The sequence below is a fragment of the Theropithecus gelada genome, chromosome 4, assembly GCF_003255815.1.
Source record: "Theropithecus gelada isolate Dixy chromosome 4, Tgel_1.0, whole genome shotgun sequence".
Classification (NCBI taxonomy): domain Eukaryota; kingdom Metazoa; phylum Chordata; class Mammalia; order Primates; family Cercopithecidae; genus Theropithecus; species Theropithecus gelada.
In genome coordinates, this window is record NC_037671.1 from 161,706,449 (window position 1) to 161,850,627 (window position 144,179).

General features: G+C 41.1%; 1 protein-coding gene, 1 long non-coding RNA gene and 1 pseudogene across 7 annotated transcripts; 1 reads left to right on the forward strand and 2 right to left on the reverse strand.

The window, feature by feature from the left end:
* Positions 1-18,100: 18,100 nt before the first annotated feature.
* Positions 18,101-30,365, reverse strand: LOC112623521. Its single transcript, XR_003119155.1, has 3 exons — positions 30,305-30,365; positions 26,311-26,641; positions 18,101-19,116 (listed from the first exon to the last, which is right to left on the reverse strand). It is a non-coding gene; the product is annotated as an uncharacterized LOC112623521 (long non-coding RNA).
* Positions 30,366-37,003: 6,638 nt separating this feature from the next.
* IL20RA (interleukin 20 receptor subunit alpha) lies at positions 37,004-81,717 on the reverse strand. Of its 3 annotated transcripts, none has more exons than XM_025384464.1 (7): positions 80,998-81,717; positions 53,780-53,915; positions 48,149-48,327; positions 46,219-46,394; positions 45,488-45,632; positions 41,502-41,641; positions 37,004-39,245 (listed from the first exon to the last, which is right to left on the reverse strand). In XM_025384464.1, exons 1-7 carry the CDS (start codon positions 81,080-81,082, stop codon positions 38,448-38,450), a joined length of 1,659 nt encoding a protein of 552 aa, XP_025240249.1. In that variant the 5' UTR covers positions 81,083-81,717; the 3' UTR covers positions 37,004-38,447. The 3 variants fall into 3 exon arrangements, with proteins under 3 accessions (XP_025240249.1, XP_025240250.1, XP_025240251.1); XM_025384465.1 differs by lacking the exon at positions 80,998-81,717 and adding an exon at positions 80,453-80,672; XM_025384466.1 differs by lacking the exon at positions 48,149-48,327.
* A 25,329-nt stretch (positions 81,718-107,046) lies between these two features.
* Positions 107,047-121,249, forward strand: LOC112623619 (annotated as a pseudogene). Of its 3 annotated transcripts, XR_003119176.1 has the most exons (3): positions 107,047-107,053; positions 118,326-118,329; positions 119,486-121,249. The product of XR_003119176.1 is annotated as a keratin, type II cytoskeletal 8 pseudogene, transcript variant X1 (transcript). The 3 variants fall into 3 exon arrangements; XR_003119177.1 differs by lacking the exons at positions 107,047-107,053; positions 118,326-118,329 and having other exon boundaries at positions 119,487-119,537; positions 119,641-121,249; XR_003119178.1 differs by lacking the exons at positions 107,047-107,053; positions 118,326-118,329 and having other exon boundaries at positions 119,487-119,511; positions 119,651-121,249.
* Positions 121,250-144,179: the final 22,930 nt, after the last annotated feature.

Below are 144,179 nucleotides of genomic sequence, written 5' to 3' on the forward strand. Positions count from 1 at the left end.
CATACTGTAAAATGTGCATATGACATGAAAAGATTCAACTATTGTTCATGTGTCTAAATTAATAGCTAGCCAAAATAAATGTGACCAAAATTACAACTTTAAAAATTGTTTGCTCTGTAAAAAGCTAGTAAAATATGGAGGTAACAAGGTAGAAGCCTGTTTCTCTTAACAAAACTGTTCGGGAACATTTGAGTCAGTAATTACGTGGACACCATTGTCTGTCCCACCAAGACCAACGTCCATTCATTCCTTTTTCCTTCCTTATAGAACCGTCATTTTATTTGGGTCCCTGCCACTCCCCTGCCCCTGGGCGGCGTCTGTGCCTCAGGGGAAGCCAACACTTCCAGGTCCACGTCCTGAAGGTCTCAGGGGTATTCCAATCCCTTGCTTGTGATTGGTTCTGGAAAAGGCACCTCGCTCAAGTCAGGCAAATGCGACAATAGTGGAGGGGAGGCCTATTGGAGAGCTTCCAGAAGGTGCTCTCTTTTAAGGTTACTTGGTTACTTGGTGAGGACCGAGATTGGCCACATCACCTCACTACCTAACTGACTTCCAAGTAAGCGAGCTCACATTGTTAATCATTTAAACCCACTGAATGCTCCCAATGGCGACATTCCACAATGGAGACATTCCCAGTGGAGAATTCCACAGTGAATGTGAATTCAGAATCCCTGCCCCAAAGGTGCTTAGGGTATATAGACTAGAGTTTCTTGACTGTTTTTCTTTGTCACCTCTCTAAAGAATCTTTTTGGATTTTTTTTCTGATATCCTCCCCACAAAATTCAATACCACAAACATACTGTTTATCTGCGTGTGTTCTCTGTATCGGTACCTCACACGTTAACATAGGAAGAGTTTTTTGTTTCCCCAGAACAATGTTTGTCTTCTTGAAGATGATGTCATCTCCACCAAGAATGACTTAGAGGGAGAGACAGGGAGAGACAGGCTGTCCTAACGGGAGGTATTAAGATGAGGATATCCCTAGGATGGGGGTACCCACTCATTTACAGAAAGTAGGGGCATTGCAAATTCTTTTACAAAATTGCCATTGCCGAATATAAATATTTAAAAGTCTCACCACGGACTTTATTTGCTCTTGAATTCATTCCATTCCATTCTTTTTTCTCATCCCCCTTCATATTCTCACACAACAGCAACATTCTAGCAGCTTGGAAGGAGAAAAGAGGCACAAAGGTCACCTTGGGATAGCAAGGGGGTGCAGGGTCCTAAGCCTTGGCTTCGTTGGCAAATCGCCTTCATTTCTCTCATGTCTCTGAAATGTCTCTCCCATCTTTATCTTCTTTTTCATCTTCTTTACCACCATCTTCATAAGCCTTCATCACCTCTGATCTGGGTAATGAACTCTCTTTTCTTTTTTTTTTTCCTTTCTTTCTTTCTTTTTTTTTTTTTTTTTGAGATGGAGTTTTGTTCTTGTTGCCCAGGCTAGAGTGCAATGGTGCGATTTTGGCTCACTGCAACCTCCGCCTCCTGGGTTCAAGTGATTCTCGTGCCTCAGCCTCCCAAGTAGCTGGGATTACAGGCATGCACCACCACGCCTGGCTAATTTTGTATTTTTAGTAGAGACAGGGTTTCACCATGTTGGTCAGGCTGGTTTCGAACTCCTGACCTCAGGTGATCCACCCACCCCGGCCTCCCAAAGTGCTGGGATTACAGGCATTAACCACCATGTCCAGCCACGATCTCTCTTTTCTTAAGCATTTATTGAGGACCAACTATATTTCAGTTGCTTTCCATTACAGTCTCAATCAACACAGCAACCCTGTGAGTTACATATTAATGCCTGCATTTTACAGATGAGGAAATGGAGGCTCAAGAATTTTAGTGTCTTGTCCAAAGCTAGACCCACCAGTAAGATACAGACAGAGCCGGGACCCAGGTAGGCCAAGTAGTGCAACTTACATCCATACTCCTTCTACTGGATTTTGTAATATCTCTAATGTATTTAAAAAATCACATAAATGATAAATGAATACATTCTCTTTGCAAACAAAAAAAAAGATGCAATAGGTTAATGTTCCCATTAATCAACTCTCTCTATTCTTGTTTTCCCCACCTCCATTCCCCAAGGTAACCACTGTCACAGTTTGACGTGGCTCTTTCCAGATTTTATTCTAGAAATTTCATATATCTATCTGTGTCTCACTGTACATGCGGGGCCAGAACAGGATGGTGGTGCTCACAAGACCTGGGAGGCCATGATCGGGATGAATTCCTATGAGGCTACATATTGCATGTGGCTAAGTAGCCCTACTTGGGAATGGGTTAGTTTGTAACTCATTCTCCTCAGAAAGTACAGGTTTGTGATGTGCAGGTGATTCTATCCTCTGCTCCAGATCATGTAGTGAATATTTAGTATGTTTCATTGTGTTTGTTTCCATCTCTTTCCCTTCTTTAGATGATTTCTCCCATCACCTGTTTTTTTTTTCTTTTTCTTTTCCTTTTTTTTTTTGAGATGGAGTCTCACTCTTTTGCCCAGGCCAGAGTGCAGTGGCGCAATCTCAGCTCACTGCAACCTCCGCCTCCCAGGTTCAAACAGTTCTTCTGCCTCCATCTCCCAAATAGCTGGGATGACAGGCATGTGCCACCACGCCCAACTAATTTTTGTATTTTTTAGTAGAGATGGGGTTTCACCATGTTGGCTAGGCTGGTCTTGAACTCCTGATCTCAGGTGATCTGCCTACCTCTGCCTCCCAAAGTGCTGGAATTACAGTTGCGAGCCACCACACCTGGCCCCTCATCACCTTTTAACCAGAACAGTTAGGTCCTTTTCTTTCTCTTTGTGATGGCAACAGTTATTTTTATAGCTGTCTGGGGAAGGTGCTTAGGTAAATATCAGTTTGAGCTGTACAGTAAGCTTAATATAGCGCTTTTCTATGATTGATGAATTCACTACCTTCTTTTTTGCACTTTTTGTTCAGTCTGTAGAACTCGTGAATTAGTGATGGGGAAGTAAGTTATTTTAAGGTGGACAGACTTCCTAGAATCATACCCAGGGATTACACTAGACCAGATATACATAGTCACCCCTGCTCCTGTACATTGGTCCTCCAACCTTCCACTTCCCTGCAGTGGGACATGCAGAAGGAAAAGGGACACATCTGTGAGGGAAGAAGATGCTGCTGCTGACCGGCATAGACACAGGCACAGGCACATAGAGTCCGAATCTGGAGGGACCAACCATGGGAAGCTGTGGTGTGCACCCCTAGAGCCACTAGGCTATGACTGTGCCTCTTTGGAGACACCATCCAGCCTGGAGATCTCTAGGTAGAGTTTTTGGTGGAGATCACACAGGACAGCAATCATATGGCCATAATACTATTGAAAAGGGGGCAATTCATCTTCCTGCAGAGATGGAAGTCAGACTTCCATCTTCCACTTAGTTTATGAATAAAGACATTTTCTCTACATTGGTGTTAACTGGGGCACGGGACCAGGGGGTTAAGCTAACTAGCTTGAAGGGATGAGGAAAATGACCAAGAAAGGGTGGTAGCCACTGCTTACGCCCCCTTCAGGTAGCCACTGCTTACACCCGCTTCATGTAGGGACAAAGAGACGAGAAGGTTCACACATATGATCTGTCCCAGGAGCGTAACAGAAGGTTAAGAATTGAGAGAGAGAGAGAGAGAGAGATGGGTGCTGTGGTTCTGAAATCACCCCCCACTCTGGTGGGAGTCGGAGGTCGGCAGTCAGATGCTGCCACCCTTGCTACCACAGGGATGACTGTCATGCTGCAAGGTCTAGTCCACATTTAGTTCCTGATGTTAAAGAGGGCTGGGAGGAAGGTGAGTGGTCTGAGAGATGAGAAGAATGCAGACAGGAGAACCAATCTGATGACATTTTGGTCAAGTGTGCTGTCTTCGTTAATTTTCTGTCTCAGGACTCCTAATATGGAAACCAGTTAATATGTATTTTCCTCAGCCTTTCATCCCTAAGTCCTTCCGGGGCTGGACAGAGGTAATATAACAACTGTCGCCACACGGTGGCAGCAGTATCTTCTTGGCTGCGCTCACCTAGCCTAGTGGGTGCTTTTTCTCTAGCTATACAGAAGCCATGGCTTTCTTCCCTCCGGGACTTCAAGTTGCTCTTTGAGGAGCTGAGGTGCCTCACAGCACTTATTGCAAGGAGTTTTCTTCATGTTTTTCTTTTTCCTTAAATGAATGTCTTGGAAAATATGAGGTTATGCATTAGCAGGTAACTGTTGTTTTTGTGTTGAGGCAGGGTGGCCAAAACAAAAACTTGCTCACTCTGTCGCCCTGGCTGGAGTGTGGTGGCGCCATCTTGGCTGACTGCATCTTGATCCTCCCACCTCAGCCTCCTGAGTGGCTGGGACTACAGGTGTGAACCACCACATCGGCTAATTTTCTATTTTTTTTGAAGAGATGGGGTTCTCATGATGTTGCCCAGGCTGTTCTCAAACTCCTCCTCAGCTCAAGTGATCCTCCTGCCTCAGCCTCCCAAAGTGCTGGGATTATAGGCTTGGGCCACCATGCCTAGCCAGCAGGTACTTTTCTGTCTTTTCCTAATGGCTAATAATTTAAATCTAACTATATCTGTGAAACTAGTGGTTTTGCCACAGGATGAGGAGGCGCCAGGGGAAGGGAAGGTGACCAGATGTTCTAATCGAGTCAGCCTTGGTTCTGGCAATGAGCAGGTGCTCTGGAAGAAGTCCCAGGCAAGCTCTGCTGTGCCCCTTATCTGAACCGAGCTGATGAGCTGGCCCCCGTCCAGAGGACAATGACCAGAGCAGAGAGGGATCTGGAAACCAGGAGTGACAGGGACGTGTGGAAGGGAAGGGAACATTTGCAGAGGAAGGGATGACTTGAACACTACAGTTAAATGTTGGAAGGGTTGTCATGGAAAAGAGAGGTCGTTAGAATCAGATTGGAAGAACTAGAACTAGAATGCTAGTTTTGGAAGGGACTTTAGGAATCTCATCAAACACACTCCTCATTTTACAAAAGAAGATAATAAGGCTGAGAGAGTGACACTTGTTCAGGGTGACACCATTGGCTGGTAACAGACAGACAAAGGACTAGGACACAGCCCTTTGACTACAGCCAAATATGGTCACCCATCAGGTTGTAAGCTATAGGGTGGGTAAGGAGGGTAACCAAGGTGGTGGCCTCAGTTTAGTGCTGAAGCAGAAACTGGGTGTCCAGAGAGTTCCTGAATTGCCCAGAGGGCTGGCCCCAGCCTCGTCACTGGAAAATGTCTGTGTTTACCTCTGACATACTCTATCTCTGTGTGCCATATGACTCTCTTAATAACTGCCAGGTAATTCGTGGTGATGAGAGTTTGTATGTAGCGCGTGGGGTGGGAGAGGGAGTTGGTGTCTGGTCTTAGAAAAGGCTGCTTTTATGTGGCAGCAAATAGGAAGCTAGCAAGGTCTCTGGCTCAGGATTGCCTGGTGTCCTTGCCCTTGCAGAGTCCCCAGGCTCCATCTTGGGGAAAAGGGAGACAGGAGAGGGAGTATTACAGGCTTCTGTAGGCCCTCTGGGGCGGGAGCAGCACTATGGGGAGATGGGTGAGCTTGTGTGCTGAACATCGCTAACTTTACAGGGCTTTGCTCTTGTCTCCATCCCTGAAAAATCCTTCCTAAGCACTGTATGGTATAAATGTTTTAGTATCTTTCCGTGGATTGGCTTGTTGCCTTTGTTGAGTTGCATGCATGATCTGGGCCTGGTTTCATCACACCTTGTGCAACTGCGATCATTATCTGGATGACAAAGAAGTGGGTGCAGGCCGTTCCCTAGATACGAAATGCTGAGGCAATTAAGCACATCTAATGACTGTTTTCTTAAGATGAATAGGAGTGATAGCAGTACACAGAGCAAAATGAGGTCTTACAGTCCATGCAGCCCAAGCATGGACTGGTCATAGTAGAAGGAATGATGTAATTATGCTTCCTAAATGTGTCACCTGTACCACAGGCATTCTGAAACGACTTCATGTGTGAAGACAAACATTTTCTTTTTTCTTTTCTTTTCTTTTTTTTTTTTTAGAGACAAGGCTCTGCTCTCCCACCCAGGCTGGAATGCAGCGGTGGTGATCATAGTTCACTGCAACCATGAACTCCTGGGCTCAAGTGATCATTCTGCCTCAGCCTCCAGTGTAGCTGGGACTATAGGCAGGCACATGCCAACATGCCCAGCTAATTTAAGAAAAACATTTTGAAATGAAATTGTTGTGCATATATCTTCAACTGTGTTAGAAATATACAGCTTGTATATTGAATTATTTGCTCAGAATGAGGCTAAAAAATTAGTTAAAAAGTAAGTAGATTAGGAAAATAACAGCTGTTACTAAGAGCTAACTGTGTGCTGAGTCTTGTACTAAGTGCTTTGAATGTAGTTCCTCATTTAATCCTCACAATTTTTAGTGAGTAAAAATTTTGTTTTACAGAAAACTGAATTGAAGCAAAGAGGAGTTGCATAATAAGTTGTCCAGTTCACAAAATTTTAAGGGGCAGACCTGTCTGAATCCAGACATTGATCTGTCTGAATTCAGAGCCTAGACTCCTAACCACCGAGAGAGATATGGCTTTCTAAGAATGTAGCCACACCCTCAACAGAGGGACTTTGGTTTAGCTGGATCTCCATCCCAGAGTAGGTCCTCAATAAATCCTTGTCGAATGGCTGAATGAATGAATAAATAGCACACAATATATGCTGATTCCGGCAAAAATCACAAGGTAGCACGTGAATGCCTGAAGCTTAGGAAACTTGGACCTAGTTTAATGGTTTCAAAGTGTGTTCTTAAGAGCCATGCTGGGGTCAGCTGAAGAGGAGATTCCAGGGCTGCTGTGAGGGAAGGAGAGGCAGGTTCCCAGCCTTCTCCCAGCTACCACAAGAGCAACTCCCTGTTATCCACTGCCCTTCCTCCCACTTGAATTTTCAAAAAAGTCTCCACTGCTGTTGAAATGAAAATAAAACAAAGAATTCCACCCCTACCTCTTAGTGATCTGGTGCAATAACATCATTATATAGATGAAGAAACTGGGGCCCAGAGAAGTACAAGATTAGAACAAAGCCAGAGCTTGGGCCAGGTGCAGTGGCTCACGCCTGTAATCCCAGCACCTTGGGAGGCCAAGGCGGGTGGATCACTTGAGGTCGGGAGTTCGAGACCAGCCCGGCCAACATGGTGAAACCTCGTCTCTGCTAAAAATACAAAAAGTAGCTGGGCATGGTGGTGCATGCCTGCATTCCCAGCTACCTGGGAGGCAGAGGTGAGAGAATCACTTGAACCTAGGAGGCAGAGGTTGCAGTGAGCCGAGATTGTTCCAGCCTGGGCAACAGAGCAAGACTCCATCTCAAAAAAAAAAAAAAAGAAAGAAAAGAAAAGAAAAGAAGCCAGAGCTTGAATCCAGTCTTTCAGACCCCTTTGCCCACTGCTTATTTCATCACACTGAGAAAGTTAGATTTGAAGCACACTGGAAAACATCAGGGTAATACTGATGTCTGCATCTGGCATGCGAGAAATAGCCACAGGGACTAACCCTGACCTACATAAAAATGGATTTTAAATGCTGGGAATTCCATATCACAAAAATGTCCTAGGTGAGGCCAGTTCTCATCATCTTCTCCATATAAGAACAGGTTACTTGGAAGCACAAATTTAGGGGGAGTAAGTGGCATCAGCCAATCTGATTTTTAAAAAGTTTTAGGACACAATAGAACAAAATATATTGCTCAAACTAATGTGACTTAATAAATCATTGTCCAAACCATAAACACAAATAAAAGATAACTAACAGTATTATACAGTAAATGATAAGTACCAAATGAGCTGTAGACAAAAGTAAACACTTGAGCAGAGGGAAGAATTACTTCTAACTCAGATGGCTTCAGGGCGTTTAGCATGGTATAAGCAGCTCTTGAGGGGTTCTTGAAGGATTGGTGGGATCCAAGCATTCATGATATAGGGAAGAGGAAGATTTTGGGAAAGCAGAATGTTTTGGACAAACATTCATGATTGGAATTGGGGCACTGGACTGCATGGGTGGTGAATGTGGAAATGTTCCTTGAGGCAGAATATCTGTTTTACTGTTTACTTGAAATAAGTGATGGGAAAGAATTTTAAAAATTTTAAATAATGTGGAAATCAGACATGCATCATTATCAATAACAACTATAAATCTAATTATTTATAAATAGTTCTCTTCAACTATAGGCAGTATGCATTTTTTATTATTTTTTAAGACCTATAATTTTTTTCTTTTTATTTTGTGCCCAAACCTCAGCACATAAGTGTTTTAAAAACACATATTGATCCAATTATCTAGAGTAAATATAATTATTAAATGTAAATAAATTCTAAAAACTGAAATAATTTAAAATAAACAGAAAATTTTCTTATTCAATTTAATCATATTGTAAATTTTTATTCTTGTTAAATAATGAATCACCTTGTATATGGAAATTATAGGTTTATGTTTTGGTGGAAACAGGACTTGACATGTTTGTTCTTTATTTTAAAATTTCTCTTAGAGATGGGGTCTCACTCTATCATCTGGGCTGAAGTGCAGTGGCATGATCACAGCTCACTGCAGCCTTGAACTCCTGGGTTCAAGCAATCCTCCTGCCTCAGCCTCCTGAGTAGCTGAGACTACAGGTGCCTGTCATCACAGCTGGCTGACTGTTATTATTATTATTTTGTAGATGGGGTCTTGCTGTGTTGCCCAGGCTGATCTCGAACTCCTAACCTTAAGGGATCCTTCTGTGTAGCTGGGATTACAGGTGCAAGACACAGCGTTAAGCCTGACACATCTATTCTAAAAATAAAGTTTCTTGTGAAGAATAATGTGTGAGATTAGCTAAGAAAATTTAGAAAAGGTAAGTAATGAGGGAAAAGTATGAAGTATTAAATCAAAACACTTTAATGAAATAGTGTTACATTGATATGATAAATGAAGGGAATCAAGAGACAGATCCCACTCAATGAGATAATTTAATATATAATAAAGAGGGTACATTAGTTTCCCAGGGCTGTTATAATAAAGTGCCACAAACTGTGTGACTTCAAACAATAGAAATGTATTCTCTCACAGCTCTGGAGGCTGGAAGTCTGAAATGAAGGTGCAGGCAGGGCTATGTTCTCTCTGAAGTTTACAGGAACAACTCCTTCCTTGCCTCTTCTAGCTTCTGGTGGCCCAAGCATTCCTTGGTTTGTGGCAAATAACTCCAATCTGTGCTTCCATCTTCATGTGACTATCTTCTCCCTGTGTGTCTGTCTTCAACTGGTGTTCTCCTCTCGGTGTCTGTTTCTTCTCTCTATTTTTATTTTTTGAGATAGAGTCTCACTCTGTCACTCAGGCTGGAGTGCAGTGATGCGATCTTGGCCCATTGCAACCTTCTTCTCCCAGGTTCAAGCAATTATCCTGCCTCAGCCTCCCGAGTAGCTGGGAGCACAGGTGCATGCCACCACACCTGGCTAATTTTTTAATTTTTATCTTTTAACAGAGGCAGGGCTTCACCGTCTTGGCCAGGCTGGTCTCGAACTCCTGACCTTAAGTGATCTACCCACCTTGGCCTCCCAAAGTGCTGGGATTACAGGCATGAGCCACTTCACTGGGCCGGCCTCAGCAGGAAGATTGCTATGGAATTTGGCAGCAACCATGCCACTGTTCCTGTGGGCCCAGGTTACCTTTCCCCAGATTACTCTGCTTTTTTTTGGTTTGCTGCCAGGAATCATCGTGTTGCTCTTTGCTTTGTATACACAAGCACGTCTCTTGCCCAAATAGAATTCAGTTTCATCTTGGCCATAAACACCTTCAATTTTAAGAAGAGCTGTATGCTCCCTTTGGTTCTGGAGGCCCTGCTTATAGCCGGCACAAAAGGCCCAAGGCCAGACGTGTTTCCTTTTAAGAAGGCCTGTTCCCATCAGGCCTCCACAGGCTCCAAGAGGATAGGAGGGGACTCACTGAGGTTCCTGCTCATATGTGACCATATCAGAGAGACTTTCCCTGACTCCTTAATGTAAAATGGCACCCTCACTCACACCCAGACCCACAAAGGAGGCACTGTGCTCGCTACTGTATGTTCAAAGCCTGCAGCTGTGCCTGGCATGTGGTGGCACAATAAATATTAACTGAATAAATGAATAATGAAAATAAAGTGAACACAAAAATATGAAAACAAGATATTTTTGCACATGAAATTGGCAAACTTTTTTTTTTCCACTCTGTCACCCGGGCTAGAGTGCAGTGGTGCAATCTTGGCTCACTGTAACCTCTGCCTTCCAGGTTCAAGTGATTCTTGTGCCTCAGCCTCTCAAGTAGCTGAGATTACAGATATGTGCCACCATGCCCGGCTAACTTTTGTATTTTTAGTAGAGACAGGGTTTCACCATGTTGGCCAGGCTGATCTTGAACTCCTGACCTCAAGTGATCTGTCTGCCTTGGCCTCCCAAAGTGCTGGGATTACAGGCATGAGCCACCGTGCCAGGCCTGGCAAACTTAAAAGTTTAAAACACTTGATAATACTCAGGGCTGATAGCGGCATCTGGTAAGATTATAAATTAGTATCATTTCCCCCCTAGAAAACACTTAGAAAATATATGTTAAGAACGTTAATAGTGTACGTGTCCTCTGGGTACATGACCAGGAATCTATCACAGGGAAGTCTTTTAAGTGAGATGGGAACAAAAGTTGTACAGAAGGATGATCATTACCCATTATGGATTAGTTACATAAATTACTATAAATACATATGATTAAATATTATGCAATTTATTAAAATCTTATAGGTAAAATATATATAATGATATGAAGAAATTGAATGCTATAATACTAGTTATAACAGAAATAGAAAGGCATACACATTTAAATGTAAATTGATAAACAGAAGCTCATTTTTCTTAATGGGCCTACTGGTTTGTATGGCAAGAGAAGTGAAACTGCCAAAGTTTAGCCCTTGCTGAAATCCAGTAAATATGCTGGGGTGGAGAAACCGACACCAGAAGACACAGGAGCAGGCTCAGCGAACCCTAGACCAACTGGGTGTGTAGACGTGTGAAATGCCTTAAATTCCCTAAAGTGATAGGTCTTTGGGAGACTGAAAATAAAAAAGGGCAGCACTGAGTGAAAAATCTACTGGCCGTATCTATATGAAAGCGGATATTTCAAACTAGTACCCCTTCTCATCCTACACTCACGTAATTCACGTTGCCCTGTTAGTAGTTTTGGAGACATAATCTACTTTGCTAGCCAGGGTCTAGATGAGAACTAACTAGATGAGAACTAACTAGATAAGAACTAACTAGATGAGAACTAACTAGATGAGAACTCATCTGGCCCTAGCCAGGGTCTAGATGAGAACTGTTTCTCCAGGGACAAATGCCCTGGAAAATGAGAGAACTGCACAAAACTATATGAAAATCTCCTCTTAAATTCCAAGAGGAAATAGTTTTCTCCTAGACCTCCTAGCCCTGGATACCCTCTCTCCCTATGACTGCCTGGTTAGGTAACCTGGGCATAAAATTCTAAAGAATTTTTTTCTCTCTCTCTCCTCTCTCTCTCCTGCCCCAACCCCCACCCCATTTTGCTTTTCTTCTCTTCCTTCTTTCTCAGATGTAGAACGAATTCCGCATCTTGCCTCTTGAATCTCAATTTAGCATTTTTCTCACCTGAAGTATGACCTTGAGGTCTTACCCTCAATGCTAATCAGTTTATCAAAATATTTCTACCCAAAAAAAATAAAGCACTTCCTCAGAGGAATCTCATTTAATAAAAGTTTCTCTGTTTCATTACATCTTTTTTTTTTTTTTTTTTTTTACACAGGATCTCTCTCTGTTGCCCAGGCTGGAGTGCAGTGGTATGATCTTGGCTCACTGCAACCTCCACCTCCCAGATTCAAGGGACTCTCCTGCCTCAGCCTCCAGAGTAACTGGGATTAAGGTGTGCGCCACCACATCTGGCTACTTTTTTGTACTTTTTTTTTTTAAATAGAGACGGTGTTTCGCAGGCTGGTCGAATTCCTGGCCTCAAAAGATCTGCTCACCTTGGCCTCTCAAAGTGCTGGGATTACAGGTCATTACATTTTTAACAGTGGTGTTATGAAACTTGCAAGTATCATGTTAAAAACAAAATAATGTTAATTGATTCTTTTAAAGACCAGTACTTATGGTGCAATTTCCAGTATATAGCACTCTCAAGTTATTTCCTTGCCTGATCTTACTCACCTTTCTGGCACCCCATAAAATAAGTGTTATGTACTATTATTCAGATGAAGAAAATGAGTCACAAGGAAGTTAAACAGTCTAATGAAAATCATGCATCTAAAAGTGGTGAAGCTGGGATTTGAACCCAGTAGTTGGGTTTTTGGTATGGCATAGACATACATCTACGGAGGGATGAGGGACATTAAATTTTGATCCTGATACTGACGGAGAAGCAGGAGGGAGTATCAGATAAGTAAAACACATTTGGAAATAGGTCCTCAGAAACTTTTTCTTTTTTTAATCAATTTATTAATTATTCTCTATTTGAGATACTGTTCTTGATTCAGGATGTGAGTTAATCAGGCACAAAACAGTTCTCAACTGCAGGTTTGAGCTTTGTCTTTCAACCATTTCAGAGCCCAAGGAGGAAGCTGAGTGGAGACGGGGGCTAGTGGTTAGAGGTGGCTCCTATACACTGTTTACCTTGTCTCCCAGTTCCTAAGTGAGGGCTGGTCCTTCGGGCTCGGCCCTTAGAGCCAGGGCCCCATTCTTGCACACCCCTTTCTATTTAGACATTCTGATTTCTTCTTGAACCTTCTGCCTCCTCCCTGTTATTTTTCCTAGCCCCTGTGACCTCTGCTGCCTATAGAGAAGAATTCCACTCCCTCACCCTTTCTGAATTGAGGTTGGTGGAAATGACCTTGGATATTGCATGTGTGGTATCTGCAAGACAATCAGAGCACATATGCCCCTAATGGATCTCCCCTGGGTTCTTATGCTCCAAGTCCTTTGCTCTCTCTAGAACTGTGCTACTGTGATTTCTCTTCATATCTGGGCTTCTATATGTGCCAAACCCAGAAAGGTGTAGGGTTGTGGGGGCAGAAGGATAGTGACCATTTTGCTGCCATAAGCCATTGTTTTTACAGCTCTGTTCTGCCGGACATCAATAATGAGAACATATTAATATCACAAAGTGTGATTTTTGGCAAGAGGGACAATAGTGACTATTGTTTGGAAGGGATCACATACTTTTTATAATTTTTAAAAAATAACACAGTCATACAATTATTATTCCTACCATTATACCACTTTTTACAAAATGCCAAAAAGCTTTCAAATCTATTATTTTTTTTACTCCTCACAACAACTTTAGGAATGTAAGTGAGATATGATTATCTTTTATGAATCACAGATTTGCATATTTTCCTCATTACTATTTTACATTTTCTGGCCTGTGATTGATATATTCAAGGAGTCTATTTTACTGCATCTGGCTAGCTTTTCTAAACTGTTTTCCATGGACTAATCTCTGTTTTTTTCCTTTTTATTTCTCACAGTGACAGGAAATAAAAATATTAAATAATAATTGCTACATTTAACATTTTTCTTGGTACTGATTTCAAGGAGGTTGGCTCCAATGTTTCCCCATTTGTCCCTATTTTAAAATTTTATTTTCCTTTTGCATCTTTGTAAATGCTTGCATTTTTTTTTCTTTCTTGATGACAGATTACTATGCTTTAGAAAAATTTTGGAAAATATAAAAAAGCACAAAGAAGAAAATGAAAATCATAGGTAATATGAAAATTTTTACCTAAAAATAAACCTGTAAACTATTTTATGTCTATTTCTATCCAGCTTCTCATGTCCTCTTTATTGTTATGATACCATAAATTATTGAAATTCCTAATTGTTATGCATTTTTGTTTATAATTTTCCTTTATTTTAAGGGATACTATAGTACAATCTACTTACATAAGTATCAGAATACATCTGATACATTCCTAGTAAAATCACATAATCAATTTTAAGACTTTTGCTGAATAATACCAAAAGGCTATTCAGAAAAGTTTTTTTTTTTTTTTCTTGAGACAGTGTCTCACTCTGTTGCCCAGGCTGGAGTGCAGTGGCACAATCTCTGCCCAGTGCAACCTTCATCTCCCAGATTCAAGCGATTCTCCTGCCTCAGCCTCCAAAGCAGCTGGGACTGCAGGTGCCCACCACCACACCTGGTTAATTTTTGTATTTCTAGTAGAGTTGGGGTTTCACTGTGTTGGCCAGGCTGGTCTCCAACTCCTGACCTCAAGTAAGCTGCCGGCCTTGGCCTCCCAAAGTGCTGGGATTACAGGCATGAGTCACCGCACCCAGCCGGAAAGTTTTACCAATATGTGCTTCCAAAAACATTGCATGTGTATTTTACCATACCCTAAATAGCCTTAAGTATAATCGTTATCTCAATCTTTGCCTATTTGATGAGAACCAATAATACTTTAGTATTGTTTTTGTATTTTAATCTCTCATAAAGCTGAGTATTTTTGGATGTATGAATTGCCTTTTGCCCACTTGCTTTGTCCATTTTTTTCTATTGAGAAGCTAATTTTAAAAAACAATCTGGAAAGAAATATTTCTATACTAAAGATATTAACCTCTCGTCTAGTACATATTTTAATTAGCTTGCTATTTGCTTTTTGAATGGTGTTTTAACAATTTTTTTTCCATTTAAAAATGATGAATGGTTATTGAATTTTACCAAATGTCTTATTTGTACCTATTGATATGTTTTCTTATTTTTAAATTTAAAGATGTGGGATATTGCAGCAATAACAATAAAACAACGTGTCAGACTACTCCTGTATTCCATAAACTACTTTGACATGCTATAATTTTGTTCATATTTGACAGTCATTTGAAAATGACTGGAGAACAAACCATCTCAAGTTATAAAAGATGCCAATCGTTTCCTGCCTCTGGGTCACTTCCACAGCTGAATAAGTGGCCCTGCCTCCCCAGCTCCAAGCCTCTGGTGAGGGCACTACAATTGGACACTTGACCTGAGGGTCCCCTCAGTAGACTCACCAGTGGCCAGGCTGGCATGACAGTGAAAGAGAACCAAATGGGTTTCCCTCTTGAGGACGTGGGACATTGAGTCAGTCCGTGGTGCGTGCTGGAGCTGAGAGTTGAAGCCAGAAAGATGGGGTTGCAGGTTGGGCGGGCGGGTGCAACATGAAGGAGCAGGTATGCAAGAAGCCCTGTGGTTTCTGAGAGGTGGAAGATGCTCAGAGGGTTCCTGAAGGCTTTGGAGTTTCTCAGGTTTCCAGTGATTTTCAGATGCACCCTTTGTCCTTGGATTCTGTGAGAGCCCCCAGGATTCTTTCCATCACATGACTTCCTTTTGATTTTTCTTCCTTATTTAAAGTAGTTGGAGTAGGTTTCTGATTATGCAACCAAAAAGCCTTCGTGGGACACTCATGCACCTTCCTATCCACCCCACTGGGTAAACTGTGTGGTTATGTGCTACCAAAATGCCAGGAGGTCACTGGCTTCCTACTGAAAAACAAAAGAGTTGAACTCAGCATTGTATGATCCTGAAGTTTCTCCCTCAGCGCTCTAGTTCTATGAGTCTTTGGAATTAATGGAGCTTTTTATTGGGACATTTTCTTAACCAAGCTTGATGGAACTCTAGAGGACAAGATTCAGCCCGAAGGGAGTGTGTTATTGAAACAGACCCTTTAAGACAGGAATAAATTTTCCATTTTGAAAAAAATTACTTTTCCTTCAAATCTGAAGGGGCATTTTGCTTTCCTGTCATTGAATTGAAAAAGTACCTCTGTTTTTTTAAACAGTGTAACTACAGCTGTCTGTCTGTGCTTCTCTTCACGTACCCAGACCAGGCGTCCGGCAGTGACGGGTAATCAAATCACCTCAAGGGACACTGAGCCATCTGCCCCTGATCTCAGCCCACAGAAATGAGCTGTTGGAAAGGGTTCCAGCTTTTCATCTTTAGCCAGCAAGGTCCAATTTTCTCAATGAAAGTATTGATTTAAGTCTTTCAAAACAACCCCAGCTTCACTGACATCAAGGGGATAAATCACAGCATCAAGAGAAAAGAAAATCACACTGTGGATAAAGGTGTTAAGTTTTCTTTGCACTTTGGGAGGCCACAGGGGGAGCATTGCTTGAGCCCAGGAGTTTAAGACCAGCCTGAGCAAGATGGTGAGACCCTATCTTTATAATAATAATAATAATAATAATAATAATAATAATAATAATACATAGCCTGGTGTGGCGGTGCAGACCTGTAGTCCCAGATACTCAGGAGGCCGAGGCAGGAGGATTGCTTGAGCCCAGGATTTGGAGGCTCCAGTGAGCTGCAATTCTGCCACTGCACTCCAGCCTGGGTGACAGAGCAAGACCCATCTTAAAAAAAAAAAAAAAACAAAGCTTTCTTTTACATGCAAAAGAAAACTCTGAAAAGCATTTCTCAAATCACTGACAGAAAAGATCAGCAAGATTAGCAGGATTTTAGGATTAGGAAACTATAGTCTTAGGAGGTAATGAGGAGGCTCAGAGTGACCAACTATGGTCCCCATGGAGCCAGCCCCATGCCGGGGTGTTTTTTCCACTATAGCTGCTCTCGGGTGTGAACGAGAGCCCTACAAAAGTTGGACAGATACATATTTTCTATTTTTTGTGTGTTTTATTCATCTTGTTGGTATAAAGATCGTGACTTTTCTCTTCTTATGGCAATCATATTTGAGTTATCTATCTATCTATCTAGCCGTATTTTAAAGAGACGGGGTCTTTGACTCTGTTGCCTAGGCTGGAGTGCAGCGTTGTGATCACAGCTAACTGCAGCCTTGAACTCCTGAGCTCAAGGGATCTTCCTGTCTCCGCCTTCCAAGTAGGGAGGAATACAAGTGTGTGGCACCATATGTGGCTAATTAAAACAGTTTCCTTTTTTTTGTAGAGAGGGGTCTCACTGTGTTGCCCAGGTTGGTCTTGAATTCCTGGTCTCAAGCAGTCGTCCCGCCTCAGCCTCCCAAAGTGGTAAGATTAGAGGCCTGAGTCACTGAACCCAGCCTGATTTGTGGTATATTTATTTATTTATTTATTTATTTATTTTATTTTTATTTTTTTTTTTTGAGACGGAGTCTCGCTCTGTCGCCCAGGCTGGAGTGCACTGGCCGGATCTCAGCTTACTGCAAGCTCCGCCTCCTGGGTTTACGCCATTCTCCTGCCTCAGCCTCCCGAGTAGCTGGGACTACAGGCGCCCGCCACCTCGCCCGGCTAAGTTTTTGTATTTTTTAGTAGAGATGGGGTTTCACCGTGTCAGCCAGGATGGTCTCGATCTCCTGACCTCGTGATCCGCCCGTCTCGGCCTCCCAAAGTGCTGGGATTACAGGCTTGAGCCACCGCGCCCGGCCTGTGGTATATTTAAACAAATGAATGTATATTTATTTGAACTATCATATTATAATTGAACTGTCAAAAAATTCCTGGGCTATCAGTTGGGACATATGAAGAGTGACAAGGATTTCATAACATTTTTTTCCACTGAAGCCTCAAATGTACAAGAAACATCAAAATGGATTGGGTTTTAAATGATTTTTAAATTCCCGTTAATACCTATTCTATTCAGGAAACTTTGTGTCTTAGGTTGAATTTCCAGAGGTGGCCCCTGAGATGAAAATTCATGTGAAAGTACAGTAGTCCTACCTCATCCATGGGGGTTACCTTCCTTGGGTAGCTAAGCCCGCCAGAGGATGCCCAAAACTGCAGATAGAACCCTATATATAATATGCTTTTTGCTATGCATATGTACCTATGATAAAGTTTAGTTTATAAATTAGGCACAGTCAAGAGATTGACAACAATAACTAATAATAAAATAACAACACACCAATGTTACTACCTTTACACCTTGGGGCCATTATTAAGTAAAAATAAGGATGACTTGAACACAAGCCTCGCGATAGGGAGAGTTGATCTGATAACTGAGTCGACATCTAAGTGGCTAATGGATGGTTGCATCTACAATATGGATACACCGGATAAAGGGAGGTTTCATGTCCCAGGTGGGATAGGGCAGGACGGCTCGAGATTTCATCATGCCACTCAGAACGGCATGCAATTTAAAACTTATAAATTTTTTATTTCTGGATATTTTATTTAATATTTTCAGACCTAAGTTGACTGCCAATAACTGAAACTGCAGAAAGTTAAACCTCAGATAAGGGAGGACTACTGTAGTCTATCAGGTAATATCTCCGAAGAAACTGGTAGTGGGGTGGGGAGGTAGGACAGGAAAGGGAAGGCCAAGCCAGGGTATGATATCAGAGTCCCACAGAATCTAACTCTTAATCCTGCAAGAAGACCACCCTGACTAGGGCAAGGGTTAAGAATAGATCCCAGGCTGGGCGTGGTGGCTCATGCCTGTAATCCCAGCACTTTGGGAGATCAAAGCAGGAGGATGGCTTGAGTCCAGGAGTTCAAGACCAGTCTGGGCAAAAAGTGAGATCCCTGCCCACCCCCATCTCTACAAAAAATAAAAACAATTAGCTGGGAGTGGTGGCACTCACCTATAGTCCCAACTACTAGGAAGGCTGAAGCAGGAGGATCGCTTGAGCCCAGGAGTTTACTACCTTTACATCCACTGCTCTTCAGCCTAGATGACAGCAAGATCCTGTCTAAAAAAAAAAAAAAAAAAAAAAATCCCAGGAGATAGCACTTCTGGCTCTAGGGCCCACAGATTTGGCAGCCTGAGAGCAGTTTTGTGATTAAAAAACAAAACAAAACAAAACAAAAAAGCTGCAAATACTGGTTGGGGGACATCACACTGAGGGAGGGTGCTGTGGGCAAAAGGGATCCCATATGCCGTGGGTAGAGCACAAACAGTTGCAAGAACAGCTAAAGCTAACTTAGGGAAAGGGGTATCTCCATTAAGATTGCATTTGGCTGCATGTAATAGAAATCTGACGCAGTGCCTAACGAAAAGAGTTTATGTTCCCAATATACCAAGAAGTTCAGAGATTGGCAGTGCAGGATTAATAATTAACATAGCAGCTTCTCGATGTTATCAGTCAACAACATGCCAGCTCCGCCTTGCTTGTTGCTGCATGATTGCGAGATGGCTCTACTGCCTCCAGCCTCACATCTGCATTCCTGGCAGGAAGAAGAGGACCAGAACAGAAAAGGCTGTATGTCTAATAGGAAAGCAAATATTTTCCAGAAACCTCTAGCAGACTTCTGGTTTCTTTCCTATTGGCCATAACTGAATCACATAATTACCTTTAGACGTAAGGAATTCTGGGAAGGTGGCATATGGTTCCCTTGAGAAGAATAACTTTTCATTCTTTGCTTTTTTTTTTTTTTTTTTTTTTTAAAAATGGAGATGAGAGAATGGGCAATGACTGGGAATATGGTGGTGTCTACCCAATAGGGGATTTTTTTTTTTTTTTTTTTTTGGTAAAAATATAATAGTAGGCTTTAGGAGCTTCCTAAGACAAGATTTAAGTACAGACAGCTTAGATATCTGAGGGATGGTGCCAGAACTGGCCAATGAGGAATTGAGGTAGGGCTAGTTTATGGGCAGTGACCTGTACAGTTAGTTGCACAGGGCCCTGCATGTGGAAGGGCCCTATGTTTGGTTTCATGCTGTGTTTGGTCACTGAGCACTCACATTCTGTCTTTGGACTTGTGTTATTAAGTCTGATGGGACAATGGAGCATATGTGTTTTTTGGACTTGTGTTATTAAGTCTGATGGGACAATGGAGCATATGTGAAGTGGCAGCACACGCCCTTGTTGGCTCAGGCTCATGGTACAGCGTGCAATGAGCAATGTGCATGCCAAGCAGTTAGTTGCACATGCCAGGATGGGACCTGGGCCCAGATCGGTGGTAGCGATGATGGTGACAGCAGCAGCAGAAGCAGCAACTGTGGAGACAGCAGCCATAGCCCTGGAGACAGGAGAAGCTCCACATGAAGGCAATGCTAGGATTCATGTCGGGAGGTCAGTTTGCTGGTCTATCCCTGGAGCCCATTTCTGGGGCATCTGCACAAATCGTAACTTCTTGGCTAGAAACTGCTGGTTGTCAGGCAGTCAAACTTTATCAGTAAACTATTACAAAAATAAAAATGTACATGTAGACATTGCAATGAAACTTGTCGGGGAGTTATTAAGATTCTCCAGAATTTAGAATCCCTGGTTTTGGAAACTACCACAACACTGCAAAACAAATATTCACAAGGTTAGAAACAGAAATTAAATTTAAAGACAATCTCATTTGGTGAAAAAAACACAGTATTTTCATATAAAGCAATGGATGAATCAATTATTGATGAAGAAGACATTTAAAATTAAATTTTCTCTTGTAATTGAAGATACAGTGATAGAATGAATAAATAGGTGTTTGCATTTTCAACAAATCATAAAGCCAGTTTCTTGTAAAACCTCCACAAGTTACAGAGAATGTAAGAGGAAATGAAAGACCATTGTACAATTTGCATTTAAAATAAAATTCAGACTTACATGAAACTGGTTTGTATGAAGAGTTAAGTCTTTTTAGAAAACTTATTCTAAAAGAATTGTCAGCTCTCAATGTACTAATATATATAATTTATCAGACATTTATCCCAATGTCATCACTGCCTACAAAGTACTCCTTACAGCTCCAGTAACATTCACATCATCAGAAAGATCCTCCTTAAAATTAAAATTACCAAATTTATTTGCCATCTTGCATATTCCAAGAGCAACTCATGTGGCTTTCAATTATATCAATTAAAAATGAAGTTGCCAAAAGTATAAATTTTGATGACCTAGTAAACAAATTTGCAGAAGTGAGCCAGAAAAACCTCATGATCAATCAAGATACACTAATAAAGTACAGACATCCTCAGGCTCTGCATCGACGGATTCAACCAAGCGAGGATGGAAAATATTCAGAAAAGAAAAACCAATAAAAAAAAAAAACCACAAAAACAATACACACTAAAAAATACAATATGACAACTATTTACATAGCATTTATGTTGTATTAGGTATTATAAGTAGTCTAGAGAGTAAAGTATGCAGGAGGACATATGTAGGTTACATGCAAATACAATGCCATTTTATATAAGAGACTTAAGCATCTGAGAATTTTGTTACCCAAGGGGGTTCCTGGAACTGATTCCCCTTGGATACCAAGGGATGACGGTATTGGCGGTGGTGGTAGCAGTGGTATTGTTACAAAAATGAGAGAAGAAACTCATAGACAGAAGATAAATAATAAATACATTATTATATTATATAAGCTTAGGACACCAAAAATATTTTCTTCAATTCGTAATTCTACTTTGTTACCTATGCATCACGATTACCCTTTGTTATGGACTGAACTGTGGTCACCCAAGATTCATATGTTGAATCCTTAACCCTTAATGTGACTGTATTTGGAGATAGGGCCTTTAAGGAGGTCATTAAGGTTAAATGAGGCCTTAATGGTGGGTCCTGATTCAATAGCACCGGTGCCCTAATAAGAAGAGGAAGAGACAGCAGAGAGAGCGCTCACTCAGCCAGCACACCAGGAAAGACCATGTGAAGACATGGTGAGAAGGTGGTTGTCTACAAGCCAGGAAGAGAGCCCTCAGCAGAAACCAACTCTCCTGGCACCTTCCTCTTGGCCTTCGAGCCACCAGAACTGTGAGAAAATAAATGTCTGTTGTTTAAGCTACCATCTGTGGTATTTTATGACAATGCAAGCTAACTAATATGTATGCCCCATTACATTTTACCCATTACATTTTATAAGTAAGAATTTTTTTTTTTTTTTTTTGAGATGGAGTTTCACTCTTGTTGCCCAGGCTGGAGTACAATGGCATGATCTCTGCTCACTGCAACCTCCGCCTCCCAGGTTCAAGTGATTCTCCTGCCTCAGCCTCCTGAGTAGCTGGGATTACAGGCACGCATCACACGCCCAGCTAATTTTTGTATTTTTGGTAGACGTGGGGTTTCACCATTTTGGTCAGGCTGGTCTTGAACTCCTGACCTCGTGATCCACCCGCCTTAGCCTCCCAAAGTGCTGGGATTACAGGCGTGAGCCACCGCGCCCAGCCCAGAAAATATTTTTAAGGAAAAAAAACTTTATATTTTAGTGCCTTTACTGACATTTTCCTTTTACTTTTAAACAAGGGGCTCAACATTTTCATTTTGCACCAGGCAAACTACAAATTACAGAGACGACTGTACTCTGAATTGAGGTCACACTCTGTGCCTCCCTTACGGCCTCAGAGCGATGGTCTCCCTGCTTCTGTCTGCTTCTTCTCTCTCTAGATCAGCTGCTTCCACCCTGACTCAAGTACACAACATCCACCCACTAATTCTGTCTCCATTTCTGAGAGAAAGAATCTAATTGGCTTAGCCCAGCCCATGCATTTGCTAGTCCAGAGTCAGGTGTCCTGTTCCAATGGGCTGAGGACACCTGGCTGTCCAGGCCCACACTTGCTGGGGCTCAGGTGGAAGGCAGTTTCAGAGGAGATGGCATGGACTGGACTTGTACTTTCAACTGAGGCACTTACGATGCTTTCACAGAGGATTGTCTGGCTTCGATGCTCCACTTCCTTTTACAAGGTGTTTAGCAGCTTCACTCCAAAAGAGAAATATAACCAATCACAGCTTAAAAAGCAGAAACCAATGCCCTGGCCTCAGAAGTATCTCAGGGCTGTCTTGCTCAGCTTTCCATTGACAAAGAACCCATTAAGAACAGGACTGGGGGAGATTTTCAACAGCATAATGCAAATGCTCGTAGGTTTTTAGTTAAGGGCGCTCTAAACTCATTTTAGCATGGATTTTTGACATCCTGTCTCACTTAACATTAAACCGTGCTTCAAAAAAGTTAAACAGCAGCACTTTGGGAGCTCGAAGTGGGCAGATCACCTGAGGTCGGGAGTTTGAGACCAGCTTGGCCAACATGGTGAAACCCTGTCTCTTCTAAAAACGCAAAAGAATTAGTGCCGGGTGTGGTAGCATGCATCTGCAATCCCAGCTATTATGGAGGCTGAGGCATGAGAATCGCTTGAACCTGAGAGGCAGAGGTTGTAGGGAGCCAAGATTGCACCGCTGCACTCCAGCAAGATTATGCCTCAAAAAAACGTTAAGCAGCAAAAATATAAATAAAAATAGAAATATTCATATTTTCTACAAAGACAAATTTTAAGAACATGTTTTTGGTAAGAAATCATATTTATCATTAAAAAGCAGTGAAAGCAAGACCCTTGCTGTACACTTTTGGAAGCAAATTTGAAAGATTCCTGTTGAAATAAAAGTAGAAATTAAAATCATTGAATAGTAAAATATTTTATATAGTAACACCTCAGTTACCTAGAAGTAGGACTTAAGGGCAACTCCTGCCATCTGGAATACAGCAACGGAACTAAATTCCCTGAGGCACTGAAATAGTTTTCACAAAATCAGTTCACTGAAGCTCATTTGTTTTAGTTGTAGAAGAGGGACTCAGTCAGAACCTATTCACCCTTACTATTCACTGTCTAATAACTTGGATTATCCAGTTTGCCACCCACAGCAGATTAAAACCAACAATTTACTAGGGTAGCAGGGTGCTGCTAAAATATAGAGAGTGATTATTGACATCAGGGAGGAAACGGGAAAGGAGGAACTGTCAAACCAGTTTGGAGATATTCAGTGCATACGTGCATCCATGTACTTTTCTTAATGCACCTTTCTTACATACGTTTAATTAGCATGGGCTGAATGCCAACTATTAGCCTATGACTGTGCTAGGTGCACAGAATACAGAGATTAAGAACTCAGTGTCTGCCCTTAGGGGCTTCTAATCTAGCAGAAAGGTTGACAAATAAAAAGGCAATTACAATATAATGTGGAGAATGATTAAGTGCCTGATTCGGGCTTAAATCAGAAGATAAGCTAAAATGCATTTCAAGTATTTCAGGTAAGACATCTGAAACCCCAAATTAAGATCGGGGTAGTGGGGATGCAGAAATGTGTAAGACTGAACGATGATGGAGGTAGAATTTGCACTGCAGGATGATGGATTGAGGTGAAGGGCAAGGGAAAAAAAAGAGTCCAGGATGTCACTCAGATTTTTGGCTTTTGTGAAGAAAGAGTTAGAGGCTCCAGTCTCTCCGGAGGGCATCACCTCATTACAGCTGACATTTTAAATGAAGACTTGGGAATCACTGACAAAAGGTCAGAGAAGTATGAAATCCATTTAGTAGCGACTTTCTCTGCTGGCAAAGAAAACACCTCGTCTTAAATGACTGTTTTACGGAGGAGGTTTTGTAAGTTCCTTGAGGGCAGGACACCCAACATTTATCCTTACGTCCCCAGTGCCCCAATACAGTAGATGCTTAGTGACAACATCTTTATTGGATTTATAGAAACCAATTTAGATCATCTTGACCTTTTCTAGTCATCTCCCTTTAGGGTGTAAGATAAAACTGAGGAAATTTTTTTTTTTTTTTTTTTTTTTTTTTGAGATGGAGTCTGGCTCTGTCGCCCGGGCTGGAGTGCAGTGGCCAGATCTCAGCTCACTGCAAGCTCCGCCTCCCGGGTTTACGCCATTCTCCTGCCTCAGCCTCCCGAGTAGCTGGGACTACAGGCGCCCGCCGCCTCGCCCGGCTAGTTTTTTGTATTTTTTAGTAGAGACGGGGTTTCACCGTGTTCGCCAGGATGGTCTCGATCTCCTGACCTCGTGATCCGCCCGTCTCGGCCTCCCAAAGTGCTGGGATTACAGGCTTGAGCCACCGCGCCCGGCCAAAAACTGAGGAAATTTATAGATGTCTTTGGTCCTTGAGCAGATAACGGTTGGCTGTAGACATATTTCTCTTTCAAAAAAAATTTTTCTCAGGAGAACTGAAAAGTCGACGTTGTTGTCTTATTGAATCAGATCTTAAGACCCTGACAAGCAACCTTTCCATCTCTTCAGGTTTTTAGCTGCTTTGAGAGTAGCAGACACCAATTAGCTTCCTGACTGGCTCTGGGGTGTTGAGAGAGGCAAGCAGTGGCACCTCAGGGCACCAGAGCAGCCCTCTGTCCCCACAGGCACTCTGCATGCTGACAGGTCCGGAAAAAGACTGTCATACCCTGAAGAAAAGGAGGCCTCATTCGGCTGACCTTGGGGAATAAAATGTCCCCTGAAACCTTTTAGACCCCTAGAAGATTCCTCTGGGGCTTCTCCTGGAAAAAAAGCTTGAGAGGCAACTTGTAAACAATTAAGTCATGACGCACTTAAAAAGAAAAGCTCAGAATGAGGTCAGAATTGGACAGGGGGAAAGAACTGTCTTGATGTGTTATGAAGCTTTTCAGAAACTGTTTTCATGATTTTTATCACTGACATCTATTGGAGTAATGTTATTTTTTATTTGAATATTTAATTTTCAAAGCTAAAGCCTGAGAAATAGAAGCATTTTATCTTTTACAAATAGCTGTGAGTCATGGTTTATATGTCTTGAGTTTTTCTCAGCTTTAAAATCTCAGTTGGTTGTGAAGTGGGGGAGAAAAACAAAATAATGAAATTGCACCAGGAAAACTAACTTCCAAAAACACTCCCAACAATGTTCCTTCTTGCATATGAAAGATATGTTATTACATCAGATTGCCACGTTTGTGAGCTTGAATAGCAGATGTCCTCATTACAAAATCTCTGACTAAGATGAACGTGGTGCTGCAAGGGATGGGTGCTAGAACTAAAACTAAACTGGACAGTGGGCCTTCTGGGTGGAGATTTACGTCCCTTGGCTGGAGGAAGCATGGTTGTGTGTGTGAAAATTCTTTTGAATTTTCCTGAAGCAGCTGTGATTTTCTGCAAACCTGAACCCGAGGTGAGCTGTTTCCATTTCAGTCACCTCTTCATGGGGAGGTCACTTTGGAAGCATTTATCTGGTATGGGGGCCAAGACTCCTGGTAAGGGGGAGGCAGATGCAGAAGGAGCCCGTCTGGAGGGATGGGGTTCTCACCACCTCTCCCTGGCCTTGCTGCCTCCAACCAGGGGCCATGGTGACTATGAAGGGACGCAGTTAGTCCAGAGCCACCCTGGGAAAGATGTGGCCTGCAGCCTGGCAGGCCGAGGACGTGTAGGGGGCTGCACCAGGCACAGCGAGTAACCCTACTCCGTTTCCGAACGTATGCGGGGCCGCTGCCAATGTAAAGCTCCCTGTTAAGAACAGGTCCTGACCCTCAGCCGAGGGTCACGAAGAAATGACAGACTTTCCTGGCAAGACTGTGGGGATCAGATCCAGCCATTTTTAGGTGTAAATGTCTGGCTTTGCCTGCAGCATTTCAAGGAAGACTTGACTGCTGTGCTTTGCCGCCCTCCGCCCCGCTCCCCTGCACTTACCCACCCACCTCGCCTGCGCTGATCAGCAGACGCGCGCGGGGAAGGGCACGCGCGATGCTTTCCCACGCGCTCAGCGGGCGCCCCTCACTGGAAACTCGCTCCGGATTCCGAACCCGAGAGCAGAGCAGAGCAGAGGGAAGCCCCTTTGCTGTGGATGCAAGGGCGGCCTGAGCAGCTCCTTAGTGGAGAGCAATGAACGCACTGAAATCTCGGAGCCTTCTCTGCCAAAGACATGTCGAGTTTGTGCATTCTGAGATCAATTCTGGGCTTTTCTGAAATTTTACTGGGGGTCCCAAAATTTAATTCGGAGGCGTTGCCTTCCGTTCTTCCCCTGAAAATAGAGATATGACACAGAAATCTTTGTTTACTAGCGCCCTTTCCCATCAGATATGTAGGGTCTTTATAAAATCCTTGTAAACTTTGAAACTTTAATAATTTTTATTCTACATACCATGGGCCTCAAATAGTACTTAAAAGGCAAACATGAAGGTTGAAACATTTGCTTATACTATTGCACATTTGTATTTCGGATTCTATACAAGCAAAAACGGCTTCCATAAGTGAGCATCTGTTTCCTATCTAACAGTATTAAAATGTTATAAAAATTCACACACCATTTGCAACTACCGAGTTTCCTTTGGTTCTTTTAAACAATTAAAATTAAATCATAATGGTTCACAGGTTGTATGAGCTCCCTTTTCTGTGACTGGGTTGAAGAGCTTTCCTTATCGACACTAGTCTTATTGGTCCTTAATTTCAGCTAGATAGACATCTCATGGAATTATTCATCTTCAGCTGTACTCATCTGGTTTCATTTCTTCATTTCAAATGCATTTTGAATGTTCCCATCTGAGCTTATATGCTGTGCCTGTCCTTAATAGCACTGTTGGAAAGATACTGTTCATTGAATTCTCACCATTCCATCCTAATTACTTTTTCTTTGAGGCTTTGGTCTTTACAATAGCCTAGAGGCCTCTCTGATCCTGAGGGTGGTACCAGTAACAGAGTAAATGTGCTCCTAATAGAATTTCCACATTTTTCCTTTAAAAATACTTTTAAAATGTCACAATATATATTCATGATGAAAACTGAAAGCAGGTAAGCAGAAATAAAAACTATGCACTTATATGTACATATTTATAAATATGAATATGTTAAATGTATGCATACTTATAAAAATGTGATACCTTCCATTTTAAAAACATTTTTCTGCTAAATAAAGCATGAACACTTTCCTTTATTCTAATGGCTACTGAATTTGTCCATACAGATGTAATAAAATCAATTCAATTGATTATTGTTGGAGATGCAAATTACTGAAAAATATTTGCTATTGGAAATACAGCAATGAACATCTTATATTCTTGTGCATTTGCCCAATTATTTTTATAAGATAAATTTTCTGGGACCCAATTTCATTTTGACCAGAGATTTTACTCATGGCTATAACCTGCCACCTTCAATGGGAGCCGATTTTGCTGATACAGAAGATAGTATTGCCTCTACTGAGTTCTTCATATTAGTTCCTCTGACTTGAGCCTTCATTCTAGTTACAGTCTCTCTGAAAATTTCTCATTTTGGGTTTTCTATTCCTTTACTAGAGACTATATGGAGCTTGGCCAAAGTGGCCTTTATAATTTCCCCATTTCCCCTTATGTTTCAACATCCTTCCTCTGCCTTCTCTTTAAATGCCCACAAATCTAGGCATAATTCTGTTCTTGACTTCCCTTCTTTGTAGTCTATGCTCTCCCTTAGCTAGTTTGTCCTCTGATTCTATTTATGAGAATGATTCATCCTTAAGCTCTTTTTCCCCAAGTTTTTGATTTGTATTCCCATATATTCCTTGGTATCTTCCCATGATGATAGTGCAAATATCTTAAAGTTAGTATTCCCCAGACTCAATACTTTATTCCAAACTCCCAGCAAAACAAAAACAAGTGAAAATAAAAAATAAAACCAACCCCACCTCCCAAACAAAATAACTCATTTTCTTCTTCCATATTCTCTCTTTTAAAGCTAAAGGTGCCCACTGATCCACCATCAAAGGGTCATTCAGATTCAGATTGAATAGACATTTATTGATTGTATCAAATCATATTAGTTTCCTGCTTAAAACTCTCTAGTGGCTTCCCATTGCCATTGAAGTGTGACTCAAACTCCTTACAGGAACCATCAGGCTTCTGTGATTTGGCCTCTGTCTGTCTCCTGCCCAGATCTTCTCCCAGGCTCCTCCTGCCTTTCTATGATCAGCTGCCTGCTTTCTGACCTTCTGTTCAAAGTACAAGTGGATGTGCATCTCAGAGACTGAGCACTTGCTCTTCCTTTGGCCAGAACCCCTTTTTGGATTATGTATTTGGTATTGTAACTAACAACTCATTGCCAACCCAAGAGCATTTCGATTTTCTGCTATATGTTTTTCTTTTGGAAGTTTTATAGTTTTGAATTTCACATTTAGTCTATGATCTATTTTGAGTTAATTTTGGTGAAAGGTAGGTCTTTGTCTAGATTCTTCTTCTTCTTCTTCTTTTTTTTTTGCATTATCTATCCAATTGTTCTAGTACCATTTGTTGAATGCTCAATCCTTTCTCCATTGAATTGCCTTTGGGCCTTTGTCGAGGATCAGTTAACTATTGTGTGGGTCTATTTTTGAGGACTAATTAATATAAATTTAAAGATTCCTTTATTCAAACATTCTTTTTTTTTTTTTTTTTTTTTTTGAGACGGAGTCTCGGTCTGCCGCCCAGGCTGGAGTGCAGTGGCCGGATCTCGGCTCACTGCAAGCTCCGCCTCCTGGGTTTACGCCATTCTCCTGCCTCAGCCTCCCGAGTAGCTGGGAGTACAGGCGCCCGCCACCTCGTCCGGCTAGTTTTTTGTATTTTTTAGTAGAGACGGGGTTTCACCGTGTTAGCCAAGATGGTCTCCATCTCCTGACCTCGTGATCCGCCCGTCTCGGCCTCCCAAAGTGCTGGGATTACAGGCTTGAGCCACCGCGCCCGGCCTTATTCAAACATTCTATCAGCAAATATTTCATTCAGCAACTACTATATGATCAGTACTGCTTTAGGTACTGGGAACATATCAGTGAAAAACAAAATCTCTGCCTTCCTGGAGTTTACATTCTACAAGTCAAGCGATGTATGACTATGCGAATATTTTTAGAGTTATTCACATGTCTTTCCCAGCTAAGTACAGCACACACTCCTATGCCTCAGTGTCTTTGCTCACGCTTTCCATGCACTTGTTGGCTCATCACAATTTTGCACTGGGTGCTGCACACTGTGCGATGGGGATATGAAGACATTTCCTTTCCCTCCTATCTCTTTTCATTTTACTTTCACTTTTTCTATTTATCAAAAAAGTGCAATAATATAATTCTTAGATTTAGGCATACCTGAGAAATTAAGTGCAGTAAGAAATGAGATATTGGCTAAGTTATATTTGAGAACATATTTTGATACTTCCAGCAAAGAAACCTCCATTCTAATGATAATTGCCTCTGGGGTTTTCTGAGCAACTGGGATAAGGCCAGATAATATTTATTTGGATTGAAACGTGATAATAGACAATGTTTTAAAAGTGTAAACCTAGCATTTATTTATACCTGTCTGATGCGTAGTTTTTCTAGTAATGTTCAGTCCTGGTCTAGGAGTCAGAAAGAGATTTACGGAAATAAGTTAGCTTTTGAGTCCCATTTGTACAGTGTTTCCTATTCTGGTAACCCAAAAACTTCATTAAGCAGAAAAGAAGGAAGTAAAAAGGACTTGCTTAAGCATCATGGCCATGAAGAAGGGGGAGGGGAAGATGACATTTCTAGACTGGAACTCATGTTTTGTAAGGATGAGAACTCAGAGGTGTCAGTCTGGTGCTGAGTCCTCAGAGGGGAACCTCTGGGCTCCTGTGTGTCCCATTCTAGGATGGTATATTTGTCTGTTTTTATGCTGCTGATAAAGACATACCCAAAACTTAGAACAAAAAGAGGTTTAATTGGACTTACAGTTCCAATTGGCTGGGGAGGCCTCAGAATCATGGCAGGAGCCGAAAGACACTTTTTACATGGTGGTGGCAAGAGAAAAATGAGGAGGAAGCGAAAGTGGAAACTCCTGATAAACCCATCAGATCTCAAGAGACTTATTCACTATCACAAGAATAGCGTGGAAAAGATCAGCCCCCATAATTCAATTACTTCCCCCAGGTCCCTTCCACAACACATGGGAATTTTGGGAGATACAACTGAAGTTGAGATTTGAATGGGGACACAGTCAAACCATATCAGATGAGTATTACTTGGCTCCTCTTCACTGTACACAAAGGGCAAGTTTATGGCAGTATATGAAAAATAGAGAATGAGTTGCAAGCTAGTCAATTGCATGGAATAAAAAAGAAAGAAAAGTGATTTCAGGGCAGGCACAGTGGCTCACACCTATAATCCCAGCACTTTGGGAGGCCGAGGTGGGTGGATCATGAGGTCAGGAGATTGAGACTATCCTGGCTAACACGGTGAAACCCCATCTCTACTAAAAATACAAAAAATTTCCCGGGCGTGGTGGTGTGCCCCTATAGTCCCAGCTACTTGGGAGGCTGAGGCAGGAGAATCGCTTGAACCCGGGAGGTGGAGGTTGCAGTGAGCCAAGATCGCGCCACTGCACTCCAGCCTGGGTGACAGAGTGAGGCTCTGTCTCAAAAAAAAAAAAAAACAGGTTTCAAATATTGTTTTTTCATACTTCATATTAGGCATTGAGAAGTGAAAGGGACTTTAGAGACCATTTATCCCAACGCCCAGCCCTATGGAGGAATCTGTCTACAAAAGCTGTAGCAGTAACCAGCCTGTACTTGAACCTTTCCAGTGACAGGAAACTCAGTACCTCAGAACTGCCACTTAATTATAGAAGACTCTTCCTTACTCAGAACTGAACTCTGCCTTCCACAGACTCCCAAATGTGTGTCCTAATTTTATTCTCTGAAGCAACAGACATATATATCTAATGTCCTCATTTGCAAGAAAGTCTTTTGCATATGGTTATCAGGGGTTCACTAAGTCTTGGATTCTTTCTCTCTGCACTGCCCCTTAAGTTTTGGCTTCGAGACTTTTTAAAGTTGTTTCCTGGTTGGCTGAAGCCCTTGTTAAAGGTGTTGCTCAAAATGAACACAACACTCCTGGTATTTGAGCAAAGGGTTTAGTTGATGTGGGTTGCTAACAAGAGACTTTTTTTTTTTTTTTTTTTTTGACAGGGTCTTGCTTTGCTGCCCAGGTTGGAATGCAATGGCACCATCATGGCTCCCTGCAGCCTTGACCCCTGGGCTCAAGCCATCCTGCTGCCTTGGCCTCTTGAGTAGCTGGGACCGCAGACACTTGTCACCACATCAGGTTAATGTTTTTGAATTTTAAGTAGAGACAGGGTCTTGTTAGTTGCCCAGGCTGGTCTCGAACTCCTGGGCTCAAGTGATCCTCCCGCCTCAGGCCTCCCAAAGTGCTAGAATTACAGGCATGAGCCACTGTGCCTACCCAAGAAACACCTTAATTATACTTAACTATAATTCTGTTTATATGAATGTCTTACCTATACTTCTGTTTATATGTTTATACTCTTTTTTCTCCCAGAGGTTAAATATTTAAAGTTCCTCATTATGCCTGGACTACAGATGTTTCTACGTGAAGGTGTTGTTTCAATGTGTAATTTCACAATATTTTATTTTGGAAGCTGGTGGCTACAAGCTGGCAGGAAACATGGACCTTAGGAAACGCAAACACATTCTATTTGCTAATGGTCACTAAGCGATTGTAACCAAGGCAAACTATTACAGAAAGGAACAATCAGCTGAACTGTAAAGGCAGAGCGTTTGAGAAATCCTAGCCCTTTTTCCCTGCATGCTGAAATCAGCTAACAGAGATAAACTATTAGCTGCTTCTTAAAAAAGGGATTTGTTTACACTACGTAATTTTTATCAGTGGGACAGCCTGTTTGCCTGCCTGAGATCTTATTACTTATTAATGCATTATTACCTGTGAGTAAGAAAAAGGTGCTTGCATTTCAGAAGTTTGTGTGAATCATGTGTCCTCCTCATTTCCTACCAGGGTTCAGGTATTTGTTTATTTTGAATAATGACAGATCTCAGTAAAGCTAAGGTTTTAAGCTCATGCCCTTCTGCATAGAAGCTAATCTGTCAATGGCTCTTTCCTGTTCAGAATTTTAGACTTAGTAAAAAGTTTGCAAACTAAGAGTTTTTATAAACAGAATATGACCACTAATATACTTGTTTCTGAATTGCAAGGGAAAATGTATGACAGCTCTCACAATTTCAAATGCCTTGACCAACGTCACAAAGCTAATACTGATTATGGAACCCATGAGTATGACACTAAAATTCAGGGGCTTTGGGATTCCATTGTTGTTTTGCTTAATTAAATATACATACATTAGGGCATATATACTATACATGCTCAGTCTAAAGAGGAATAACCAAAGGAAAACTCTTGTTTTCACCACTATTTAAGGAGACCATTGCCAATTCCAATGTGACCTCTGTCCTTGGTTCCCAAGCGGGAGCCACAATCTCAAACTTTTAGTCATTTCCTTGTCTTACCACATATATATGTATCCCTAAACAATATACTGTTTAGTTTTCTATGTTTGTGTATTTTATACAAGTGGAATTATGCTCTCTGTGTTCTTTTAGAATTCAATCTTTTTGTTCAATATTATGTATGTGAGATTCATTCATGTTACCATGTGAAATTGTAGTTCATTTTCAAAGCTTTCTTATGCCAAGCCTTTGTGTTCTTTTGCATATTAAGTAAATGAATGATGCTTCTATGAACATTCTTATATGTGCTGTTTTTATTGCTGTTTTTATTGTTTTATTTACTGAGCACTTATTTTGTGTCAGGCACTGTTTTAAGTGCTTCAAATATATTGATTCATTTAAATCTCCTGCAGCCCTCTGAGGTATGTAAAATTATTATCCTCATTCCACTGATGAGGGAATTTAGACCAAAGAGGTTAAGTTGCCAGAGGTGACAAACCTAGAAAGCTACAGAGACCAAGCATCTCGGCTTCAAGAGTCTATCCTTGCAATCAATACACCACACTGATTCTTCTTTGGCTTATCAATCCCTCAGTCAGTCAATTTGAAAAGTTCTAAGGTGTGTTTCCATTTGTCCATATATCCTTTTGTTAATCAAATGCTGGCAAATTCTTTTTAAAGCAAAAAGTCAACAAATTTAATAGAGATCCAATATGCCACATCTCCTTTTTGGGGGCTTGGGGTTAAAATCTCTATCATTTTTAAAATTTTACTCTTATATCAAATATCCTGATGTTTTTGCATTTCAAATCAATTTCAGAATGGGAAAGAATGCACTTGCCTGAGAAGAAAGAATAATATGTAAATAATTTTAACTGTATGAGACCTTTAAGAGCAGTATTTAATTCATATGCCCCTCAAAATGAGTTCCAGGGACAGGCAAATGACCAGTGGTGTTTATCCCCGTCAGTGCTCATCTGTCTCAGTGGCCTGTGCATGAAAACATAAACATGAGCCATATGTCTATCTTCTGAGTTGGTAGAAAGCCTCCGAATACCACCTAATCCAGAAAATGACAGATTGAGAAATCTAAAGAGATCTGTTGGGGAGAGTAAGGGAGAAAATGCCTCATCTGCTTCCAGTTGTAGCAGAGAGCCCGAGCTTCAGTTCCTTGGGACAGGAGCCTCCACCCCTCAACACAAGCACAACAGAAAGCACTGCCAAACAGCCTCACACAGCAGCCCTCATCCCCTCCCTCAAGGGAGTCTTGCATGTAGCGATGCTGAAAGAACCTAAACTCACTGGCATGAAAATCAGAAGTGAAAACCAAGGGGAAAATTTATTAAAGATTAAAACTAGTAGGACTGAAGTTTTGCAGCCACCAAACAGGCCAAGGAGGCTGGAGGAACATCAGTCCTGCTGAGATGGTCAAAGTAATGGCCTGCATGGCCAAGGCTGCCTTCAAGCACATGTCACTGAGGACCCAAGGCTTGGGAGAAGTGGTAGTAGGAACTAAGCACAGAGAGTCTAACTCCAATAAGGGATGATACATGACCAGAATAGTCATCCAGCCAGTTTGGAGAGGTAGTAATTTTCAGGAAATAGTGTTTTTGAGAGGTTCAGCTATGCTTAAAGGACTTACAGTATTTCTGGTTGCTGCTTGGCTAAATCTATTTTATTTTCATTTTCATTTTATTTTATTTGAGACGGAGTCTTGCTCTGCTGCCCCAGCTGGAGTGCAGTGGTGCCATCTTGGCTCACTGAAACCTCTGCCTCCCAGGTTCAAGTGATTCTCCCGCCTCAGCCTCCTGAGTAGCTGGGATTCTAGGTACATGCCACCACGCCTGGCTAATTTTTGTATTTTTAGTACAGACGGGGTTTCACCATGTTGGCCAGGCTGACCTCAAACTCCTGACCTCAAGTGATCTGCCCACCTCAGCCTCCCAAAGTGCCGGGATTACAGGCGGAAGCCACCATGCCTGGTCTAAAACTGTTTTAAAGCATTATGTTTGGAAAAAATAATTCCCAATCTGTTGTTTCAAATGTTCTAGCTTGAATAAGGTTGGTGCATTATAAACTTAATCTGTAGTTAAAATCAGATAGTTACATATCTTTAAGTGAAAGGAACAAGTTATAAACTAATCCAATCTAATCCCCACTTTTGGCAAAAATATTTGCATACATGCAATGAAAATGTCCAGAAAGTCCTGCACCAAGGTTTATGAAGTGAGGCACTATTGGCATTTTGGGCTGGATAACACTTTGTTATGGTAGGATGTTTAGCAGTATTTATTCCTGGCCTTGCCCCAAAGTTTGGGGACAAAACTTCCTCCAGTTGAGAATCATTTCTCTATTCAAATATGTTTATGGTGGTTAAATCTGGGTGAGAGTATTATGGGTAATTTTTCTTTCTTCCCCCATTTATTTCTAGTTATTCTGCAATGAGTATGTGTACATATATCGTAATATATGTCTTCTATAATAAAAATAAAAGCTATTATTAAAATACCCATAACCACACCACTATTTATTTTAAAAATTATGGGTACATGCTTTTGAGAAAAATCTTTGAAAAATATCTGTAGATAGAAGGTTTATGGAAGATATAATGTGGGGAATTAAAAAGGAAATAACGTTCTTCTAAGATAATTTAGCAAAAATTAATCTGCAAGATGTGTGGGCCAGAAATAACTTGATTAATGACCCAGGGGTACCCATCCATGACAACCAATCCTCTGTTTAATGTTCTCATTAGATTTACCAAGCTGGCAGTCTTGTGTTCTGGGCTGTACAAATAGTTTTTCTCTGCACTGACTTCCTTCCAGTTGGGCTCAGCATGGGGGGCAGGGGGCACCAGATCTTTCCCATGTTATGGGCTCCAGTGACAAGTTCACTTCCCTCACTTCCTTCTTGAGAGGAAGACGTGGCACTACGTTTCACTCACTTTGTAGCAGTGGTATTTTCGTTCACCAGTTGTTTAGGATTGATGGGGTGTGGAAATGGAGCTGCTAATAGATGTTTTTTATTTCTATTAGATAAGGAAAACTTAACTAATGTGCAAGTGGTATATAAAATCCTGGGAATAACCAGGGATAGGATGAACAGTATAGTTTTCCCTTGGTATTCATTGGGAATTGGTTCCAGGAACCCCGAGGATACCAAAAATCCACAGATGCTCAACTTCATGGTATAAAATGGTGTGGATAACCCACACACATTCTCCCGTATACTTTCCATCATCTCTAGATTGCTTGTAATGCCCAACAGGCCTAGACATCACTTCATTTAAGTGCATTCAATGTAGCACTCAGTGTGATGCAAATTCAATGTTCACTTTTTGGAACTTTGTGGATTTCTTTTTTAATGAATGTTTGATTTGCTATTGGTTGAATCCATGGATGCTGAACCCATAGATACAGAGGGCCAACTGTACTTGTTGGACTCTGAAACTTCAACTTCTCAGCTCCGCCTGAACCTCAGGCATCGAGATGGAATCTGAAGCAGACCAGAGGGTGGCTTCTTGGAGATGGTGAGGCCTGGCCACAGAAGGAACAGGATGCATGACAGCTGCCTCCCACACAGATATACCGCATCTAAGAAGATGTCACCACCCCCATGAGAAATATATACTATATGCTCATGTTTGAATGTGTGTGTATATCTATATAGATTCAATATATACATATGTTGCAAAGAACTGAAGCAGCAAAATTAGAGAATGCTCAATATTTCTGACATGCTTGGAATAACAAGAGATGTAAAAGCAACTCAGAATTACATTCCCCTTTTACAAAGCCAGATAATGTGGCTGAACCACTGAAGGATTTCAATCTGAGGGCACAAAGTAGGAAACAAATTACTATTTACTCTCCGGTAAGAAAAACAGAGTTAGACAAGGTCTGCCTTTGAATCACTATAGTTGTATGTCTAAATGGCGTTTCTTTCTGGCAGTTAGTAATGGGACCTGGCAGTTAACGATGATGATGGCAAACACTTAGGGAGCACTCACTATGTGCCCAGCACAGGTCTAAATACCTTCTATAGTCCAACTCTCTTCATTCTCAAAACAGCCCTAAGGCAGCTCTTATTTCTATTGCACAGATGAGGACACTGAAGGACATATTAGGTGCTTAGAAAATATTTTGTGAATGGAATTAATAAGCAGAACTATCATCAATCACTTTATTTTTCTTTTGCTCTTAATAACAATTCATTCTCACTCTTGAACTACTTTTACAGTTAGTGTAATACATCTTCAAAACCAGCAGAATCGTTTCCATAAAGATTGAGAATAACAGAACACTCTGCTTAATATAATTACTCTCTAAATTAAACCATTAGATCTGAAACTGTTTGCATTTGTGGGCAATCACAAAAGGTCATGACCCCAGAATCCATCTCTCCTACACGGTTGTCTGCCTGTACCAAAAATATCAATAAGGAAATATGGGTGATATCTGTTTTCTTGAAAGAGCACCAATGGATTATGAGTTCATGATTAAAACAAATATATATTAAGGCAAACCATATGAAGTTACTGCTTGTCAGACTAAAAGCAAAATATCAACAATTATATAGGGTTCAACTTAATAGATTTTGTCCCATTTCAAAGCAGTGTGACTGAAGAATTTAATTTTCTTAACACATGGTAAAGGAGATGGGAACAGTTACTGGAATTGAGCTAGAAAGCTATTGTTTTATGGCATAGTTTAGTTCCCACAGTAAATTTTGTCAAATTTTAATAAACGCTCCCTTACCTAGTCATTTAACTTATTTCTCTTGCATGTCCTATATTTACTTATGGGTTTTAGTATTATAAGAATAGAGGATATTCATTCATAGATATTCCAAAGAGTCTTTGAACCACTGCCTACTCTAATGTTTAATATTATAATAGTAACACAGTGCTTTACAATAAGCCCCTACTAAATTATTGAGAGGACATTTTTCTGACTACAAAGGATACTCATTTATGTTTATACTCCAGAACTACTCACAAAGTATTAAAGGTGGCCTCTTCAAGTAGCCAAGAGTGTGTGACATCATGAAGGTCTGTGCCTGATGTATTCACTCAAAATATGAATCATGATGATTAAATAGTTGAGGTTTTCAGATGTGACCAACTTACCACCAACCTGGTATATGTGCATGTTTTAAGTATCTCCTCCTGCTCGCAATAAACCCAATCTGAAAAAGTGGTATTTATAAAGTGAATGATCTTTGGGAAATATTTTTTACAGTGCTATGTACACATGGGAAGTACTCAGAAAATAACTGTACAAGTGTGCTTGTTCGAAAATAATGAACAAAGAGGCCAGAGTATACCCACCTGAATAAATTCTGCACCCAGTCTGGCAAACATTTATTGACTGCTTTCTCTGCATAGAACAACCGGCCAGCCCCTGCACTCTAGGCACCCACCACCATCGTTAAGAGACCTGTGTGCATGAACCAATCAGACACGTGCTATGAGAATAGAGAAAAGAAATAAGTAATTCTCACAGACACTGACAAACTGGAAAAAACTTCTTTTATCCCAGGTACTTTATGGCTGGGATCAAAGGGGTGAATCACTTGTCTGCACAGTAGGGGTCTGGCAAAAGGAAGTGTTGGCATCAGTTTTCCATCTGCACATATAACCCCCATTCCTCCATGAATTGCATGAGATAGGTTTCATTTTCTCCTGGTGGCCGGTCTGGAGCCGGCTCCTCATAGAGCCTAGACAGAAGACCCTCCTCTCCGAGTCCATCCCCCTCAGAAGGCTCGCAGCCCTCTGAGTCCTGGTCGAAGCTGGACAGCGAAGGAATACACAGCCTGCCAGTTTGGGGGTCCCAGTCGACCAGGGTCGTCGACGACTCTTCCTCTGGCCCCTCCTCTGAGTCTGTGTGCTCCCGCGTTAGGGGGTCTAAGTCTTGGAGCTGAGGGGTGTATGAGTACTGTAACGTTTGCGGGCCCAGGAGTGCCAACGCTGCCTGTGACTCCAATAGTGTTCCTTGTGTGGACACCTCCTCCTGCAGCCTGAGCTCCTGCTCTTCAGGCCCTGCACAAATGTCAGTGGTTCTGACATCATATTCATATTCAATGACTGTTTTATCTGGCGGTATTGTTCTGCTGAGGGACTCTTGCTGGGTGAGGGAAGTACCTTCTGCGTTTTCTTCAGAATCACAAACAATTTCCATCAAATGCGAAGCGTACCCTAAATGTTTCACCTCCTCTTCCTCCTGAGGGGGCTTCAGGTTCCCGCTGGGCTGAGGATCATTAAGGCTGGATACATCACTGCTTTTTCCCAGTAAACTCATATCCTGATGAGAAATTTTAGAATCATCCGAGATATTGAGGGTGATAAAGTTAATCACGATTTTTTCAGCAGGCACAAAGAATCTTTTGTCAAATTCATTTCCATAAATCAAAATCTATAAAGAGAAAAGAGAATGGTTTTCACCTTTTCACTTTAGAGAGACATTAGAAACAGCTGTTAGAATATCTTGTCACCAGATAGTTTTAAAGACCTACTCTTACCAACTCATGTAAATGAAAGTTATGCTTGCAATATACAGAAAACCTCACTCACTGGGAGGCAAGAGACCCAAGATACACAGAAGATACATGGAAGTGAGAAGTGGTTCACTGGGTGGGTATTTCTCCAGTCCAGGGCTGGGGCTGGGGCGTTGGTGCCCCCTCTTGTAACCGGCAGGGGAGTTCTTCATTTCTCGACCTTTTTTACATTCTGTAAAGTCAGAATCTTAGCCACATGAAGAGTAGCAAAGACTGAATGTGGCAGAGTTTGTGACATTGTTTTATTTATAGTTTGCTATGTACTTGTTAATAAGCTGTGGTTACCTGGGCTACCTGCCCTGTTTTTGGATATATTTGAAATGCGGACAGGCATGAGAACTGGATGTAGAAAGGGAGGGAAATATATGAGCAGGGATAGTTTTTACCCCTTATACCATTCTTATCATGCTGTAATAGGGCCAAAAAAGGAAACTCATCTGCCAGTTTATGGTAGACAGAGAAACTCCAAATCATGTCAGGGAAGCTCAGACGAGATTAAATTATTGCTGTGGGTACCGTGAAAGATACCTGTTTTCTAAGAGAGCATGAGTTACAATCCTCATTGTCACTCTACCATGTGATTTCATTTAACTTTACAAAACAGAACCTTCAGCCTCATTCTTTTACAACATTTTAAGTTTCTAAAAAATCACAGGTGGTCAATTCTCCTGTGAATGTTCCTTCCAGAAAAGGTCTCCCAGTGCCATTAGGAAGCCAACTCTGAAACCTGAACGCAGGTAGAATCATAGAAAAACTTATAAATGGAACTAACAGGAACCAAGGTACGTTATCATGTACACGGGAACACATCTTTTAATAGTTCCCAATAAAATGGTTTTGATTGTTAAAAATATGCTCAGCCCTTCAGAACCCTTCAGCACATGGTCCCACCTCTGTGGGTTTAATTCTTTCTTCTTTCTTGCTGCTTCTTACTGTGAAGGATTAAGTCCTGGCCATGTTCCTCCTAAGTGTGTTTCCATTGCACGTCTTTCTCTCTAACCTGATGTCCCACTCTGGCCTGTTAGACTTGAATCTTCTCTCCCCTGGACAAAGCTAGTTCCCTAGGTGCTTTTCTTGTTCCTAGTCTTACTCAGCTCCAAGTTGTCCTGGAACTAGTATCTGGTTGGATCTAAACCTTGATACTGACTGTGATGCTCCTAACCTAAAACCCTATGGAGATTTCTCTTTGCCGGTAGAATGAGGCTGAGCTCCTTAGAACAGCGCCTCAGTTCTCCCCTTACTTGGACCCACCGCCCGCTCTCCAGTCTCGTCGTCTTCTCTAGCTCCTCATCTGGAGCCTCCTGGTTTACGAATGTCATGCAGTTTCCACACATCCACCTTGCTGTTTCTTCTGCCTGCACTACGGATCCTAACTCCTACTCACCTCTCATAGCCAAGCCCTGGCATGAGAGCTGAACCCCTGTGTAGGGTTTCAGGGCTCTCCTTGTACCCCCCGAGTTCCCAGTGCCTGCTCTCATCTTAGCCTTCACGTATTATTTTGAAATTCTAGTCCCCAACTAGGCTTGAACTTCTAGAAGGGCAGGGCAGGGAGCATGACTGAACTTATCTGTGGGACCTTATAAAATTTGGTCATTACATAGAACATCTTTTCAAAGCTAAGGAAAAAAATTCTGTCAGTGAGCTAATCCAGAAAGCAGGTTTTTTTTTTTTGCTTGTTTGGTTTTTTTTTTGAGACAGTCTCATTGTCACTCAGGCTGGAGTGCAGTGGCGCACTCTTGCCTCACCGCAATCTTGGCCTCCCAGGTTCAAGTGACTCTCCTGTCTCAGCCTCCTGACTAGCTGGGATTATAGTCATGCATCACCACACCTAGCTAATTTTTGCATTTTTAGTAGAGATGGGGTTTCATGCTGTTGACCAGGCTGGTCTTGAACTCCTGACCTCAAGTGATCCAACTGTCTCAGCCTCCCATAGTGCTGGGATTACAGGCATGAGCCACCATGCCCAGCCCAGAAAGTGTTTTTTAACTCACCAGCTATTTAACTTTAATTTCACTCTGCCTTTAAAGGGAACTGAATCTGCTCTAGAACCTCCTCTTCTGTCCTCCTGGAGGTGTACTATTATAATAAAGATCCCTGCCACACTAAGCACTCACCAAATTTGCTGGGTGTTTCTCTTTGCTGACGTGGATATATCGATAGATGGAATAGCCCATCACAGAAAAAAGAAACACAGTAACGGATACGGGCAGAACATACCAGAAGATGATTTTAGCTTTGAACTCTGATGATTGATCTGTTAAAAAAAAAAAAAAAAAAGGTGGGAAGTGGGGGGAAGGGTTAGATAGTTGTGATTTGATGTGATGGGAAAAACTGACATCGTTAAGTGGCTTCTGGGCAGATCACTTGCATTTGGGAACTCAGTTTTCTCACCTCTACGTTGAGAAGCTTAAGCTAAATGTTATAAGCGGTCTCAGAATTCTTACTCTCCCTGACAAGAGATGGTCTGAAGGAATCATCTGAACACACCTCAAATGTTTAAGAATTTATCAATCATCCAAGTCAGCACATATTCCACCATCATATATCTGGCTATGAGATTCATGCAGGTTTCTATATTTGAAAGTAAGTATATTTGATATTCAAGTAACTCACAGAACTTCAAACAAACAACAAAACCCTCCAGTGAAGATCCCATTGAATTGCTCCACTTTTCCACGCCACATGTTTGACTCAGTCTTTCTGCATGTTCACTGAAGGACATGAATGCATGGCGCCACCTTTTATGTGAGTAGCAGAACCGTTCTTGCACTGCTTGACTGGACTTTCTGGGTAGGGCTGGAGCCTGGGGATGTGTGTAGGGAGGTGGCTGGACAGGGTACAGTGCGAATGGCAGTGAACTCCCTTCCTGGGCCTGCTGTGCTGTAGGCTCATGATGAGTAAAAGTCTGCAGAGGAATGACAATACCTGGGAAATTGTTTTAATAAAAGTTTTAATAAAAGTGCTGGCCCACACCATTGATCAGGCCATATAGCTGATGACTAGAGCTCATTGTGACTCACTCATACTTGTTAAGCCACTGTGGTATACTTGGAAGTTGTGATGGTATATTTTACATGTCTAGTTGGGTAGGCCACAGTACTCAGATATTTGGCTAAACATTATTCTAGAGCTTTCTGTGAAGGTTTATTTTTTTATTTTTTTTTTTATTTTTGGGAGACTAACATTTCAATCAGTAGGTTTTTGAGTAAAGCAGATTACCATCTATAATGTGGGTGGGCCTCATCCAATCAACTGAAGACTTTAATAAAAAATGTCTTGACGACCCAAAGGAACAGGGAATTCTGCCAGCAGACTACCCTTGGGTGCGAACTGCAAACATTAACTCTTCCGTGGGTCTCCAGCCTGCCTATGCTACAAATTCGGACTTGCCAGCCTCCACAATCGTATGAGTCAATGCCTTAAAATAAATCAATATTTCTAAACAAATAAATATATCGATATATGCATCTATGTGTATTCTATTGGTTCTGTTTCTCTGGAGAATCCTGACTGATACAGCTGTAGGAAAAAGAGCAGCTTCAGCACAAATGACAAAAGTCCGAGTGTGCTCCTTACACACTAACAAAACCAGCAGCAGTGTGACCGGAGCATCCTAATCCAGGAGAATGTTGGATGCTCTTGATGCTTGGGCCCAAGAGAAAGCAGCAAAGTCACTACCTGGTTAACTGTCCAGTTGAAAGCCTGGAAACAGATGTGTCATGGCTGATGAGGGTGGTCAACAAGAGCCGGTGGGAGAAGTCCCGCATGTGGGCCTGTTACCCTGCATAATTCCCACGGAGCACACTCACCACCAGCTTCCGCACAGAGACGTGCCAGTGCAGCAGTGCGGATGCTGCGGGTGTCAGAACTCCACCTGCCCTGCTTGCAGCCTATAACTCAGTCCAACCCTCTTAATACAATCCCTGGTCCCTGGATTGAGCCTGTGCTAATTGGAAAGAGTCATAACAATGACTGACAGCATTTAGTATACACTAATCCATGTTTACTACAACAAACCTAATAAACCGTATCTGTATTTTAGGGATGGGGGACTAGAGAGCAGAAATATGTTTTAAAAAATAGTTCCAATAGAGGCAATACTGATTATTCAGAAAGCAGGTCCTCACACCAGTGTGTTCGAAAGATATCTCTGATGATCTAACAGCTGGGATAGGAGGGGTTCAGAACCAGAAATAGAGCCTAGTTATTCCGTTAATTTTTCTTTTTTTTTATTTTTGAGACAGGGTTTCACTCTGTTCCCAGGCTGGAGTGCAGTGGCACAATCATGGCTCACTGTAGCCTCCACTTCCCCAAGTGATCCTCCCATCTCAGCTTCCCGAGTAGCTTGGACTAAAGGTGTGTGCCACCATGCCTGGCTAATTTTTGTATTTTTAGTAGAGATGGGGTTTCAACATGTTGCCCAGACTGGTCTCGAACTCCTGGGCTCAAGTAATCCTCCTGCCTCGGCCTCCCAAAGTGCTGGTATTATAGGCGTGAACCACTGCACTTGGCCACTTTTTTCATATTAGTGAGAAAGTGAGCTTCATCTGCTTACCAAGAAGTTTTGAATTCAATCTGCATTTCATTGCTTTTGCTCCAATTGTGTTAATGAGTTCCACTGGAAATTCATTCCCAGCAGCTGGCACTGATCAAGGTGTTAGTAAAGAGAGCACTTCTCCCAAATACAAATACGATTTCTTCAATAGGCTTTGTTTTGCTTGGCATTTTAGTTTCATTTGATATATGGTAGAGACTCCTTCATTGTAAAAGAAAAGCTATGATAAGCTATGATAAAGACAGAGAGTCAAGGGTAAAGCCTTGCACTTTTCATATGTACTCACAAAGTTCCCTTTCTTTACTCTGGGGCAGTTTCGTCGTGAAAGGTGGGAGGAGTGAGGGAAGAGGAAAGCAGGGGTTATGGATTCCTATTCAAGGCTGGTGATACAGCCAAGGTGTGGGGTGGAGGTCGTGGGCTTCTGTCTCTAGCCCAGCTGTTTGGAAAAGAAGAGTGGAGGAATAATGGATGACGAGTCCTTCGACGCAGGCAAACTTTAGGATTTATTTTCTTTGAATTTTCAAGTTTTGAGTTCAAGTTCCTCTCACTCTGAAGGCGGAAAAATTAAACGAATGCCAAGCTCACAACTCTATGTCTCTGCACATTAATGGGAATCTCTAACCACGGTTTCCTGGCAGCCCAATGTAGAAAATGTGAGAAGGAGATAAATAAAAGGAAACAGAGAGAAGCAACTGTAAGGATAAGGACATGATCACTGATTTGCAGATCCCAGACCCTCCCTCAGACAATTAGTGGCACTTGAACACAACTGGAAGCACCTATAATTAGTATTCCCCAGGGAAAGTAAAAAATACATTCTCCTTTACAGTGGTTTCAGAATAACACTTTGTTTCTAGCAATAAAATTATCTGATGTTCTTGAAGACCACAGAACTTCTATTGATCAGAGTGGTTATTTTTTATTTTTTATTTTTTGAGACAAGATCTCACTCTGTTGCCCAAGCTGGAGCGCAGTGGTGCACCCATGGCTCACTGCAGCCTCCCCTGGGCTCAGGTGATCCTCCCACCTCAGCCTCCTGAGTAGCTAGGACTACAGGCATGCACTACCATGCCTAGTTGACTTTATTTTTTGTAGAGATGAGATCTCACTGTGTTGCCCAGGCTGATCTTAAACTCCGGGGCTCAAGCCATCCTTCCTCCTTGGCCTCCTAAAGTGCTGAGATTTCAGGTGTGGGCCACCATGCCCAGCCTGATTATGATTTTAAAGAAGAAACAAGGCATGTGTAAAAGTGCCTCATTGTTATTTCACAAGGCAGGTGGACGAGGGACCATGGGAAGATGGCTGGCAGTGGACACTGGACCCGTTTGAGTTCTCCGAGGGGGTGAGAACACTTCTGAACGCTGGCCAGGCTCAGTGGCAGAGCCTCAGGCTGCTCCATGCATTTCTGGTGGTAGTTGTTTCTGCCTTTGCCTCAACCTGTTTCTGTTAGACACAGATATGTCAAAACTTTGTCTAAACCATCATACCGACTTCTAGTTTTAGCACATCTCCTTCCTAGACCAGCAAAGATTTTTAAAAGCTTACCTTTCAAAGTCCTGGCACACTGCTTCTCAGAAGGCTGAGCACGGCGAGGGGGCCCTGGGACGAAGGACTCCACGTGGACGCAGTAAAGAGTGTTTGGCTCCAGCCAGGTGAGCACCAGCGTGTGGTTGGTCACACACTGGGACCACTAGGATAGGGAATTGCAAACACTGGTTAGAGCCAGACATTTCTGGGACCACCCCAGACAAATAACTCTAGAAGGAAATAAAAGACCAAGCCACCATTTAATCCTTTACTATCAGTATAAGCTGTTTTTTTTTTTTTTTTTTTTTTTTTTTTTCAGCAACAGTTTCAATATACTCTTTTCCTTCAGCGCAGCAGAGCATGGTCAGGAACTGGACCAGTGCTGGGAAGGATTCTAAACAACACACGGATAGCGTTCTTATTCACTGTCCTGGGTCCTGCTCACATTATTTTTTCTTCTTGGAGAAAGACTGTGCAAGTGAAAGCTCTCCATCAAAGTCAAGTGTACAATCTCTCTACACTCCAGTAACAACACCATATCCTGTCAACAGAGTTTCTGTCAAGAAGATCTGAAGTTAGTTCTGTAAAATTTCTGTATAAAGGTTTCAACTGTATTTTGTGCAGCCTGTCTTTTGAATATCATGACTTCCCAGATTCACACGCAGAGAATCAAGGCATCAGGGTTGTCTGTTCCCACATTAGCTACAGAGGGGTTCATGAACATATGCCCCATCCCATTTCAGGCTTACCGTTCTATTTGATTTAGTATTCGACACAGACACGTTATACTTCAGATTGGAGTATATTTGTTGCATGGAAACAGGAAGGTCTTCTGGATTTCTCTTCCACTTCTCTGGAGCTGTTAGAACAACAGAAATGGACTTCTCATCTGTAGTCAGTGCCACCTCTGGTGGGCCAATTTGTGCTTAAAGTGGGAAGAAAGAGGGTATTATGTTCAGATGAAAAATTACCTTAGATAAAGCTACGATATAATCCTACTTGGATCGAGGCCCTAAAATACTTTCTTTTTCTTTTTTTTTTTTTGAGATGGAGTCCTTTCCCTATTACCCAGGCTGGAGTGCAATGGTGCGATCTTGGCTCACTGCAACCTCTGCCTCCTGGGTTCAAGTGATACTTCTGCCTCAGTCTCCCAAGTAGCTGGGATTACAGGTGCCCACCACCACGCCCAGCTAATTTTTATATTTTTAGTAGAGACGGAGTTTCATCATGTTGGCCAGGCTGGTCTCAAACTCCTGATCTTGTGATCTGTCCACCTCGGCCTCCCAAAGTGTTGGGATTACAGGTGTGAGCCACTGCACTCAGCCTTAAAAGACACCTTCTTACAGGAGACGCCTCAAAACGTACAAAGGTGGGCCTGAGTTATGCCAAATCTTGAAACCATTTCACAAGCCTGATCCAATGTTAGAACAGCAAATTAAAGTGTTCTATTTCCTTAGTCACATGCATAAACAGTAGATGGTTAATACAATCAAAACTCTGTAACATTTATGTGACTTGAAAAGTTGGTGATAAATGACAACATGATTTGATAAGTGGAAAATCAGAGATGTGATTAGAATGATCTAGAACAGAGACCAGGCGACTTTTATCCTAAAGGTCTGGACAGTAAATATTTCAGGCATAGCAGGCCATATGATCTCTGTTGCACTATTCCATTCTTGTTGTAATGCAAAAGCAGTCTAAGGTAACTATGTAAACAAATGAGTGTGGGTTGTGTCCCAATACAACTTTATGAATAGACATCAATATTTCAATTTCCTTTACTTTTCCAATGTCACAAAATATTCATTGGATTTTTAGAAACTATTTAAAAACGTAAATACCATTCTTAACTCTTTGCCTGCAGAAAAACAGAAAGGGGGTTGCTGGATTTGTCCCAAGGGTAGTTTTCTGGCTTCTGATCCAGAAGGGCTCCCGCACTTACAGAGCTCTTGCAGAGCTCATTATGGCAGCCCTGAGTGGGTCCTTCATGACTGAGTCAGCCACAGGTCAGGGGATGGCAACGTTATAAAAGTAAATACCAGGAAGAAGTTGCCTTAATTCTGAGTTACACTTGGAAATTACATCATCACACCACCAAGTTCATACAAGAAGAAGCATAGTTGGATAATCAGGACAATCTTTAATCAATCTTGTGGAGACATTAATAGTCCATAAACCCACATTAAATAAAGTCATTTTGTTCCTCAAACAAACTTCCATTAAGTAGCTTCCACTAAGTAGTAAGACAAAGTCAAAATTTAATATCATTGTCATTTAGTACCAATTTTGGACCTGGGAGAGATCTTAGAGACCACTTGGCTAAACCTTTCACTCTAAAGATGAGACTCAGGCTGGGTGCAGTGGCCCATGCCTGTAACCCTAACACTTTGAGAAGCTGAGGTGGGAAGACAGTATGAGCCCAGGAGTTTGAGACCAGCCTGGCAACATAATGAGGCCCTGTCTCCAAAGTCAGTCAATCAATCAATCAATCAACCAACAAAGGTGAGACTCAGAGCCAGCAAGGTTAAGGACTTTGTACTGCTCACTCAATCCAGTGGTCCAGAATAGAGCCAAGCAGAGCACCTTCCTCTGGGCAAGGCTGTCTATGAGGCTGAGACTGTTAAACCTGATATTAATACATGTTTAACTGACCATGGCAATAATGGCATTACTTACTTTCTAAAAAAGGATAGAACCGTCCACTTTCAGCCCATTTGGAACAGTTTGTTCCCCAAATGGCCTTAACTTTGGCATAATACTGGTGTTCGTAGTCAGAAGTTTCAGCAGAAAGATCACAGTAGGTTCTATTGATATTTCTGCATTCTGATTTATTCAGCCATTTCTTTTGCCCATATCTGCTAAGAAAGAAGCTAAATTAATAATGAGGTGCCCTCTATACTTTACAATAAAAAATGTAGTCATTTTATAAAACTGAATGGAACTGACGACCTTCTCTTCAGAAAAACAAAGGTGCCTGTCATCGAGATAAAAAAGAATCCACTTTTGCTGCGGGCAATTTTTTTCATTAGCTGTCAGGAACATGAGTCAGAGTTTCTGTAATCACCTTTCTTTCTGTGAATTATAATGTGGATAGTATATTTTGAACGCATATATTTTATTGTTATTCTTTGGCTACAGTGAAATTTTTACATATTGTGTGATCAATTCTTCTAGTAATTATTTATGTAGGTTTTTAGTCTACTGTGCACACAAGGTCAGTTTGATGGATTGTCTGAAGAACAGTTCGTCATTTTTTTTCTTGGAAGAAAAATTACTTCGACGTTCTCAGTGCATATAAAAATCTAAGCATCAATGATTCTAGGGAAAACACATGAGGCTGGAGTGCATACAGAAATTTGCATTTTTGATAATTATAGTGAGGATGATAATATTGACTAGGTTGGGCATATTGATTTTTCTTTTCTTTATTAAAACCACAACCCCCATAGCAAATAGGGAGGTGGCAATATTTTTAGCCCTTTTCAGGTGGGAGAGACTGAAGTGTAGAGTTCAGGTAACATGTGATAAGCCAGTGAAAGGGACGGGGAGGCAGAGTGGGAAAGGTGATGGGTTACAAGTGGCAGCCTAGGGAACAGCTGAGAGGACACTGCAGTGGTCCAGGGGAAGATGTAGGTCACTTGGACAATGATGGGGGCAGTAGGATGAATAAGGACAGGACAAAAGCAAGAAATATTAGGAGACAGGACTTGGTGATAGAAAACATGTGACAGATTAGGGAAATGAAGGTATTAAGGATGCCGTCTCTTTCTGTCTAGGGCAGATGGGTGGAATGGTGGTGATATTTACTACGATAAAGAGCACTGAGACAGAGCAGATTTGGGAAATGGATGGGGCGGCAGAGCAGAAGGGAAAGAAAACACGTTCACTTTTGATGCCTTGAGCCTGAGTATGTAACAGATATCCCAGTGCAGATGCCCAGCGGGCAATGGGTCTCAGGAGAGATTTTGGAGTCAGTATCATCAAACTGCTCATTGAAGGCACAAGGATGAATGAATGATCCATGGAGACAAAACAAAGTCTAGGATAAAATTTCAGGAGCGTCAAGATTTAAAGGCTGGACAGAAAGAAGGCCTGGAAATAGCAACTAAAGAGGGATGAGAAAAAAACATATCATAAAGGTCAAGGGAAGAGTGTGTCTTGAGAAAGAGGATATGTCCATGTATTGCCAAAGCTTAAGGATATTTTCTCTTTTCAGAATATGGCAACAGATTTCTGAAAGTAGATGTTTCCCATTTCCTAAGTACCACACCTACCAAAAGACATCAGAAATATAGTCAGATCTTACTGATCAACTTCTCCATCTAAGTGATCACTGTTACTTAGGGGCTTCCAATTTTTTTTTGACCATGATCCACGGGGGAAAAATACATTTTACATTTTGATTCAGCTCACAAAATATAAAACTAACATATTAAAACAAAAATTGTGCAAGAAAATATTTAAACTTTACCACAGGCCTTGCATTCAGTTATTTTTCATTCCACTCCATTCCACACCATTCCATTCCTTTCCATCAAAAATAATGTCCCTCAACATTCATTTCATGAATCATCAAAGAGTCTTGAGTTGTGGTTTGAAGACTATTGCCATTGCCTATGCGACCCCTCCCTCCTCCCTCCTCAAACTTCCTCACTCTGCCAAAGGCAAGGCAGCTTCCCATGACAATGCTGATGCAGGAGAAAAGGCTCTTTACAAGATTTTCAGCAAAATAAATGAATGATGACCAGAATCACTCAGCAAATACTCCAGTAATGACACACACACATGGCAAACGGCCATGTGGGGCCCTCAGTGGTCTCTGATTTACAAGCTTTATCTCATCTAATTATCATAATAACCCTAGGGGGTAGGTACTCTTATTTTCATCCCGTTTTACAGATGAGGAAGCTGAGGCTCAGGAAGATTAAGGGATCCATTCAAATTCACATGACTAGTAAAAGGCATACCTGGGATTTGAACCATTCTTCCCTGATGCCAAAACTTCTGTTTTTAGTGCTACATTCTATTTTTTGCATTAATTGTTTTGATGGATAGAATTTAAACTTTTGTTAAATTTTCATCTTGGAAACAAACTTCACTCAAAAGTATAAACGTATAATCTGCAACCTTCCCAGCTAGGTTCATAGCCTGGCTATGAACTGGGGACCATCTGACTTCAGAGCTGAGCTTGGAGCCCTCTGGCAGTGAAATATGCTGCCCTATATTCCTGTCCCTCTCACATGCACAGGCATGTAAGAACGCCAACATGGCAAGCTTCTTTTTAAACACATATTTTTAAAAGTTGCACAATCTAAGTGATCTGCTCACACAGAGCAGTGATGACTATTTTTTAAAAATCCCTTTCTGAATCACATAAAACATAAAGGACAGAGCAAGCTCTTTGCTCCACCTAATGGATAAGGAGGCAAGGACATGCTCGTGAGTCTTTTTCCCTTTGCAAAGCAGTTTCTTTCCTCTAACACTGGCTACTGAGAAACTCCTTAGAAATGAGAATGAGGTTCTAGATTTGAGGTCACTGTGAGTCGCTGCTGAAGTCTTTCACTGGTTTTAGTGATCTGAATTTTTTTTTCAAAGACAAAACTGACTATTCTTTTTTGAAAATATGGTAATGTTTTTAAATTCAAACAATCAAACAATTCAGAAAGTATAATCAAAAGAGAAACAAATCATCCTAAAAACCCATTACCCTGGAACATTTGGTGTGTATGATTCTGGATATCTCATTTTGCTTCTGTATAAACAGAAGGACGATATGATAGCAGAATAGATGGACAAAAATTAGATTATACCATACATATGGTTTTAATAAAAGTAGTCAATTCAATGTGCCTTGAACTTTGATAGAAAAAAGAAATTGACGCGAAATTAAAGGAACTGCAGAAGTGCAAATGTTTGTCACCACAAGAGATATTTGTTCCTAAAAGAGCTTTTAAATTAAGAAAATGGTTTGTGAAAAATATTGAGAGGTTAATTATTAAAATAATAAAATATTGTCATTTTAGATCACATTGAATGGCTTCTGGCTATGAAAATCAGTACACTTATAGTCCCCCCTCCTTTCCATCTTATATTATTGTTTAAATTCAGATTATTTCTAAGAAACTTCTACAATTATATTTCCATCACTATTTAGTCTTAGCTCTATATTTAGATAAATTCAATGCATGCTACCAGTCTTTTTTTGTCATCACTAAGTTCTTCTTTTGGGTTTGTCTTTATCTCTCTGTTAGCTGGAGGTCATCTTTAGTTAGTGCTCCACCTCATCCCCCAGGAAGGTCTCAGAAAAGGGATCTCCTGGGTTCCCACCCGCTTCCAAACACCAGTCTACTGAACTTAGTAAGAGTCTTAGGTCACACTTGTCTTTTCCTCAGAAAATGTATTCTATTGAGTGTTGCCAGATTGAAATTCTCCCTTTCTCCCAACTTGAGTTCTGCTTTTGCTAAAATGGCCATGAATCATTTAATTATCTTAAAGTCCAATAACTTCCCAGGATGTGTCTTGCTATTGTTTTTACCAATTTTTTTCTAGACATACCACACATTTATGACACACAGTTCCAAACAGTCTTTATTACCTGTTCAACCATTACTATCACTTAGCTCTAACAGGTTTTTCATCTTGATATAGTATTTTTATATTCCAGCATTTTCCTAAGCTCTGCACACTTCCTAAAAAGACATGTTCTCCCTGTTGTCTTTGAATCTCTTCTTTCACTGTTTTCTCTTCTTTGAGTTTTACCTTTACAGATCCTGTTGTTTATGCACTCTAACAAAATTATGGACTGTTATGTGTTTTAATTCTTCCTTACTTCCATAGCAAAGCTTTCTGGAAACTTGTATTCTTTTTTCCTCTTTCCCTCTTCCAGTAATTATGAATAGGTGCTATGCTAGTTCCTTTGGGACTATTACTGTTTGAATGGGGCCAGCTGTTTGTTGAACACGCAAATGGACATAAGAATAGGGCTCAGATAATGAGCTTTTGCTCTCCATAATTTTTGTTTGTTTGTTTGAGACAAGACCTGGCTTTATTGCCCAGGCTGGAGAGCAGTGGCATGATCTCAGCTCACTGGAACCTCCACCTCCCAGCTCAAGCCATCCTGCCACTCCAGTCTCCCAAGTAGATGGGACTACAAGCACGCACCATCATGACCGGCTGATTTTTGTATTTTTTGTAGAGACGGGGTTTTGTCATGTTTCCCAGGTTGGTTTTGAACTTGTGAGCTCATGGGATCCACCATTTTCAGCCTCCTAAGGTGCTGGGGTTACAGGTGAGAGCCACTGCATCCGGCCAATGCTCTCCATAATTTTAAACTTCTGTTTCCATTAAACACCCTCTCACCAAATCTATTATTCCCTTTGCTCCCTGGGAAACCTGCCTGCCCTCAGGTTTGGGGCTGCAGGAGGCTGATGTTGTAGCCTTCCTGGGCTGCCTCCCAGCCAGTGCTACCTCCCTTTCCTCCTGCCCCTGGCTCACTCCCAGCTTCTCCCTGGGCTGTGACAGGGCCTCCACAATGGACATGTCCTGTGTGCCTGATTTCTATTTTAGCTCCTCCATCTGTGACATTCTGTGGCACCCAACTGGGGCTCCACGGGGACATTTCCTTAATTTCTGGTGGTGGCGATCCTTAGATTTCCATGCTCTCAGATTGTTAGGTGGGCTCTTGGTACTGCGACACTTATTTTGTGAAATAATTTCCTGTGATTGGAGGTGTGAAGGTATAGGTTTGCTTTCAGTTTCTGTAGCTGTTTTTCTTCGGATACCACAGGATTTGGCTTGGATGGTTCCTAGTTTGTGGTTAGGGTTGTGGCCATTTCCTTTGTTTCTCTGAAGATGGACATTGACTGCCTGTTTTGCATTCTTTCCTGCTTGCAATGAGTTTTGAGGGCCAGATGAAATGTCTATTCACTGCTATCTTTAAGTGCAACAGCTGATCGCACAAAATATGCATGTGGTTTCAAGGAGTCTAAGGATGCCTGTAATTCCAAACAGCTTAGAAAATTCAGAGATGATGGATTGCCTTGTTTGCTCAGCCACCTAATAATGTTTTGACCAACTTTTCTGTCTAAATAACCTCGCCTTGCCTGAGCCTCCCAATGCCTCTGTCTCCATGAAGAAACTGTTTTCTAATTTAATCTTACAAAACATCAAGAAGACTTAACCTGAAATATCTAAAACTTTTCTCTTTTTCAAACACATTTAATACTGCAGAGAGTTTATCTTTGCACAATTCACAGGAGTCAGAGTCTTGTGTTTGTAAGCTAGCCAAAAGGAAAAGAAGAAACTTACATGAAATACTGGACAGTGTAAGTAACTTTAACTCCTTGAAGACACTCTGGTGGATTCCATTGTAGGACATTCTTCATGTTGATGGATAAGAAGGTGATGTTTGCAGGTTTAGGCAAACCACCAGAGACACAGGGAACTGAAACAGGAGCAGAAAGGAATTGAAGTCTTAGTGGCAGAAAAGGAAAACATGATTCCTGTAGTAGCTAGTCTCCAGAGATGGCCCCCGATATGGCCTTCCAGTACGCATGCCCTGTGTAACATCTCTCAAATGCAAAAGAGAATGTGGCAGAGGTGGCTCTGGGACTAAGCCAGGACTTTTGCTTTCCAGAAAAAATTCCCGAGTTGCTATGTAAAATGACAGCTAACTTACTAGAGAGACCATGCTGAGAGACTGCACAAAGAGAGGCTCAGTTGTCCTGGTGTCCCAGCTGAGCCCAGCCTTCCAATTAAGAGGCCACAATGAAGTCACTGTGGTCATTCTAGCCCCTTCTGCCACAGACTGAAGCTGCATGAGAGACCTCACATGAGACCAGCAGAAGAATCATCTGGCAGAGCCCCAGTTAATAATCCCCAGAATTTTAAGAAATAATAAAATGATTGTTTTAAACCACTAAGTTTTGGGGATAGTTTGTTGTGCACTGCAGAGAACTAAAACAATCTCTTTATTAAATGTTAAAATAAAATTTAGAGTAGGTGACCCCGAGAGGCCAGAGTTTCAAAGGTTAGAATTGGGACTGCCTTTACTAAAGAACATAGTAAAGCAATAATTAGAAAAGGAACCAATGAAATAAGACAATTTATTTAAATAAACACTGATATGTTCACATAGGTGCACTCTAAGAAAAACTGTATCCTACAGGATTAATTTATAGAAATCCTTGTGGAGAAATGGTAAAGAATTGAGAAATTACTAAAAACTTGGAAAAGGAAAGGAGAGGCTACTTTCTTGTAAAATAAAGCAAAGATAATCCTTGAATTAAAGTAAATGAAATAATTCAGTGGTAATATGTAGGATTCAAAATATTAATTCAAAATATTGGAAAGATCACAAAGCACAGAGTGATAATCAATCAGGTTTTATGAAGAACTAATCCTGTCACAAATATGCACATTCTAGTCAATCAATGAACTTGAAAAATACAAAATATTAACACTGCAAATCAAACTTAGGAAATAAAATTTAGTTCAGTCACTGATGGTAGGTCCAATCTTGGCTAAGTATCATAATTCTTGAGTAAAGTAGCTGGGACTAACGTCAGAGAAAGGAATTATGTGTGAGGTAATCCTTGGTTAAGATTAGTTCCATACAATGTACTGTTATTTTGCAAGCCAAATGAAAAAAAATTATTTACTTTAGAATTAAACTTTGTAGGATCACCCTGATTCTAAGCAAAATTAGCTCTTTAGTGTAAAGATGGCTGAGTGTAGGTATGCTTGTGCTATAATTGTAATGACTCCTACTTTTAACCTTGCTCATAAAAAAAATTTTTAGTTTTATTTTTAAGAAAAAAGTTACTCACAGAAAAGCACAATTGACCACTGCCGTGTGTGTGTGTGTGTGTGTGTGTGTGTGTGTGTGTGTGTGGTAGGGGTAGGGGAATCTCAAAAGGACATAGCCTGCCTAACATCTTCTTGTAATTCTTTGGAACCACTGCGTATTTTCTGGAGATTACATAGAGTGAATATTTATCAATGATTTAATACTGCTTTATGGTACTACTAGGTTTACCAGGTTCTCAATTTTAATCAGATTTTTGAAGACAAAACAGAACATGGGGAGGCAGCACACTGAGTATAATACTTCTCAGCTCTTCAAAAATGCAGAACCCATTTAACATAAAAATTTCCAAGGATCTTTCCAGATCTAAAATGCTGTGGCCTGCATTTTTAGATGGCCCTAACACATGAAGAGTGGTTACCATCTCTTTATATAAAATAAAATAGAATGTGTATTATAATATCAGTGGTGAAAGACATTGTCAAAACATGGCTTTATAGAGCTGACAGGGAAATAGAATATTTTGGTTTGTGGCAACATGAGTTTGGAGATAGAACACGGAAGTTATCTTAGATAGTATAGTCCAGGCATATCTCGTCTCAAGTTTCAATCTATACAAATCTTTATCTTCTTCAACACTGTATTCTACTTGTCTTTTTTTTTTTTTTTTGAGACAGAGTCTCACTCTGTCACCCATGCTAGAGTGCAGTGGCATGATCTCAGCTCACTGCAACCTCCACTTCCCAGGTTCAAATGATTCTCTTGCCTCAGCCTCCCAAGTAGTTGGAATTACAGGCACCCACCACCATGCCTGGCTAATTTTTTTTTGTATTTATAGTAGAGTTGGGGTTTTGCCATGTTGGCCAGGCTGGTCTCCAGCTCCTGACCTCAGGTGATCCTGCCATCTCGGCCTCCCAAAGTGCTGGGATTACAGATGTGAGCCACCGCGCCTGGCCCTATTTGTTTTTTAATGTGAGTGAACAAATGACAGAACTCTCAAGATGCCTAAAACATACCCAAAAAAGTTTTGAGAAATAACTTGGAGTAAAAGGAATAGGCAATTTTATTTTACTTTAGTTTTTTTGGTTGCTATCATAAGGAAACAAAGCAATTTTTCTCTTCTGAAATAAACTATACTCTGGAATGTGCTGTCAATAATTAATGTTCATTGATTCAGTAGACATTTTGATTAATGCTTTGTAATTGTCTAAATGGTCCTTCACAAATGCTATGCCAATCGTTGAAATGTTAGCAAACTCTGGTAATGATATTAAACCAACAGAATCAATAATGTGACAATAATAACATTAAAAAAATAATGTTCTTATGCCATTCTATTCTTTGAGAATATATTTCATTATAAATGTTGTGGACTATGTACGCCTCCTCTGCACGTCTACATTATGAGTAAATCATTTCTATCACCATGACTGTGGTAGCTGGCCTCCAATAATCCCTTCCTCCTGGCATTCACAGGCTGTATTGTTCTCTCCCACATTGTGCCTGGGTTGGTCTGTGTGTCCAATAAAATATGACAAAAGCCAGGACAAAAGACGCTTCTGAGATTAGGTGATAAAAGACACTGTAGCTTCTATCTTGTTTCTTTTGCCTTGGATCGTTTCCATGGGCAACACCAGCTGCCTTGTTGTGAGTGGCCCCGTGGAGGCCCATGTGGCAAAGTAACTGAGGCTTCCCAAAGCTGCTGAAGAACTGAGTGAAGCCTCCTGCCAAAAGGAACCTTAGTGATCTTAGCAGTGGATCCTCTGACCCCAGTCCAGTCTTCAGATGCCTGCAGCCCCAGCTTGCCTCTTGACTACACTCTTGTGAAAGACCTTCAGCCAGCACCACTTGGCTAAGCCATTTCTGGAATCCTGACCCTCAAAAAATACGTGAGATAATATTTGCTGCTTAAAGCTATTAAGTGTAAGGTAATTTGTTACCTAACAGTAGAGAATGAATACAACAACGATTCTAAAAGTGAAAGCATCTAAGACAGACAAATCACTGAAAACCCCCCCTCCATTCCCAATAATTTAATAAATGACTCTTGCCTTAACAATTTTGAGAAATAGTCTTTCTAATAGTTCGATTTTATGTTTATGAAGAAAATTAAAAACTACCCAAGGAGAAGACCAGAAACTTACTATCTTTTTAACAGCAAGTGAAGATGACAGTAAAAACTTTTTGAAATTTTTTTAAAAACCCAAATGCTTAGTTAAGCTCATTGCAAATACACTGACAAGGTTTCAGAGTAACAAACACCTTTAACAGAAATCCACTTAAAAAGTAAACCCGGGAGGAGGAGCTTGCAGTGAGCCGAGATCCGGCCACTGCACTCCAGCCTGAGCCACAGAGCGAGACTCCGTCTCAAAAAAAAAAAAAAAAAAATGAATGTTATATTTTATACATTGTATCTGGGGAAAAATACTACAGCTTTTAGTCCTGCAGGTTCTTCCTCTGGATTGACATTATCTTTCCGATGGCAGAGGCAGAAAATGTTATCAGTTTTGGATCATCCTCTTGTCAATAAATCAAACTATTATTCAGGGGCAGACCTATCATGAGAAAAGTAGGTCACGTCTTGATATCAGCCCATCTCTAAATCTCTCCAGGACACAAAATATTCCTTGTTATGACATGGTCTGCTGGTTTTGAAACCTTTTTTTTCCCCTTAAATCAGAGCAAATTAAGCCATGTTAGTCACCTTTCCTTATCAGGCAAAGCGCATCTTGTCTCCCTGCTTGTCGACATTTTATTTTCAGAAATGGATGTTTATAAATTGCTGTGGATTAGTAGTATTTTGTTAATTATGGACTTTTAATAGTTTGTCTTTGATCAATGGAAATAGATGGTTCTTACTACAGAGAGGTTTGACTTTTCTGCAAAGAGGAGTTAAAAGAATTCTCTCACATGGACTGCTTGTTCCTTTGGATTATTTCTGGTTTCACCTGGAAATGGTATCATACATTTGAGTATTATTAAAAATAATGTTGTGGCCAGGTGTGGTATCTCACGCCTGTAACCCCAGCACTTTGGGAGGCCAAGGCAGGTAGATCACTTGAGGTCAGGTGTTCGAGACCAGCCTCGGCAACATGGTGAAACCCTGTTTCTACCAAAGAAAACAAGAAACAAAAATTAGCCGGCATGGTGGTGGGCACCTGTAGTCCCAGCTACTTGGAAGGTTGAGGCAGAAGAATCACTTGAACCAGGAAGGCAGAGGTTGCAGTGAGCCACTGCACTCCAGCCTGGGCAACAGAGCGAGACTCTGTCTCAAAAAATAAAATGTTGAAAGTGGGATCCACTTATAACAGGCTAAGAGGCTCTGTTTTAATAATAATAATAATAAATATCGTGAAAGCCTTTATATGTTATAACGTATTTAGTCGACACGAGCAAGTTGGTTGGCATATAATAAAAATAGTCGCTAACACTTACTAAATCCTTACCACACAGCCAGCATGGTTTATGTGCTTTATACAAACCAACTCATTCGGTTTCCATAACTCCTCTATGGTACGTACTATTGTTATCATCTCTATTATACAGATGAGGAAACTGAGGCACAGAGTTTAGTAAGTTGCCACAAATTCACACAGCTAGTAAGTGCAGGAGCTGGGTTCAGAACCCACACTCTTAACCTCCTCACTCACATGCCAGCGTTGTAAACCAAGTAGAATTTAAACAGAATTTAAAGACAAGAAAAGGCTGATGAGAAAACATGTATTAATCTATGATATTAATACATCAAATAATTTGGGAATTTAAAAATGTTAGATACTAATCTGTTCAGCAAAGTTTTTTGGGATCCCACCACATTTTGTTGTAGGAGGTCCTTTCCTTTTCTTGCCAGAATATGTACTCCCTTATCTGGTCCTAGGGAATGCAAGCAGAAACTCCTTTTTTGACACATTCTTCAGATGATATGGTGACCACAAAGGTAGGGATTCCTAGAAAACTGTGTTGGACTCTACTCTGGTTTATGTTTAGTTGCCGAGAACAGGATTTCTATTCATTTGAAACCACAGTCAAATTTATAGTTGTGGATACATATATTTCACCTTGGCCTTGGACTTTAGCCATTTGTCTCCCATATAAATCATACTATAGTCAATCCTATCTGTATCGATGAGAAACACCAGTTCGAGACTCATCTTTAACTCATTCAACTCATATTTATTGGGTACTCTTATGGGTTGAATTGTGTCCCTCTCTTGCAAAAACAAATAAATACAAATAAAAGATATATTAAAGTTCTAACCTCTGAGTACTTCAGAATGTGACCTATTTGTAAATAGAGTTGTTGCAGATACAGTTAACATGAGATCACACTGAAGTCAGGTGGGCTCCTGATCCACTATAACAGATATCCTTATAAGAAGACAGCCATGGGAAGACACAGAGACACAAGGAGAATGCCATCTGAAGCTGAAGGACTGGAATGATGCACCTACAAGCCAAGAAATGCCTGGGACCACCAGGAGTTGGAAGAAGCAAGGAAGGAGGCTCCTCTAGTCTTCAGAAGGAGTGTGGTGCTGCCAATACCTTGATTTTGACTTCTAGCTTCCAAAACTGTGAGAGAATGAATTGTGTTGTTTTAAGCAACCTGGTGCTACTTTGCCATGGCAGCCCTTGAATACTAACACAGTGCCTACCATGTGGATATCTTATGGTGAATAGACAGGTAAGTTCCTGCCCTTGTAGAGCTTCCAGGGCAGTAGGAAGACAGACACCATTAAAAAGTAAAAAACAAAAACAAATATATACATAATAAATTGGTGATCAGACTAAGAAAGGGAATAAGGCTGGAGTGGTGGGTCACAGAACCTATTTAAACAAGGCCTTAGGAGTCAGCTGTGGGATGAGAGGGCAGTGTTCTAGGCAGAGACCCCTGAGATGGGAAAGGGCCTATCCAAAAAGACAGTGTCTTTGGAATTGTCAAAAGATCAATTTGGAAAGCTGACGAAGAGGACAATGGCCAAGATGAAATCTGAGTACAAAAGAGCTAGATCCCTCATCTCTCTAAACCCTGGGAAAAAGTCTGGATTATATTTGAAATTCATGGGAAAGTATTGAATCCTTGGCAGCAGGGGAAAATATAAACCTATTTATATTTCAAATGGATCACTACACTCCTGAAGGGAGAAAAGACTGGATGGAACAAGAGGAGAAGGGAGAAGCTAGTGAGACCATAATGGCAGTAGCCCCAGTGTGCACCAAGATGCAGGCTGTGGAGAGGGAGATGCGTGGGAAGCTTGGAGCTCAAGTTTCAAACTAGAAGTGGGACCTGCTAATGACACAGAACTGCACGGGTCCCATCAGGAAGAGTGGCTGTGCTGTGAAAGTAAAATTAACAGATGAAGATCTAGCAAGGAATACTCATGCTTTTATCTATTTTGATGATGCAAAGGAGTCATAAAAAACAGAATTAGGCCAAGTGCATGGGCTCACCGGGTGCACGGGCTCACACCTCTAATCCTAGCACTTAGGAAAGCCAAGGCAGGCAGATCACTTGAGGTCAGGAGTTCGAGACCAGCCTGGCCAACATGGTGAAACACTGTCTCTACTAAAAATACAAAAATTAGCCAGATACGGTGGCAGGCACCTGTAATCCCAGCTACTTGGGAGGCTGAGGCAGGAGAATTGCTTGAACACAGGAGGTGGAGGTTGCAGTAAGCTAAGATTGCATCACTGCACTCCAGCTTGGGAGACTCTGTCTAAAAACAAAACAAAACAAAACAGAGTTAGCACTTTTTTTTTAAAGGTAAAAAATAGTACATTTAAAAAAGAAATAAATTTGATAACTAGTATCTCTTTTGTTTAAAAAAATTTGCAAAGTTTTTAGGCACTCTGTTTTTTTCAACTTTGAAAAGCATGACGAAAGACATTCCTGAATAAACATTTCAATGGAGATAAATCAATTTTCTAACCTGCTAGTACTGATAAGATCACTGAATCAACACCAAAGTGAAAACATGTCACACCCACATTGCTATCAGGAAATGTGTGCCAATTTATGGGTAACAAATGCACTTTAACAAATAGATTTATGGTCTGGAAGCACGGCTCTGATTCTCTGAGATATCTGAGATTTCACATCCCAAATTATAAAGCCACTGGATCGGTGCACATAGTTTTTATGTTTGGGGATTGCCAGACCGTCATGACTTTGGTTTGGTACACAGATTCTTCAGATGGGCAGGTCCAATGTCTCCTTTTGCAATTCTGCCAAATGCACCGTGTTCACCAGCCACATGAAAATACCTTCAATACCCGAACCTACCCTGTTTATTCACACCTTTACAGTTTAGGTCCCTTCTGCCTCCAGTATTCTTTTGGAAATAAGAGACCCCTTGGTCTTCCATGTGTGCATCATTGAATAAATACTGGCTTGTGCTATTTTAATGACATGATTGTGCTGTGATGTGTAGGGTATGTGTGGTCTCCGCTAAAGTGAGCAATCCTGACTACAGACATCTGGGCAGGAGACTGATCTTTCCAGGGGAAGCAGAACTCAGAAGACTGAGGGAAAGGGCATCAACTCTGGACTCCCTTTGAGCTTTGAACGATGGAAGGATATGTGAGGGTGTAAAGATGGCCTCTGCTTTCACAAAGCTGTGAGGAGTTGGCAAGGAACTATCCACTTAATGAACTTCAAGGTAATGATTGATTTCCTGTAGCTTGTAAGCCACATCGAGATTTGTGTCCCCTCTCAGTGTTTATTTCCCTTCTATTATATTATGCCTTGGCACCATAAATGGAATGTGTGTGTTCCTCCTCCCCACCAAAAAATTCACAGGTTAAATCCTAACACCCAATGTATGGTGTTTGGAGGTGGGGCCTTCGGGAGTTGATTAGGTCGTAAGGGCAGAGCCCTCATGAGTGGGATTAGTGCCCTTATAAAAGAGACCCCAGAGAGGTCCCTCTCCCCTCCAACATGTGAGGACATAGTGAGAAGACGACCATCTATAAACCAGGAAGTGGGCCCTCCCCGTCCACCAAATCTGCCTTGATCTTGAACTTCCCAGCCTCAGAAGTGTGAGAAATAAACTGTTGTTTATAAGTCACTTAATCTATCACATTCTGTTCTAGCAGCTGGAATGAACTAATGCATTTGGCCTTTGGGAAATTCTTGTAGCCCAGCTTCATTTATGCTCTAGCACCAAAGGAAAAAGTCCTCTGTTTGCTCTTAGGTCCTTCCAGTAGGAAGATAATGGATTACTAAGATAGATCTAAATGGGTAAATTTATCATTAGTGGAGTTTTATAAAATGTGGCTGCTACATTGGTTCTAAGAATTACCTTGAATACAGGTCTGTAAATATAGCAAAATGGTTTGTGACCTTTTCCTAATGGCCTCAAAGTGAATACCAGGGTTGCCATCTAAGTATGTTACAGTTTTAATTATGTGTCTCACAGTAAAAGTTACTTCTTTTTTGTTGTACTCAAGGAAAAGCCTATGCATAGATGAGTGCCCGAAGAACACCAGTTAGAAGTGGTAAGGCTCTCGGGGCGAACTCACAAAGAGCCAGGGTAATCAGCCTCTGTGGTTAACCCAACCTCTCTCTTTTGTGGCTGAGGCATTTAGACTTTCCCATTATGGCCATCACCTTCATTAACCAGTACAGAAAGCAAACAAATCGCAAGAGACCGGACAGCCAAATGTGATCACTTCTGGAGACTCCCCTTGGCGACCATTCAAGTTTCTGAAGCTTATGACCAACTGGGGCAGCCCTAGCATTGCAGAAGCCCTGCTCAACCTTGCTCAGAGAAGGTCCCCAGATGTCCGACCCCCTTTACCCTTCTAAAGCTGAAGTTGTGAAGGAATCAGAGGCTCTGATCTGTTGGACACAGGACACCAGGTCTTATAAGGTCTTGGTATTCTCGATGTCTGGCAAATAAATGCTTTGGAAATGAACTGACCAGGAACCCTTGGGGCTGACGCAAATCATGGCAGATCCCAGATTCACATGAGCATTGAATTGAAGTGGAACAGCTTGAACCACCAAATCTGTGTAGCTTGAAATCACCTTGGTAAGCTTACATTACACACAGGACTGCACAGTCAGAAGATACCCAACAGCTGCGTTTTAATGAAGACACAGGAACCCATGGCATGGCAAGTGGTTGCTACATATTTTATGTGTATTTTTAAATAGGAAAATAGCTTCATAGGCTTGTTGGGGAAAAAAATTTCCACCCAAAGTGAGTTTTCTACTGTGGGAACAAGGTTAAAAGGCAGTACAAAAACACCAGAGGATGATTGACTAATTTCAGGAAGCGGATGTTGTAAACAATGACATTCTAACCACCAAAGAGCAAAACAGGTATGACTGCCTTCACATAGATTACCTTAAGCATTGTTTTAATTTCATCATGCTGAAAGGAAAGGCATGTTTTCTTCTGTCCCAAGTTACAAACTCTTTCTCTTGAAAAATATTAATTGATCTCCCTTCTTCTTCCTAATTATATATCAAGTTCCCACAAAAAGTAAGTCTTCTTTTTTTTCTGAGATGGAGTGTCATTCTTGTTGCCCAGGCTGGAGTGTAGTGGCGTGATTTTGGCTCACTGCAACCTCCGCCTCCCAGGTTCAAGCGATTCTCCCGGCTCAGCCTCCTAAGTAGCTGGGATTACAAGTGCCTGCCACCATGACCAGTTAATTTTTGTATTTTTAGTATAGACGGGGTTTCACCATGTTGGCCAGGCTGGCCTCAAACTCCTGATCTCAGGTGGTCCACCCGCCTTGGCCTCCCAAAGTGCTGGGATTACAGGCATGAGCCACCGCGCCCAGCTGAAAAGTCTTCTAAACAGCACTTAAAATATGATTCAATGAGTACCTACCTGAGAAAAAAGCTGCACAACTGTCTTCTATAAAGGACAGAGCACGATTAGTTCCTTTGGACTTGATTTTCTTCCCCTAACCATCACCTCACTATTATTTCTCTGACTAATTGCTGGAACAGTGCGCTGCCTCAGTTTTCTCTGTAATAATACTGTCCATTCTTACAGGGTACTGCCAACTGCCCTAACCCAGTGGTTTCTAGTCATTGTTTATGTGAGTAGCTCAGGGAGAGATTCCAGAACAAAAGTTCTAGAGTCACACTGGAGCCTACTCCATGCTCTACGTCTTACCAGCTATGTGCCCTCAAGCCAGTTACTTAACCTCTGTGCCTCTATTTCTCCATTTGGAAAATGGAACAGTACTATCTGCCTGTTAGGCTTGTTGCAATGATTAAGATTCTTCACATAGAGTTCCTGGAACAGTGTCTGGCACAAAGAAAGAGCTCAATAATTATTCGCTCAGTATTGTCCTCCAAAGTTACTATCCTCATTTTACAGCTTAGTGGAGAGAGGCCCAGGGAGGTTGAATGACTGCCCATGGTTTTTCAGCCATTTGGTGGATGCTCAGGCCCAAGTGTGCTGGCCAAGACAGGGCTCTCCCCTGGGATACTTACCTTTAGGTGAGTGGGAAATGCTCCCAAGTACAGTGTTGTGGGAAGAAAAGATTATATGACCATGATCAATTCTGCATATTAGACTGTAGCTTCTAAGGAAAGATATAAGAAAGTCAATGAGGTAAACTCAAGTATTATTCTTTTAAGCTTTTCCTGGTGGAACTGTCCAGTTATATTCATGTGACAAATAGTTACTGGCACCTACTATGGGCTAGAAGTAGAATCTATGATAGGCACGGGGGTACAGTTGAGGACAGAAATAGACAGAAGGGCTGGGCGCAGTGGCTCACGCCTGTAATCCTAGCACTCTGGGAGGCCTAGGTGGTTGGATCACCTGAGGTCAGGAGTTTAAGACCAGCCTGGCCAGCATGGTAAAACCCCGTCCCTATTAAAATTACAAAAATTAGCTGGGCATGGTGGCATGCCCCTGTAGTCCCAGCTACTTGGGAGGCTGAGGTAGGCGAATTGCTTGAACCCGGGAGACATAGGTTGCAGTGGGCTGAGATCGCACCACTGCACTCCAGCCTGGGTGACAGTGAGACTCCATCTCAAAGAAAAAAGAAAAAAGAAATTGACAGAAGGCCTTGCTCTCATGGAGGAGATATTTTCTGAGTCTGGGGCACAACCATCAATATATACTTTCTCTGCCAGGTACCTGCACATTTATATGGATGAGCAATACCTAAGTCATACAGAAAAATTGGTGTCATTTCTTTATGGCCACACCTCCATAAGTAAATCTATGTGCTTAAACATGTTTTTTTAGTATTTTGCTGTTGGTGCTTCATAGCAAGTAAGACTTTAACATAGAGACTATTTAAAAAAATAAATCTATTGAAGTTTACCCATTAAAGAGAGTGTGTACCTTCAAAGTCATTTACTTGGGAGGGTTTATGATTATTCTCATGATACTTCTTAGGTCATGGCATTTGAGGGATGCTTCCTTTCAGCTACAATTATCTTTAGAGGTAGCTTAGAAACACGCAAAAAAATTCAATCTCATTTTTTTAATAGTTACATCTTGCTTTTGCTCAATATAGCATTACCTAGCTTGATCACCCAAACTTGTGGAAAGTGGCTTTGAATGCTTTCAAAAATAAAATTCATTCCCCCAAGTTGAAAGTTTGCCACTCAATGGAATATTCTGATCAGTGTGTGCCAGGCTGTACCTGCAACTGAGAAAAGGGAGCTTATGAAATTCATTGTTGTGAGATTTTTGTGTGTAGCCTCCCATAATGACTATTATTAATTTGTATAAGCCAGCCCCATTGTTAGAAAACCAGTCCCACTACTTTATGTCATCTCTTAGATTATATAAAGCTCTTCCCTTACCTTTTAGAAAATAAACTTTTTGGGCCAGGCACGGTGGCTTGCACCTGTAATCCCAGCGCTTTGGGAGGCCAAGGTGGGTGGATCACCTGAGGTCAGGAGTTCGAGATCAGCCTGACCTATGTGGTGAAACTCCGTCTCTACTAATAATACAAAATTAGCTGGGCATGGTGGTGTGCAACTGTAGTCTCAGCTACTTAGAGGCTGAGACAGGAGAATTGCCTGAACCTGGGAGGTGAAGGTTGTAGAGAGCTGAGTTCATTCCACTGCACTCCTGCCTGGGCAACAGAGCAAGAATCCGTCTCAAAATAAAATAAAATAAAATAAAATAAAATAAATAAATAAAATAAACTTTTTGAGAGTGAGTACCTAATGTTCTTCACATGTTATAATCTCCAAAGCATCTCAGTTGGTAGTAATGATCATCATAGTAACTGGAAAAGTAGATTCGAATGTGGGTTGAAATCTTTACTACTTGGTAATATGCCTCAGAAGGGAAAATATAAAAGAAAGAACAAGGTCAAAGACAAACTGTTCAGGACCACTAAAGTACTGAAAAGAATAGCTGTTGGAAACTCCAAGTTCAATCAATAACTATTTCTTAAATATCGACAGTTTATTCCTCAACTCATTTTCAACACTCGTACTTCTTTTTATCCTCCTAGAGGCAATGCAATTCTTCCATTAATACCTTCATGACTTGAAATTTTCAGGAGGAAAGTCAACAAGATAAAAGTGTAAGAAAAAAAATAATAGAAAGGGTAAAAAAAAAAGAGGCAGAAATGATTAAATGGTAAATGATGGACGAAAGAACATTAGAGAAAGGGAGGAAAATAGAGATTCTTTCGTTTTCATTAAAGAATTATGGTGGAAAATGTCAGCAGTTTGTGTTTTTTTTTTTTTTTTTGAGACAGGGTCTGACTCTCTCACCCAGGCCGGAGTGCAGTGGTGTGATCATAGCTCACTGCAGCCTCAAAATCCTGGGCTGAAGTGAGCCTCCCTCCTCAGTCTCCTGAGTAGCTGGGACTACAGCTGCATGCCACCATGCCTAGCTAAGTTTTAAAACACTGTTTTGTAGAGATGGGGTCTCACTAATGTTGCCCAAGCTAGTCTCAAACTTTTGGGCTCACGCGATCCTCCTACCTCAGCCACCCAAAGTGCTGGGATGACAGGCGTGAGTCACCATGCTCAGCCACCAGTTTTCAATGCATGTATCAGTAAGTACTTCAGTAAGCTGAAAAGCAACAGTAAGGCTATTTGGCAAAGAATAAATAAGATTGATGGGATGAAATACAGTGTAACTCTTTTCCCTCATGACACACACTTCTGGGTGCCTCCTATACTCATAAAGACCACATGTCCCTATCATCAGCTTTCCCAAAGTTTTATATTTATGTATCTAATTTATACTTTCACATGTGACATTGTCCTTAGGAAGGACAGAAAGAGTAAAGAAAAAGGAACAGTGGGACAAGACAATAACTAACATTATTTTTGTTGCCTTTCTCAAATGATTTAATCTTAACCAATCATTTGAGAAAGGCGGTGAAAATAATGTTAGTTTATTGATTAACCCCAAGAGTTGGTTCTTTTTCTTTTTGAAAGGGAAAAAAATGAAAAAAAAAAAAAAAAAAAGGTTTCCCAATACTCAGGTGTAGTAACTTTTCAATTTGCCCAGTGGATGAGTACAGGGATGATTCAAACACTCCTTGGACATCTCTGGAGTATGCTTTCAGCATCATCTCCCCTTCACCTCCTCCACTATTATGTACCCATTCTCACCTTTTATACTTATTTCCTCCCAGCCATGCATCTCAACAGTTACTATTCATTGTAAATATTTACTGTTCTTTACCATTAACAATAACTATTGTTATTATATGAATAACTGCCATTATTATCAGTAATAAACATTGCCACGAATTACTTATCTATGGAAAGCAGGCAAATGGCAGGCCAATGGCAGTGGACATCAAAAGACTTAAAACAGCTCATTTCCTGCAGGCGCATCCAATTCACTCGCCTAATGCTGGATACCCTTCCTGCACAAGTTACCTTTCATCCCATAACAGCCACAATAAATTAACAAACAGTGCTGTTGCTGGGGCTCTGGATGATGAAATGTACAGCTGGGTATAGCTGGTTAACTGCACTGCTAGCTCAAAGATCAACTTAAACCACTGGTGCACACTTCAGAAATATGTCATGCGCTGCAAAACGACGTTTGGTGATGCTGGTCCCATAAGATGATGTATATATAAGATGTGTATGTATTTTTAGATACACAAATACTTACCATTGTGTTACAAATGCCTACAGTATTCGGTACAGTAGCATGCAGTACAGCTTGGTAACCTAGGAGCAATTGGCTATGCCATATATCCTAGGTGTGTAGTGATAGGCTATTTCATTTAGGTTTGGGTAAGTACATTCTATGATGTTTGCACAAGGATGAAATCACTTAAGGACACACTTCTGAGAAGGTATTCCCATCAAATGATGCTTCACTGTCTAGAACTATGTCCTTTGTATAATCCTGTATCAGGTTGTGATCAAGAAAATGAAAGAGGATGGTTATCCAGTATGAGGCTGGGTGTGTTGGCTCATGCCTGTAGTCACAACATTTTGGGAGGCAGAGGTGGGAAGATCACTTAAGGCTGAGAGTTCTAGACCAGCCTGGCCAACATGGCAAAACCCCACCTCTACTAAAAATACAAAAATTATCCGGGCCTGGCGTGCATGCACCTGTAATCCCAGCTACTTGGGAGGCTGAGTCATGAGAATCACTTGAACCTGGAAGGCAGAGGTTGTAGTGAGCCAAGATCGTGCCACTGCACTCCAGCCTGGGCAACAGAGCAAGATTCTGTCTCAAAAAAAGGAAAGAAATCCAGTATGGTATCCACTAGGAATGAATTAGAATAAGCTCTGTGGAGAGAAAAAAGATTGTTGTGTTGTTGCATAGGTGGTAATGTGGGGAGCCTCCTGGGGGAAACGTAAGAAATGTGGAGTGTTAGGCAGGGGCTAGTCTCAGTGGCAGGAGAGAGCTAGTGGGAACCAGGGTACAGAGGCCAGCCCCAAGGACAGAGTGACAGGGCAGGTTCCCTCAGGCAAGTGGAGGGCACAAGGCAGGTGAAGTGATGGCCTGGTACTGCCCAGGCAGTGGTCATCTCTGGGCCTCAGAAATCATGGAACCTACTCTTTCATAGATGAGAAAACCAAAGCCCATTCAAGGTAAGTGACTTGCCCACAGAGGGCAGTGGATGAGGAGGGGCTGAACTTCCATCCTCTGATTTCCCGATTGCTGTTCTTTCCACGTGGCCCTGAGATCCTGGCTCCAAGTTCTCACTTTCTGTTTTGGTGGAAGCATTTGTGTACAGTAATTTCAATGTTGCATTTCTTTTAACTTTCAAGAAAATAATGAACAGTATTTACTTCTGCTGATTGTTGCTTGGAATTTGGAGGCAAATGAGATTGATGGTGTGATCTCAACTGGAATCTCAGACTTTCCAATCACACACTAGGAAGATGGAAGTGTTCAGTAGCCATCAAAAACACTATCAGAATGGTGAATTGTTCTGAAGGTGACCCAGACTAGGATCAGACCTCTTTAAGGCTGAATTATGCCTTGATAAAGTTATGTAACTAAATGCAGTAAAATGAACAGTTCCCAATGTTAGAGGTAGGGCCTGGTGGGAGGTGATTCGACCATGGGGGTGGATTTCTCATGAATGGAATGCCCACAAAGTGGGCATTAGTGGTTTAGCACCACCCACTTGGTGCTGTTCTCCTGAGACTGAGTGAGTTCTCAAAAGATCTGGTTGTTTAAAGTGTGTAGCACCTCCCCACCATTGCTCTCTCCTGTTTCTGCTCAGGCCATGTGACATGCTTGCTCCCCTTCTGCCTTCTGCCATGATTGTAAGTCTCCTAAGGCCTCCCTAAAAGCCAAGCAGATGCCAGCACCATGCTTCCAGTGTGGCCTGCAGAACCAAGTGCCAATTAAACTTCTTTTCTTTATAAATTTCCCAGTCACAGGTATTTCTTTGTAGCAAGGCGAGAATGGACCAATACAAAATTCTGAACTAATTACATCTGAAAAAATTCTACTTCCAAATAAGGTCACATTCTGAGGTTGTAGGTGGAAATTACTTTTGAGAGGACACTATTCAATTCACTGTTTCACTGGAACACCTCCCGAAACAACTTGGATACTGGACCCTTTGACAAAGACAGTCCCTTTGATCTTGTTCATAACAGAGTCCTTAAAGTACTGAGTTGACTCAGGAAGTGGTAAATAGTACCTATGTCAGAAGCCACAGCATAATGTGTGCCTTTTGATTACTGTGGTTTGAGTGAGTATTGCAAGGAGCCGCAGACCACAGTGGCCTGCTGAGGCTGCCAATGATCTTGAGGTCAGTGTCCTACAGTCACAAAGCTCCTGACTCCTACCCACTAGATGACTACCACTCAGAAAAATCATCCTTTCCATGGGATTTTGCTATTACTGGCTTTTTGTTTGTTTGTTCATTTTTAGTGTTATAAGAAAGAATGTGAAAAGGAATATTAACTACTTGGTAATTTATACATGGAATATGCTGATAGCAGGACTTAGCTTTATTTGTTTGCTAATATTTAAATTTAAAAGACCTGAATTTATTTTATTTTTTATATTTAATTTTAAGTTTCAGGATACATGTGCAGAATGTGCAGGTTTGTTACCTAGGTAAACGTGTGCCACGGTGGTTTGCTGCACCTATCAACCCATCACCTAGGTAATAAGCCCCGCATGCATTAGCTATTTATCCTGATGCTCTCCCTCCCCCAGCACCCCTCACAGGCCCTGATGAGTGTTGTTCCCCTTCCTGTGTCCATGTGTTCTCATTGCTCAGCTCCCACTTAAGAGTAGGAACATGTGGGCCGGGTGCGGTGGCTCACGCCTGTAATCCCAGCACTTTGGGAGCTGGAGGCGGGCAGATCACAAGGTCAGGAGATCGAGACCATCCTGGCTAACATGGTGAAACCCCGTGTTATATTTTAAAAATATAGGAAACTAATACAAGGGACTTGTTTTATATTTTAAAAATAGAAAAAAAAATTGGCTGGGCGTCGTGGGGGGCGGCTGTAGTCCCAGCTATTCGGGAGGCTGAAGCAGGAGAATGGCGAGAACCTGGGAGGTGGAGGTTGCAGTGAGCCGAGATCGCACCACTGCACTCCAACCTGGGCGACAGAGCGAGACTCTATCTCAAAAAAAAAAAAAAAAAAAAAAAAACGGAGTGAGAGCATGTGGTATTTGGTTTTCTGTTCCTGTGTTAGTTTGCTTAGAACAATGAATTCCAGCTTCATCCATGTCCCTGCAAAAGGACATGATCCCATTTGTTTTTATGGCTGCATAGTACTCCATGGTGTATATGTACCACATTTTTAAAAAGACCTAAATTTATATTGAATTATAAATATTTTATATAATACAGATGACAACCTACTTATGACTACTGATTGAATTACTATGGTTTTTCCTAAAAGTATTTAAGGCATTTATTCATAGAAAGGCATTTACTGGGATATCAAGTTTCTTTTCTGATTCACCTTTTATCCTTGAGTAAGAAGAATGTGATGTGATATATACATATACATACATGTATATTAATTAACCAACAACTCTTATAAGTCTCAGTTGAAAGGACTTTTCTGTAGGAAGCCCTGCCTGACACCATTATTAGATCAGCTGTGTTATCCTATGCCTCTAAAGAAACTGTTGTCCTCAATTCTGGCATTTATATTTTAATGCAATCACTTACTTGTCTATATTTCTCTGAAGACTAAATGAAGAAAGGGACCTTGTTTTCTTGTTTACTCTGAAGCCTAGAGCAGCTCCTCATATGTGTAAAAGGATGGCACTGAATGAATGAGTGAACAAAAAGCACTCGAAGGATTATTTAGAAATTATATTGAGTCGGGATATAGTTAAACTTTTTGAAAACTCAAAATGGAGGCATGGGGTATTAAGGTAATCCTATTTTGTTAAATCTGATCACTTCAAATACCTCATTCCCCTAAATTATGGGCTGCATGTGATATTCTACTTTGCACTTAAAATTGATACGCTAATTTAAAAAAATAACAAGTTGAGTATTTAGTAGATAATTCATAGACATTCTGTAACATAGATAGGTTCGTTGGAAATGGAGAGGGATGCTGGGCTGGAAGACTATGGGTAGTTATGCCTTACATATGAAAACGGTCTTTGTTGGAACAAGGCAGAGGATTTCCCAGGGCAACTGCTCCCTAAAGCAGGCAAGATGGGAGACAGAGGTCTCAGAAGAGTGAGCGTCTCTGCTGGATATAAAGGTCTTTATTCTTTATCAAGTAACCACTGACAGCTCTGCCTTATGGTCAAGTTATGGAAAGCACAAGAGAAGAGACCTCGTCCGGGCCCTCAACACTCTCAGTAGAGGCTTTCAGCTCTGACCCTTCTGCAAAAGATTTTCTTCACTGGACACAGACTCCAAAACATGTTGGAGAGGAGGAACCACTGCATGTGGCTGAGAAAACAGATTCTTTTCCACCAGGATGCCAAGCCCACAGATCCTGCTTGCTACTCTGTAAGTCTTTGAGGGTGGTAGATGTGATGAGTTGGACTGTCTTGCCCAAAAGAAATACGTTGACATCCTAACTTCAGTACTTCAGAAAGTGATCTCACTCAGAAATAAGGTCTTTAGAGAGACGAGCAAGTTACAATGAGGTCATTAGGGTGGGCTGAAATGCAGTATGACTGGTGTCCTCATAAAAAGGGAAATCTGAACACAGACGGACATGCACAGAGTCTTCTGGAAGACTACGTGAAGGAAAACAGGAAGAACGCCATGTGAAGATCGGGGAGAGATCAGGGTGTCGTGTCTACAAGCCAAGGGGTGCCTAAGATTGCCAGCACCACCAGAAGCTCGAAGAGGCACAGAATGGATTCTCCCTCACAGCCTTCAGAACGAATCCACCCTGCTGACACCTTGGTTTCAGACTTCCAGGCTCCAGGACTGTGAGGCAATAAAGTTGCGTTATTTTAAGTCACCCAGTTTGTGGCATTTTGCCATGGCAGCCTTGAGAAGCCAATACACTAGGTGTCTGTTGCTTTTTCGTATCTTTCCTCAACAATGAGCACAATGTTTATTGAAAAGAAAAATGAATGCTCTAAGAGCTGCTGGAGTCTCCTGAAAGTGAAGATGAGGGGATTGATGTTGAGCAAAAAAACAAAAACAAAGAAAATCCTGCAAAGTTGGTAAGGAGGACATTTAAATAGGGTTGATAATGTAAACAAATGGTTTAACTAGGAGCATATAGCTGCCAAAATATCCCACGTCATCAAAATGCAAATGTAGCTGTATGGAATGGAACTTTGGATTATCCAGCCGAGAGGAAGCTGGGTGAAAAGTAGACATGGTATATATGTTGAAATCAAGAAGTACAAACAAAGCTTCCCCACAAGTCTGTACAGGACAAAGTATGCCTTTTCTCTGTGTTGTGGGTAGAGTTGGCATTTGCTTGAACAGTGGATAGTAATTGAGGTATCCATTTTGGTGGTGCAAAGTGTAATGCAGGGATCGCTACCCTCAAAAAACAGACCCAATTTCGTATAGATATTTATAGTCAATAAAAATTGTCCTTTCAGAAAAGAGTAGCCTTAGTTGCATTTAAGACCATTGTCATAAGTTCTAGATAAGACACTATGCCATACTTTCATTCTCTATACTGTAAGAAGCAAACAGAAACAAAATCACCTCCAGAGCAATATGAAATTCTGCGTTTGAATGAGGGTCTGTGTCTCACAGATGACAACAAAGATAAGGAAGGAGGGCGCCTTTTAGACATCAGAGGCCTGTGTTCATCAAGAACCCGATGCTGAATCACTGGAGGGTAAATGAACCTTCCAAGGTTCAGTGTTCAGAATGTCGTAGACCTTCTAACAAACATTGTGCAGTCTCATCATGATCTATAAGAAGTCAGCCCGAGAGGCTGCAAACAAACTGGAACATACACTGGAAATACTGGGAGAGAGAGGGCACCTGGCAGTTTTCTGGGGAAGTGGTTTTCTGGAGAGGAAAGAAGACACAGAGGAAATGTGATGGTTGCATTCAATGATCTGAACAACTTGTCCAGTATGACTTCATCAGCTTAGAATGAGGACTAACAACAAGTGAAAACTGAAGGATCAAGGCTCAGCTCATTTTATGAAAGAACTTTTTAATAGTTGAAATCTGCAGTGACAGGACATCCTTCCTGCCTGGGTGCAGAGTAGTGAGTATCCTGTGATGAGAGGTGCTCACATAGCAGACAGGTCATTACTTGGAAGTGATGCTGCAGAGGACAATCAAGAGAGTGGCAGCTGGGTGAGGTGACCTTTAAGGTCCTGTCAACTCTGGGTTTCTACATCAAAAGGAATTCTGAAAGATAAAGCAGAAGAAGTATTTAATTTTAATGTCTCTGACCAGCATGCTTTCTTTCTATAGTTCTTTCGTTCTCCTTTTTTTTTTTTTTTTGAGACAGAGCCTTACTCTGTTGCCCAGGCTGGAGTTGCAGTGGTGAGATCATAGCTCACTGCAGCCTCAAACTCCTAGGCTCAAGTGATCCTTCTGCCTCAGCTTCCCAAGTAGCCTGGCATTACCAAGGCTGGCTATTAAAAAAAATTTTTTTTGTAGAGATGGGGTCTCTCCCAGGCTGCTCTCAAATTCCTGGCCTCAAGTGACCCTCCTGCCTCAACCTCCCAAAGGTCTGGGATTACAGGCATGAGCCATTACCCTCGGCCTTGTTCTCCAGTTTTATATGTAATTGATAGATCTTGGAATTGACTAAAGTGATTTAATTCATGTTTCTGTATTTTGTGTCATGTAGTCATAAACTGTAGACTAAGAACATGTAAAAATGCTGTCAGAACATCACGATGATAGCAAAAGTATAATGTTATAATTAAGATGGATAACGTGGTTTTACTCCATAAAATATATGCTGCCTTAAGCCTCAGATGATCATTTTTTTTTAAATCAATATGGAAGTCAACATGTCAATGACACCTGGTAAAATTGTACTTTGAAGAAAATGGTGCAATAGAAAGTCATTTTTAAAATGTCAATGCATATAATGAAAGTTGATTTTAAGCAAACCATACAACTTTACTGAACAACCATTTTGTGAAAAATACTATGCCAAGCACTAAAAAAGGCAACATAGAGACATGCAGTATTAAAAAATTATAAAAACAGCAAATGCTTTATGTTGAAATGTTTATACTGAAATCTTAATTTTACAGCAGTAATCCCACTTGCCTATTGTCTTTACCCACAGTTTATAAGTAAATGAAATATATACGTCCTACCTCATGGTTCTAAGAGTCAGAGCTAAACGAAAAGGTATAATCAGGGAAGCGGTGCTTCCTCCTCAGCCCTACTACCTCGTTCCTATTCCTCGCCGCTTCCCATGGGAAACCAATCTCCTTGACTGCTCTCCAGGTGGCGAATACTGCCTTTCCTGAATTCATTCTATAGGAAGCTGAGTAGTTCTAGGCAGGAGGAGTACACATTGTGAGGAGTGAGGCTGGATATACCTATAGCCATACGCTTGGATGTTGGGTACATGATACTCTCTGGGGAGGCTGGGGCTGGACCTCAAGCTGATAGATGGCGAGGCCTGCAAATCTATAGATAAGAAATCACCCCAAATCTGCTTGAAAGGCAATAGGAGAGAGGTTGAAAAAGAAGACATTCTTTTTCGATAAAAAGAACACTTGAGCGAACAAATCTTCCATGAGGTGCGGTACAGAAATCAGATTTAGACCTGGATCTTAAAACATACACATATTTGCTCATCGGTGCAAAAGAAATTCAGAAAAAATAAACAAGAAAGGAAGGAGATGGCATGGAATGTGGACCAAGAACAAAGTAGAAATGCTGTCAGAATATCACAATGACAGCGTAAGTACAACGTCGTAATCACATTTATGGTGTAATGGGAAAGAGGTGGTGGTATGGTGAGGAATGGAAAGGGAGTAGTAGGGCTCAGGAGGGAGCCAAAGTTCTCTGAGAAAACCGTTTTGTATAGTTCTGACTTTTATAAGCACAGTAATTATTTCACCTAGCTGCCTAATACCCCAAACGCCACAAACAAAACGACTAGCACAGGGGGAACCCAAATTGTAATACAAGCAGTTTAACAAATGAACTGAACTTCTCCCAAATGGATAGAATAACCACACCAAAAGGAGTAAAGAAAAAAAAAGGACTAACCCAGGTAACTTTGGTCAATAGTATCTTCACTGGATATTATAAAGATTAAGACGAGAAAACTATACATAAAGGCTATAATTTAGTAAGTACATGTTTTTCTCATAGGAGCATGAGTTAGCAATCCTGAAACTATATTAGAATTAGGTAAATACGTCTATTGTAGATAATGACATCTGGGTTTCTCACTGTTAGACAAAGAAGCTATAAATGAAACAGGAGGGCTAGAATGAACCTTGACTGTTAGGTTGAAATTGGTGGCACCATTATAAACTCACGGTCTTAAATATATATACACACCCAGAGATAGATACAGAAATATAGATGTGTGTGCATAATTAGGTTAGTCTACACACACATATTTCTCAGCTCTGTCCACCGAGAGCACCTAGAAACAACATTCCAGTAGCAATAAGCATGCCTCACACCCAAATCTTAGTTTCTAAACACCTTTCTCCAATAGAAGGAACCAGAGCTTCCTAAGGAAGTCATTAATTCCAGGCCTGGGGCAGGGAAAACACAGATGAGTCTGGAATGCTGTTGGTGCTAGAAAGTTAATGAAGCGCTCAAAAAAGATGGGGTTCCTCTGAGGGACACAGAAGCCAAACTGAAGGAACTCTTAGTGGCCAAAGCTGGAACAGCATGAGCAATAAAACTGATAATGATAGTATTGGATTATAAATGAAAGAATAAGACACATCCAGGAGTCCATACTGATATACTTAACCAATTGAATAAATAACTAAAAAAGCAAAAAAGATGGCCCTTCCTTGCAACAGAATTCCAATGAATAAATGTGGAAGAAAAGAGTGAAATAAAACATCACTACTAGACATAGTAGTTGTTGCAGTCAAAATCCACTGATGGATACTAAAAATAGTTGGGTGTGAGTTTGGGGAGAAGCAGGATTTTTGCATAATCTCAAAGTATCTGTCTGCAAAATATTTATTAGTCACAAAGTGAAAAATGGTAACTTTATAGTAAACTCTAAAGAGACCACCTTAACCAAGCGATGAAGGTTAACATCACCATTAAGAAGACATGTTGATATTACAAATTCTTTGAAGTGACAATTTACGTGGCATTTTTGCCAAATGGAATAACCTCATTCTAAGCTTGAGGAAACTTTACATGAACCCAAACTGAGGGATATTCTAAGGAAGAGGTAACCGGGACTCTTCAAAAGGATCAAGGTCATGAAGTAAAGAAAGGCTGAGGAACTGTCACCAATTGGAGGAGACTAAGGGGACATGATCACTAAACGTAATGGGAGATCCTGGATTGGATCCTGAAACAGAAAAAGGGCATTATTGGAAAAACGGGTGAAACTCCAACAAGGTCTCTCATTTAGTAAGTAGTGTTATACCAGTGTTAATTTCCTGGTTCTGAACATTGTACAATGGTTATATAAGATGTTCTAATTGGGGGAAACTAGGTGAGGGGGATATGGGAACTCTTTATCCCCCTGTGGTATTTCTGAAACTTTTCTGCAAGTCCCAAATTAGTTCAAAATTAAAAGTTAAAAAAAGAAAATAATTCTGCAAGTTTAATTAGCTCACTAGAATCATTTATGTCTCTGTGTGTGTGTGTGAGTGAAGTATTTCCAGGAATAACTTCTCAGTGAAATAAAATACTGAATGCTGCTATGTTTGTATCAAAGAAGAGACATTCTGACAAATACTCTCACTCCATTAATTCATTCTAATAAGCATAGTTGTTTTAATATCTAGACTGCAATCTAAAGCTCCAAAACTAAAGTTAGGTTTATTTGTTAATAGACATCATAAGATGTACTTTTTTCCTCTTTGGGGATTTAGGGAAGACCCTGTTGTTTTTGGTTGTTTGTTTGATATATATATACTTTAAGTTCTGGAATACATGTGCAGAACATGCAGGTTTCTTACATAGGTATACATGTGCCATGGTGGTTTGTTGCACCCACCAATCTGTCATCTACATTGGGTGTTTCTCCCAATGCTATCCCTCCCCTAGCCCCCACCCCCGACAGGCCCCGGTGGGTGATGTTCCTCTCCCTGTGTCCATGTGTTTTCATTGTTCAACTCCCTAGGGAAGACCTTCCTGAGGGAAGCCCATTGGCGGTGAGAGGCCAAAGTCTGAGCAGGAGTTAGCTGCAGATAGAGTGGGACAGTGGCATTCTAGCAGAGGGGCTGCCAGTATGAATCTCCAGTAGGAACTTCCAGAGGAACTGCCACTATGAGTGAGATGGGAAACACTTTGGCTTGCTCTGGGAAGTAGAAAAAGGCCAGGATAGCAGGAACTAGGTGGTGTGAGATAATGCTGGAGAGACAGACAGGAATTGGCCACACAGGATCTTGTAGAAGAATTGAGATTGATTCCAGGAACAGTAGAAGCCTCTGAAGGGCTTTGAGCAGAGGAGACACATGACCTGAGAAGTCACCGTCTCCCACTCTATCTTAGTGACTTTAAATGCCTGTGTATATTATGCTAACCATGGTTCTTTATCTTTCCTGAGGACAGGATATGGGATAGGCCAACAGGGCAGAGTTTGATAAGCCATAAGGATAAACTTCCCTGTGAAATTCTGTCCCTGGAGGGGTCCAAGAGTGAATGACAGTGTCTCGCACCTGCCTTGAGGGGGCCGCATAGACATTCTGAATTCCGTTACAACTTTATCTGAAATGAAATACCACGATTTCCCTACAAGGTTCATGACATGATGAATTTTTTTTTTTTTTTCCTCTTTGGATGTTTTGGTATTTTACAGCCTGATCTGGCACTGAGCTGTGAGATGAAATTTTTTAAAAGTTCAAAAAATGAGAGCATTAAAGCATTAATCTACCTGAGAGTAGTAAAGTCATAGAACTCTTAGTAAGCCCATGTTGTACAGAAGACATTGTAGTTAAACCTTCAATTAAGAGCAGGTAGTATCCAGGTAACTACATATAGCTTCTAAGGAGGTCTTCCCAGCAGTCCTTAGACCTTAGCCCGAAGACCCAGGAGAGGACAGGAACACCCTAAGAAGAGCTAAGAAAGTATCCAGGTCTCTTGGGTCAGAAAAGCGTTCTTATTGTTTCTTTTGCGAATTTTGTTTTGAAGTCAAGAATATTACTACCTGGTAATGTCAGCACCCAACGATTTTATTTCTCTTTCTCTCTTTCTTTGTTCCCCCGTCCCCCCAACAAAGACAGGGTCTCACCCTTGCCCAGACTGGACTGCAGTGGTGTGATCATAACTCACTTCAGTTTGGAACTCCTGGGCACACGGAGTAGCTAGGACTACAGGTGTTTGCCACCATGTCTGGCTAGTTTTTTATTTTTATTTTTTTAATTTTTAGTATAGACAGGGGTCTCCCTATGTTGCCCAGGCTGGTCTGAAACTCCTGGCCTCAAGTAATCCTCCCACCTATGCCTCTGTCTCCCAAAGTATTAGGATTACAGGTGTGAGCCACGGCGCCCAGCCTTCTCTCTTCGATTAAAAATAAAAACAAATTTCTGTTAGTTGAAGGCTCAATATTTGCCCGTCAGTCGTTTCTTCCCATTCAGCTTACCCACGAATATTAAAAGGCAAAATAACTATAACTTCTGATAAATTTAGAAGATAAAATATTTTATGTATAATAGCTATCACTGAAAATCTCTTCAAGATCTGTGTGCATACTTTTCTTACCGTTGTAACTATATTGAACTTAACTTCTTCTTTAACTACCAAGGACTCCAGATTCACCGTCAACTTTCTTCCCGCATTCACTCTTACTGTTCAGTTCTGGGTTAAAAGACAGCGGGGCCTGAACCAAGTGTCTACAAAGCACAGTATCTGGAGAAACTTTGTTGTTGTTTTTTAAAATAACTTTTTTAAAAAAGGATCCCAGATATCTTGTTTTTTGTTTTTCTGTTTTTTTAAAAAAATCTTCTTCTCATATATGAGAAATACAGGAAAAAAAGCAATCAGGTGAATCATTCTGGTTTACTGGATTCCAACTGGTAGAGAGTTTAAACTTAAAAACCAAACAAAACGAAAGAGCTCTTCAGTTACCTTACGTCGTAAACGAGTTAAACCTTTTGTTATTTCTGAAAAATCAAAGAGCACTGTCTGTACATGGTCATAACTGCAAAGGAAACAACGGCGTACCCAGGGCAGGGGGAGCTTACTTTAAGAAGCTGCGTCTTTCTGGATCCCGTTCCTTCGGGGCTGACCCTTTCAGGGAGTTTGGTTTTTAAAGCGCGGATCTCGCGACGCGCGGCTTGCAGGACCGCGGGGCCCGGCGGCCGAGACGCGGAATTCACAGGGGCGCCTCGGCGCGGCCGCGGCGGTGGTGGCGGGAGCCTGGGACTTGTGGGCTAGGGGCCCCGCATGGTTACCGTCCCCGACAGCAAGTTAAAGGCAGTGGGCACCGCGCAGAGCGCCCCCGAACGAACTCCCCCCACCCCACCTCAATCCTCCAGACCGAAAGTGCGGAACGCGGGGTCCTGCAAACTTGACCCCGAGCCAGGGTGCGCGCGGCGGCGGCGAGTGTCCCCCGGGCTTCCCGCACCCCAGGGCTGGAAGCGCCGGCCCCCGCGCACCTCGTACTCCGCCTGCACGAAAGCGAAACCCGGCCGGCGAGCGGAGGGAAGAACTCGGTCGCGCGCTCTGCCCGGTGGGGCCCCGGCCGGGAGACATCCCCGACCCGCACCTGGCGGCGCGACCCACCTACCTGCCCGTCCCCACGGCGCCGCCAGAAGCAGCAGCAGCAGCGGCGGCAGCAGCGGCCGCAGGGCCGGGCTGCTGGGAGCCCGCATGGGCGGCGGGGCTGGGTCACATGTCGGGGGGCAGCAGACTGCTCCGTCCCATGCCCGCTGGAGCCAAGCGCGTCGGCGCGGCGCCTCCTTCTCTCCCGAAGCTCTGCGCGCGACGCTTCAGGCAACCCGAGGCCCAGGACCTAGGCGCCGCGGCCGCGTCCGCGTTCCCCGGACTTCCGCAGGAACCAGGGGCGAGCGACTCGCGCAGCCCCCACGCGCGCGACCCCGACTACCCAGCTGGATGGCAGCGCGAGGGCAGTTCTCGGGGATTTATAGTCCCCAGCCACTCGACTGTCAGTCCTGAGACACTGAAAGTTTCCACCTCTCCGGGCTCATGCCCAGACCAACCGAGTCACTAGGCAGGTAAAACCTTCTGGTAATGAGCGAGGTGAGCGCATTGCAAAGAGATTCTGGTATTTAGGCCGGTCTGATGGTCACTTAAAGTTCAATACCGGAAGACGGATGAAATGGAGAGTTATTTCTCAATATACAGTTAGGCACTCAGCCGTAGATCTTACAGTCATGCATCATTTAAGATGACAGGATTACCTCCTGAGAAATGCGTCTTAGGCGAGTTTCTTGTGTGAACATCTTAGAGTGTACTTACACCTATATGGTATAGCCTCTTACACGCCTAGGCTCTATGGTATAGGCTGTTGTTGCTCCTAGGCTACAAACCTGTACAGCAAGTGACTATGCTGAATACTGCAGACAGTTGTAACACAATGGTAAATATTTGTGTATCTAAACATGTCTGAACGTAGAAAAGGTACAGCAAAAGTACAGTATAGGGCACTTTCCATGAATGGAGCTTGCAGGACTGGAAGTCGTTCTGGCTGAGTCGGTGAGTGGTGAGTGAATGTGAACGCCTAGGACATCGCTGTGTAGTACTATAGGCTGTATAAACACTGTATTACACTTAGGCTATGCTAAATTTATTAAAAATTATTCCTTCAATAATAATAAATTAACCTTAGCTTACTATGATTTTTTACTTTCTACTTTTAAATCTTTTAAACTTTATTTATTTATTTATTTATTTATTTATTTATTTATTTATTTTTGAGACGGAGCCTTGCTCTGTAGCCCAGGCCGGAGTGCAGTGCGGGGATCTCGGCTCACTGCAACCTCTACCTTCCGATTCTGATGATTCTCCTGCCTCAGCCTCCAGAGTAGCTGGGATTACATGTGTGTGCCCCCACGCCTGGCTTTTTTTTTTTTTTTTTTTTTTTTTGTATTTTTAGTAGAGACTGGGTTTCGCCATGTTGGCCAGGCTGGTCTCGAGCTCCTGACCTCAGGTGATCTACCCAACTTGGCCTCCCAAAGTGCTGGCATTACAGATGTGAACCACCACACCCGACCTAAACTTTTTGACCTGTAATAACGTTTAACTTAAAACCCAAACACATTGTGCAGCAGTATGAAAATATTTTTTCTTTGTGTTCTTTCTATAAGCTTTTTCTATTTTTCTTTTTCTTTTTCTTTTTTTTTTTTTTTTGTTATAAACTAAGGCACAACCACACACATTAGCCTAGGCCTGCACAGGGTCAGGACTGTCAGTGCTACTGATGCCACCTCCACATCCTGCCCTCCTGGAAGGTCTTTAGAGACAATAGGAATGTTTCAGCTCCATTATAATCTTATGGGACCACCTTTGTATATGCAGTCTGTCATTGACCGAATTTGATTTCATTCAACTCTCACAACCTAAAATTAGGTCCTGGCCCAGTTTTCAGATGAGGCAAGGGAAACTCAGAAAGTCTAGGAATCAGCGTGAAGTCCCCCAAACCTGTGAGTGGCCTGTGACCAGTGGTGTGTGGACTTCCACACAAGGCAGTGTGTTCTAGGTTCCATGCTCTTCATAATGGGAGTGGGGAAGAGTGCAATTAAGAGGTAAGTCTTGAAATACTATATGAAACATCCGAGAGAGGCTTGCAGCTTTGTACCTTTCTAGGTGGTTCTAAAGGTTGGGTGCAGCCTGTAGAGAGATACACAATTTACCTCGGATGTGTTCCATCTCTTTTGCCCTTAAATGCCTGTTTTCAAATGCTCCAATGATACTCCAATTAGAGCAACTATTGTTTTCTTTTTCTTTTCTTTTTTTCTTTTTTTTTTTTTTTTAAAGTGGTCTTCAGTATTAAAAAAAGATCTTTTTTGGTGAGGAGGGAATAAGGAGATAGAGGATGGGGCACGATTTTCTGAGTTGCCTAAATGTGCTACTTTCTCCTCCCTGAAAGACTTAGAAACAGAGGAGGAATCTGGGTCAGAGGGCCCCTTAGGCTGAGATGTTAGCTTCGTGGTGCTGACGTGAGGCCTCTTCAAACTACTTTTCTTGTTTGTTAGCTGGTTCTTTTCCTTTCCACCAAAAGGGGCCCTGAAGGAATCCTGAAAGGTGGACGAGGAAAGAAGGAACTTGCTTCCTATTTATTTGCTGTTCTTGTCACTAAGGCCCCACAGTGCCTCTTTACCCTGGCAAGGACAGCTAGTTCCAGGAGCAATTGTTTCTAGTTCCCAGCTCCTTCCTGTACTCCCAGAATCAGCTTCACTGCATCTCCTGAGAAATAACAGCACTGAGTAGGCTGTGCCCCATTCTCAAAGGTCTGAGTCCCAGTTTCGTGGAGGCTTTGCTTCTAGGATCTAAACCCCATGTCTGCTTCTAGGATCTAAACCCCATGGTGGTAGTTGCTTCTAGTGGTCACTCTGTCTCTTTCAATCTCAGTATCCCCTTTTTACTTTTTTAGTACTCCAACATTTGTTTAACCAATTCCTTACAGCAGATTCTTTCTGTTGAAATGACTAGTGTGGTTTCTGTCGTCCCAACTGGACTCTTATTGATTCCATTGTAATCCCAGAACATTTTAGGAAGGACTCTGTGTGATCAGTACATTATCAATATTATCTTGAGTTGCTGCTGTTCTTACTTTTTAATTACACATTGTATTAGTTTAGTTTCATCATTATTATCTTAAGTCTTGTGGGTTAAATAGGGTAAATGTTTGCTACAAAAGTGTTTGGGGCCAATCATTTTTAGATATCTAAACTTTTTTATACATTTCTGTTCAAATATGAATCGATCAGATCCTTCAAGAGGCTAAAGCAGACTTGTACAAAGCCTTCCCTTACCTCCTAAGCGTTCTGAACTTGCACAGTGACGTTTCACTATTCCACCAAGTTTTTCGTCCAGCTGGGAAGTGGGAATGGGGTAGGCCATGGGGTAACTGCGAATTGGAGTTTCTCCCCTCATGAGTGGGCTGTCACTTGTTTGAGAACCAACAGTTTTCTGCATGCCTCTCGTCCCCTCTCTCCTTTCCTCTTCAAGTTCCCCTTGGCACTTGTCAGAGGCAGTCAAAATTTGACCTCTAAGGCTTATCTTTTACATATTCACAGACTCACCACTCTGTCCTCAGAATGCCTAAGGGTTCTGCAGGATGAGTGTGACCTGAGAACTTGCCATGTATGCAGTTGATGTTTCCCATGGATTGAAATAAAGAGTGGAGTAATAGTTTTTCTTTTGTTTGCATCTGTGACCCAGAACTCACCTTAGCGGGTTTCCTTAGTACCTTTGCATCTAACCTCTTACCCACCTCTGTTAACTTTGGGAATTAGCAGTCCTGGTTCCTCCCCATCTAAGCCTTCCCAGGCAATATAATCTTTAGTGTGTCCTTCAGAGATTTTTGAAATGATGTTTTTGAATTGAGGTTTTCTTCTACTTCTCAACTTTACAACTCCTCTAGTCATGATTTACCACATTGAGATCTTAATTTTGTGGAACCTGATGTATAGGATTTCCAAGCTTCCTGATCAAAAAGGCCATAAACCACTACTCCTTACCTCCCACCCCAAACACTAATACCATAGACAAAAAATAATTTTTTTCTATCCTAGTTTAATTCCTAAATGGTTTCCAAGGATAACACATACTAATAATATGAAGTTACTGAATTCTTTCTATGAGTCAGATCCTACCTAAGAAATTTAAATTTACTAACTACCTCCTTCAATCCTGACAACAATTCTGAGAGTTAGTCACATTACCCCAAGTTTCAAAACAAGGAGACAGACTTGGATAGGTCATTCCTTTAATAAGCAACAGAAACTGGAAACTGAATGCTGGTTCATCTATTTTCAAAGTTTGTGCTTTTAATAATTTCCTTATATGCCTCTTACACTTGAGAAAATGTTATGATTTAGCTTTTATAATTAGGTCTATAATACATTGAGCTAATTTTTGTATATGAGAAAAGAGTCAAGATTGATCTTTTTCATATAGATATCTTAGTGTTTTTTGAGGTCTGAACTGTAAAATAGCATGAATATAATTGCCAAAGGCCTGATATCCAGCGTATGTAATGAATTGCTTCAAACAAATTAAAAACAAAATAAAAAGACAATCTAATATTGAGTTTATATAGGTTACATACCAGTTAGTTGCCACTGTCTTCTTCTGAGAGAGGAAGAAAAACCCTAGCTCCCTAATGTCAACACATTTCTTGGAAAGTAAATTAATTCTCTCAGGAAGGCAAAGGGGAAAGTACCTACCCTGGAATATAAACATTTGGCTATGGTGGGGAGATAAATTTTATTACTCTTTCAATGAGACTAGATGGCTCCAGGTCTAACACCCTTGCAATGTGAGGAGCAAATGACCCTGTGGAAGAGGAGACAGTCTATGGCATAAGCCATCCAGAAACGTGAACATATCTGTGCTTCCCTGCTGTCTCATTATGTGAATATACTCCATTTGATTGCCCATTCTCCAGTTGATAGACATTTGGGTTGTTTCATTATTGAGTTGTAGGTGTCCTTTACGTATTCTGGGTACAAGTTCTTTGTCAGATATGTGTGTTGCGAATATTTTTGCCCACTTCATCACTTGCCTTTTCATTTTTACAATGATGTCTGCAAGAACAAAAGTTTTTAATATTGATATAATCAAGTTTTTCATTTTTTTCTTTATGATTGTGGCGTCTCATGTAAGAAGTCTTTGTGTATCCGAAGGTTGAAAGATAGTTTTTCCTAGAAATGTAGTTTTAGCTTTTATAATTAGGTCTACAATACATTGAGCTAATTTTTGTATATAGTATGAGAAAAGATTAGAGATTATTTTCTTTCCAAATAGATGTCTTACTGTTTTTGTACTATTTGTTAAAAAGACTCATTCCACATTAAATTGCTCTAGCCATTATTGTTGAAAGTCAATTGAAGATATATGTATTGGATCTTTTTTAGATGTCTACTCTTTGGTCTCTTTGTCCATTTTGCACCAATACCATGTTTTAACAAAAGGAACTTTTTAGTTTTTATTTTTGTACTTGTATACTGAAAAGTTTCAAAGGCAGTAGTGCAGAGTTTCTGTACAATCCTCACACAGTTGCATCACCACTGTTCATTTCTAAAACTAAGAAACTTCCATTTCCATTGGCACATTACTATTAAGCAAACTTAGATTTTATTTGGATTTCTCTAGTCTGTCTGTCTGTCTTTCTTTCTTTGTTTCTTTCTTTCTTCTTTCTTTCTTTCTTTCTTTCTTTCTTTCTTTCTTTCTTTCTTTCTTTCTTTCTTTCTTTGTCTCTCTCTCTCTCTCTTTCTCTCTCTCTCTCTTTCTTTCTTTCCTTTTTTTTTTTTTTGTCTTTTTGTCTCACTCTGTCATCCAGGCTGGAGTGCAGTGACGTGATCTCTTGCTCACTGCAACCTCTGTCTCCAGGGTTCAAGTGATTCTCTTGCCTCAGCCTTCCGAGTAGCTGGGATTACAGGCGCCCACCACCACGCCCAGCTAATTTTTGTATTTTAGTAGAAATGGGGTTTCACCATGTTGGCCAGGCTGGTCTTGAACTCCTGACCTCAAGTGATCCACCTGCCTCGGCCTCCCAAAGTTCTGGGATTACAGGTGTGAACCACCACACATGGCCAGGATTTCTCTAGCTTTTCTATTTCTGTTCCAGGGTCCAATCCAGGGTATCATTGCTACATTTAGTCCGCATGTCTCCTCAGACTTTAGTCTGATAGTTTCTCAGTTTTTCCTTTTTTTTTTTTTTTTGACAGTCTTAAGGAATATTGGCCAGTTATCCTATAGAATGTGTCCCAGTCTGGGTTTATGTTTTTTTTTTTTTTCATGATTAGACTGGAGTTAATGGTTTCTTGAAAAAGTACCACAGAGGTGAAGGGCTCTTTTTCTCATATCATGTCAAGAGTATATGACATTACATGACATTGATAATGATGTTAACCTTCATCACTTGCTTAAGGAAGTGTTTGCCAGGTTTCTCTACTGTAAAGGTATTGTTTTACATTTTCCTACTCTATATTTTAGAAGACAATCATTAAGTCTAACCTACCCTTGGGGAGGGACAGTGGTGGTGGCCAAAATTAAGCTCCCCCTTCTGATGGGAGGAAGTATCTTTGTATGTTATTTGGAAATCTTCTACAAGGAAGATCTGTCCCTTCTCCCTATTTACTTATTGATTTATTTAAATCACTTATTTAAATTAATATGGATTCAGATGTATTTATTTTATACTTTGGGTTATAGTCCAATGCTACATTCTTTATTTTCTTGCTCAAATTGTTCCAGCTTTTGCCATTGTGAGCTCTTTCAGGTTGACTCCTGTGTCGCCTTGATACACCCCCATACTGTTTTGATTTGTCCTGAGCACTTCCTTGCTTTCTGGTTATGTAAGAGACTCCAGCCTCGTCTTGAATTTATCTCTGCTAGCCCTAAAACCAGCTATTTTTCCATGGAACCCTGGTTTATTTTATTGAAGAATGGTATTCCATTGTTTGGAAATTGCAGAATATAAAGGTACTCTGTGTGTGTGTGTGTGTGTGTGTGTGTGTGTGTGTGTGTGTGAGAGAGAGAGAGACAGAGAGAGAGAGAGAGAGAGAGAAAGTTTGTGTGCGCTTTAATCTGGAGGAAACCAAGGAGAAACAATTTCTTAAAAGATGGGTCATTTTTATATAGACATATATATATATATATATCCACCCCCACCCCCAGCCGTGTTCCCAGCCAACCACAGGCTACCTTTATAATATACAATCAGTGGCATCTGGATTTTCTCCCTATGTTCCTCTTTCTCTAACAATCACCTACACACTAGAGTTCTTCAGTTTTGTCTTTTTATTCACTTTTCTTCTAACTCTACAATATTTCCATGGGTGGTTTCCTTTTTTTTTGGCCGGGGGAGGGGGGGACAATGTCTGTGGCACAGGCTGGAGTGCAGTGGCACAATCATATCGCACTGCAGTGTTGAACTCCTGGGCTCATGCAGTCCTCCCACCTCAACCTTCCAAGTAGCCAGGACTACAGGTCCGTGCCACCATGCCTGGTTAACTTTTAAATTTTATTTTTATGTTTGTAGAGATGAGTTTTGCCATGTTGCCCAGGCTGGTCTTGAACTCCTGGCCTCAAGTGGTCCTCCTGCCTCGGTTCCCGAAGTGTTGGCCCTCCTGCCTCGGCTCCTGAAGGTGTGAGGCACTGCAGCAGACCAATTTCAATTTTCAATCTCCAATCTAGACCTCTTTGCTGAGCTCTAGAAATCCCTCTCTTAATTCCCCATCTCTACTTGTAAGTCCCATGTACCTCAATTTCAACTTGTCCCAAGCTGAACTCATCTGTACAGTGTCTATATCTTCTGTTACCCAAGTGAGAAGTCTGGGAGTTCTCTTAGGCATCTGTGGCTCTACTCAATCATCATATCCTTCCATCTTCATCTTCAGTATATTTCTTGCATTACTTCCAGTGTTTCTTATGGCTCCTTTGTGCCACTGTTATATGTATTCCATATATATCACACAGTTCTGATAATGTCAAAAATACGTATCAATTATATATGTATTTATATCAGTACATTGAAGTGGTTACATATATGGCTATTAGACTGTGAACTTCTTGAGGGCAAGAACTGTATCTTGTTCTTTCTTCTTTTTTATTTTTATTTTTATTTGAGATGGAGTCTTGCTGTTGTTGCCCAGGCTGGAGTGCGATGGCATGATATTGGCTCACTGCAACCTTTGCCTCCCGGGTTCAAGTGATTCTCCTGACTCAGCCTCCAGAGTAACTGGGATTACAGGTGTCCGCGCCTACACCTGGCTAATTTTTTTTGTATTTTTAGTAGAAACAGGGTTTCACCATGTTGGCCAGGCTGGTCTTGAACTCCTGATCTTAGGTGATCTGTCCTTCTCAGCCTCCCAAAGTGTTGGGATTACAGGCGTGAGCCATGGCACCCAGACTTGTTCTCTTCTATATTTCCAGTATCTAGTATAATGTTGGGAATGTAGTACATTCCTAATGAATTTTGTTAAAACAAATAAAACCTCTCTGAAGTTTTTTTCTATGTATTTTAAGCTGCAAATCCAAAGGGTCTGTTTCTTAACCAGCATGTATATGCACCCACACAGAAAATACACACATGTCTATGTGCAGACACACTCCCTTTCTGAAATCCTCACATCTCCATTTCAGTGTTCAACTATCCTGTACACGAGATGAAGTAACTTGGACAAATTAGCTATTATTTGAAAGTCAGAATCATATCTTGTTTATCATCCATATATTCTGACTTTTTTTCTTCTTTCATCAGTTGTTTTCTTATTCTGTGTATTGAATTAATACGAGGTAAACCTAAGAGAGATTTGCACAGAAAGGATTTATACATTTAAAGTGGAATGTAAAGTTTTGGTGTTAGTTTTGATAATTCAGTTAAGTACTTCTTTATTTACTTAGTATTCCAAGACATGGTTATTCAAATATTCAAATATATCAATCTTGTATATATTCAAATATATCAATCATGTATACCACTGCACAGTAATGTAAGTACTCAATGAACTAATACATTTAAAAATCAAGGCTGTAAATTCTTTGTTTTCTTTTTAATTTTTAAAAAAAGTTTTGTAAGGCTGTCAATTCTTTCCAAAGAAAAAATAGGTTTAATTCCATTCCTATCAAAATACTAGCAAGATTATCTTTTAGATATAAATGAATTTATTCATAAAATGTATGTGGAAAGGCATCTTAAAAATGTCCTGGGTCCAGATGGCTTCACTGGTGAATTCTGCCAAACATTTAAAGAGGAATGACTATCGGTGTCTCATAGACACTTCCAAAAATGAAGAGAATACTTCTTAACTCATTCCAAGTGGCCAGTGTTACTCTAATACCAAAATCAGACACAGATATAATAATAAAATGAAACTACACATCAGTATTCCTTATGAATATAGACACAAACATCCTCAACAAAATACTAGCAAACTGAATCCACCAACATATAGAAAAGATTATATATCATGACTAAGTGGGATTTAGCTGAGGAATGCAAAGTTAGTTTAATATCCAAAAATCAATTAATGTGATATACCATATCAACAGAACAAAAGACAAAAACCACGGACATGATTGTCTCCATAGAGTCAGAAAAAGCATTTGAAAAAGTCTAGCACCCCTTCATAATACTCAAAAAACTAAAAATAAAATGGATTCTTCAACCTGATAAATGGCATGCATGAATAAACAGCTAAGATCACAATTAATAGTGAAAGACTGAATGTTTTCCCTATAAAATGAGGATCAAGATGAGATGTCCACACTCACCTCTTCTGTTTAGTATTGAACTGGAGGTTTCAGACAGGGCAATTCAGCAAGAAAGAAATAAAAGACATGGAAAAGAAGAAGCAAAACTATCTCTATTCACAGATGACGTACCCTTAGATATAGATCATGTATATGGAAAACCCGGAGGGACCCATTAAAAAACTATTAGAACTAATGAATGAGTTCAGCAAAGTTGAAAGATACAAGATCATTATACAAGAATCAATTGTGTTATTTTACATGGTTGCAACAAACAATCAGAAAATGAATGCAATTCTACTTAAAATATAGTATAAAAAGCTATAAAATGCTGAGGAATAAATTTAGTAAAAGAAGTACAAAGTTATACTACAAAAACTAAAAAACATTGCTGAAGGAAATTAAAGATCTAAATAAATGGAAATAATTCAATGCTTATAAGTTGGAAGATTTAATATTGATAATATGGTAATACTCCCCAAACTGATCTACAGATTCAATGCAATCATTAATAAAATACCAGCTGGTTTCTTTGCAGATATTGACAAGTTAATCTTAAAGTTCATATAGAAATTTAAGGGAGCCAGAATAGTCAAAATAATCTTAAAAAGCAAAGTTGGAGGACTCAAATTTCCTGATTCAAAACTTACCACAAAGCTAATGTTGCAGTGACATAAGGACAGGCATATACATCAATAACATATAATGAGAGTTTCAAAATAATAATAATATATGGTCAATTGACTTTTGACAAGGGTGCCAACACAATTCAATGGAAAAAGAGTAGTCTTTTCAACAAGTGACGCAGAACACTGTATATCCATAGCCAAAGAATAAAATTCTTTGAACTTTGTCTCATATTATATGCAAAAATTAACTCAAAATAGATCAAAGATCTAGTATAAGAGCTGAAGTTATAAAACCCCTAGAAGAAAATATAAGGTAAACTTCATGACCTTGAGTGAGAAAATGGTTTCTTAAATATGACAGAAAAAACACAAGCAACTAAAGAAAACATAGGTAAATTGTACTTATCAAAATTTAAAAGATAGGTAAATTATACTTATCAAAATTAAAAATTATCACACTTCAAAGAACACCACTAAAACAGTGAAAAGACACCAAATGAATGACAGAAAATATTTGGAAATTGTATGTCTAATAAGACTTGATTCTAAAATATATAAATAACCCTTATAGCTGGATAATAAAAAGACAACTCAAGTAAAAAAAGGGCATAGGGCTTGACAAGAGATTTCTCCAAAGAGGATCTACAAATGGCTAATAAGCACAGGAGAAGAAGCTTGGCATCATTACTTATCAGGAAAATGCAGTTTAAAACCACAGTGAAACCCACACTTCATACCCACTAGGGTATAAGTGCCATATTATAATAACAAAGACAACAATATTGTCAAGGATGTAGAGAAATAAAAGCCTTCATACACTGCTCGTGAGCCTATAAAATGAGTCAGCCACTTTGGAAAACAGTGTGTCAGTTACTCAAATGGTTAAACAAAGGGCTATGATATGACCCACCATTTCAATCCTAGGTATCCAACAAAGAGAAATGAAAATATATGTCCACACAAACACTTGTACACAAATATTCGTAGCAATATTATTTATAATAGCCCCAAATTGGAAACAACCCAAATGTCCATAAACTGATGAATGGATAAATAAAATGAGGCATATCCACACAATAAAACATTATTTGTCAAAAAGAATGGAGTATGGATACATGGATGGATTAGCCTTGAAAACATATGCTAAGTGAAAGAGGCCAGTCACAAAAGGCCACACATTCTATTTATATGGAATAAATTCTATTTATATGGAATGTCCATAATAGGCAAATTTATAGAGACAGAAAATAGATTAGTTGTTTTAGGCACTGGGGCAGGTGATGGTTGAGAGTGGTTTGGGGGTGATGGCTAAACAGTACAGATTTTTTTTTCTGGGGTAATGAAAATATTCCCAAACTGATTGTGATGATGGTAGCTGAATTTTGCAAACATGCTAAAAACCATTGAGTTACACACTTCACATGAATACACTGCATGGAATGTGAATTACAGCTCCATAAAGCTATTGCCAAAAAATCACACTGAGAAAATGCATGAGGATCCATCTTAACAAAGCAGCATTTATTCACAAAATGTAAAGTTGTTTTAATATCAGAACAATCAGTAGTTGTAATTCACTACAAATACAAATAAAGGAGAAAAATCAGATGTCTATTTAAATAGGACAAAACAAAACAAAAAAATCTGGCAACTTCTGAATAGAAGTCAACTTCCTTCATCTAATAATGAAGATCTTAGTGCTTCATGAGCATATACTTGATGACATACTGAAAGTATCCTTTAAGGTCAGGAATAAAGCAAGTATGTCTTCTGTCATTCCTTCTGAATTCAATATTATGCTGGATGTCCTAGCTATTATGGCAGGGCAGAAAAAGAAGGAAAGTTACAAGAATTAGAAATGATGATAAAATTGTTGTTTTTCATAGATAATATGATTATATGCACAGACAGTGGAAAAGTATCTCTGGGTAATTTACAAATATGAATGTGAGAGTTTATAGTTTTCTATTCATGCATTCAATATTCTCAAAGCAATTGCGTGCCAATAATACATATTTAAAATGAAATTAAAGTGCTATTTTGTAATAACATGAAAAATATCTAAGACATACAAGATCTTTATAGGAAAATGTATGAAATTTCATTGAGTGACTTTGAAGAAGACCTTTTTAAATGGAGGGATATGACTGTGGTTATGGACTGAGGACGCAGTATCTCTCAAAATTAGGTTACAGATGTAATACAATTCCAACAACATTGTAACAGATTTTTATGAAACTTGACAAAGTGATTATAAAATTTGAGTGGAATTGCAAAGGTCTAAAAATAATCAAGACATTTTTGAAAAAGTTTAGAGAGGGAGACTTTCCCTTACACATAACAAGACATAAAATTACCTTCAGACATTGTGGTAGACACAAAGATCTGTGAAACAGTATATAGAGTCCCACATTTAGTGACATTTGATAAGTGAAAGGGACATTTCAGATTAGTGGGGAAAGGATGGGATTTTCAGGGAGTGGTTCTGGGAAAACTGGGTATGTACTTTATTTTACATCACCTACAAAATAATTTAGGTAAATTAAAGAGCTGTTATGGGTTGAATGATGTCCCTGCATATTCAGATGTTGAAGTCCTAACCCCCAGTACCTCAGAATATGACCTTATTCAGAAATAAGGTTATTGCAGATGCAATCAATTAAGTTAGGATGAGTTCATACTGGAGTAGGTGGGCCCTTCATCCAAATGACTGTGTCCTTATAATCAGGAGAAATTTGGACACAGACACATGCACAGGGACAATGTCACATGAACATAAAAGCAGAGATGGGGTGATGTGTCTGTAAGCTAAGGAACACCAGAGACTCCTGGTAAACCACCAGAAGCCCCAGGAGCGAGAGAGACGTGGAACAGATTTTTCCTCATAGGCCTCAGAAGGAACCAATCCTGGCAACACCTTGATTTCAGACTTCTAGTCCCTCAAAATGTCAGACACTTTCTGTTACTTAAGTCACTCAGTTTGTGGTACTTCGTTATTGCAGCCCTAACAAGCCAATATAAGAGCTAAATGTGAAGGAAGATTTTTGAAGACCAGATAGTAGAACATCTGTAGGACCCTGGGGTCAGAGAGCGTTTCTTAGACGTAAAAAGACTAGCCATAAATCAGAAAATTGACGGTCTGACTACATTAACAGAAAGAATTTCTGCCATGAAAAGACACTAAAAGGGAGTTAAGAGACAAACTGCAAACTGGAAGAATATATATGCATCATATATAACATATATTATGCAGAACACTATGTTTTATATATACATATGTTCTGGATGTTAGGTAATTTTCACTTAATTTCAAAGAAGTTTTTTTAACTCAAGGATTTGTAATGTTGTTTTGTCATTTCTTTTCTATTTTGAGGTTGAGAACTACTATGGAAACATTACTGCTGATGACAGAAACAATGGTTTCTATAAGGGTTTATAAATAGTTGCAGAAGTTACTTTAGTCAGTATCATAAAAAATGATGGTCATAAAGAAGATGAAAATCCTTGCAAGTGTTGGATGACCTTAGCATTCATGATTACTGAAAAAATTCTCAATGCAACAACTGTTGATAATAATTCAGCTGATGGTTTTACCTGCCAGGAATGCTAATTAGCTAGAGTATGTGAAAAGAAACTAAAGATTCCTCTTTTGTGGCATGGAAAAACAAAGCACAATATTAATAGTTTGCTTTCATTCTAATCCAGAGGTAGTCTGGTTTCACCTCAGATGTAGCATAGTTCTCTTTTCTGGGTAATTTAGGGAGTTAATATCGGAAGAGTTTTGAAAATGCTAGGTTAGCACACGGATTATTTGGGGGCTTTTAATTTTAAAATAGGGCCTAGAAGAACCAAGATAATCTTGATGAAGAAAAGTAAGTTTGGACCAGCTTGGGCAATATGGCAAAAACCTGTCTCTACTAAAAATATAAAAATTACCTGGGCGTGCGGGCGTGTGCCTGTAATCTCAGGTACTCAGGAGGCTGAGGTGGGAGAATCACCTGAGCCCAGGAGGTAGAGGTTTAGAGGTTGCAGTGAGCCAAGATCGTGCCACTGCACTCCAGCCTGGGTGACAGAGCGAGACCCCATATCAAAAAAAAAAAAAAAAAAAAAAAAAAAAAGAAAAATAAGATTGGGCAACTTACATCAAGATATCAAAATTTACTATAAAGCTACACATTAGTAAATTAGATTTCATTAGCATTAACAACTGTTGATTACCAAAATACACCATTAAGAGAGTGAAAAAGTAGAGGTCAGAAGATACTTGAAATACATATGTATATCAAAAGAAAGCAGATAATATACCTCTTACAAATCTGCAGGAAAAAGATAGACCAACCCAGTATAAAAATGGGCAAAACTTTGAACAGATACTTTACAAAAGAAGATATCAAAATAGAAAACAGTCCTCTCAACATCACTGGTCATCAGGGAAATGTAAAGTAAAACCACAGTGAGATACTAGTACACTCCCGTTTTGATAGTTAAACAATACCAAGTGCTGGTGAGACATTGGAACATCTAGAACATTCTTACATTGCTGGTGTTAAATTGGTTAAACTGGTTAAATCAGAAAACAAATGATTTTCCAGATGGAGCCAGCATCATGGACAGGCAATCTGTATAGCCGCTCAGGGTCCCAAACTCCAAAGAGCTTTGTGTAAGGTTTAATGCTTGCCTATCCATGTCTTGAAACTCTTAATAATTTTGTTTTTAAACTTGTTTTTGTAAGTGAAGTATTATGAGAATGTGGAGCATGCCCAGAGAAGGTAAGATCAATTTGCGTGTCTGCTGCTGTTCCTTGCTACATTCAGGTCTAGCATTCATCATGCTCCGTGAGCCTAGAATTTTAGTTGGAGCCAAGTATCTGGGAGTTCAATAAGACTCAAAGGAGTACATGGTAAGTGGGGGACTCTGAAAACCAGGAGAGGCCTCATTTCCATTTGAACCAGAATTTGCTTTGAATGCAGAGAGAGGACAATGCCATTTTAAGAAATACACACACACGCAAACAGTCCTATCACAGCCTTTCTTACTCCTGTTACTTTCCTGTATTAGCCACATGGCTAGAAATGGCAATAGAGATGGAAAAGGAAAGATAGGGCAACCTAGAGTTCTTTTTTCTTTCAGTTTTTCTTTTTCACTAATAAACTGAATGTAGAAAGTATTAGCTTAATGTGCATGTTTAAAGAAGTGAAAGAAAAATATTTAACTTAGTTCTGTGTAACATTTTTAAGAATGAAATGCCGATGCATGTACAAACTAATAAATACAAATTACATAATTTAGTGATTCTGCCTACAGGTTAAATCCTCTCATATCTGCATTTAAAACTGCCACTGGGTACAATACAAAATGAATGGTAAAATTCAAGCTAATGTTTAAACATTTTAATTTTTTTCTACTTAGAATGACTTTAAATTGCAGATAAAAGAAAATCATGACAAGTTGAGGGAGAAAGAAAGTGGAAAAAAGGAAAAAGCTTTACATTTTCATACCTTTAATGACACTTTTTCCCCCACTTTTTAAATGAGTGACCTTACATTTTCATTTTGCACTGAGCTTTGCAAATTAGATAATTAGTCCAGTTTATGAATCAGTAATTTTAATCCTAGATATGCACTCAACAAAAATAAACACTTATTTTCACCAAAAGACATGCACGAAAATGTTAATAACCCCAAGACTGATTCATAATAACCCCAAACAAGAAATAACCCAAAAGTTCATCAAAAGTATAAACTGTAGTATATTCATGTAATGGAATACTAAACAGCCATGTAAATAAATGATTACTGCTACATAGAGCAAGATGACTGAATTTCACAGACCACTGAGCAAAAGAACTCAGACACAAAAAGAATATATGCTATTGTGATTTCATTTGTAGGAAGTCCAATACACAGCTAAATAAATGTATCCTGATAGAAGTCAGAATAGTGGTTAAATTTAGGTAGATGGGGGAATGAAGGAGACTTCTGAGAAGCTGGGGTTGGATTTTCTTTATCTTGATCTGGGTGGTGGTTAAACATATACATGTTAGAAATTAAGCATACTTTTAAGAGATGTGTACATTATTGCATATCAGTTATCATAGCCTTTCTTACTCCTGTTTCTTTCCTGTGTTAATCAGCCACATGTGCTAGAAATGGCAATAGAGACGGAAAAGGAAAGACAGGGCAACCCCAGAGTTCTTTTTTCTTTTAGTCCTTTGGTGCTTCTTGATGAGCAGAAATAAGAATGTAAGCTATACTTCAATAAGGAGGAAATACAAGGAAAAAAGGCATATCTTTCCCTTTTCTATTATCAAACACTTTAATGAATGTAAAACTTTCCAAGTGTGTGTGTGTGTCTGTGTGTGTGTGCGTGTGTGTAAAATGCCCTTACCACCAATGGGATGCTTGTAGTTGCATTGTTCCTGTTGAATGTTCTTAGAGTGAGGCCCTGAGTGGCTATTCTCACTCCTGACTAATGGTCTCTTTGCCTTTTCATGAAAATAAATTGTTTATAAATAGTGACGTTTTGTTATTTTACTACACTATTTTGAATCTATGTTTCTAATTCAAAGATTGACCACAATTAACTTTATTATTATTATTTTTTGAGACAGGGTCTCACTTTGTTGCTTAGGCTGGAGTGCAGTGGCACGATCTTGGCTCACTGCAACCTCTGCCTGCCAGACTCAAGCGATTGATCCTCCCACCTCAGCTTCCCAAGCAGCTGGGACTACAGATATGTGTCATCATGCCTGGCTAATTTTTGGGGGGTATTTTTTGTAGAGGTGGAGGTCTCATTGTGTTGCCCAGGCTGGTCTCAAACTCATGAGCTCGAACAATCTACCCACATCAGCCTCCCAAAGTGTTGGGATTACAGGCGTGAACCACTGAGCCCAGCTAGATTGACCATAATTAACCTTTGTGCCTTCTGTCTAAAATATGAAAGTTGAGCTTAGGCTCAGAGCTTCTTTTCTTCTTTAACTAAAAATAGAATTAAAATTGCTTTCAGGCATAATTATTTTCCTTTTAACACTGATGATCTCAATTTAAAATTTTCTCTAGAACCTTGGTTCTGCATGAAAGTTATGTTAATCATTTGCCTTTCTAGTTGTGTGGAAGTTCTTCCCTGATATGATTATGATCTGATCTTTCGCTTAATTCCAGTTTCTGCTCAAATGTTTTCAGAGAGACTTTGTATGACCACCCTCCAAAATAACACCAATCCCTCTGTCAAATTCTATGCCTTAATTCGTTTCATTTTTCTTCTTAGCCTTTACCTTGACCTGCCATTATGGTATGTCTGTGTATGCATATGTGCATGTGCGTATATATTTGCATATGTTATTGTCTGTCTTCCCCAATAAGAATGCAACTTCCAAGAGAGTAAGAATTTCTGTTTTAGTAACTGGCAAGATGGCCAAATAGGAGCAGCTCCGGTCTGCAGCTCCCAGTGAGATCAATGCAGAAGGCGGGTGATTTCTGCATTTCCAGCTGAGGTACCCGGCTCATCTCATTGGGACTGGTTAGATAGTGGGCACAGCTCATGGAGGGCAAGCAGAATCAGGGTGGGGTGTCGCCTCACCTGGTAAGCACAGGGGGTTGGGGAACTCCCTTCCCTAGCCAAGGGAAGCCACGAGGGACTGTGTTGTGAGGGACGGTGCTATCCAGCCCAGATACTATGCTTGTCCCATGGTCTTCGCAACCTGCAGACCAGGAGATTCCCTTGGGTGCCTATACCACTAGGGCCCTGGGTTTCAAGGACAAAACTGGGCAGCCGTTTGGGCAGACACCGAGTTAGCTGCAGGAGTTTTTTCTCATACCCCAGTGGCGCCTGGAACTCCAATGAGACAGAACTGTTCACTCCCCTGGAAAAGAGGCTTAAGCCAGAGAGCCAAGTGGTCTGACTCAGTGGATCCCACCCCCACAGAGCCCAGCAAGCTAAGATTCACTGGCTTGAAATTCTCGCTGCCAGCAAAGCAGTCTGAAGTCAACCTGGGATGCTCTAGCTTGGTGAGGGGAGGGGTGTCCACCATTACTGAGGCTTGAGTATGCGATTTTCCCCTCACAGTGTAAACAAAGCCACTAGGAAATTTGAACTGGGCAGAGCTCAGCTTGGCAAAGCCTCTGTAGCCAGACCACCTCTTTAGATTCCTTCTCTCTGGGCAGGGCATCTCTAAAAGAAAGGCAGCCATCCCAGTAAGGGGCTTATAGATAAAACTCCCATCTCCTGGGACAGAGCACCTGAGGGAGGGGGTGGCTGTGGGTGCAGCTTCAGGAGACTTAAACATTCCTGCCTGCCAGCTCTGAAGAGAGCAGTGGATCTCCCAGCATAGTGTTTGAGCTCTGCTAAGGGACAGACTGCCTCCTCAAGTGGGTCCCTGACCCTGTGCCTCCTGACTGGGAGACACCTCCCAGCAGGGGTCAACAGACCCCTCATACAGGAGAGCTCTGGCTGACATCTGGCAGGTGCCCCTCTGGGACAAAGCTTCCAGAGGAAGGAACAGTCAGCAATCTTTGCTCTTCTGCAGCCTTTGCTGGTGATACCCAGGCAAACAGGTCTGGAGTGGACCTCCAACAAGCTCCAGCAGACCTGCAGCAGAGGGACCTGACTGTTAGAAGGAAAACTAACAAACAGAAAGGAATAGCATCAACATCAACAAAAAGGATGTCCACACGAAAACCCCATCTGAAGGTCACCAACATCAAAGACCAAAGGTAGATAAATCCACGAAGATGAGGAAAAAAACAGTGCAAAAAGGTTGAAAATTCCAAAAACCAGAATGCCTCTTCTCCTCCAAAGGATCACAACTCCATGCCAGCAAGGGAACAAAGCTAGATGGAGAATGAGTTTGAAGAATTGACAGAAGTAGGATTCAGAAGGTAGGTAATAACAAACTCCTCTGAGCTAAAGGAGCATATTCTAACACAATGCAAGGAAGCTAAGAACCTTGAATAAAGGTTACAGGAATTGCAAACTAGAATAACCAGTTTAGAGAATAACATAAATGACCTGATGGAGCTGAAAAACACAGCACAAGAACTTCGTGAAGCATACACAAGTATCAAAAGCCGAATCAATCAAGCAGAAGAAAGGATATCCGAGATTGAAGATCAACTTAATGAAATGAAGCGTGAAGACAAGATTCGAGAGAAAAGAATAAACAGGAAGGAACAAAGCCTCCAAGAAATATGGGACTATGTGAAAAGTCCAAACCTACGTTTGATTGGTGTACCTGAAAGTGACGGGGAGAATGGAACCAAGTTGGAAAACACTCTTCCAGATATTATCCAGCAGAACTTCCCCAACCTAGCAAGACAGGCCAATATTGAAATTCAAGAAATACAGAGAACATCACAGAGATACTCCGCAAGAAGAGCAACCCCAAGACACATAATCCTCAGATTCATCAAGATTGAAATGAAGGAAAAAGTGTTAAGGGCAGCCAGAGAGAAAGGTCAGGTAACCACAAAGGGAAGCCCATCAGACTAACAGCAGATCTCTGTGCAGAAACCCTACAAGCCAGAAGACAGTGGGGGCCAATATTCAACATTCTTAAAGAAAATAATTTTCAATCCAGAATTTCATATCCAGCCAAACTAAGCTACATAAGCGAAGGAGAAATAAAATCTTTTACAGACAAGCAAATGCCGAGAGATTTTGTCACCACCAGGTCTGCCTTAAAGAGCCTGAAGGAAGCACTAAGTATGGGAAGGAAAAACCAGTACCAGCCACTGCAAAAACACACCAAATTGTAAAGACCATTGACACTATGAAGAAACTGCATTAGCTAATGGGCAAAATAATCAGCTAGCATCATAATGGCAAGATCAGATTCACACATAACAGTATTAACTTTAAATGTAAATGGGCTAAATGCCAGAATTAAAAGACACAGAGTGGCAAATTGGATGAAGAGTCAAGACCCATCGGTGTGCTGTATTCAGGAAACTCATCAAACATGCAAAGACACACATAGGCTCAAAATAAAGGGATGGAGGAATATTTACCAGCAAATAGAAAGCAAAATAAATAAATACATAAATAAATAAATAAAATAAAATAAAATAAAAAAGAGCAGGGGTTGCAATCCTAGTCTCTCATAAAACAGACTTTAAACCAACAAAGATCAAAGAAGACACAGAAGTGCATTACATAATGGTAAAGGGATCAATGCAACAAGAAGAGCTAACTATTCTAAGTATATATGTACCCAACACAGTAGCACCCAGATTCACAAAGCAAGTTCTTAGAGACCTACAAAGAGACTTAGACTCCCACACAATAATAGTGGGAGACTTTAACACCCCACTGTCAATAGTAGACAGATCAATGAGACTGAAAATTAACAGGGATATTCAGGACTTGAACTGAGCTCTGGACCAAGCGGATCTAATAGACATCTACAGAACTCTCTACTCCAAATCAACAGAGTATACATTCTTCTCAGCACCACATCGCACTTATTCTAAAATCAACCACATAGGCCAGGCGCGGTGGCTCATGCCTGTTATCCCAGCACTTTGGGAGGCCAAGGTGGGCAGATCATGAGGTCAGGAGATTGAGACCATCCTGGCTAACATGGTGAAACACCGTGTCTACTAAAAATACAAAAAAATTAGCCAGGCGTGGTGGCGGGTGTCTGTAGTCCCAGCTACTTGGGAGGCTGAGGAAGGAGAATGGCTTGAACCCAGGAGGCAGAGCTTGCAGTGAGCCAAGATTGCGCCACTGCACTCCAGCCTGGGTGACAGAGCGAGACTCCATCTCAAAAAAAAAAAAAAATCAACCACATAATTGGAAGTAAAACACTCCTTAGCAAATGCAGCAGAATGGAATCTGTCAGTCCACAGTGCAATCAAATTAGAACTCAGGATTAAGAAACTCACTCAAAACCACACAACTACATGGAAACTGAACAACCTACTCCTGAATGACTACTGAGTAAATAACAAAATTAAGACAGAAATAAATAAGTTCTTTGAAACCAATGAGAACAAAGACACAACCTACAGAATCTCTGGGACACAGCTAAAGCAGTGTTTAGAGGGAAATTTATAGCACTAAATGCCCACAGGAGAAAGCGGGAAAGATCTAAAATTGACACCCTAACATCACAATGAAAAGAACTAGAGAAGCAAGAGCAAACATATTCAACCTCTAGCAGAAGACAAGAAATAACTAATATTAGCACAGAACTGAAGGATATAGAGACATGAAAAACCCTTCAAAAAATCAGTAAATCCAGGAGCTGCTTTTTTGAAAAGATTAACAAAATGGATAGAATGCTAGTCAGACTAATAAAGAAAAGAGAGAAGAAACAAATAGACACAATAAAAAATTATAAAGGAGATATCACCGCTGATGCAACAGAAATACAAATTTCCATCAGAGAATACTATAAACACCTCTACACAAATAAACTAGAAAATTTAGAAGAAATGGATAAATTCCTGGACACATACAGCCTCCCAAGACTAAACCAGGAAGAAGTAGAATCCCTGAATAGATCAATAACAAGTTCTGAAAGTGAGGCAGCAATTAACAGCCTACAAACCAAAAAAAAAGCCTAGGACCAGATGGATTCACAGCCGAATTCTACCAGAGGTACAAAGAGAAGTTGGTACCATTCCTTCTGAAACTATTCCAAACAATAGAAAAATAGAGAATTTTCCCTAACTCATTTTATGAGGCCAGCATCATCTTGATACCAAAACCTGACAGAGACACAACAAAAAAGGAAAATTTCAGGCCAATATCCCTGATGAACATCGATGCGAAAATCCTTAATAAAATACTAGTAAACTGAATCAAGCAGCACATCCAAAAGCTGATCCATCACGATCAGTTGGCTTCATCCCTGGGATGCAAGGCTGGTTCAACATACACAAATCAATAAAGGTAGTCCATCACATAAACAGAACCAATAACAAAAACCACATGATTATCTCAATAGATTCAGAAAAGGCCTTCGATAAAATTCAACACCCCTTCATACTAAACATTCTCAATAAACTAGGTATTGATGGAATGTATCTCAAAATAATAAGAGCTATTTATGACAAACCCACAGCCAATATCATACTGAATGGGCAAAAGCTGGAAGCATTCCCTTTGAAAACTGGCACAAGACAAAACTCACCACTCCTATTCAACATAGTATTGGAAGTTCTGGCCAGGGAAATGAGGCAAGAGAAAGAAATAACAGGTATTCAAATAGGAAGACAGAAAGTCAAACTGTCTCTGTTTCCAGATGACATAATTGCATATTTAGAAAACCCCATCATCTCAGCCCAAAATCTCCGTAAGCTGGTAAGCAACTTCAGCAAAGTCTCAGGATACAAAAGCAATGTGCAAAACTCACAAGCATTCCTATACACCAATAATAAAAAAACAGAGAGTGAAATCATAAGTGAACTCCCATTCACAATTGCTACAAAAAGAATAAAATACCTAGGAATCAACTTACAAGGGATGTGAAAGACCTCTTCAAGGAGAACTACAAACCACTGCTCAAGGAAATAAGAGAAGACACAAACAAATAGAAAAACATTCCATGCTCATGGATAGGAAGAATCAGTATCATGAAAATGGCCATACTGCCCAAAGTAATTTATAGATTCAATGCTATCCACATCAAGCTACCACTGACTTTCTTCACAGGATTAGAAAAAACTACTTTAAATTTCATATGGAACCAAAAAAGAGCCCCTATAGCCAAGACGATCCTCAGCAAAAAGAACAAAGCTGGAGGCATCACACTACCTGACTTTAAACTATACTACAAGGCTACAGTAACCAAAACAACATGGTACTGGTACCAAAACAGATATATAGACCAATGGAGCAGAACAGAGGCCTCAGAAATAATGCCACACATCTACAACCATCTGATCTTTGACAAACCTGACAAAAACGAGTAATGGGGAAAGGATTCTCAATTTAATAAATGTTGTTGGGAAAACTGGCTAGCCATATGCAGAAAACTGAAACTGGACTCCTTCCTTACACTTTATACAAAAATTAACTCAAGATGGATTAAAGACTTAAACATAAGACCTAAAGCCATAAAAACTCTAGAAGAAAACCTAGCTAATACCATTCAGAACATAGGCGTGGGCAAAGACTTCATGACTAAAACACCAAAAGCAATGGCAACAAAAGCCAAAATTGACAAATGGGATCTAATTAAACTAAAGAGCTTCTGTACAGCAGAACAAACTATCATCAGAGTGAATAGGCAACATACAGGATGGGAGAAAATTTTTGCAATCTATCCATCTCACAAAGGGCTGATATCCAGAATCAGCAAGGAACTTAAACAAATTTTCAAGAAAAAAACAACCCAATCAAAAAGTGGGCAAAGGATATGAACAGGCACTTCTCAAAAGAAGACATTTATATGGCCAAGAAATATGAAAAAAAACCTCATCATCACCGGTCATTAGAGAAATGCAAATCAAAACTACAATGAGATATCATCTCATGCCAGTTAGAATGGGGATCATTAAAAAGTCAGTAAACAACAGATGCTGGAGAGGATGTGAAGAAATAGGAACGCTTTTACGCTGTTGGTGGGAGTGTAAATTAGTTCAACCATTGTGGAAGACAGTGTGGTGATTCCTCAAGGATCTAGAACCAGAAATACCATTTGACCCAGCAATCCCGTTACTGGATATATACCCAAAGGATTATAAATCATTCTACTATAAAGACACATGCACACGTATGTTTACTGCAGCACTGTTCACAATAGCAAAGACTTGGAACCAACCCAAATGCCCATCAATGACAGACTGGATAAAGAAAATGTGGCACGTATATGCCATGTAATACTATACAGGAAGCCATAAAAAAGGATGAGTTAATGTCCTTTGCAGGGACATGGATGAAGCTGGAAACCATCATTCTCAGCAAACTAACAAAGGAACAGAGAACCAAACACTGTATGTTCTCACTCATAAGTGGGAGTTGAACAATGAGAACACATAGACACAGGGAGGGGAACATCACACACCGGGGCCTGTTGGGGTTGGGGGACTAGAGGAAGGATAGCATTAGGAGAAATACCTAACGTAGATGACGGGTTGATAGGTGCAGCAAACCACCATGGCATGTGTATACCTTTGTAACAAACCTGCATGTTCTGCACATGTACCCCAGAACTTAAAGTATGATAATTAAAAAAAGAATTTCTGTTTTATTATCTGCTTAGCACCTAGTAGGTACACAATAAACATTTGTTGACTGAATAACAAACCTTATTTTGAAAAACTAGAAAAAAATGTAATTTTGGAATTTTACATTTTATCAACTGTTGAACATGAACATTTATCAAATTTTATGGTGCAATTTAAAACATAGTAACTCTAGCAAGAGATACGTGCTTATCCTGAAAGTAAAAAGGGTAGCAGAGAATATGGAAGGATAAATATTATTGGTAGAACCTGGTGTGCAATTGGAATTTTCCTGGAGTTTCACAGGGTTTTCCAGCTTGAAAGGACAAAAAACAGAAGTTGGGATCTGGAGCAGAGTGGGCTCCGCCCTCAGCCATCTCTGTGCCCAGCACATTGGAGATGCAGCCTGCTAACCACTGGATGTCACTGTTCTCTCATGCTCCTCAGTCTGGGTGTCCTGTCAGGTCTCTTTACGCATGAATATGCAATGTCCTGGTTTACAGCCGTGACAGAGGGCACAGACTCACCTGTACAGGCCTTCTCAATATGGAATCACATACTGTTCCTACATAAAATTGATTTCCGGTTCTGAGCATCACAGAAAGGTTTGAAGACATGAGTAGTCTCAAGTGCGGCTCTCAGCTTTAGTGTCAGCCCTAAAACGGCGCTCAGGAGTAGGAACACAGCTGCCAGGACAGTTCCCTGTCACTCAAGAGCTGATAGGCTTTTCTTCAGGTCGAGACCTACAGGCAAGGACTGGAAATCATTTGGGTTTCACAGCTGGTTTAGATGATATTCAAAAATAACACCGAAATTCTTCCATTAAAGAACAAAACAAAAAAATAGGAATTGAAGAACAAGGGTCAGTGACTAGTTTGTGTCGAAACATGTCAGCTGCTCTTACTTTGAATGAAGTTATTTGCAACACAAGGTTACAGCTCACCTGGGAAGTTTATCTTCAGCCAGTCTCATTAAGATCTCCCAACCTGCAGGCAACACCTGTTTGTCTCCATTACTTACCCACCATGTAAATATAATAAATAGGCGAGTTGCTATGGATTGCTTAATTGTGGCCTGCTGTCTCCCGTTGGAGCCTTTGCTCACATTTATTGATTTCAAGGCATGAATAATCCTCAGCAACTTGCTCCACTCCCATTAGGAGTATTTCCTTTATAATTCATTTATTCAGGCCAGACCCTATGGCTCATACCCTATGGCTCACAAGGATTGATTGAGTCCAGGAGTTTGAGGCTGCAAGGAGTCGTGATTTTACCACTGCACTCCAGCCTGGGCCACAGGGTGAGACCCTGTCTCTCTGTATATATTATTAAATAGATATATATAAAAACAAAATAAAATAAAATGTATTTATTCAATGACTTACCAGACATTTGTTGAGTGTCATCTCTAAGCCCCACGCACTGTTTTAGGGGCTGGAGATACAGCCGTGATACAACAAACAAAGTCTCTACTACTACATTCTAGTGTTTGGTAGAGATTAATACCACATTCTAGTGTTTGGTAGAGATTAAACTAAAGGAAAACTGCCCAGATCATTTCTATAGGTGTCAGGAGGCAGATCTGGCCTTCCATCACCAAGAAGGTGGTTTAGTAGCGCCATGAGTAGATAAGGCTTTAGTGAGAGCCATCACATCCCAGTATAGGAACGGCAACAGCCTTGAGCAGCCGTTTTCTTCATTTTCATTTTTGCTCCCTCCAGTCAGTTCACAAATAGCCAAAGAGATTCTTCAGTCAAATCTCATTTTGTAGCTTCTTTGCTTCAAGTCCTTCAATGGTTTATCACTCCTCCTAAAATGACAAGACAATTCCTGCCATGGCTGTGAGTTGGCACCTGCCTATTTCCCCAGCCTCCGCTGACAGTCATGCTTCCACTGTAGAGATTCACTGGCCATTTTGCCCTTCCTCTAATTGCCAGGCACTTTTCTGCATCAGAACTTCTGTATATGCTGTTTCCTTTGACTGGAAAGCTCTTTTCCGATCATCCCTCCCTCCCCTCACATGCAAACTCACCCTTTAGTGTCAGCTTGAACTGCAGCCACTTCTGCAGGGAAGCCAGTCCCCCTAGGTCAATCAGGTTTCCCTAGTTCCATAGCCCTTCTTCTTTTTTTTTTTTTTTTGTTTCGACACGGAGTCTCACTCTGTCGCCCAGGCTGGAGTGCAGTGGCGCAATCTCGGCTCACTGCAAGCTCCATCTCCCGGGTTCACGCCATTCTCCTGCCTCAGCCTCCCTAGTAGCTGGAACTACAGGTGCCCGCCACCACGCCCAGCTAATTTTTTTTTTTTTTCTGTATTTTTAGTAGAGATGGGGTTTCACTGTGTAAGCCAGGATGGTCTCGATCTCCTGACCACGTGATCCACCCACCTCAGCCTCCCAAAGTCCATAGCCCTTCTAACATTGATGCCCATCATACCCTCTCAAACACCTGAGCCAGCACATTGTTCCCCAGTGCTATCTCATTCCAGTCGCTGAACAGTTTGGCAATTGACCTCTACAATGTGTCAAGGTATCGGTTCTGTACCTGCCACACTTCGGGTGGGGGGTCCTTATCGCAAGCTGGCCAAACGGGTAATCTGTTTCCCAAATCTCATAATGGAGTCTGCCTCCCGGGACCACTTCTGTAACCAACTGTGTATGTATGTATGTATGTATGTATGTATGTATCTATCTATCTATCTATCTATCGGTTTTGGGGGAACAGGTGGTGTTTGGTTAAGTTCTTTAGTGGTGATTTCTGAGATTTTGGTGCACCCATCACCCGAGCAGTGTACTCTGTACCCAATGTATAGTCTTTTATCCCTTACCCACCTCCTACACTTTCCCCCGAGTCCTCAAAGTCCACTGTATCATTCTTATGCCTTTGCATCCTCATGACTTAGCTCCCGCTTATGAATGAGGACACATGATGTTTGGCTTTCCATTCCTGAGTTACTTCACTTAGAATAATGGTCTCCAATTTCATCCACGTTGCTGTGAATGCCATTATTTTATTCCTTTTTATGGTCGAGTAGTATTCCATGTTGTGTGTGTGTACATATATAAAATTATATATAATTATATATATATCTCATAATTTCTTTTTTTTTTTTTTTTTTGAGACGGAGTCTTCACTTTGTCGCCCAGGCTGGAGTGCAGTGGCACCATCTCGGCTCACTGCAAGCTCCGCCTCCCGGGTTCGCGCCATTCTCCTGCCTCAGCCTCCTGAGTAGCTGGGACTACAGGCGCCCGCCACCGCGCCCGGCTAATTTTTTGTATTTTAGTAGAGACGGGGTTTCACCGTGTTAGCCAGGATGGTCTCGATCTCCTGACCTCGTGATCCGCCCGCCTCAGCCTCCCAAAGTGCAGGGATTACAGGCGTGAGCCACTGCGCCCGGCCATCTCATAATTTCTTTATCCAGTCATTGATTGATGGGCATTTGGGCTGATTCCATATTTTTGCAATTGCGAATTATGCAGCTATAAACGTGTGTGTAAGTATCTTTTTCGTGTAATGACTTCTTTTCCTCTGGGTAGATACTCAGGAGTGGGATTGCTGGATCAAATGGTAGATCTACTTTTAGTTCCTTGTGGATCTCCACACTATTTTCCAGAGTGTTTGTTCTGGTTTACATTCCCACCAGCAGTGTAAAAGTCTTCCTTTTTTACCACATCCATGCCAACATCTATTATTTTTTGATTTTTTGATTATGGCCATTCTTGCAGGAGTGAGGTGGTATCACTTAGTGGTTTTGATTTGTATTTCCCTGATCATTAGTGATGTTGAGCATTTTTTCATCCTTGTTGTTCATTTGCATGTCTTCTTTTGAGAATTGTCTATTCATGTCCTTAGTCCACTTTTTGATGGCACTGTTTATTTTTTTCTTACTGATTTGTTTGAGTTCCTTGTAGATTCTGGATATTAGTCCTTTGTCGGATGTGTAGACTGGGAAGATTTTCTCCCACTCTGTGGGTTGTCTGTTTACTCTGATGATGATTTCTTTTGCTGTGCAGCAGCTTTTTGGTTTCAGCCCCATCTATTGATCTTTGTTTTTGTTACATTTGCTTTTGGGTTTCTGAAATCTTTGCCTAAGCCAAGGTCTAGAAGGGTTTTTCCGAGTTTTTCCGATGTTATCTTCTAGAATTTTTGTGCTCTGTAACCAACTGTCTTCGGTTGGGTTCCCTGAAAACAGCTCTGACATGGAGATGTGTGGGCAGCAGTTTATTGCTGAGTGCACCGAGGATTAACACGGGGAAGGTGCAAGGGAAGCGATATTCCTAGAGAGGCAGAACTGCGATGTAGTTTCAACAGAAGCTTTGGCCAAGCCCAGAAGGGGCCCTGGAGCTGGGATGGCCCTTCAGAATTGTTCCATTTATAGCAAGGGACTGCTGGGCCTTGGAACCTACAGCCATTAGCCCCTGGGTGCTGGTTGTTTCTGAAGAGGGCAGTATACTTTGAGTAAAGCAGCTTTCTTCAGCCAAGGGCAGTTCCATCAGAGAGACACAACTGTGAGCAGCCAATACTTCAGTCTGAGGTTGGGATCTTGGTGGTACAGCTAAACCCCCACTACAGAAATCCTGCCAGACTTCACACAGTGGGTTTTCAAGAAATTATTGCTGGGTTATTTTAGTTCTATCAAACATGAGCCAGTTACTACTATTGCGGGACTTTTTCCCTAGTTCAGCTAAATAATCCTTGTCACACGGCCAGGAAAATGTAGGCTCACAGACGATTGAAGGGTGAGAATTACGGAATTTATTGGGCAAAAAGGAAAAAAAGGAGGGAACAGGGACTTTCCGCAAGGCCAGAGTTCCTACTGGGGAACTTCCCACCCCGCTGTTTGAACCCCAGGTTCCACACAGGAAGAGGAGGGGCCAGGATCCTGCCTGCTGCAGAGAGAGCGAACCTCGGTGGCTCCACCCCAGCGCGCATTCCGCCCAGCGCGCATTCCGCCCAGCGCGCATTCCGCCCAGCGCGCATTCCGCCCAGCGCGCATTCCGCCCAGCGCGCAGGCCAGCTGGAGTTTTTCCAGGGACCCCCTCCCACCTGGCTTTCTCACTATCTTGACCCTTCTTTGCTTCTGTCTCTGCTCTCAGATACAATCTTTGTTGACTCATCATCTCTACCTTTATTCTTCTGAATATCTTCACCTGGCAGAAAAGAAAAATTGGACTAAAACGTCTACTATCTAGCAGGCAGTATGCTGGGAACTTCACATACGCCCTCTTTCCAAATACTAACATTTATTCCTTTTGTCTTCCAAAATTTGCTAAAACTCTTTATTTTACCTCTGTTCCATCATCTTTTTATTTCTGAGATTTTATTTCATAAAGTTGTTCTAAACTTCATTTTTAAATGAAGACATCTGGTGATGGCATGTACACTCATTTCAGGAATGAAATGAAAATAGAAAAGAACCAAAGAGATATTTCCCCAATGGCAATTAACCATATTATGAATTACTTCATTATTTTATTAAGTTACTAAAATTGATACATACTTCCTATTTAACTATAACTTTGCAATGGCAAGAACTGTTAATAAAGGTCATATATTTATATATGTGTATATTATTAGATTTCTGCAAACAATAATTGCAATAAGAATAAATTTTGTTTGTTTGTTTGTTTTTGAGATGGAGTCTCGCTCTGTCGCCTGGGCTGGAGTGCAGTGGCCAGATCTCAGCTCACTGCAAGCTCCGCCTCCCAGGTTCACGCCATTCTCCTGCCTCAGCCTCCCGAGTAGCTGGGACTACAGGCGCCCGCCTCCTTGCCCGGCTAGTTTTTTTTTTTTTTGTATTTTTTAGTAGAGACGGGGTTTCACCGTGTTAGCCAGGATGGTCTCGATCTCCTGACCTCGTGATCCGCCCGTCTCGGCCTCCCAAAGTGCTGGGATTACAGGCTTGAGCCACCGCGCCCGGCCAAGAATAAATTTTTAAATGAATCATTTCACAGCTCTCCATAAGCCTACTAAATCCTGTATCATGCACTCTATAATTCTTAATGAGATATTTATTTCTAGTCTTTTGTTGCCCCAGCCAGGTAGTAAAAATGAAATGATGTCACCTGGATTGCCATATCATTTTGTCTATGTGACCTAGTATCATTTTTTAAAAACTTGGATTATTATATTTTTATCTTAGAATCTGCTCACTGTTTTGATCTATTTCCTCATATGGTTTTAGGTATCTCAATATTCAGTCTAGTGGAATTAGCACAGTACTAGAAGTAAAATAGCCTGGGTTTTAGAATGAGCCTTGGTTTTCTCACATGTGAAACAGAATTGATGTTCATATCATATGTTGCAGTGAGATCAGTTAAGAAAAACCATGGAGAAGAGCTTTGAAAACAGCAAGATGTTGTAAAAAATGAAAGTATTATTACTAAAATAGAAAAATATAAGAAGAAAGAAAAGTAAAATCTGTTCACTGGCAGGGGCCTGTGTTGCAGGCACTTCACACAGATTATTTCACAGCCATGCTGCGAGGCAGGTATTGTTTATCCCCATTTTATGGATGAGAATGCTGAGGCCGAGAGAGTCTTAATAACTACTTGATGCCATTGATTGGTAATAGTGTCTGAGTCCCAATTCACATCTAGCTCTTTGGATTCCGAGTCTTGCCTTCTTTCCACTGCACCAAAAGTGACTCTCAATTAATTGTGGATAATCAGTGGAAATCAGTTTTCTCTTGGGAATCTTTCCATTTACGCCCCCTCCCATTGCTTTCAAAATCACCTCTGGTATGTTCCCTGAAATCTTAGCGAGACGGTGGATTGTAATTTAAGAATTCTTGCTTTTAGCAGCACAGTTTACCTTGTTGCCCATATTTGTTCTGGATCAAGAGATCTGAACCCTCAAATATGTGCCAGCACTGCTAATTACATGTATTTTTCTATGTCTAATTGCAAGCCTTAGTAAGAAGAAATGGGTTTGAGGATGCATCTTTCAGGTCAGTTCCAGAAGGTCGGGAGGTGCAAATGAGCTGAGCTGTTGATTCAGTTGAGATCATTTTGATGAGCACATGCTTGCATGTGGGTCTATAATGTGGTTCATCTCCATAAAATCCCAAGCTTTATGGGTTTGAAAGCATTAACTCATGTCTTAGAAACATCCCAGATAGATTATTATAATTCTTGGTGTGCTGCCTGACCATCTGCTTACCTACAGGAATTACAATCACATGTAATGGCTCTGCTCAAACCTAGGCTCAGAAAAGAAATATGAGAATACCTGAGTCCTTTTCTGTTTTGTCGAAACAGCACTATTTTTTTACACCCTGCTCAGCATAATAATGAAAAATGTGTTAATTTGTGACTTTTCTTGCTTCAAATTGATCAGAATAGGAAAATACTTAGTTGTATACTTTTGGCTCTTGTTGTTCCATGAGAATATATTGATCATCTCATGCAGCATGCAAGTCAGTTAATGGTATTTAAGTACTTGCTGCCTTGTATCCTGTCACGGCGTCTACTTAATTTCACTTTGCAGAATTAGCAAAATCACAGTGAAAAATATACAGCAGCTCTGGTAGGTCATCTGGTCAGGGTTTTAATGGAAAAAGTAAGGGAAAGTGTGAGGCAGAATGACCAGATTCCCATGATGTTCCTCCTCTCCTGATAATGGAGTATGAATTTCTTAGCGGCATGTAAACAATATAAAAATACCACACTTAACCTTTTCTCATCCCATTGCATTCTTCACATGACTTCATTTGACCATATTGACTTTATCCGGGTATAAAACCCAAATAGATTCCACAGTACAAAAACTACTGTTTTTTTTTTTTTTTCTTCTCTGAAAATAAAAGTGTTTTATTGTAAAGACTGGTTATAAATGAAAGTAATGTCACAATTTAAGGCTTATTTGGTTAGTTATCTCATATTTGATGGCCATAGATATACCCTTAAGCCCTGGGCTACTGGAAGACCAGGCAAGAGAGTGTAAATTCATCATTACTCTGGGAAAGCAATCAAACCTCACAAAATAAAAAAGCCAGATATGATGGCTTCCACCTGTAATTGCAACACTTTGAGAGGCTGAGGCCGGAGGATTGCTTGAGCCTAGGAGTTTGAGACAGGCTGGACAACATACTGATGACCCGTCATAACAAAAAACTAAAAAATTAGCTGGACGTGGTGGCATGCACCTGTAGTCCCAGCTCCTTGGGAGGCTGAGGTGGGAGGATTGCTTGAGCCCACGAGGTCAAGGTTGCAGTCAGCCGTAATCATGCCACTACACTCCAGCCTGAGCAACAGAGTGAGACTCTGTGTCAAAAAAACAACCAATCCATCCCTTCCTCCCTCCCTCCCTCCCTTCCTTCCTCCCTGCCTCTCTTCGTTCTCCACAGATATTGTATTGATAGCTGTTAAGTGCTGGCACTGTGCTGGTCTGCAGGACACAGAAGCGAACAAGCAGTCACAGCACTTGCCCTTATAAGCATCACACTCTAGTGGGTGAGACAGACATGAAACATAATTTCGCTGAGAACCTTGGGATTACACTTGTTGTGCTCGCTATGTTTGAAAATTTCTGGATGCTGTGAGAACAATGGAGAGGAAATAGGAAGAATAACTTATTAGCATTTCCTTAAGTGAGATTATTTTTCTTGTTATTTTGCTGTCAGAAAGAAACATTACAGAATTCAACAGGCCATTTCTCATGGCTTTCTTTTCTACTTTCCTCTCGGCTTCTTGGTCATTCTCAGCAATTGCCTGTGGGTGTTTTGAGCAAATGCAATTTTATGGGGAAGTAGTTAGAGTTCCAGTGCCTTTACTTAGTCTAAAAACCACTATGCACCCCGATCCCCCGAAGCTGACATTTTAAAAATTAGGTTTTATGTTTTTATTCTATTTTTCTTAGACACACTCCTAATATTGTCTTGTTTAGGTGCATGTATTTTTCAGATACTGCTAGCTTTCAACTAAAGACAGAAGTCTAATTTCCACCTAAGCTCAAAGAACTTCAAAGAGTTTTATCCTAAAAAACAATGCTGATCTTAGCAGGTAACTAGGGCAGGCCACAGGGAGGAAATGAAGAGGGATTCAGGCATTCTGGTGCTGGGACAAGGCATGGGAAAGCAGAGAATGAGTTGGTGCAAATCCCAGGGCCTAGCATTGTGTGGGTGATTCTGGTACTCAAAGGTTTGGCTTTGAAATGTGGCTATAACCTTTTTAAAATTTTTTAATATTTTATTTAATCCAATATATCAAAAAACATTATCATTTCAATATGTAAGCAAAATAAAAAAATACCAATGAGATATTTTGCATTATTTTTTCATAGTAAGTCTTTGAAAGTAGGTATAGCTATTAATTTGTTTTCAGCTGGCTTCACTTCTTCTTTGTTTAGTTATAGAAGGTCTTCCAAAGTATGCCTGGGAACAGTAATTCTGTGGAATGTTAACAAGTGTTAGACGAAAAAAAGAAAAAATGAAATTATCTATGGTCAAATAAGTTTCCTTTCATTTTTTTAAGATAGGGTCCTGCCCAGGCTGCCAGGGCTGGAGCAGTCCTCCCAGTTCAGTCTCTCAGATAGCTGGGCCTACAGGCACGGGCCCCCAGGCTAAGCTCGAGTTTCTTTACTGCAAGACTTTTCAGAAAATTTAAAATCCAAAATGCATTGTGAATCATCAAGAGAGGAGTCCTAAGCAGTTATGCCCAAATCTATTTGGTGATGACCCTCTTTTTTATAGAACATCTCCTAGGACTAGCATTGTGTGCAATGAAGTTTGGAAAACATTAGGCTTAGATTACTTTCTAAATAAATTTATTCTTTTGAAGATAGCAACGGATGTCAGGGAAGATGCTTCATAACATGTAGCATAGCAGGGAAGAAAATGGGTCTGGGATGAAAGTGTTGTTACAGATAATCCACAAAATGGCTAATTCACAGGGAACAAAGTCATTGAGAGAGTTGACAGTTACTATCATTTAATTTCACAATGGCATGGTGAAGATGCGCACCAGTGTAGTTTTTATATGTACTGTGAGATTTGGTGATAGCAATTCATCGCTAATTCTTTAGGATCCATTATGTAAAGTTAGAATCATTTTGGATTAATTCTTTTAATCCACCAGAGTTGATTTTTAAAAAATTCTTTTTTCACTCGTTTGGTTTAAATATCACAGATTTATAGTATTTCCATCCTCCTTTTACTGGAAATGAATGTCCTGGTTAGGATATGGCCTCACTAGAGATGAATAAAAGTGAAATACAACTAAATGCTGCATGATTTCATAACTCTGTAAAAACATATCGACCAATTTGAATTGCTCTATGAAGATCTCTTTCTGTTTATTTCGACACCAGCTTTCCTGATTACTCTCACTTCTGTGTTCAGTGGGACTTTATGACGCCTCTTTGGATTCAACAAATGTTGTAATTCATTGCCAAGTTCTTTTTCCTAATGTACTGATAGAAGTAAAATGTGTAGTTGTACTTTTTTCCTTTCTGGCATCTGAAAATAAAGTTTGCGTTCTCTTTCTGAAACTAGATTCTTAAATCTACCTTTCTTGATCATCCTTTAACACATTGGCCTTATAGTTAGAAAATTTACTTAAAACACAAAGTATAAACACATTTCAGATAGATGGAACTGTCCCCACTTGAAGTTAAAAAGGGGGTCCCAGCTCACATTGCAGATTGAAGGTGAGAGATGAATGAGTAAGTAGAATTGAGAGAAATGGGTTTTGATTTTGACATTAGAATTCAAAATTCTACCAAGTGTGTTCAAATAGAAATCATGTTTAAAAGCTATAAGAGTAAAAGGGAACTTCACATTACAATATTTTTATAAAGAAACGAAAATGCATTTGTTCTAATTCAGTTCTGCTTTTGAATTCTTATGTGACCTTTCCTGGGTCCCTCTGTGCTGCCCGGACATAGGAAATATTCTTTCTGTGAAATGGATAGAGCCTTCCTCAACCCCACAAAGTTTAATGAATCATTTATTGCGCCTCCACCTTTTTGCTAAGCCCTAGCGCAATTAGTCTTTGTTTTTAAAGTACTCTAAAATGCTAGGTCATAAGGTCTACCAGATTAATAAATTATTGTAAAGCATTTGTGAGTAAGGAGGCCTTGTCTAAACATTACATACTATAAGAATGGGATGGAAGTGAAGCTTAACATCACCTCTTCCTGGGGTGTCTTCCTATCAACCCAGCTCTTGGAATACTCCTTTAATTGTCAGATTGGGTTTCTCAGTCAGTGCAAAAGTGGAATTTCTTCCTTTTCTTTTTAAATTTCATTAGGATGTAATTCTGATCCCAATATATTGATTTTTCAGATGTAAAGAAATTCAGACATCTATTCAATAATTATGGAGGGGTAGATTAGGTACCCACATAGTATTCTCTTCATTTCTTTCCTGTCCACTAAGTGAGGAAAACATCTCCATACGTGGAGAGGGTGTCCACTTGGTGTTGGGTTGGGCAGGTGGCTGACTGAGCATATGGTTTGGGACTATGGCTTGGGGGAGCTATGGTTCACAGAAGGTGAGCACTTAGGTAATTGAAAATAATCATTCATTCAGTATAGATTGAGCACCTACTTTATGTCAGACAATATCTTTGCAGGGTCAGAGACCTAAACAACGTGAAATAGAGCTAAGGTTGAAATTGTTATCTGTTGCCAGAAGGCCTGGATATTTCCCAGGAGTGGCTTAGAACAGATAGAGGGATTTATAATAATGATCTGAGTTTGTTTCAGTCCTCCAGTGCTGTTGGGGCTTCCAGATATTTAAAGAGCTGGTACTTTCTGCTCTGAGTAAAGGTTTTAATTAAACTGGGATTGTAACTGCAGTAGTTAGTGAGCAATTCAGGATAATGCTAACAATGATACCCCATGGGGTCCTTGAAACATTATACTTTAGAAAGAACTTTCATAGGAATTAATTACTTTAACCCTTATAGTTCTGTAAGGTAGAAGGCTTTGACCTGCCAATATCACAAAAGCAGTAAAATCAGGAGTGTCTGACCACATGATCACTCTCATTTGTCTCCCTGATCTGTGTTCCCAGGGCTTAGATCAGGGATCAGCAAACTACAGCCTGTGGGACAAACCCAACTGGTTTTCAACAGCCCCTGGCCTAAGAACAAATCTTGTATTTTAACAGGATTATAAAAACAAAGAATATGTGACAGAGACAGCATGTGGCCCGCTAAGTCTAAAATATTTGTGTGTGGCACATTATAAGAGTTTGCCAACCCTTGGCTTACAGGCTTACATACAGGTCTTCCTGCTGTGTAGGGACTATTAGCATAATCCAGTCTAGAAAAACATTTGGAAAAATTAACAGTAACTCAAAAAAGTGTTCAAAATTCTTGCAAAAATATTTTAAAAGGCAAAGGCAAAACTGTTTGGCTTTACTGAAGAGTGTGAAGAACACCAACTGAAAGTAGACTGTCCATGGCTCTGCACCAGTGATGGGTCAGTACCAGCTTGTGAGAGCAGAATGTACGCATCTCTTCCCATCTCCAGGTACAGTGATGTCAAGTGGATAGCTTGGAATCAACCAAAATATAAATATTTATACTTCAGAAATTGGCAAAATCTACAAACTGGGGACTTTTCTCCTCAGAAATCTGGTTTTGAGATGTTTACCATTATGCTACTAAATGTATGTCATTTGATGTCTGAAGTCATTTATAACCCAGACTCATGTATTTATCCTAGCAATAAGGAGACTTGTGTTTTGAAATTTAATAAAAGCCATTTTTTTAACCTAATAATTGATAAATTTTCTTAGAAGCTGAAACTGAGGGCGTATATAGTTATCTGTGATCTATATAAGGAGAATAATACAAGTAACTAGATTATTGGGTCATTATGAGAATTAAGTGTGTTAGTAGATGTAAATTTTCAAAGGTAAAGCATTTAAAGCAGCGCCAATATTAGCTTCTAGAATTTCCATATCCAGACTCTAGTTCTATGAAACACAGCACATTTAGACTAATGCCATCTAGGCTGAGTCTGGAGCTGACCCTGGGCTTGGAGTTGGCGGAACGGTTTGTCTATCTTTGATTCGCCATTTCCAACCATGTATTCTCAAGTAAGTCAACCTCAGTATGCCTGACTCTTTTCATCAGTAGGCAAAGCTTAATGTCACCCACCTTGCCAGTTAGTGGGAGGATAGACAAGATAATACCTGGGAAGGCGCTTTGCTAATGGCAGCATACCACATAAGCCTAAGGTATTATTATCTCACAACAATATGATCTTGAAATGTGTGCAGTAAGACTCAGGCTGACATTCTGTTGAAAAGAAGAAATAAATGAATCACATCTTCCTTTGCCTCTCACCCTTTTCTGTCAAAAGCAGTGAATCATTGACCAAAAATGAAAACAAGGTTGTCAGAAAGGCTCATATGAAAGTTTTATTCTACTTAAATAAACTCTGAAGGTATTGACTGGAAACCAATATACTGAACTCAACTACTATAGAAACTAACATGAGGCTGGGTGTGGTGGCTCATGCTTATAATCCCAGCACTTTGAGAGGCCAAGGCAGTTGGACTGCTTGAGGTCAAGAGTTTGAGACCAGCTTGGGCAACATAGCGAAACCCCATCTCAACAAAACAAAACAAAACAAAACAAAAATTAGCTGGGTATGGTGGTGCATGCCTGTAGTCCTGGCTACTGAGGAGGCTGAGGTGGGAGGATTGCTTGAGCCTGGGAAGTGGACGTTGAAGTGAGCCGATCCAAGATCATGACACTGCACTCCAGCCTGGGAAACAAAGCAAGACTTTATCTCAGAAAAAAAAGAAAAAGAAAATAGAAAGAAAAAAATGAACACAAAGGTGCTCAATATACCTTATCTATTTTTCTATTATATAAAATACAATTTTTATTTAAAAAGTATTTTACCTTCTTTTTAAAAATATAAGTTGTGCTATGCATTTGCAAAATTGGTTTTATATTGATACATTTTATCACTATTGCACAAGTTTGTGAAGAAATTTGTTGTAAAATACTATCTAAAAATAAAAAGCTAAATAAAATGATAAATGTTTAATAAAATAACTGTTAAGAGTGAGCTGAGAGATCTCCGCTCCTTCTAGGATCTCCTCCTGGTTCGGCTCGCCTGCCTCCACTCCTGCCTCCACCATGTCCATCAGGGTGACCCAGAAGTCCTACAAGGTGTCCACCTCTGGCCCCCGGGCCTTCAGCAGCCGCTCCTACACGAGTGGGCCCGGTGCCCGCATCAGCTCCTCGAGCTTCTCCCGAGTGGGAAGCAGCAGCTTTCGGGGTGGCCTGGGCGGCGGCTATGGTGGGGCCAGCGGCATGGGAGGCATCACCGCAGTCACGGTCAACCAGAGCCTGCTGAGCCCCCTTAACCTGGAGGTGGACCCCAACATCCAGGCCGTGCGCACCCAGGAGAAGGAGCAGATCAAGACCCTCAACAAGAAGTTTGCCTCCTTCATAGACAAGGTACGGTTCCTGGAGCAGCAGAACAAGATGCTGGAGACCAAGTGGAGCCTCCTGCAGCAGCAGAAGACGGCTCGGAGCAACATGGACAACATGTTCGAGAGTTACATCAACAACCTTAGGCGGCAGCTGGAGACTCTGGGCCAGGAGAAGCTGAAGCTGGAGGCAGAGCTTGGCAACATGCAGAGGCTGGTGGAGGACTTCAAGAACAAGTATGAGGATGAGATCAATAAACGTACAGAGATGGAGAATGAATTTGTCCTCATCAAGAAGCATGTGGATGAAGCTTACATGAACAAGGTAGAGCTGGAGTCTCGCCTGGAAGGGCTGACTGATGAGATCAACTTCCTCAGGCAGCTGTATGAAGAGGAGATCCGGGAGCTGCAGTCCCAGATCTCGGACACATCTGTGGTGCTGTCCATGGACAACAGCCGCTCCCTGGACATGGACAGCATCATCGCTGAGGTCAAGGCACAGTACGAGGAGATTGCCAACCGCAGCCGGGCTGAGGCTGAGAGCATGTACCAGATCAAGTATGAGGAGCTGCAGAGCCTGGCTGGGAAGCACGGGGATGACCTGCGGCGCACCAAGACTGAGATCTCCGAGATGATGAACCGGAATATCAGCCGGCTTCAGGCTGAGATTGAGGGCCTCAAAGGCCAGAGGGCTTCCCTGGAGGCCGCCATTGCAGATGCCGAGCAGCGTGGAGAGCTGGCCATTAAGGATGCCAATGCCAAGTTGTCCGAGCTGGAGGCCGCCCTGCAGCGGGCCCAGCAAGACGTGGCGCGGCAGCTGCGTGAGTACCAGGAGCTGATGAACGTCAAGCTGGCCCTGGACATTGAGATCGCCACCTACGGGAAGCTGCTGGAGGGCGAGGAGAGCCGGCTGGAGTCCGGGATGCAGAACATGAGTATTCATACGAAGACCACCAGCGGCTATGCAGGTGGTCTGAGCTCGGCCTATGGGGGCCTCACAAGCCCCGGCCTCAGCTACGGCCTGGGTTCCAGCTTTGGCTCTGGCGCGGGCTCCAGCTCCTTCAGCCGCACCAGCTCCTCCAGGGCCGTGGTTGTGAAGAAGATCGAGACACGCGATGGGAAGCTGGTGTCCGAGTCCTCTGACGTCCTGCCCAAGTGAACAGCTGCGGCACCCCCTCCCAGCCTACCCCTCTTGTGCTGCCCCAGAGCCTGGGAGGGAGACCGCTATGTAGGGTACCACTGGGAGCAGGAGACCCACCTGAGGGCCCTCAGCCCACTCACAGGGGAGTTTACTGCGTGGGGACCCCCCTTGCCCATGCCTCCAGCTATAAAACAATTCAGTTGCTTCTTTTTTTGGTCCAAAATAAAACCTCAGCTAGCTCTGCCAAAAAAAAAAAAAAAAAAAGAGTGAGCTGAGAGAGAGCAACACTTACCTTCTTGTTAATGTTTGCTACTAGTTCTCTTGTGCATATGAATCCCCTTGGCATGTAGTTTGAATGCAGATTCCATTGTTATGTGAGGTGGGGCCTGATACTGTGCATTTCCCCCAAGCACCCAGGTAAAACCCACGCTGCTCTTCTGCAGACCACACTTCGAGTAGCAGATGGAGGCTGTGCAACAGTTAGCAGGTAAAAAAAGGATTTTGAGTAGCCAGTGGAGGCTGTGCAACAGTTAGCAGGAGAAAAAGGATTTTTTGAGCCTCTGCTGACTGATCGAAAATTGTATTCTGGCTGCCAGTTGCTGAGGTCTTCAAGAGATAATGGCACCTCCCCCGCTTTTTTTTTTTTCTTTTTTTTGCATAAGTTCTAACCTAGTTGAAAAATGAAAGAAAAAGGTAAATATTGAAGCTAAAGTCTCACCTTTATTACTAACAGGAGTCTGAGGTGGAGGATGCAGCTTAGCATGAGAGTCAAAGGGGCTTACTCTCTGACTGGCAGCCGGGCCCATTTACTCACTCTGCCCGAGCAACCCTGGCTGCGGCAGACAGACCCCTGCTCCAGGAAAGCTGAAGAGAGCTCCTGCACCCTCAGGCCGGCTCACTCCCAAGAGGAGGAAAGGCCAAGCACAGCTGAGAATGCCTCCTTAGTCTTCCTAAATTGACCAATCAGGTAATGAAAGGGTTAGAGGGCGGCCAAGAGTTCTGATACCTTGCAAAAGTAAACATCTCGAGGACCCAAGAAGCAGTTCCCATTAATGTCAGTGATGGAAATTTCTTTTGAAAAAGTTATTTACTCATTTTTTTTTGGCTTCCTATGAATACCTTTCTTCTTTTATTCTAGAGTGCTCCCTGAAAGTTTGAATCATGATTTGATGCTGTGGACTGGGGAAGGGTAAAAAGCCAGGCCTAGGGTGGGCACCTTGTGAGTTTAAGGAGAAGGGACCAGATGAGATGCAGGAGACCTCAGGCTCAGGCAGAAGGGCACAGTGTAGTCCACTCCCAACTGCTGCCTGTGTACCAGGTGGCTCTAGGCCAGGCCAGGTCTCCATCTCTAACCCTTAGTGGGCAGGTGCCGTGGAGGGAGACAAGCTCCTCTGGACTCCTCAGCAACCTCGTGGTTTAGACAGGGGAGCAGTCTGCACCTGTTTTCATCAACTTTTCACCCGAGCTGTACTTTTGTGCTGTTCACATGGAAACTCTTTGCTATGGAATGAATGTTTGTTTGTGCCAGCCCCAAATTCACATGTTCAAACCTAGTCACCAGTGTGATGTCATTAGGAGACAGGGCCTTTGGAGGGGGTGATGAAATATGAGGGTGAAGTCCTTATGAATAGATTAGTGCCCTTATAAAAGGGACCCCAGAAAGCTCCCTCCCCCTTCTGCTATGTGAAGACATAGCAAGAAGGTGCCATCTATGAACCAGGAAAAGGGTGTTCACCACATACTGAATCTGCCAATGCCTTGATCTTGAACTTCCTGGCCTCTAGAGCTTGGAGAAATAAATTGCTGTTGTTTATAAGCAGTTTGTAGTACTTTGTTATGCATGCCCAAACAGACTAAGACACCCCTGGACTCTAGGCCAGGCAGGGATTGTCATGGGACAATGTGGGGAAAGCAAGAAAGAACCTCAAATGTCTCTCCTGGTCTCACTACCTCCACCAAGGAGGCATCTTCATCTCAATATTATATAGGATGGAAAACATCAAGGTAATAAGTAGAGCTTAAATCTGCATAGAAGTCAAGAATTGGGGGTGGGGGAGAGCAAAAACTAAGAAGAAATGTTCAGAGAGTCACCAAAATTAAACATCTCATAGATGACAGAGTTATATATACTGAAGAAGATATAGCAAATAGGCAAGCCAAAAGATGCTCCACGAATACCATTAGTCATTAGGGTGATGGAGATTAAAACCACAATGAGATACACCTCTATTTCAGTGGCACAAATCAAAGAAAAATGGACAATATCAAATATTGGTGAAGAGGAGATGGAGCAGCCAGAACGCTGTCATACTCTTGGTTGGAATGTACAACAGTACGATCACGACAGAAAATCATTTGACAGTTGCTTAAAAAGTGAAAATACACTTATCATAGGTCCCAGCCTTTGACTCCTAAGTATTTACCCAAGAAAAATAAAAGCATCCGTCCATACAAAGACTCTGTCACATTGTATGGACGAGACTATTTGTAATATCTCTGAAGTGGAAACAATCCAAGTACCTATCAACAGGTGAATGGATAAACACATTGTGATACACTCATATGGTGGCATTCTACTCAGAAATAAAAAGGAATGAACTACTGATATCACACAACACATGGATGAATCTCAAGATAATTATGCCAAATAAAAAGAGCCAGACAAAAATAGAATATACTATGTGATTCTCTTGATATGAGATTCTATAAAATGCAAGCTATCCATAGTGAAAGAGAGCAGACAAGTGAAGGATTGCCTGTGGACAGAGAGGTGGGTAGGATGGCGAGGCAGCACAGAGTATACAGGGGTGTGGTGAGACTTCTGTGGATGATGGATACATTCAGTATCTTAGTTGTGGTGATGGTTTCATGGATGTGTACCGATGTCATAACTTATCAAATTGTGCACTGTAAATATGTACAATTTGTTTTATGGCAATGGATGTAATTTGGATGCTTTCCTCCTCCGAATGTTTTTCCTCTCATGTTGAAATGTGATCCCTGATGTTGGAGGTGGGGCCTGGTGGGAGGCGTTTGGATCATGGGGGTGGATCCCTCATGAATGGCTTGGTGCCATCCTCGTGGTGATGTGTCTGTTCTCTATGAGTTCACATGAGATCTGGTTGTTTAAAAACAGCCTGGCACCTCCTCCCTGTCTCTCCTGCTCCCCCTCTTGCCATGTGACATGCATGCTCCCCCTTTGCCTTCTGCAATGATTGGAACCTCCCCGAGGCCTCACCAGGAGCAGATACTGGTGCCATGCTTGTATAGCCTGCAGAACTGTGAACAGAATAAACCTTTATTTCTTTGTAAATTACCCAGCCTCAGGTATTCCTTTAGAGCAATGCAAATACACTAACACAGCAATTAAATGCCACTAAAATAATGAACCTTAAAAAACCTCACTAACCTTTTTGGAGCACGCTGTTTATTGCTGTGGGTGTGTGACAGCTGGTAGACAGGGCTCATGGAAAGGTCAAAGGAGGCATGCGCACCCATTCCCCTTGCCCCTGTTGTTGCTGCAGATGGTATGTTGCTCAATATCATATCAGTATGACTACCCAGAATCCTGGGTGATAAGAAGTACAAACGGGAGACTGTGACACACACAGTGACTGCTTCTGCAGTGTGGGGATTCTGTATAAAATGCCTTCCCCCTGGCTCTAGGTACTGGCCACCCTCCCAAGGGATGTGAGGTACTTCTGCAACCTCCTTCCTCCTCCTGTTTCTCTCCAGCCTGTGCAGTGCGGGGAAGAGCACCGGCTCTCATGCCACACTGCTGGGGTCTGCTTTTGTGCTTCCCCACCTCGTGGCTCTGAGACCTTAGCCAAGCACTCTGTCTTCCTGGGGCTGCTGTAACAAAGCACCACAAGCCGGGCTGCTCAGAACAGCAGAAATATGTGTCTGCAGGCGGCTCAGAACAGCAGAAACATGTGCAGCCTAATAGGATTGATTCCTTCTGAGAGCCACCAAGGAGACTGTTCCAGGCCTTACTCCCAGCTTCTGGTGGTTTGCCAGCAATCTTTGGCATTCTTTGGCTTGTGGCACCATAATTCCAGCCTTTTTTGTGTGTGTAACAGAGTCTGTCTCTGTCGCCCAGGCTGGAGTGCAGTGGTGCAATCTCAGCTCACTGCAATTTCGGCTCCTGGGTACAAGTGATTCTCCTGCCTCAGCCTCCTGAGTAGCTGGAATTATAGGCACCCATCACCATGCCCGGCTAATTTTTATGTTTTTAGTAGAGACAGCATTTCACCACGTTAGTCAGGCTAGTCTCAAGCTCCTGACCTCAAGTGTACTGGGATTACAGGCGTGAGCCACCGTGTCTGGCCATTACATGGTATAATCACTATGTATGTGTGTCTGTGTTTTCACATAGCATTCTTTTTGAAGGACACCAGTCATATTGGATTAAGGGCCCACTCTACTCCAGTGAGACCACATCTTAACCAATGACATCTGCAACCATCATATTTTTGAATAAGGCCACATTTGGGGTACTGGGAGTTAGAACTTCAATGTATGAATTTTGTGGAGACACAATTCAACCCATGAGAACAACAGATTTAACGTCTCAGTCTTCTTATCTATCAACCAGAGATGTTAGTAATATCCACATTGCAGAGTTGGTGTAAAAAAGATTCAGTCATTTACTAGACAGTTGCTGTAACCAGCTAAGCCTCGAAGCCTCATGCTCAGTCATCTGGAACATGTTAAGCACATCGAGACACCTCTGGCTCACAGCCAGCAGTTGGTAAATGTGAGCCATCATAATTGTTCACAACTGCAAGTGCAGATTTTGACCCTGGGAGGATTTTTTGTTCTAGATTTACAAACTAACACCCCTACCCCTCCCATCTGACCTTTGACCAAAGTTTTTACTACACATATAAAAATAATAATATAAAGGAGTATGAGCCAAGTACTAAAGTCCTGAGGAGGTGATATTTCTGTGTGCCAAGCAGTCATGGAAGCCTTCATGGGAGATGTTAGCAGACTGTATTAGTCTGTGCTTGCACTACTATCAAGAAATACCTGAAACTGGACAATTTATAAAGAAAAGAGGTTTAATTGGCTCATGGTTCTGCAAGGCTGTGCAGAAAGCGTGGTGGCTTCTGCTTCTGGGGAGACCTCAGGAAGCTTCCAATCATGGTGAAAGGCAAAGGGAGAGCAGGAGTCTTACATGGCTGGAGCAGGAGCAAGAGAAAGGAAGTGGGAAGGTGCTGCACACTTTTAAAAGACCAAATCTCGTGAGAACTCATTCACTATCACAAGAACAGCACCAAGGGAATGGTGCGAAACCATTGACAAGAAATCGCTCCAATGATCTCATCATCTCCCACCAGGCCCCACTCCCAGCACTGGGGACTACAATTTGACATGGGATTTGGGTGGAGACATGTATCCAAACCATATTACAGACCTTGAAGATGGGGAAGGGGATTGAATCCTTTTTTCAAAATCCTATTTTGTGCCTCTGATTTTGGGAAAAATCACTGATCTTCCTTGAACTTCAATTTCTCTATAAAATGGCAATAATATACTTGTTGCAATGATTACATGAGACAAGATAAAGTGTTTGTCAGATGCCCCAAACACAATAGGTGTTCAGTGAATTTTTAAAAAAAATATTGAAGTTGTGTTGTGGGTAAAGACTTGGGCAAATGTTTAGGAACGAGACTGTGGCTTTTGGGCAGAGCACAGTTGGACTTACTGGCTCAGTAATTCCACATTTGAGTTCAACGACAACTAGTTTCTCAATGATGACACATCAGGATCAAACACCCCAGGGACCTCTCCTGCAATTGCTGTTCTCTTTGAAGAGACAGTACCTTGAAATATGGCCACAGGAGGTCAGTAGCGTGCTGTGGTTCGACACAGAAGCAAAAAACTGAGTCCCCTATCAGCATCTTTAAGCCATAAATTCCTTGTTGTAAACTAAGAATATGTTATTTCTTCCATATTTTCAGAAAAATTGACAGGTTACCAGGAAGGAAGTATGCTTTCAGCTTGTAAGATGGAATAGGCAGGCATTAACTTATTTTTAAAGACTCGTATTATGACACTGCTGTGTCTGAAGAAATTTTTGTAGTTGTTGTTGTTGTTTTAATGAAACCTATGTTTTGGTCAAGAGTGTTACCACATCCAGATCACAACTTTTCTAAGGAAATACACTCAAAGACATCTAACATTAGAATGAGATTAATCATAACGTAAGATTTCTCTGATGTTTGCAATGGGGCTTCAGTATCTTAGATCTCATCACGATGGGCGATTGCTTGTCTTTTTCAAGCTTTGATTTCCCATCTTTAAAACAGGAATGATGCGGCTATTGTCATAATTAAGTGAGGAAATGTAGTTCAAGTGCCGATCACCAAGCCCTAAACATTTTGTGCTTCTGCATGCCCAGTATCCTTCCTATCTGGGGAGAATCCAAAGATGCGTGAGGGACAGGGCTTGCCTCTACCGCAGTGGAAGTCAAAGTGGGACAATATTTCTTCAACTCTTTGACCCCTGGCTGCTGGAGCATGGTCATGTGACCAAAGCGTGGCTGGGCATCTCAAAGGCTTAGCCACTTGCATATTATTTGTGATGGCATAATAGCAAGTACCCGGGATCAGCAGGGCCCTGCAGGATATTGGTGGGGCTTCGCCTACCTTCGTTTCTGCCTAAGCATGCGGAGTTTTCCCAACAACGCTGGGAGCTAATTTATATCCTTCTAACAAATTCAGGTTAGCCAGAAAATCTACTGTTGTTTGCAACCCAAAACACTGAAGAGTGCAAGCTTCAAGTTTAAGTGCAAAAGTACTGGTTAAAGGATTCTGGCTGGTGGATAACAGAGTTTCTCCTGAGTTTTTTTTCTACAGTACAATCGATGATTGTGAAAGAAAAGCTGAGTAATTGGAAAAAGGCCTAGTGTTTTGACATGACAATAGAAATAATATTTACTAGACACACAGAGCAGGGTTTCAACCATGCTGTAATTGTCAGCCATGCAGCAGGGCTGTCTGAGGACGCTGTGCATGTAAATCATAGCTGTTGCCTGGATGAGATAGCTAGGTTCCGGGTGGCTTCCCCTTCTTCTGGCTTCAGAGGTTGCACCCAAGCTTGGTTTCCCATGGGCCCAGTGACTTCCTCTCTCATACCGCACCCCCGTCCAACACACCAGACCTTCAATGAGACTAAATGGAAATACCTCCGAAATCCACTGATGAGAGAGCAGTAGAACTGACACTGTATATATGTGTGTGTGTACATACTTCAGTATCAAAACAGAAATTCCTGTGAATAAATTGCATAACAATACCATGTGGCCCCTCACCAGTGCATCAGAAGGTAAATAGCTTCACTTCAGATGATGTTAGAATAATCATTTGTTCAGTTATTCAACTTAAATGTCATCTACTTTTGAAATGTTTCATTGTGATTTAAAGCCTGTAACTAAAAACAAACCCCACACCACCACCACAAAACAAAAACCAAAAAATAAAAGCAAACCACTGCTCTTTGCTTCTCAAACTCTCTCACTGCCTGACATCACACTCACCAGGACAATTTTCTTGGTGACAGAACCTCCATTTCCTCACTGTCTCCCTCACCCACTACCCTACCTCCCATCAGCCCTGGCTTTAGGAATGAAGTGGTCAGAGAAAATGATCTCCTCATAAATGTTTGATGAAAATGGGCTTGCCACTCTGTAATATGGGAAGACATTTGTATCATCTATATTCTAGGTTGATCATAAAACCATCTTATAAAATTGGTTAATTATGCTGGGGTTCAACTGTTTATTATGTCAGACAAGTAGGGTTTTGCAGCAGGTCTGAGATGAAGAGATTGGTAGTCAGGGAAGACTTAATTTATGGCTTTTACTACCAGTAAAATCTGAAGCCTTGCAAAACCTCAATGGTGCCCAATTATATAAAACCAAGGTAATTTTTCTTGCATCATCAATATTTAAAAGCCACTTGGCTGACCATGTTGGGACACCTATGTTTTGAAGCATGTGAGGAAACATCTGTGCGCACATTTACAGTATTCTATCGAATAATATGCTTCAAATTCAAGAGGCGTAATTTCATATTAGTAATGTTTACAGACATGTCTGCATCCATTGTACCTAAAAGAAAGTTAAAATGAGACAAAAATCTGGGGGAAAAAAGGTGGCAGCTCATTTCCTACAATTTCCTTTGCTTTTTAAACTCTTACTTTCAACTTAATGCTTATTGCATGATTGTCTTCCCCTTTAATTCTTAAATTTTCCACATTGACGTTAAAGTCTTTAATGACTCCTTTTAATACCAAATAACTCTCTCTTTTTTTCTTTTTACCAACTCTCTAATATGCAAACATACATCTGGAGTACCATAAAAAGGATTTTATTTTTCAAAATAAGCAAAGGGAGAGTGTAGGTAACAAAATCTAATACAGAAGATGCATTTGACATCATAGTATAGTAGAAAAAACCAAGTTATTCTTTCTTGCATCATTGATGTTTACAAGTCACTTGATGAGCCATTATGAAACATCTCTGTTTGTAGCATGCAAAGTTAACAGCTGGGTTACATTTATAGCATTCCACTCAATACCATGCCTCAGAGTCCGGGTTGAGAATTTGTCATTTGCAATTGGTAGGCATACTTGCCTTCAGACATTGGAAAACTCTGAAATAGAAAAAATAATAGTGAAGATGTTATAAAGTATTTTTTTCCCTCTGGCAAGTAAAAGATTAATTACTGATAGTATACCAGTTCTTTCTTATAAGAAATCATCCTAAAATCCTAAAATATCCTAAAATATCCTTTCATATCGGAGTCATATCTAGAAGCCTCTTTCCATGTCTGTCCTAAAGGACAAAATGCCCACCCTCCAAACAGTTGAAGACAGATTTTTCATGGGGCATATTGTTGAATTTTGTGATGAATCTTGCTTAATTCTTCAGCCTTTGGCAGCAAAATGTGGCTGGGAAGAATGTGGACTGTGTGGCTTCACCACAGCAGCTCAGTACATGTCCTGGGGCTTGAACTTTTTGAACTTTGGCTCACTCTGATGAAATGGGAAAAACAATGGCAACTTCACAGAGTTGTTTCAAAGACTATATGAGAATTACAATAATAGCTAAGATTCTTGAAAAAATTTCCATTTGCCAGACACTGACTAGAAAGCTTGATATAGATTTGTCATTTCACACAGATCAAGTCTATATGGAAAAGGCACTTCATGAATTAGGCCACAGAAATGTGAATTTATTCCTCCTTCCTCTGTCATTTTAAATTCTCATAAAAGGGACTCTGTTTTTTTTTTTTTGAGATGGGGTCTCACTCTGTTGCCCAGGCTGGAGTATAGTGGCACGATCATAGCTTCATGTAGCCTCCAACTTCTAGGCTCAAGTGATCCTCCTGTCTCAGCCTACTGAGTAGCTAGGACTACAGGTGTGTGCCATCATGCCTAGCTATTTAAAACAATTTTTTGTAGGGGTCTTGCTATGTCTCCTAGGGTGGTCAGAGACTCCTGGTTTCAAGCTATCCTCCTGCCTTGGCCTCCCAAAATGCTAGGATTACAGGCCTGAGCCACTGCACCTGACCAAGAATGATCTTTTTTTTTTTTTTTTTTGAGATACAGTCTCGCTTTGTCACCCAGGCTGGAGTGCAGTGGCGTCATCTTGGCTCACTGCAACCTCTGCCTCCCGGGTTCAAGGGATTCTCCTGCCTCAGCCTCCCGAGTAGCTGGGACTACAGGCGCGTACCACTACGCCCAGCTACTTTTTTGTATTTTTAGTAGAAACAGTGTTTCACCATGTTGGCCAGGCTAGTCTCAAATTCCTGACCTCAGGTGATCTACCCACCTTGGCCTCCAAAGTGCTGGGATTACAGGTGTGAGCCACCGTACCCGGCCACCAAGAATGATTTTTAATGATCATCTAACAGCTTAAAGGACACAGCTATGTACCTTACCATTTCCCTATAGTTGAAGTGCCTTAAGATTTTTTTCTACTTTTTGTTTGTGTTGCAAAATGAGTATTATAATTTAATCCCTTTTCTGTTGATAGGTGTGAATAGTATTTTGCTTAAAGTTTTAAAATTACTAATTAATTGAATCATAAAAAATTACCAAAATTTGTATTTCCTTTTATAAAACTGCTTATGCCTTTTTCCTATTTATTTATTGTCTTCATGTTTTTCTTATTGATCTATAAGAGTTCTTCATATGCTAAGTATATTAACTTTTTATTCATTAACTGTTGCAAAAATTTACACCTCTCTTTTTGTCTTTTAATTTGGTTTATGGTAAATTTTAAGGTTCATAAAATTTATAGCTTTATGGGGTTATAAAGTCTATTAGTCTTTTTTCATGATGACTTCTTCCATTGTTTTTATATTCTAAAAGCTATCTACCTTCCAGAGATCAGAAAGATGGTAAAGTGCTTTCTTCTAAGTTTATTTTTGTTTTTCAATTTAATTCTTTGGTTAATCTACAATTTGTTTTGCTGCACGGTGTGAGAGGAGAGTGAGAACTTTCTTTTGGCCTAACCACAATGACAGGCCCTTATATCTACCTGTTAAAATAAATGAAAAAAGACATCCAAGGCAAATACTCAATGCCAAGAAATCGATTAATAGATTTTCTTCTTGGAAATACTATCTTGTTACAAAGGAAAAAAGCTTAGGAAACTTTTATATAGTTTCAGGTTTAGCCCAAGATTTTTTAAACACAGGAAAATCTCTTTTCTTTTTTTTCTTAGTTATTCAAGGCATACAGTACATTACTTTTACCTTATTTCAGAGTATTCATGTCTGGTTTTGTTGATGTATAAACACTTTGAGGCTTGTCTCTCTCTCTCTCTCTCTCTGACTGTCTCTTGTCACACATCCATATCTTCCTCATTTGACCACCCCCTCACTTCCTAAACCTGATAGGAAAAAAAAAGGGTTACCTTCAGGTGAATGAGTAACTTAGAGTTGTGATACAAAGGACTTGCTGGGTTAATTCCCTGCCATGTTGCAAGTTAAGACCTCAGGAGGGATCCTGATTGAGACTGAAGCATATACATAAATAAACCCCTAGCCAGTGCTTGATTTGAATAGATATATGGGAGCTGGGGACAGAACTGACCAGATGCCGGACCATATGATAAGCACAGAGGATCACGGTGTGGTATAAAACCCGGGTAGTTCCATGGTACAGCTGGCCATGCATAATCTTCTGCTAATTTATAAGGCGGGAGCATCTGCTCCTTCGCTGCCACTCTCCAATTTTCTAACAACCTTATCCTTGGGTCTCTGGGTTAATAGAGCAGCCCCATGATGTGACAGGAAAGAAAGGAGGGTTATCACCAGGGAAAAATGACACCATCCAGAATCCTGCCTTTCAGAGGAAAAAGAGAGAAAGTCCTTGATACTTGGTCTTATCCTGACTAAACCTTCTTTTTTGGATAGTGTCATTTTGAAATCATTTTTTTAAATAGGGCATCTTGGGTTGCCATCACTGGATAGTGTCTTTCTCTACAAGAAGAAAGCGTCTTTCTGCTCCTTAATCTATCAGAGGAGGCCGGGCACTATGGCTTATGCCTGTAATTCCAGCACTTTGGGAGGCCGAGGTGAGTGGGTCACGAGTTCAGGAGTTCAAGACCAGCCTGGCCAACATGGTGAAACCCCGTCTCTAATAAAGGTAGAAAAATTAGCCAAGCGTGGTGGCTCATGCCTGTAATCCTAGCTACTCGGGAGGCTGAGGCAGGACAATCACTTCATCTCGGGAGGTCGAGGCTGCAGTAAGCTGAGATCATGCCACTACACTCCAGCCTGGGTGACAGAGCGAGACTCTGTCTTTAAGAGAAAAAAACAAGTCTATAAGAGGAGAATTTAGGCCAAACTAAAGCTTTCAGTTAGAGATAATATTGTTTCTATTTAATTCAAATCAACTAGTATTTTCTGGGGACTACACAGGCAAAATTGAGAAGCAGGAGTTATGATGCCCTCCTGGCCCTGAAACTTCCCAAACACCCGTTGAGAAGGCCTGTCTCCCTACTCATGATTCTTTCTCCTCTTACTCTTTCTCTTGCGACTTCCTGCCAGGCAGGTTGGGGTTATGGTGGTGGTGTGCCTTTCATTACCTACTACATTAGGCTCAGCTTTCTGCTACATCTCTGTTTAGCCCCACTGATGTATTAGTTGATAGAGGCTTAAAATATTTTGATTTTAAAAGAGACATCTGACACTAATGTTAGAAGGCTCAAAGGAATGAATATCTTAATGATGGAATTTCGTTTTCTGGGACTCATAGGTAAAATAGTTTAAAGAAATGGACGACATTACCTTTGAATAACACTCTCTGAAAGAAACTCATTGGTCTAAGGATTAGAAGAGGTTTTAGTCCTTATTCTGCCACTATTATAGCCTCTGACATTGGTCACACCACTTAATCCCTCTGAGCCTGGAGTCTTAATACCTTTTTCCTTTTGAATGGCAGAGAAAAGCAAAACAATACACTTGGACATTACTCCCTCAAGGCATTTGGGACAGCCCCATTTTTTTTTTTTTTTTTTTTTGCCGAGCCCTAGAAAGGGATCTGAGGAACCTTCAATTAGAAAGTGGGAGTATACTCCAACATGTAGAAAACCTTGTGTGTAGTCCAACCCAGGAGGCATCTGACCAAAAAAGCTTAAAACCATTTTGCATTCCTGGCACTCGAATCAGAAGAGCACATGGATCTGCCACTAACGGGTGGACTGGGATCACGACCTCATTCATTGCCCCGAGATCCTGTAGGATGGTATTCCCCCAAAATCTTTAAAATGGGTAAAATGAGAGTATTACAGGGAGAATTACAGGATTTTAGAAGTCCATAGGCAAGCAGCCCCTTAACTACAGACACTACGGCCTTTCTTGCTTCCAGCTGAATTGGGTATTGTTTTCTGTTGGGAAAATGACTGGGGTCTTTGAACTGTATTTTGATTGGCACTGCCATTCTAGCTCTTCCAGCCCTCCCAGTACACTGTGCTAGTGGGTTGACCTGTTTGTGTACAAAAGCCACTGTCAAGGATACCATAAAACTCATAGACAAGCTTAGGTTGCTGTCATTGGAATTCATCATATAAATGAATTTACCCCAAAGTGTGTATGGCCAAAACACTCAATGAAAGTTACATTTATGACCTTCTGAAGTTTCCCTTTGACCCAGCATCACCTTGGCCATTTGTATTCCCTTGAGCCTCCTGCCCTCCCCATCCAATGGACAGTGGAGTAGCAAAGGCTCATGTCAAGTGGTTGAGATGATTTTTGCAGTGCTATGTGTGCCATGGGCAAGGGTCAGGGCAAAACTTTGACCCTGTTGATCCCTTCTCACACCCTCCTTCAGCTTTACCCATTTCTCATGGGCCTGTGTGCCATCTTTGAATGCCCTCAATTTCTCACCATGTCCTGCTCAAAGACCGTATTCACTGATGGTTCACTGGCTTTTGGTATTATAAAGATTCCCAAACTCCTCTGATCATAAGAATCACTTGGGTTGCTCACCTTGTAATTCTGAGTCAGAAAGTTTGGGGTGGGGCCTGCTGATCTGTGCATTTAACCAAGATTCCGGGTGAGTCTCATGATCACATGAGTCTGAGACACGTGTATTTAATGACTATGAAAGTTGAAAGATGCCCCTGAGATCATTTAAACCAGCGGTTCTCAAAGTGCAGCTCCCAACCAGAGCATCAGTGTCACCTGGGATTTGTTAGAAATGCAAATTACTGACTCTGTGAAGCAGGAACTCTGAAGGTGGGGCTCAGTTCCCCGTGTTTTCACAAGCCTTCCAGACAATTCTTGCGTAGGCTAAAACTCCAGACTTACTGATGTAGACCAGCCCTCTCCTGTTGTCCTCTATTTTACAGATAAGGAATGTTGGCACTCTGTCTATCACTTTGGGACCTTGGGTGCTGAGGTTGGGGAGTGGGACAAGTGCTACAATCCCTAGGTGACTGTGAACAGGGTGAGAAGAGAGATGGTAGAGGGTTCCTGAGAATGAGGCATCAGTGGCGTGATCCTCAACTTCCAATTCCTATTCCCTGAGCAGGAGGTCTTATCTGTAGACAAGGACTCATGTTTGCTGAGGGTGCTTCTAAAAGACACCAGGTGTCTGAAGGGCCAAACCTTGGTGGAAAACCAGAGCTTAGATGTTTATAGTAACTCTCCACTAAGAAATCCCCTGAGAACCCAGCCACCAAGAAGCCCCAGTTCCTCTAGAGAAAGACGTGTCTCACTCTTAGAGAAGTTTCAGCTCTGCTTTTGGTGGTTACTGCCTGCTCATTCTCAGGATGGTTCATGAAAGACTCTTCTACTTAGTGCTGTGGAAGAACCATCTGAATTGCAAGCTGTGGGTAGATAGTACTGTGGTGTAATCACACATCTTCCTGTCACACTGGTGGGAAGGATCAAGGGTTCAGCATAGTTCAGCCATCCCTGTTATTCTCAAAACCAGTGTTCCCAAACTTCAGTCATTTGGCTATAATTTTCACAATGTTTCTAAATTCAAGTACAATATGTATTGCCATTTTATCTAATGTTTTTAATGTGCTCAACTTAAAAAAACTAAGAATATTTTCAAATTTTCAAAATGATTGTGAAGATAGTACAGAGAGTTCTCATATATATACCTCACACCTGGTTTCCCCTATTGTTAACATCTTATATTAGTATGGTACACTTGTCACAAATAATGAACTAAATTAATTGATACATTATTGTTAACTAAAGTCTGTGCTTTATTTAGTTTTTACTTAATGTCCTTTATTTTTCTGTACCTGGATCCCATTTAGGGTACCACATTAAATTTAGTCATCACGTTGTATTTGGGTTCTATTCCAGACCTAATAAAAAGTGAACTGATGCAAAAGAATGACACTCTGGTTAAAGCTATTGCTGTGAGTATTAAAGCCCTTTGTCTCTGATCCAAGAGTCTCATGTCTTCTGCCAGCATCTAAGAAACACTGACAAGTCAATTAGTTAGTTTCCAAATAGGGTAAAGGCTCAGATATCTTACAGTTCTTGATAACTTTTTTGTTGTACAACTGAAGTATTCAAAAAGGGTAAAAAATGTATCAAGTTCTTAAATATTTAAACTAATTCAATTAAATTATAAAAGACTTCTTAAAAGTGATGGTTAAAAGTTGCCAGATTCATAAACAAAGTAATAAGGTTTATGAGTTGAACTTAAAAATTCAAGGAATAATGAGGAATTTGAATTTGTAATTTTATTTTATTTTATTTTATTTTATTTTATTTTATTTTTTTTTTTTTGAGACGGAGTCTCGCGCTGTGTCACCCAGGCTGGAGTGCAGTGGCGCGATCTCGGCTCACTGCAAGCTCCGCCTCCCAGGTTCACGCCATTCTCCTGCCTCAGCCTCCGAGTAGCTGGGACTACAGGCGCCCGCCACCACGCCCGGCTAGTTTTTTTTTTTGTATTTTTAGTAGAGACGGGGTTTCACCATGTTAGCCAGGATGGTCTCTATCTCCTGACCTCGTGATCCACCCGCCTCGGCCTCCCAAAGTGCTGGGATTACAGGCTTGAGCCACCGCGCCCGGCCTGAATTTGTAATTTTAATAAATAAAGTATTAATTTAAGAAAATCACAGTATCCCCTTAGTCCTTTTTCCTGCCTATAAAAGCCCCTATCAAGGATGCCACAAAACTCATCTAGATAAGCTTGGGTTGTCATATTGGAACTCATCATTTAAATAAATTTACCCAAAATTGTTTATGACCATGAATGACAAAGCTTTAAGCACATTTGCATTTTAGCATAAGATGAACAGTTGTTCAAAGAATGAATGTCTAATGGTGAAATTTTGCCACCAGTGTGGGGCTAGTGTTCCTCGTGTTACATTATGAGGTTAGCTTCTTTCACAGATTCAAAGGATAAAACAAGGACCCTCTACTTTGTCTCTGCTGAATCCTCGAGACCTAGAACAGGCACATAATTGATGCTTATTAAAGAGGTACAAATTAATGATCAGATTTTAGCCAGGGCCAGATTTCAGTTTTAGAAACATCACTCTGGCTGTAATATGAAAGTTAGATGGAGGAGGTAACACTGGAGAGGAGACCAAGCAGGAAGTCGGTGGCAAGCTTTGACAGTGGACACACAGCCATGGCTTCCAGGGTTTTGGATTAAATCCTATCCTCTTCAGCAAATAACTAGTCTTATTCTGGAAAACATCTGTTGGCTTATTAGTGGTCCCTGAGGGAGGCTGAAAGTCTGACCCCGGGGTCCCCTGTGACCATGTGGCCCACGCTTCTCATCATGCATGGGTCTTCTCTGGACCATTAAGCCATGAAACAGGAGGAGCATAGGAAGACTGGATCCAATCTTACAGCACAAATAAAACTGCAGGATGTCAAGGATCAGTGGAGAAGGTGATCTGCTCTGTGGACATGTGACCTAGTCAGTCTCTCATTTTCTCAATGTACTCATAAGCAAATGTCTGTGCAGTAGAGATGGGGGTCCCGTGTGACTCAGAAGCATAGGCCTCCTCTCACTGAGGCTGATCTGGCTGCTGCAGGCCTGAGTGTCCCGTCAGCCAATGGCAGGAAGCAGCCTGTGAACATCTTGGAGGGGGCAGTGATTTGTCCTCTAAAGGGTAGACACATCCAGATTTGGGTTTGCCTTCTGAGCCCATCATACTCATGTGACTTATTGAATGTCTTAGTCACCAGGGTGTTTTACCAAACACTGCTTCTGACTAAGAACTCAGTTGGTTTTGGGTCTGCTTACTTACAGTCAGTTACCTGGGCCACTGACCACTCTCAATGTTCTTTTCTGCACGTGGATCTTCAGGCTGACCTATTTCCTGGCTTGTAGGTTTGACACACTTTTCTCTCCTCTTTGAGTGGTAGGTACCTTGAAGCTACCTGAAAAAAAAAATTGGCTTGGGTAGGAAGGCAACACCCTGGATTTGTTCTTTGCCTGAGGCTTCCTCTCTGTTTGGCTGAGAAGTCTTAACAGGCCTTTGAGAAAGGGTGTGAGTAATGGTTTTATCATCTGCAGCTCTGGTTCAATTAAGTGCTATTGTAAGCCTTTTTACGTATCAGTTGGCTGGTCAACCCTTGTAAGTCTCATCTTTTTGGATGCTCTCTACTTTCCTCCAACTCTGCTTGCGAACTTGCCACTTCTTGTCTTAGTTGATCACTTTTTTAAAAACCTGTTTATAGACAGCAAAGGGCAGCCAACGCAGATTGACATTCGGATTCTTTCCAATAGCTTCATTTGAAGTAATAGGAGAAGTGATCTGCTTCTCCAGTTATCGTAGGTAATAGTTTTGCCAAATGTTTTGTGACAACAGAACAAGGATGGTCAACATTTTAGCCTGAAATACCCACGTCCCCATCACCTGCGATTCTCTCATCATACCAATGCCACATCTTAAGTTTCAGTTTTGGCAGCACCATGCACGTTTCTGCATTATTTAGGGCAAGTGCTAAGCTGCTGTAAAGAGAAGCCAAAATGCCCTGGTTTAAATATGATAGATATTTATTTACCTCACTTATTACAGTGCAGTACAGTGCAGGTTCTGTTCCAGGAAATCATTCAGGGACTCATTTGAGTGAAGTCAAGCAATTGTCTTCAAATCATAGCTTCCACAGCTGCTGAAGACAGAAAAAGGAAGGGTGATTTGAAAGTAAACATCTTTCAGAAGAGGAACCGGAAGATGAACATACCAATTTCATTCATTTCCATTTGGTGAGAACTCAGGTAACTGGCTACATCTAGCTGCAAAAAGTTTGAAAAAAGTCATCTCAAGTGGGGCAGCCCCACCCAAGAAAAAGTGAGAATAGTTTTGGGGGGATAACCAAAATTATAGTCAGCATGCTGGTCTACCTTATTCTTTATAGTGCCTATGTAGCATACGACTTAATAGACGTACTGTAATTTTTCAACCATGTCCCTCTTGGAGGATTTTTAGATTGTTTCCAATGTATTGCTATTATAATCCCTCTTTATGCATGAATATTTGTGCCCTGTAATTTTATAATTTGTGTCCAAACTGCCCTCTGAAGTTGTATTATCCTATCCTCACACTAAGGGTGTGCTGGCTTCACCATGGCTTCACAAAATTTTGTCTTATCTGACTTTTTAGTTTTTGCCAATTTATTAGGTAAAAGATAGTCTCCTGTTTTAGCCTGCATTTAAAAAATTATGTTTAGCATTTTTTCCTTTCTTTATAAAATCATTTTCTTCTTTCCTTCCTTTCTTTTCTTTCTTTCTTTCTCTCTCTCTTTCTTTCTTTCTTTCTTTTTTTTTTTTTTTTTTTTTTTAGACGGAGTCTCGGTCTGTCGCCCAGGCTGGAGTGCAGTGGCGCAATCTCGGCTCACTGCAAGCTCCGCCTCCTGGGTTCACGCCATTCTCCTGCCTCAGCCTCCCAAGTAGCTGGGACTACAGGCGCCCGCCACCGCGTCCGGCTAATTTTTTCTATTTTTAGTAGAGACGGGGTTTCACCATGGTCTCAATCTCCTGACCTTGTGATCCACCCGCCTTGGCCTCCCAAAGTGCTGGGATTACAGGCATGAGCCACCGCGCCCGGCCCAATTTTTGTATTTTTTAGTAGAGATGGGGTTTCACCATGTTGACCAGGCTGGTCTCGAGCTCCTGATCTCAGATGATCCACCCGCTTCAGCCTCCAAAAGTGCTGGGATTACAGATGTGAGCCACCGCGTCTGTAAAAGAAGGAAGGTCCCTTCCTTTCTTCCTTCCCTCCCTCCCTCCCTCCCTCCCTCCCTTCCTTCCATCCTTCCTTCCTTCCTTCCTTCCTTCCTTCCTTCCTTCCTTCCTTCCTTCCTTCCTTCCTTCCCTCCTTCCTTCCTTTTCTCTCTCTCTCTCTCTCTCTCATTTTGGAACTGCCTATTCTAATCCTTTATCATCTTCCTGTTGAGTTTTAGGTAAGTTTTAAACATAAATTTTAATGAGAATTTTATAGATGTATAATGCTTTTCCAAATATAGTATTCCTGGGTGTCACTCAATACCAGAGGTGGGCAAACTACAGCTTGGAGGCCACATCTGCCCTGTAAATGGCATTTTATTGGAACACAGTCATGTTCATTTGTTAACATGTGGTCTATGGCTGCTTTTGCCCTACAATGGCTGAACTGAGTGGTTTTGACAAATATTATATGGCCTTAAGCCTAAAATATTTACTCTCTAACCTTTACACAGAAAAAGGTTGCTGATTCTTGCCCCAGATTCCCTGAAAGAATCTCCAGTCTTGTGGGCTGCACACATATATTTTGAAAAAAGCTTCCCAAGTTTCCAAAGTTTGAGAAGCATGTTTGGGAAAAAAGTATCCAAAGTTTGAGAAACATGATTTAGTTAGTAGTAGAATACAGAAAGACATACTTTCTCATCAGATTCCTTTTCACCTCCACTGCATTTCTTCCCCTTTTTTTTTCCACATCTGACCACCCCAAAACCGAAGTTTTAAGAGAAACATCTAGGGGGTTTCCAAGTTAGTATGGCTAGTAATAATCTGTCTTATTACTCAGGCATTGCAAAATTTCTTAGTTGTAGTAAAACTTTATAAACAGTAAAAATTTGGGGCAAAAGCAAAATGTGGACATTTCTTGCATGTTAAAGAAGAAAACACAATTCTTCTCTTTAGAAAATAATATTGATATGCACAGTTGTACATGTGTGTGCCTAGATGTGCATACATTAGCATAATGATGTGTGTGTATGCTTATGCATAACACACATGGAAACATATACATTGGAAGCACTACTTGGGATCAAACTAATGATTCAGAAAGTCCAGTATATTGTTTCTAGTACATGTCCCAAGCCACCCTCAGACCTGCTGCGACCAGCTCGGTCGGGGAGACCCTAATCCAGTGGCACTAGAGGAATTAAAGACATACACACAGAAATATAGATGTATGGTGTGGGAAATCAGGGGTCTCAGAGCCTTCAGAGCTGACAGCCTCAAACAGAGATTTACCCACGTATTTATTAACAGCAAGGCAGTGATAAACATTGTTTCTATAGGTTATAAATTAACTAAAAGTATTCCTTTTGGGAAACAAAGGGATGGGCTGAAATAAAGGGATGGGTTTGGCTAGTTATCTGCAGCAGGAGCATGTCCTTAAGGCACAGATCGCTCATGCTATTGTTTGTGGATTAAGAATGCTTTTAAGTAGTTTTCCGCCCTGGGTGGGTCAGGTGTTCCTTGCCCTCATTCCGGTAAACCCACAACCTTCCAGCGTGGGCGTCATGGCCATCATGAACATGTCACAGTGCTGCAGAGATATTGCTCATGGCCAGTTTTGGGACCAGTTTATGGCCAGATTTTGGGGGGCTTGTTCCCAACAAAACCTTTCATGAACAAAGAAATATCCAATTAAACATCTGAAGCTTTCATCTCAACGTCAATCTCAAAGTTACAGGATGAGTCTGAATGATCCTACTTTCCCTTAGTACTCCATTTGACTCTGTCATTCATGACTTTATTAGAGCCTCTTTAAAAGGTATTTACATTTTGTCCCTACTCTCATTCCACTCCAACAAAGTGCAATAGGATTCTGCTCCTAAGGACAGAAAACACTCCAGGTGATGGCATGCAGTTATTATATAAGTCACTAAAGCAGCATTTATTTTCTGTGTGATTTTCTCTCTCATTGCAGGAAATGTTTCAATACCACCTGAATTTCAGGCAAATGCTCATATAAAGTTTTTTTCCCTAAATGTAAACAGATTTAATTTCCTAAATGAGAGGAAATTCTGTATATGCTACACTGATAGCCTAGAATCTTCTTATGTGTGAACTAGAATTTCAAACAATTTCATAATTTAAAAGGTAGAATCGAAGCATACCAAAAACAATGTAGGTGTTGCATATGTTCCTTCAGCTTGGAGTTTAGAATTGGTATTTCCTTTCAGATGGTGCATTTAGGGCCAAAGGTTCAAGGGACTGTTTCATCTAATAGGTGCATTGTGTTAGAAACAGTACTCTGGATCATAGAATTAATAGATTTTTCCAGAAATGGAATTATTATTATTATTCAGAAAAAGAAATTAGGTGCTTCATAAGATTTCTAGGCTCTTAGCAAAGGAATTGTGGAATTTAATGGGCTGACCAGGGCCCCTCTGTTCTGAATATTTTATGGTAAGTTCACTGTGTGGGAATTCTATGTTCATGCCCAGTTTGAGCCATGTGCAGAGCTATATATGATCCTGCATTAAGATGTCCTTTAAACACAATGCACACACTGAGATGTTTTGACTTAATGAAAGTGAATATTAGTTAATGTGATGGTTAATTTTAGACATCAACCTGAAAGGGCTAAGGGATTCCCAGATAACTGGCACAACATTATTTCTAGGTGTGTCTGTGAGGGTGTTTCGGGAATAGATTAATATTTGAATCAGTGGACTGGGTAAAGAAGATCCACCCTCACCAGTGTGGGCAGGTGTCATTCAATTCGTTGAGGGCCAGGATAGAACAAAAAGGTGGAAGAAGGAGGGGTTTTCCTCTTTCCTGAGCTGGGACACCCATCTCTTCCTGCCCTTGGACATTGGAGCTTTTGGCTCTCAGACCTTCAGACTCTGGGACCCAGACTAGCAGCCATTGACTGAGTTACACCATTGGCTTTTCTGGCTTTTAGAGTCACACATCATCAGCTTTCCTGGTTCTCCAGCTAGCAGATGGCATATTGTGGGACTTCTCAGTCTCCGTAACTATGTGAGCCAATTCCCATAATGAATCTCCTTTTATATATCTATATATCTATATCTTACTGGATTTGTTTCTCTGAAGAACTAGGACTAATACAGTTACCTTTTTTTTTTTTTTTTTTTTTTTTTGACGGAGCCTCGCTCTGTCACCCAGGCTGGAGTGCAGTGGTGCGATCTCGCCTCACTGCAAGTTCCCCCTTCCGGGTTCACGCCATTCTCCTGCCTCAGCCTTCTGAGTAGCTGGGACTACAGGCACCCGCCACCAAGCCGGGCTAATTTTTTTGTATTTTTAGTAGAGATGGGGTTTCACCGTGTTAGCCAGGATGGTCTCGATCCCTTAACCTCGTGATCTGCCTGCCTCAGCCTCTCAAAGTGCTGGGATTACAGGCTTGAGTCACCGTGCCTGGCCCACAGTTAAGATTTTTAAAATCTTCAAGGTTTTAAGATTCATATTCCTTACCCTATTCAATACAGATTTAGTTTACCTGTTCATTTCATCCTTAGGTTTGAATAACTTTTGTTTCATCACTGACAACACCTTTTTTTCTTAGCGTCTGTCTTCACTCATGTAGATCATGTAGGTCAAAGGCTGGTAAACTATTGAAAGTATAGCAGCAAAAGAAAAAATAAATACATTAGTCTACACCAAAATTAAAAACTTCTGTGCATCAAAAAACACAATCAACAAAGCGAAAAGTCAGTCCACAGAATGGGAGAAAATGTTTGCAAATCCTATATACGATAAATGGTTAATATTCCAAATATATGGAGAACTACAACTTAAAAGCAAGAAAACTTGATTAAAAAATGGGCAAAGGACATGTATAGACATTTCTCCAAAGAAGATAGATAAATGATCAATAAACACATGAAAATATACTCAACATCATTAATCTTTTAGAGGAATGCAAATCAAAACCATATAACACTTTATACCCAGTAGGATGGCTACTATTAGAAAAAACTGCAAAGTAACAAGTGTCGGTGAGAATGTGGGAAATTGGAATGAAGCACTGTTAATGGGAATGTAAAATGGTGCAGCCTCTATGGAAAAAAGTATGGCAGTTCCTAAAAAAATTAAAAATACAAGTACCATATGACTCAGCAATGCCGTTTCTGGGTATATACCCAAAAGAATTTAAAGCAGGGACTTGAAGAGAGATTTGCTCACCCATGTTCATAGCAGCATTATTTGTAATAGCCAAAAAATGGAAGCAACCCAAGTGTCCATCAACAGGTGAATAATTTGTAATGCATGTTAGTGATTTCTTTCTTTGCTCCTATAAGGCTATTGATCCATCCTGCACAATTCCTTGAGGAATTGTCTGTCTAATCTACTTATCTATTGCTGCATAGCAAATGATCCCTAAAGGTAGCAATTTAAGACAACAAAGATTTGCTTTCTCATATAATTTAGAGTTAGGAATTTGGAACAGATTAGTTGGGTGGTTCTGGTTCATGAAGTTGCATTCAAGCTGAGCTGGGGATACAGCCTT

What these genes read in the sequence shown, in the direction of transcription:
- IL20RA (XM_025384464.1), bottom strand. Translation starts at nt 81,082, where the DNA reads ATGCGGGCTCCCAGCAGCCCGGCCCTGCGGCCGCTGCTGCCGCCGCTG. An exon ending in ATACTAAATCAAATAGAACG is followed by an intron (nt 45,633 to 46,218) that starts GTAAGCCTGAAA and finishes TCCCTATCCTAG; the next exon opens with TGGTCCCAGTGTGTGACCAA. An exon ending in AGAAACACCCAGCAAATTTG is followed by an intron (nt 39,246 to 41,501) that starts GTGAGTGCTTAG and finishes TTCTCTTTATAG; the next exon opens with ATTTTGATTTATGGAAATGA.